General features: G+C 41.6%; 5 protein-coding genes, 1 non-coding gene and 3 pseudogenes across 6 annotated transcripts; 4 read left to right on the forward strand and 5 right to left on the reverse strand.

Moving 5' to 3' along the window:
• The first annotated feature begins 9,234 nt into the window (after window positions 1–9,234).
• On the forward strand, window positions 9,235–9,863 carry LOC121764984 (putative calcium-binding protein CML23). The gene has a single exon (XM_042161014.1). It carries the CDS (start codon window positions 9,276–9,278, stop codon window positions 9,708–9,710), a length of 435 nt encoding a protein of 144 aa, XP_042016948.1. The 5' UTR covers window positions 9,235–9,275; the 3' UTR covers window positions 9,711–9,863.
• A 12,449-nt stretch (window positions 9,864–22,312) lies between these two features.
• LOC121763963 lies at window positions 22,313–37,024 on the reverse strand (annotated as a pseudogene).
• Window positions 35,416–37,976, reverse strand: LOC121763962 (annotated as a pseudogene).
• A 5,844-nt stretch (window positions 37,977–43,820) lies between these two features.
• On the forward strand, window positions 43,821–51,880 carry LOC121764070. The gene is made up of 4 exons (XM_042160156.1): window positions 43,821–43,945; window positions 44,234–46,021; window positions 46,082–46,513; window positions 51,772–51,880. The coding sequence occupies exons 1-4, from the start codon at window positions 43,821–43,823 to the stop codon at window positions 51,878–51,880; spliced, it is 2,454 nt and encodes an 817-aa protein (XP_042016090.1).
• A 7,467-nt stretch (window positions 51,881–59,347) lies between these two features.
• LOC121764691 (30S ribosomal protein S21, chloroplastic-like) lies at window positions 59,348–61,573 on the forward strand. Its single transcript, XM_042160711.1, has 2 exons — window positions 59,348–59,844; window positions 61,188–61,573. Exons 1-2 carry the CDS (start codon window positions 59,402–59,404, stop codon window positions 61,294–61,296), a joined length of 552 nt encoding a protein of 183 aa, XP_042016645.1. The 5' UTR covers window positions 59,348–59,401; the 3' UTR covers window positions 61,297–61,573.
• Window positions 61,574–73,640: 12,067 nt separating this feature from the next.
• LOC121766216 lies at window positions 73,641–73,747 on the reverse strand. The gene has a single exon (XR_006042945.1). It is a non-coding gene; the product is annotated as a small nucleolar RNA R71 (small nucleolar RNA).
• A 14,047-nt stretch (window positions 73,748–87,794) lies between these two features.
• LOC121764071 lies at window positions 87,795–90,099 on the forward strand (annotated as a pseudogene).
• A 110-nt stretch (window positions 90,100–90,209) lies between these two features.
• LOC121765497 (uridine kinase-like protein 1, chloroplastic) lies at window positions 90,210–95,068 on the reverse strand. Its single transcript, XM_042161677.1, has 14 exons — window positions 94,751–95,068; window positions 94,561–94,652; window positions 94,011–94,080; window positions 93,777–93,895; window positions 93,493–93,589; window positions 93,307–93,386; window positions 92,452–92,646; window positions 91,774–91,857; window positions 91,632–91,692; window positions 91,427–91,487; window positions 91,051–91,144; window positions 90,871–90,943; window positions 90,704–90,786; window positions 90,210–90,594 (listed from the first exon to the last, which is right to left on the reverse strand). The coding sequence occupies exons 1-14, from the start codon at window positions 94,944–94,946 to the stop codon at window positions 90,448–90,450; spliced, it is 1,452 nt and encodes a 483-aa protein (XP_042017611.1). The 5' UTR covers window positions 94,947–95,068; the 3' UTR covers window positions 90,210–90,447.
• Window positions 95,069–96,998: 1,930 nt separating this feature from the next.
• Window positions 96,999–97,903, reverse strand: LOC121763760 (mavicyanin-like). The gene is made up of 2 exons (XM_042159840.1): window positions 97,693–97,903; window positions 96,999–97,523 (listed from the first exon to the last, which is right to left on the reverse strand). The coding sequence occupies exons 1-2, from the start codon at window positions 97,853–97,855 to the stop codon at window positions 97,180–97,182; spliced, it is 507 nt and encodes a 168-aa protein (XP_042015774.1). The 5' UTR covers window positions 97,856–97,903; the 3' UTR covers window positions 96,999–97,179.
• Between the last annotated feature and the right edge of the window lie 6,083 nt (window positions 97,904–103,986).

Genomic DNA, 103,986 nt, shown 5'->3' on the forward strand with positions numbered 1-103,986 from the left:
GGTAGATCTAGTCGTGGATTTGACTGATGTCCCGGAGGGGATGATTTCTCCAGTAAATGCAAGGGAATCCCGGAGACAAGCTCGTCGGAGCTTGATTGATGAAATTGATGACTCCGTTCAGCAGACGAAACGAGAAGCGCTTGGTGTAGAGACCGCAGCCCGCGAGCAGGACAACTCTCCTAGACCCAGTGGTGGGGAGAGTGATGAGGAAGAGCGCCGCCAGGGGCTGAAAGGAAAAGGAAGGGAAAGCAGGCCGCTCCTTCCTTGACCAAGAGATATAAAGGAAAATCTGTTGAAACCTCTCTTCCTCCACCCGCAAAGGTCCCATATGCTGCCGAGTCTGATAGCCCTGCTGGATCTAGCGACTCCGAAGAAGAACTTGACGAAGAGCTCAATTTCGAGCCTACAGAAGTCTGGTTGACCAAGGAATTACTGGATGCAATGAGGAAGTTCACTGATCCCAAGCGTGCAGCAACGTTTAAAGAAAAGAGTGCCCAGGGCAAGTATGCGAAGTCCGGAAAGAGATATGACCCCGCGGAGCTGAAGGAGATTACTTCCGACGTTGAATTCCGGGAGTACATCGACGCTATCGGTTTTGACTGGTTGCTGAAACACAGCTCTTTTGAGGTCCCAACAGCATTAGCACGTGAGTTTTTCTCGACCTTTCGCTTGAAGTCTACAACCGATCTGGATGCCGACTCTATTACCTTCCGCCTTTTCAATGAAGAGCACGAGATGAGCATCCGAGAGTGGTCGCTCCGCATGGGGTTGTTATCGCGCACACAGGATGATGAAAGCTTGTGGAATGACAGGATGGTGGGTCCGCCTAAGTTTACCCCGGGTTTCAAACCACAAAGTGCTTGGGAGTTCATAACTCACTCCAAGGTGGGTCAGTTTAAAACGAGTTGTTCGAAAGCCTCGCACATAGAGAACCGGATCCTGCGATTCGCTCAGACCTTCATAAGTTATAATCTGATGGGTACTACAAACGCTGCTCTGACCACGGCTGATCTCTACTTTACTTGGTGTATGGCCAAGGGAGTCCGTGTACACCTGGGCTACTGGCTAGCCCAGGCTTGCCATCAGATGGTCGCCAACCCTTCCAGACACATGTATACATGCCATCTCCTAGGAGCCTATCTGCAACGCAACGTGATACTAAAGATAGCCAAATCTTGCATGATGTGGAGATGTGTTTGCCCCCGGAAGTCTTTAATGTCGATTACTTTTTTAACAAGGGCTTTTATATATGCATGGGAAGGAGGTCTGGTTTTATGAGGTCGGCAGGTCGGAAGTCCAGGTAAAGCAGGACCCAGAAAGTGTGTAGGCAGGAGCCAAGGTTGAAGTTGAAGAGATGAGAAAGGAGGTGGGATGGATGAGATCAGAAATCAAGATGGTTAGAGAAGAGATTGTGGCCCTACGGGGTAATGAAAAGGACAGTGTCGATGTTAAGGACGTATGGAAAGATGTTGCAGGAGTAAAGAAGGAAGTCGCAGGAGTGAGAAAGGAGGTAACCGAGGTAAGAATGGAAGTCGGGAAAGTCAGAGAGGAGATCGTGGCCCTCAAGGGCCGTATTACTGATCTTGTGGCAACGTCGTCTAAGCACACTGAGAGGATAGCAGAGGGCGTCTCGCTGATGCTGATGATGGTGAAGTGGTTTAAAGAGAGGTTCCCCGAGGTACCGAAGTTGCTTCCTGGATCTGGCAGTGCTTCTAAATCGCCAGAGCAAGGAAGTCTATCTCTCCAGAAGCCTTCCCAGCCGACGAAGCCTCTGACTGCCCCATCCGCGGCTAAACCCTTGGCTGTGATGAAAACAATCCCCATACCAAGTGAGAAAGAGAAAGAGGTGCCGGAATCACCGGCGAAGAAGAAAGCTAGAGTGACCCAACCATCCGCCCCGCCCAAGTCTGGCTCCCGCGGGGGCCAGACCCCAAATCGATTCCCCCTAAACCAAGTAACTTTTCAATTTCTGTTTTTTCTTTTCTTCTTCATTTTCTGTTTATGTTTGTCTGTGACCAGCATGCTCTATTCTGCATATATATGTTGCACCTTCCCACACTTAGCCCAATCCTTGGTCTAAGTGTGAGAATGGGTTGTTTTGTTTTTGCATGCTTTGGTTTGTTTGTTGTCCCTTCTCCCACTTAGCCCGTTGTACGGTCTAAGTGTGAGAAGTTTATTTTTTTTATGCGCGTTGTTTGTTTCTTTTGTGTTGTTTGGTCTGTTTTGTGCTGTTCATACTTCCCTATTTCCCCACTTCACTAGGACAGCTTGGGGACAAGCTTGAGTGAAGTGGGAGGAGGAGGGAGTAAGTGCAGTATTTGTTTTTGTAAATAGGAGTCTTAGAGTCTCTAGGTCTAGCGTTTTTGTGTGTTGCATGAGCTAGTGAGATAATAAGGCAAGATTCCCTTAGTGAGGGCGATTGAAGATAGGATACATGTCAACTTTGATGCATTTTTCCTTAATGAACTAAAAGCGATCTGAATGAAGTAAGGACGATAGAGGACGCCTTAGCTGACCTAGTTGTGAAGCCCCACTATATAAATGTGAGTTATAAGCCTATACACTTTGAGCTAACATGTAAAAATGGGCTGCCACTAGATGCTTAGGAAGTAGAGTATAAAGGAGAAAAAATGGGTTATGGAGGTATAAGCTGGACGAAGTCCAGGAAAATGAGGTATAAGCTGGACGAAGTCCAGGGGAAAAAGGGATATATATAGAAAAAAATGAAAAAGAAGAAAAAAAATGATGAAAAAAATAAGGGCAGAAAGCAATCGCAACCTGACCCAGAAAATCAATAAGGAGAAGGAGTAGTAGGAAGGAGAAACTCTCATAACCTGACGCATCAGTGGTGTAACTTTAACTTTGGAGCGTTTCGACCCTAACATCCCTGGTGAGGAATGAGTGATCGAGCGAACCTAACTACTGGGGAATCAATGGGCTATCTTGACAGACTGACAGATCGTTTAGGTAGAAGAGGGAAGGGGGGATTTGAAGACTGTAGACGATCGGATAGAACTTAAGCTTGTGGGGACGGTCGCCTAAAAGTTGAAACAAGTTCATGCTTATCTGTTGTGTTTTGTTTTTCTTTATGTGATGTTTTCTTTTGTAAGTCTGTAGTTGTCTAGGTCTAGGAGTCAGTGCTTTGTTTGTGTTTTGTTTGTGGAGTCGTTCTTGGGAACCCTGCATTGAAATTCGCCTTATTTCTTTTTCTTGTCTTTTATGCTTGAGGACAAGCATGGTTTAAGTGTGATTAGTTTGATAAGGCTAATTTCATGCATAGGTCTAGGGGATAAATTCGAGGATTTACTGGGTCTAACACACGTTTTAAGCCAGGTGTGTAGAAGGATTTCGCCAAGTCCAGGAAAAGAATAGGACAATCACATGTACGAGGAAACTGGCGAAGAAGTGAGCATTATGGAGGAAAATTGCAAGACGGAGGAAATCTCGGAGCCGAAGGGTAGAATGGAGATTTCTACGAAGGTTCTAGAAGATTAAGTCCGCACCTATATAAAGAAGGAAGCATGCATTCTGAAGGGACCTTCTCTGTGGAGGCCTCATTAACAGTCTGTGGCTCGTAGCTCACTTTTCTTTTATACACTTGGGTTCTTTAGAGGGAAATTCGGGTGGTTTGCGTTTTGGGTTCACTTTTCGCTTTCTCGTATTTCAGTTGGGTTGTAACACCGTCCTGTCGAGGGCGAAGAAACAAGTTCCATTTTATTTTTCTCGTATTTTGTGGATTTCACCGAGCTTCGCTGTTCGAAGCTTGGCCCTCTGTTTTTACCGAATATTTCTGTGTTTAATGCAAGTTTAATTTTCTGTCATGTCTTTGATGTTGATCTCTGATTTCACTTCTCTGATTTTCTGGAGTTTGAGTTAGTTTACTTGTGTTGGATGCGTTTCGCAATTGTTCTCTGAATCTGTGCAGAGTAATGCCTGGATCGGGTTGATCAGAGTTTGATGGTGGTTGAATCGGAGGTTTGAATTTGGTATTGTAGTTGAGTTGAGTGGAATCATTTGAATTCGGTGTTGATCGGTTAGATCTGTTAGATCGGAAGTTATGGAGTTGATTGAGGTTGTTGTTTGGTTCGGATCGGTTAGATCCGGAGTGGATTAAGCATCCGACGTGAATCTGAGCAGAGTTGGTTTAAATTTATGCCTAGCCTTCGTGTTTTCATTTCATTCCGTCTAGTATATGTAGATCATTGTTATTTCCGGTTTGTTGCTAGTTTCCGACGACCCAACTTTTATATTCTGTTCGAATCTAGGTACGTGCTCTGTTTTCTCCATCTTCGTGTTTGATTTAGTTAAAAGAATGCACCTCGTTGTTAGTTAAAGTTTCAGTTTGTTATTTGCAGCTTTTCTGCCGTACTTGCTAATTCTGGAATTATGGTCCCCACTGTTATATGCTTTTTGTCTGCTTTTATTAGGTATCCATTTACACGGTCTAGGAAGTAAATTTAATATCTCATAGTCTTGATGATGTTTGATCTCAGCATGTTTACAGATTCATAGGTCTAGCGTGTACATTTCTTGCCTAGGTCTAGTCGTAGTTAAACCTCAACCCAGTTTGCGTGGCAGCAGCCGCCCTTGTCCAAAGTTTCTAAATGCTTTCTTACGTGTCCATCTTCGTGTGATCGACCCCTGCTTCTCTATACAAAATCATAGTATTCGGGTTGAGGGATCTTTGAAGGGGAGTGTAGTGTGCCCAACGACAGAGCATTCTGTGTTCTCTTGAGTCCTAGACCAAGTGATCTAGTGGATTCACAGGACTTTTGCTACACACAGCAGCACAACCTCGAACTTCAGGGAGGCATCGCACTCCAACCCATGATAGAGTCTCTTCCCAATAGCAGTGCGTCGTCGCACGGAGGGATGGAGCGGTCATTGGTGGTGAGTGTGGTATCATATTCTGTGCTACCTAATTCAAAGGTAGCAGGCTGCCTAAATTTACAAAAATTAGGGACAACAATACCTCCCACTTTAGCTTCAATAACCTTACTGAACTCGGGTGAGAAATTAGGTTGATCCTCGGTCATTGAACTTGACTCCATGTGTTGATCGGGATGGACGAACGCATGCGGCCACTTAACGCCGTTCTTGACGACCTCTTCAAGGGTCTCGTCGCTTGGAACATCAAGAGTACCTCCATCCTCGAGAACAGCCGTTGCAGGGGACATCGACAATGTTTCTGGGGAGATGACGTGCTGCTGCGTCGGTGGTGACGTGGCATGGGTCGATGGGCGATTCTCGCGGGTCTGCCACGGGCTCCATGGGGATGGACCGTTCGCGGCTGTACCAACCTTATATAGGTCGGAATCGAACCACTGCATAACGACCAACAAGAAGTCGTCCCATTCATCATCTTTGTTGTTTTCTTTCCAAAAATCTATCCAATCCGATGTTGGGTGATTGAATAAGTACTTAGTCAGGTATAAACAATCGGGAAGTGGTGTGTAATGATGATTGTAGTACTCCAGGACTTTTCGAATCCAATTTCGGGCATTCTCACCGTTGAAATGAGGAGGAACAAGTCGTAGTCGCGACGAGGCCTCAAGCACAACACGAGGCGGTGTCTGCGTGAGCGATGGTGGTATTTGCCATCCCTGTGTCGTCGTCACCGCTGTTGGTGTCTCAGGCGGCTCCTTCGGTGGCTTCAAGATGGTGGCAGCAAGTTTGGTCAAGGTTTCCTCGAGTCTTTTGTTTAATGCATCTTGTTGTCGTGCGAAGGACTGTAGCTCGAGCTCTTGTGTCAACAATTCCTCGTCCTGCTTGGCGAAACAGATGTTCATATCGAACAACATCCTACCGATGTCGTTGAGGGAATATGTGGTCGCGGCCATGGAAGGAGTACGGATTGGAGAGAGTGGTTGTGGCGGGGCTGCCATATCTGGACGACGACTCGGCAACGGAGGAGATGCTTGAGCAGCGAGTGCAATGCGGAGAAACGTGGGTGGTGACTGCTGGACAGCGGCAAGACCGGCTGACGCTGACTCCACAGCGATGGCGGTGGGACCTGGCTGGTATGGACTGCGGTGTAAGGGGCGGCTATTGGATTGTGGAGTGTGAGTTTTTTTTTTTGGTCTTGGAGATTTGAGGTTTTAGATAAGGTAAGGAAGATGGAAAACAACCGTGAGTTTGGAGAGATTGATGGATGATGGAAGAGTAAATCAATGGAAGCACCAGTTGATAGACCCTTGATCTATCGGACTAGAGCACCAATAATTTTTAGAGAGACGAAGCAAAAGATAAACCCTAGTTGAGGTGCTAGGGGGCGATTTCCGTCAGAACCGAGAATGAGAATAAGTTTATACTTTATTTCTCAATGAATGAAAATCCTATAGAATTCTATTATATAGAATTCCCCTAACACACGTCTTGTTAATCACGAAACATAACTAAAATAAAAGATTACAAAAGATATGGAAAATAAATAAAGATAATTAACTAAAATAAAAAATACGCTAAAATATTGGAGATAATCTTCAGCGAGCTTTGCTAGATCGAGGACCCTATCATTATACTATCACAAAATTTATGAATTATCCTGATCATATTTTTTATGACGTATATATCATAATACCAATGTCAATGTGAACTATTAGTATTTTATGTGAACAACTTTTAGGTAAGCGTTTGTTAAAAAATATAAAAAACTTGACTTTTTTTCTCCTCAGCCCATAAACGACATTGTTATAGCAAAGAATGGTTAAAAACATTTTATGTTCTCATCTTCTAGAACATTCATGAAAAAGTCTCAAACTTTTAGTGTATTTCATAAAATGTCCCCTACTTTTATCATGTTCCAGAAAATCTCCAATATAACATATATAAAAAAATTAGTTGAGGACACAAAACACTATTAGTCCTTCTCGATTTTTTTTTTGCTAAAACAATGTTATTTCATGTGTTGATGTGAATTTTTGCATAGCGGAATATTTTGTGGAATGGATCGAAAGTTATGAACATTTAAGTTGAGGACGTTGTATAGAATTTGCTCAAAGTCATGAACATAAAACGCTATTAATTTATATACAACGTATGATTTTGGGATATTTTTATTAAAAATACAATCTGAATCAAACCGAATACCCAAATTTTGAAGTAAAAGAAACCCTAAATCTAATCCAATCTTGTGAAAAATCCAAATGAAATTTAATATTTCGGATTTATGGATGTCATTTTAAAAATGATCAATTTTTTTTTAATCAGAAACACCCTTTGTGGGAGGGGGTTTAGACAGACCCCCAACCCGTAAATAAAATCAAAATGTAATGTTCCAAAAACATGATCTTAGCCCAAAAGTGACTAAGATCTAAACAAGAACATGAAGGTGCAAAATAGGGGTCCCACAAGTCGGGATCTTCCATTCTATCAAGTGAAAAAAAGATGACTAAATACACTAAAGGGATAAACGAAAACAGACCAAAACCAACCACCAGAAGAGCTAGATCAACCCACATCTCTACGTCGGAAGCGGAAGTTAGGATATCCCAGCTGGTTCATCCTAACTAGCGACATCAGGTACCGAGGCGCAGAGATTGGATCAAAATATGTAAGGGCAGGGGTCTGGACCCCCTACCTGCCATGAAATCAACGGCCCTGTTTCCTTCTCTGTAGATGTGTGAGAATCGAACATGCCGCTGAGCTGTCATGCTCCGAATCAAAGCCATATGGTGTCTAAAATCCGCAGAGCCAAAGTGTCTAGATGACAACAAACTAACCAGAGCCGCTGAGTCCAGCTCTATCCAAATGTGAGTAGAAAGCTCCATAGCCATCTCCAAACCCCGAATCAGAGCCAAAAGCTCGATGATGCAGCTATCGGAGCACAAAAAGCCCGCAGAAGGCCTCCATCAGACCCACAAACCAATCCTCCATCCCCCGCCGCCAGTGTCGATGTAGAGAAGGCACCGTCTGTGTTCAGCTTCACCCAAGGTGCATCAGGGGGATGCCATAGAACCATGAGCGACCGCAGAACACGCTGTCTAGGGTAGAAAGGCATGAAATCAACCGATGGCGAGCATCCCCTCCAATGAGTCGAGGTGATCCTGCCGGCCATAACTAGCACATGCAGATGATGAGTGACCTGCCAAATAACATGTGAATGACGAAAAGGGCGACCGCCATGCTTACAACCGTTCCTCTCCGTCCAAAGAAACCAAGCAATCAAACAAGGAACAAGAAAACTAACGTGCATGGCGGGAGCCCTCTGGAAAGAGGACCTCCGCCAGTGACCTAGTCTAAGTGCAATATCGGTGCTCGTGTGAATCGGTGTGTGCGAGGAAGGAAACCAGGCATCGAAATACTCCCATGCAGAAATCGCCGACTGACTCGAGAAGAAAACATGACTGAGAGATTCTACCGAAGGAGACCTACAGCACTGACACCTAGACGCTAACTCTATTCCCCTCTGCAACTTCTCATCCACCTACAGCCTACCAAAAAGTAACCTCCAAATGAACACCGACATGGTAGGAGTCAACCCCTGGTTCCAAATAAGACAAAAAATCTCTCTCTTCGGCAATCTAGTCCGGATGTTCTCCCAGGCTGAGGTCACAGAGAACTCGACATGGCTAGTCAGATTCCACCGCCTCACATCCTTTGCCCTCAACTCGATCGGTGTGGCTCTGATCTGGTCTATCACATCGAGAGGTATGCCGAACAAGATTTGTTGTAAACTTGTAGACTGTAGTAGTACATTCCATAACAAAATTAATTAGTGTATTCGGTGCTTCTTTGGATACAGAAATGAATATTTGGAAGGTAATACAACTCATATTAACATGTGTCTAACTGAAACCAATAATTCGAAAGCCCCTGCTTTCAAAGAAAGTATAATTATACTAGTATTAATTTTATTTTGAATAAATACATATTTTTACTTTCTAGTTGATATCCATTTAATGAATTTTTACTGATTGGACAAATGTACACATTTAATTATTCATAATTTTTTAAAGGTGACTCAAATATTTAATAAAAAAACATGTATATTATGAATCCTAGTGTTGCAATATGAAGCCGTTATATATTTAACCGCGTAGTTGAAATCTGTGACAGATGATTTCGAATTAGATACGTCGACAACAAGAATACTGGTCAAAATGCGCAAAACCCTATTTCTTAGTTGCGCGTTAAATTTACTTCCACGAAACTCCTCTATATATATGTATAAATATACCATTTCTGCACAGTTTGAAGGAAATTCAATCATTCCTACTTATACTAATTCCCCTTTCTCATAATTTGGGGGGTTTTAATTAGGGATTCAAATCTCCATGGAAAAATACGCGCGAGTTTTCAACCGATTCGATTCGAACGGGTACGGCAAGGTGTGCCCGGCGGAGCTGCAGCGGTGCGTGGCAGCGATAGTCGGGGAGATGACGGAGGAGGAGGCGGCGGCGGTGGTGGCGCTGATGGACTCGGACGGCGACGGATTGCTGAGCCTGGAGGATCTGATGAGAGTGGTGGAGGATGCGGCGGAGGAGGAGAAGGCGAGCGATCTGAGGGAGGCGTTTAAGATGTACGAGATGGAAGGGAGCGGCTGCATTACGCCGTCGAGTCTGCGCCGGATGCTCAGCCGATTGGGGGAGCGGAGGAGCGTCGATCAGTGCGGCGATATGATCGCCGCCTACGATCTCAACGCCGATGGAGTTCTCACGTTTGATGAGTTCAAGGTCATGATGGCGTCGTCACCCTCGGCGGCAGCGTGATATGGCGTCGTGTTTGGTTTGGTGGCATGTAAATGATTAGTTGTGAATTATTCATTTGATGATTTGTGTAGAGCTAGGGATTCATTCTTTTGGTATTCGAGACGATTATGTATTCTTTGTTATGGATTTATTCTCTCTTTTTTCTTTTTGGCATTAATATTCCAGACTATTTATTCCTTGAGATGAATTTATTCATCAACAGACTACAGCGCAGCACTCAAATTTCTTCAATTAGAGGCAACCTCTCACGCGTTCTCGATTCTCATACTGTGCAATATGATGCATGCTGTCGACGAACACGTCATTGTACTATATATGCCAAAGACACTTCACCATTGCCAACCATGATAGGAGAATGCTGAATGGTCGTTGCGTGTCCTTACGTGATGACTCGTCTCTATGCAAAACAAGCTAGTGATGACTCGTCTCTATGCAAAACAAGCTCTTTTGGCCTCAGCAGGACACAAAATGATCTTAACGAACGTCGATCGTTTCGAATAGATACTTCAGTAAAATAGTAATTCGTGTTGTAGCAATGTTATTAGCCATTAACCATATAAATGAGACGAATTTAAGAGATAAAATGATTGAACTAATAAAATTTTAATTATTTCTTTTCCAACCAATAAGCTAAAGATTCAAGCAAATAAAACAACAATAATAAACAAGAAATTATTAGATCCTCTATAATAATTCAATAAAAGCACACCACTCAATTTCCAATATAAGAAAAGCTAATTACGCATCTTTTGTGAAATTTATTATTTAACTGTCATCTTTTCATTTTACTGTGTACTCTTCCAGACTTCCAGTCTTCCATATGTTTAGTTGTAAACTTAACAAAATAAATATATACTGATAAAAAAAAGCTTTTAAAAACGTTTATCAGTAAAATCATTTATTCAATTAAAATTCTCAATAAGAAATATAATTATAATCATTTTATCTGGTCAAATTATATTTAAGTATGTACTAGGAGTATAACATAACTATAATACTGCACTAGTTTTATACAAGATGGACGCGGGACTGGAATTGTTATTGGAGAGTCAAGATATTTCCCAAAAGAGAGGAAGAAAAGTGGATGCCGCAAAGGCAAAATGATGATGTGGCGTAAATTTTTGTATAGAATCTAGAATCATAGAGTAAAATTTGTGTGATAGTTTTACATGTCAAAATTAATAAGATGTACTATCAGGATTTATATTGGAAGACATCAAACATAAATAAGATTATATTATACAGCGATCTCACATAAAGTTTCAAATTTATAGATTACAAGTTTCACATGAGGAGTACTTTACTTTTTGGGATATAAAATAATTTCGACATACCATTCGCATAATCGAAATATAAATTGGTGACACTAGAATTCGTCCTGGATGACGAGGTCAACCTGAACCAGAAATATTATTATATCTTGACCATGACTAACTTCTAACCCATTCGTGGGAATGAAGCAACCAGGTCTACATTCGAATTAGCTGCGTGTATAATATGGTAACCTAAATTGTTGGTTATTTACGTATATTCTACTACTAGTAGTACTCCTTATTTATTTATTTGTTGATTTCAAAAGGAAATTTCTAGTAGTAGTATTTGTTAATAAGAAGAGTAGACCGATCAAACACCAGATAAATTTATAAATTATAATTATACAATATACAAAGGTTGTGATAAAATACAAACTCTATATATGGTATAAATAATCTAGACAGTTAGAAAATTTTAACAAACAAAATAGTAACAACATAAAATGTAAATACATCATCAACTATTGACATTGCGTTGACATTTTCTGTTTCTTTTATTTTGTCATTTTTAACGGTTCAGATCATAATTTGGAGTTTGTATAATATTTAGAGCTTACATTTGTTGGAATCGTGCTTGGTCAAATGATTTTTGACTAATAATAAATATTACAAGACATTTAATTTTGTGAAATTAAATGCAATAACGTCGATCTACGTTCCGAGTAGATGACCGTAGTATATTCATTTTCTCAAATCCGATTCCCGGTGAGTGAGAAATAATATATTAAAGTTGTTCACAATAAAACTAGAAATGAGCTATGTGAAAAGACTAAGAGATTAATTAACTAAGTGTTAATTATCCCACATCGGGGATGATAGACTTCTTTGATGAAGTATTTAATCAGATGAATTATTATCGTGGAATAAGACGGGTGACAGAGCCCACACGCGAGCGCCGCCGCCGCCCGCCCGCGAGCCGCGCACCGCGCACCGTGCACCGGGTGCCTTGTGCCTTGGCAATTGGTCTTTGGGTGGTCTTTGGGCTGTTCTTTGGAGCTGGTCGTTGAGCGTGGTTCGAGCCCCGCTTGTTCTTTTTAGACCACCCCAAACTCCACGCTATCCCCGACGGGTCTGGTCCACGTCATGGTCCCGCTGGACCCCGACGCATGACGGGAGACAAAAGGTCCCCGCTGGACCCCGACTCACAACGGGAGTCAAAAGGTCCCCGCTGGACCCCGACGCATAACGGGAGACAAAAGGTCCCCGATGGACCCCGACGGTCCATGGTGTATCCCGTCGTGTAGCATGTCCAGGTGCGTCGTGTCTCTTCAGCTCCAACTGGCTAGTGCACCAGTCAATAACCCCCGGCGGTTACGGTCAAGCCATCATGACACACATAATGGCTGTTGACTCCATCAATGCCCTGCAGGTGGACTTGGCCTATAAATAGGCATGCATCCATTGCATTCTAGACATAGAATACACAAGCATTCCTGCATACACGCTATCTCCCTCTCTGCATATCTTCCCGTCGAAGCTCTGCCCCCGCCTTACTCCCGTTCGTCGGAGCTCTGTTGCTAGCGGTGCTGCTACTTCAGAGACGAAGCCGTTTTATCTTTGGGGACGACACGCCAAACAGAGAGCACTACCGGGGCGTATCTCGTCTTGCGGGAAGAGGACTCCTCGACTCGGCTTACCGCTTTCCACAGATATTTTCCCGTGTAATTGTTTCAGTTTTTCCGTGTAATTTTCCTTTGTTTATTTTCATTGTAATTTTCACCCGGCAAGACTTGTATCTCATTTCGACAACAATCGCAAGACGAGATATTCTTGCCACTAAAGGACTTTACACACACCAAGACTGACCCGTCTACTGCCTCTGCCACCGTTCCATCCACCGTGTCCCCCGTCACTCCCTTCAACACGTCGTCGGACATAACGATGATTCCGACTCCTGGCTTCTCAACCTCTTCATCAACAGCCCCTTGGGTGTTTGACAACCCATTTGGGACGGTTTCTGGATTCACCTCGAGTGGGTCGGTCGGTTCCACTTTCAGTGGTTCCATTGGATCCTTCATTGGGTCAAGTGTCGGGGCCTTCGAGCACGGCACGGGTGCTGGACCCTCCGGGTCGGCACGGGTGCTGGACCCTTTGGGGTCGGCATGGGTGCTAGCTCCTTCGGGGGCAGCACGGGTGTTGGACCCTTCGGGGTCGGCACGGGTGCTGGACCCTTCGGGGTCGGCACGGGTGCTGGATCCTTCGGGGTCGGCACGGGTGCTGGATCCATCGAGGTCGGCACGGGAGCTGGATCCTTCGGGGTCGGCACAAATGCGGGGGCCTCCATGCTCCACGCAACTGTGGGTGGTACTGTGCCCCAACCAATTGTTAGCTCCTACGGGGGCAACGGATTTTGTCCATTCCATGGGACAAGCTCGGCACCAATGGCACCAAGGATGATGCCACCCGCTGAGAAGCCGTCGAAGTTCACTGGAACGGACTTCAATAGATGACAACAGAAAATGTTGTTCTACCTAACAACGTTGGGAGTCGTTAACTTCCTCAAGGAGAACGAGCCAACCCCGCCAAGCGAGGATGAGGCACGTGTCGAGATGTACGTCGAGTATGACGCTTGGCGCAAAGGAGACTATCTTTGTAACAACTTTATTTTAAGTGCTTTAGATGATAGTCTCTATAACATGTATTGTACTATTCCCACATCAAAACAAGTGTGGGAAATGCCAGATAAGAAGTACCGTAGTGATGATGCGGGTACTAAGAAATTTGTAGTAGCTAAGTACTTGGACTACAAAATGGCCGACTCCCGACCAATCATGGACCAAGTGCAAGAGTTCCAGCTCATCATCCACGACCTCGCCGCCGAGGGAATGGCCCTCCCTGAAGCTTTCACGGCGGGCACGGTCATTGAAAAACTTCCACCCGGCTGGAAGGACTTCAAGAGCTACCTTAAGCACAAGCGAAAGGAGATGAATCTTGAAGACTTGATCGTGAAGTTGCGCATCGAGTCAGATGTGCGCAAACGCGATGGTTTGGCTAAGGGCCATGGCCCACCTGTTGCAAAGGACAATCTGTTGGAGCGGGGCGGTCCCTCCAACAAATGCTCTCGTCCAATTGCAAAGGACAAGGGCAAGAAGAAGCAGCCTGCGAGGAAGGTTGAAGGCAACTGCTACAACTGTGGCAAACCTGGCCACTTTTCCAAGGACTGCCGCAAGCCGAAGAAGAAGCCGGCTGCCCACGTTGTTGAAAAAGAATTCAAGGACTAGGATGAAAGTGACCTTGTTGCTGAGGTCACGGAAGAAGTCAACCTTGTTGATAACAAAGGTGGCTGGTATATCGACACTGGAGCTACTGCCCATGTTTGTGCCGATAAGAGTAAGTTTGCCTCCTACACCGCTGTTGAAGGGAGGAAGATCAATATGGGGAATCAAGCCTCGTCTCAAGTCCTCGGCATTGGAGACGTGATTCTCATGATGACGTCTGGCGTCACCATCACTTTGAAGGATGTGCTGCACGTCCCGGACATCCGAAAGAACCTAGTGTTAGGATCAATACTAGTGAATAAGGGGTTTAAACTTGTATTTGAATCTGATAGGTTTTCTTTGTACAAGTTTGGGAAGTCACTCGGAAAAGGCTTTGTAACCGACGGACTTTTCAAGCTTAGTGTAGTTGTACGCCATGTCCCTAAGCCGTTGGCTAATAATAAGAATGCATCTACTTCTTCTTACTTGACTGAGTGTTCTAACTTGTGGCACAATAGATTGGGACATGTAAATCAAATTGCCATTAAAAGATTAGTAAGTTTAGATTTACTAAAGGCAAATGAAGTAGAAACTCAAAACAAATGTGAAACTTGTCTTGAGGCAAAAATGACTAAGTTACCGTTTCATTCGGTTGAACGGAACACAAAACCCCTTGAATTAATTCACACGGACGTACGTGACTTAAAATTGGTACAAACGAGAGGTGGTAAAAAATACTTTATCACATTCATAGATGATTGCAAAAGATATTGTTATGTCTATCTTTTAAGAAGTAAAGATGAAGCAATAGAAGCGTTCAAAAATTATAAGAACGAAGTCGAGAATCAACTTGGATGTAAAATCAAAATGATCGAAGTGATAGATGAGGTGAATACGTAGCCCCGTTTGAGGAATTATGCAACGCAAGTTGTATAATTCACCAAACGACTGCACCATATTCACCACAATCTAATGGTGTTGCAGAACGCAAGAATCGAACTCTCAAAGAGATGATGAATGCGTTACTGATCAGTTCGGGGATGCCCCAGAACATGTAGGGGGAAGCTGATTTGACAGCCAACTACATCCTAAACAATATCCCACTCAAAGGTAAGGACGTTACTCCTTATGAGTTGTGGAAGGGAATGAAGCCATCATACAAATACCTCAAAGTGTGGGGGTGTTTGGCTAAGGTGATGGTTCCTCCGCCCAAAGAAGTTACAATCGGTCCTAAAACGGTTGACTGCATCTTCATTGGGTATGCACTTAATAGTAGTGCATATCGATTTGTTGTCCACAAGTCTGAAATACCGACTGTGACCGTGGGAACAACAATCGAGTCAAGAAATGTTGTATTTCTTGAAAACATATTTCCTCGCAAAGACAGAGAAAATATTGTACCCAATTCTGAGACGAGAATTGAGGATGAAGCCACTAGTTCTAAATCAGCGGATGAAGAGCCAGAATCGCACAAGCGAACAAGGCCTGATCCAAACGATGCGGTACCAAGACGTGGTAGCAGGGTCAGAACACCAAAGACATTTGGTCCTGACTACATTGCATTCATGTTGGATGAAGAACCAACATCGATAAAAGTAGCCTTTGCTGGCCCAGACGGGTTGCATTGGAAAGAAGCTGTTCAAAGCGAAATTGAGTCAATTTTGCTAAACCACACGTGGGTGTTGGTAGATCTACCTGAAGGTGCTAAACCTTTAGGATGCAAATGGGTCCTTCAAAGAAAGTTTAAGGCCAATGGAACAGTGGACAAGTATAAAGCTCGACTGGTAGTCAAAGGCTTTAAATAAAAGGAAGGGTACGATTTATTCGATACATACTCACCTGTAACGATGATTACATCAATTCGAGTGCTTCTCGCGATTGCTGTTGTGCACAATCTTGAGATTCATCAAATGGGTGTTAAGACTGCGTTTCTAAATGGTGACCTTGAAGATGAAATCTATATGGAACAACCTGAAGGTTTTGTAGTACCTGGACAAGAGAAAAATGTATGCAAGCTGGTTAAATCCCTCTATGGATTGAAACAAGCGCAATTGCAGTGGCACTTGAAATTTGATAACGTGATGTTATCAAATGGATTTAAAATCAACGAATGTGACAAATGTGTCTACATTAAGAACACTGATAATGGATACGTTATAGTGTGTCTCTACGTTGATGATATGTTAATCATGGGTAGTAACACCCAAGTGATTAACGACATGAAAGCCATGTTGAAGAAAAACTTCGACATGAAGGATATGGGTCTAGCCGATGTAATTCTTGGAATGAAAATTCTAAGAACATCCGAAGGAATCACCTTAACACAATCTCATTATGTTGAGAAAGTATTAAAGAGATTCAATGCCTATGATGGCATCCCGGCTAAGACGCCTATAGAGCTCAATGTTCACTTGAGCAAGAACAGGGGTGAGCCACTTGCACAAGAAGATTATGCACGGGTCATTGGATGCATTATGTATCTTACTAATTGCACTCGGCCTGATATTGCTTGCGCCGTGAACAAGTTGAGCCGTTATACGAAAAAACCAAGCAAAGAGCATTGGAAAGCTCTTGTAAGAGTTTTGAGATATCTCAAGAATACTCAAAATCATGGGCTGCACTTTTCGAGATACCCCCGGTACTTGAAGGGTACTGCGATGCAAATTGGATATCTGATAACAAAGACTCACTTTCAACAAGTGGATATGTCTTTACTATTGGGGGTGGTGCTGTCTCGTGGAAATCCACGAAACAGACATGTATAGCCCGATCCACCATGGAATCTGAATTCATAGCTTTAGATAAAGCCGCGGAAGAAGCCAAATGGCTTAAAAACTTCCTTGAAGATGTTCCATGTTGGTCAAAGCCCGTGCCTCCAGTGTTAATTCACTGTGATAGCCAAGCCGCTATTGGGAGGGCAAACAGTGGCTTGTACAATGGTAAGTCTCGACACATTCGTCGACGACACAATACCGTGAGACATTTGATCACAACAGGGGTGATTACAATTGACTACGTGAAGTCATTGGATAATCTAGCGGATCCGCTAACCAAAGGGTTAAATCATGATCAAATGAATAAATTGCTAGAGGGAATGGGTTTGAAATCCACAAACTAAAGAATTGTCATAGTGGTAACCCAACCATGATGACTGGAGATCCCAAGAACTTGGTTCAATGGGAAAACTAAGCTATTAGAGTTCGTGTGAAACACTCATCTATATCTATTCCCTAGAGAGCAATAGAGTGTTTGAAAAAACTTGCCTAGTGGTGAGGTTAAGTCTATGACTTTTAATGATTCCTAAAGGATCTCGTTGAGATGAAGTTCTCAAGGAGACTAAGTATGGCAAGATACTTAACGAGTAATCACCTATGTAAGTGTGAAGTGGGGCCGCTTCAAACTATACACTTATGAATCCAAAGTGGTGTCCAAGGCCTGAAATGGACACAAAACGTGAGAACGGATGAGGTTGAGGTGTTTAAGTGTTAACATCATTGTCTCGGTGCACGCCGTGGAGGAATAGTTCAAAGCACCGCGCTACTAGTCCGCATGTGTATCCGATGGTGTTGACTATGGATGGTTCAAAGCAAAAAACTACATATCCTTATGCTTACATACCACTTGAGGGTTGAGCTTGTATCTGCATACATATGCATTTGGCAATTTCCACTCATGTGGGGGATTGTTGGAATCGTGCTTGGTCAAATGATTTTTGACTAATAATAAATATTACAAGACATTTAATTTTGTGAAATTAAATGCAATAACGTCGATCTACGTTCCGAGTAGATGACCGTAGTATATTCATTTTCTCAAATCCGATTCCCGGTGCCCCGTGCCCCGTGTACCGGGTGCCTTGTGCCTTGGATCTTGGCAATTGGTCTTTGGGTGGTCTTTGGGCTGTTCTTTGGAGCTGGTCGTTGAGCGTGGTTCGAGCCCCGCTTGTTCTTTTTAGACCACCCCAAACTCCACGCTATCCCCGACGGGTCTGGTCCACGTCATGGTCCCGCTGGACCCCGACGCATGACAGGAGACAAAAGATCCCCGCTGGACCCCGACTCACAACGGGAGTCAAAAGGTCCCCGCTGGACCCCGACGCATAACGGGAGACAAAAGGTCCCCGATGGACCCCGACGGTCCATGGTGTATCCCGTCGTGTAGCATGTCCAGGTGCGTCGTGTCTCTTCAGCTCCCACTGGCTAGTGCACCAGTCAATAACCCCCGGCGGTTACGGTCAAGCCATCATGGCACACATAATGGTTGTTGACTCCATCAATGTCCTGCAGGTGGACTTGGCCTATAAATAGGCATGCATCCATTGCATTCTAGACATAGAATACACAAGCATTCCTGCATACACGCTCTCTCCCTCTCTGCATATCTTCCCGTCGAATCTCTGCCCTCGCCTTACTCCCGTTCGCCGGAGCTCTGTTGCTAGCGGTGCTGCTACTTCAGAAACGAAGCCGTTTTATCTTTGGGGACGACACGCCAAACCGAGAGCACTACCGGGGCGTATCTCGTCTTGCGGGAAGAGGACTGCTCGACTCGGCTTACCGCTTTCCACAGATATTTTCCCGTGTAATTGTTTCAATTTTTCCGTGTAATTTTCCTTTGTTTATTTTCATTGTAATTTTCGCCCGGCAAGACTTGTATCTCATTTCGACAACAATATTTTATTACATCCCCAAATATACAACGTGCACACTAATAATAGAACTATATTAAAAGAATAATAATTAAACTTATTAACATTTATTCCAAAAAGATAGATAGAAGTTTAAAATTTATATTTCTTGATTATATACTACTATAAATTAAATCTACAATAATAACAATACACAGAATTTATATTTTTCTCCCTCATCAATATTTAAATAAAATTTGACCCGCCAAATTTGACAATGAAATGTTTTTGTCTTATCCTCCCCATTCATCACTCCGTCAACTCTTAAAGAAGCCTCGCAGCCTCGCTGCAATTTCGCCCGCGCAGTTGCATCCTCCTCCACACAACTCCTCGCGATCATCGCCGCCGCCAAATCCCTTCCAAATGTTACAATCCATCCACCCCCTACATTTCCTCTACATCTTCAGATTCCAAAACCCTATCTATCTCATCGGAAATTCTCCCTCCGCCGCTGATTCCCCACCCCGATATAACCTCAACACCACGTCAAATCAAACATATACATGATACAAGACCACCAAAGTAGACATCATTCGTTATACAAGTTGGTAAGAAAAAGACCTTGAACCTAATTTCGAGAAGAATGGTAGCTCAACATCTTCAGTTGCCAACTTTAGTGACAAGTATATAACCAGTTCTATATGCTTTAGCACATGAATGGAGCACCAAATTTTATGTCAAAGAAAATCCGAGCGTAAGAGCATCCGCAACGGTGCTCGCTGGGAAGGACGGCGTCCGTGCCGCTGGCGCGGCTCACCGCTGGCACGGCGCTGCTCGTTGTATCGAGCTCGTCTGTGCCGCTGAGCAGGCGACGTGGCGCGTTTTCTGTTGGCCAACGGATTATCAATTGGAATTTTTTTAAAAAATTCGAAATGATACCGAAAATAATACCAAAAATTAAAAAAAATTTCAGATTCCAAAAATATAGCCGTTTTATTACCGTTTTTTGGAATTTTTTTGATTTTTTTATAATTTTTTAAAACCTCAAAATAATTTATAAATACACACATTTATCATCCATTTTTCACATCAAATTATCTCTCATTCATCCTTTTTCATACAACTCATCTACATCTTCCTCTACATCTTTCTCTCTCACTCAAACTCTCTCTAAAAATGGATTTCACCGATATCATGACAGAAGCGGAGCGCGAAGAACAAGAATACTATGAACAATATCGTGCCGCCTATGAAGCCTATGTCGCCGCCACCACCCCCGCCCCTCCTGCTCGACCAACTAGATCAATTCGCCGCTACATACCTCGTGATCGGGAGGGAGCCAACGAAAGGCTCGTTGCCAACTATTTTTCCGACCAGCCACGGTTTCCGGAAGATTACTTCCAGCGCCGTTTTCACATGTCAAAACAGTTTATGCGTATTGTCAACACATTGTCCGCCAGTGTTGAATACTTTCAATCATGTAGAGACCCAACCGGTCGACAAAGTCTCTCGGCGTTGCAGAAGTGTACTTGTGCCATCCGACAACTTGCTACTAGGAAAACGGCTAACCTCTTCGATGAGTAATTGCATGTGGGTGAGTCAACTGGAATCCTATGCCTCAAAAATTTCTGCGACGACATTCGTTCTGCTTTCGGTAAGGAATTCCTTCGGGCACCCACCACCGAAGATTGTCAACGGCTGCTTCATCTTCACGAAACAGTCCACGATTTTCCCGGTATGCTTGGCAGCATTGACTGCATGCATTGGAAGTGGAAGAATTGGCTGACTGCTTGGAGGGGGTAATACTTAAGCGGCCACAAAGGCGGAGGCCCAACACTTATCCTTGAAGCGGTCGCCGATTACCACCTATGGATTTGGCATGCATATTTCGGTGTTGCCGGATCCAACAACGACTTGAACGTGCTTTATTCTTCACCACTCTTCAATGATGTTTTGAATGGTGTAGCACCGGCGATCGACTTCACCGTCAACGGAAATGCATACCACATGAGTTACTATCTTGCCGATGGTATCTACTCAAGGTGGTCGACTTTCGTGAAGACGCTCAGCAATCCGCAAGACCCGAGACGGGTTCTTTTTGCGCAGCGTTAAGAGTCTGCTCGGAAAGACGTCGAAAGAGCTTTTGGGGACCTTCAAGCCCGATTCAACATTGTGAAGGCCCCGTCTTGGCTGTGGCACGTTAAGATGTCGCCGACATCATGTACACGTGTATTATCTTGCACAACAGATTATAGCTGACGAAGGACCGAGGGCGGCTAACTTTTACGACGAGGATGAAGCCGGAAGCTCAACCGCGAGGTCTCCCCCACGCCGAGGTGTGCATACGACGGTGGACGAGAGGATCGAAACAAGACACACAATGCGCGAAGACCTAATCAAACACATTTGGGCTAAATTCAGCCACGAGTAGTGAGTTTTTTTAATTTTATGAATTTAATTATGTAATTTTTAATTTTTAGGATTTTAATTATGTAATTTTTTATTTTTTTAGTAATTTGTAATGGTATCGGATATTTTTAATGCATTTTAATATTATGGAAATGTTTTTAGTAATTGAAGTATTTAAATTAAATAATGGAATGGTGAGACCCTTAAGCATGTCCTTGCGGAAGAGTATGGATGTGAGTATTGTGCTCTTGGGGAAGAGAATGAGTAAAAAAGTAATAAAAGTGGGTCCGGGCCCACATCCATGCTCTTTGGCAAGAGCATGGATGTGGATGCTCTAAGAAGGACAATTTAGTACTCCAATAATGAACCAAGAGTGTGATGCTTGCTTGAGACCATAAAATACTTTATCCATCATGCTCAGATGAGGTTGTCTCATATATATGATTGTGTTATTCACAACAGAATGTGTGATTGACTAATACAGAGATATGACCGTTAGTATGCCTTGAATCTATTTCTTAATTAGGTTAGGATTATGTTTCCTAATTAGGATATGATCTCATGTGTGCCTATTTATATAGGTGTAGGACACACAATTCTGTGATCTGAGATCCGATCTGAAATCTATAGCCATAATCTAAAAACACTCTGAATAGTATCTGTTCTCCGTTTCCTGCCCGTGGATGTAGCCAATTTGGTGAACCACATAAATCCGTGTTTCTTTACATTTCTATTTGCCTCGATTACACAATTGCTCTATTCTGTCACAACCATGACAGTATACACAAGATCAATTAAATAGTGGTAGGCTTAACTACGGACCCATTCACTGAAATAAAAGTCAGCCTCTTAAGATAAGCCATGCGCAACTAACCAAGCGCTGTGCAGCAGAATTCTAATAGCCATGATGGTGGTGAGTAGAAAAGCTGCTTTTCCGGGGTTACTTGGAAACCCCACTATTCCATTTCCGTGTTAATATTTGGGAGAAGAGGCATTAAATCGTTAAGCAGATCGGGCCGATTTTGCATAGACCCATGTATGTTGTTTAGCACAGCTATGTTATAAATTTTCAAGTTGTCCCAAAAGCTCTAGGAGCTAGATCCACCTAAAAACCAGTTAGATTCAATTTATTACATCCCAAATTAGACCGTAATACACTTCAAAGCAACCGTATTATATGCCGTCATCATCGTACCCTAACCTTAAAGTAGCCAACTACAGTCTTGGACAGCAGGGATATAACATAAGCAGGATTGGGGATGCAAATATGGAGCTTCCTGCAACAATACAGTTTGCTCCAGCAGAAGCAGCTGCATCGATTGTCGAAGGCCCTAAACCACCATCAACCTATGGACAAGCAAATTTTCATCGTTGATCAAGTGGTTAGATGCAGATGACTCAATCGCACTGGATACAGTCCTATAATCATAGTCAAATTCAAATGTTTTTTTGTCTTTTATACTATTAGCGAGCATAACTCATGTGACTAATGATTTTTATTTGAGAGTATAAATACTAATCGGTTACTTATTTATTTCTACAACTTTTGTTCTAAGGTAAATGCTGACGATCCTAGCACTCATTGGCTGTTAAAACTATAGTAAAAAATATTACTGAAACAATATAATACTACTATTATTATGAAGAATATTAACACAAATGGTAAGAAACCTAAAATTTGTTTAGTAATAGACAATCACCTCTATGTCAAGTGATGGATACTTCATCCGCAACAAACACCTGAAATTTGGTAGATTATTGTGTATGTGAAAAAGAAGAAATGGTCAACGAAAAATAAAATGTTGGAGTGGAGAATAATGGTTCGCTACCTTATCCAACATTTCTGGCATAAACTTCTGCCCACCAAATCTAGGTTCAACGGTCATAACGAGAACCATCTCCACAGGATTTTCGCTCTCGAGCTGCTCACATGGAAAACCAAATTAGAGACAAAAATCTCACTCATTAACTCATTTTAAGAAACTATATTGAGAATAACATACAAGTGGGAACACCTCTTAAACTGGGTTCCTGGCATCAAGGAAACGCCAGGTTTCATACCCTTCGATTTGATCTTGTGCACGAGTTCTTGCCAGTTACCTGCCAAAACGGAACAATTTTTTTATCCATTACTATCAACCTCAGGCAGAATCCGCTCATAATGTAGAGGTTCCCAGTTACAAGTAAATTTGTTACCATCTAATTGTGTAAGGCTCTATTCTTCTAGACAATGAACAACCAGAGCATGCGAAACGGAGAAAATTCAGAGAGCGAAAAATCCACCTTTAGAGACTTCTATAGGAAACGTAAAACCAAAAGCACCTGCTTTTGCCAACGGCTCAACATAATCCATAGGATTTGTTACCATCAAGTGGCAATCTAAATATGCCCTGCAAAGTAGGAATTTCCAAAATGATTGTCAAAAAAAGCGCGTCAGAATGCGAAGAAGACATATTTTGAGATAGTATTTGAGGAAGGGAAGAAGTCTTTACGGTGTGTGCTTTCTCAGGCTCTCTATCACTGGAGCCCCAAATGTGAGGTTTGGAGCAAAATGACTGAAAGATGACCCGATGTCAATGCAAATAACCCAATAGTCAAATTTCATTGAGATAAAGACTTAGTATAATCTTGAATTTCAAGTTTGGTGTATGGTCATCGTCAGCAGAATGTGAGATAGTCAGATTGATGATTCGCCAATTGAGTAACAAGTAAAAACCTACCCATCCTGCAACAAACCATATATCAGTTATCACGTGCCAAATTCACGACATACGTTGATATCTACAACTAAGTCAGCAGCAGAAATTATAATAGATCACATGCACCTCAGAAACAAGCACGAGATTCACAAAAATATGTGAAACAACAATCACAATGTCAATAGTATGATAGTTATCTCGCTTTTGTATGCAATAAATTAGAAATGAGTACTGATTTATGTTACTTATTCATGTGTAAATCAGGTCGGACATTTTCATGTGTAAATGCCACGATATTCACAACAATCATCAGTCGATCATTTCAAAATTTTGATCAATATGTTCGACTAGTTAGAGAATTATCAAAACGGTACAATGCTCTTCCAAGTGTAACTATTTGATGAGGTGGTCGTTACATCAAGTTAACAAACCAGAATAAACTCGAGCTCATTACACAAATCTGAAGATATGTAACTACTGAAATTCATTCAATTGAATAATAACTCGAACTGTTCGAACTCAATTTCAGTTCAATAAGACCATCCACAACGCTGTTCTTATACCGTTCCTTAACAGTTCCTTAAACTACTATTTGCGGGCCCCACTGTACTTTTTTACTCCATTCCTTAACTAAGGAACGGAACCTGCAACCCTCCGTTTCTTATCCGTTCCTTAACCGTTCCTTAAATTACTATTCATTCAATTTCATTTTTTATTTTTATTTCCAACCCAATTCAATTAAAACAAACACATTTCATTACATAAAAAAACTTACAACATAAAATTCGTAAAAAACATAATTTAATAATTCCCTAAATAATAAAAGTACACAATTTAATAATTTCATCCCCCAAAGTTTGCCCAAATGTGTTCAATTAGATCCTCTTGAAGTTGGGTGTGGGCGCTAGAGTCGCGTGTCCCTGCACGAATAGATAACCGTTCTTGTATAGACGGATGCGCTCCACTTCGAGGAGGACGTCACGACCGCCCTTTAGGGTTAATAAATACGGGCGATCGTGATTAAAAGAATTTAATAAATAGACGCAAAGAATTAGGGTTTCAACACAAGTTGGACCAACAATAAATATCCCAATAAATAACCATGAGTTTGATATTACCCAACAAGAAATTCAAAGTATCCATTATCCTAACAATTAAAGTTGTCGGCCCAAATAAAACATAATTAAACGAAACGTCACAGCGGAAACGACCAAGAGAAAGAGTGATGTCATGTGTGAATACACAACGACACTCAAGGTTCAAAGACAACAATAATATCTTAAATTCACTTGCTCAACACCACCACATCCTCGTCGCCGCTCAACCTGCACATAGGGAAAACACATGCAGGGCTGAGTATTAAAAAAATACTCAGTGGCTCATGCCGAAAACATTTTCAACAAACAGTAATTTATCATGCCATTCACAAGTAACCATCGGGGTTTAGCTTTAGAAATGCCCGAGGCACTCAAAATCATTTACATTTTAAACATCGACTGATCAGTCATTTTCCCGTAGACGTTAGCCATATCTGCTCATACATGACTTGGAATGTGGCCACATACCAAGCCACTAGACCGGCCAGCCCGTACGCTAGCACACAGTCTACCATAGGTGTACCCTAATCCAAGTATGGTTTGCGGCCCTACGAGGACCCGAATTCAATTTAAACAATATTGGCCAGAGCCACATCAGATAGGCACGTTAAAGCAAAACACGGCATGATAAACACATTTTCATTCTCATAAATAAAACATTTAGGACTTTTGTCCTTATTTAAAAAGGAAGCCCACCTCGATTTCTTAATCCGAAACTATTTTCTTTCCTTTGCGTTCACGATTCCCTTGCGAGATATCACCTTTAGAATTAAAATAACACATAAATCAACATACTTTCAAATTAAATAAGTAAAAATGCATGCATCCTAAGCGAAGTTATTTATCTCGGTTTTCGATTATTCGGCGGTCGCTTACACCCCGAATTCCTCCGTTAGCTCCTCGTATTTTTCTCAACGATATCGAAATATAATTCCCAAAATTAAAAAAAATAATTAAATTATCGCAAGCATTTTCCCCTCGAACTATATTTATTTCGGACTTAGGATATAATTATTCACTCGTTGAAATATTCCGGAATTAATTAAATAATTCATCACTATTAATTATCAGCCCAAAGTTTTATTTAAAAGTCCCAAAACTTAATTATTTCCCCCACTTTATGTCTCCAATTAAAATTTTCAAGCCCAAACAATTAAATGAGAGCCCAAACATCCAATTTATATTGTTGAGGCCCAATTTCTTTCCTTAAAAAGACACAAGCCCAAACTTAAATTAAATCCCACAAATTAAAAGGCCCAAATTCTAATAAAGAACAAAAGCCCAATGTTTTGAAAAACTACTCCCACTCCACGTCTGTCACACACTCTCTCTCCCTCTTCTTCTCTTTTCTTCTCTCTCGCCCAAATTGCAGACAAATTCCCCATCGTCGTCGCCTCTCCGATTCACCATTCGCCGGCCGCCGCTGCTGTCGGAATCGCGTCGCCGCTGCTATCGGAATCGCGTCGCCGCTGCTGTCAGAATCGCGTCGCCGCTGCTCTGTCGTCTCCGCTGCTGCGCAGTCACCCGCCGCTGCTGTCGTCGTTCGATCCAGCCAGCCGGGGAGTGCCGCCGCCGGTGGTCGTGCAGCCGTCGCTGGGAGGAGCTGCTGCTGCCGACCGCGCCGCTACTCCATCACCGTGAGCCGTCTCCAGCCGCTGCACCCGACGCCGCCGTCGCTGCCGGGAGGTGCTGCCTCCAATCAGCCCCCGATTCCGCCCCGATTTCCTCCCCAAAGGTAAGTTCTTTATTTGATTTCGTGAAGTAAAATTTGTTTCTTTAGTTTAGTTTGCTTCGATTCACTCGATTAGGAGATATATCACAGATTGTGGCAACAGTAGGGTGTAAAATATATGAATGCAGAATATGAAATTGGAAATTTGGATGGGAGAGGTGTATACCTTCAATTTGCAGACGGATTTTGAAAGAGTAGATGATAAATCTTTTCCCAATTTTAGTTCTGGTTTACTGTAGAGAAGAGTGAATGAGTTGATTTCAGAGCATGTATGAATAGAGAGAAAAATTATGCAGAGTTTACCTTGAATTGGAGTTGTGAAGAAGAAGGCTTGGTTTTCTTGCTGTAGAGGACGTGTAGAATAGACAGAATGAATTGGTTGGGTGATTAAATTAGAGGGATGAGTGGTTTGGATGTGGGAGAGATTTAAGGGAGTGGGGAGAGAGGGGAGAACGGTTTTGACGTGTGTGAGGGGAGGAAGAATTCGAAATTCCCTTTTTTTTCTTCTTTGAATTAATTTGAATTTATTTGGTATTTATTTGCAGTTCACGGAGGAGGAAAATCTACATCACAGAGGAGGAAAAATCTGCGTAGAATATTTAATTACAATCTGAATTAAAGATATTTTATTTTAATTAGTTTAGTTTAATTCACAGCCCATTGTATTTTATATTAAATTGTGCAGTCCGCAATTTATTTATCACGGACTGGATTTTTATAATATTTATTTAATTTATTGGATCCAACACGGATTGAGTCCAATAGATATTATTCACGGACAGGAATTAATTAAATTCGCGCAGTCATTTATTTCACAAATCTCTAGTCCAGCAACAATTAATTCACCAACAATTAATCTACGGACTTCGCAAAATAAAAGCATTAATACAAGTACTTTAGGGTTCGAAAAGTGGGGCGTTACATCCTACCACCCTTAACAGAAATTTCGTCCCGAAATTTGTTACCCTCAAGCAAAGAGTTCCGGGTACAATTCCCTCATTTTATCTTCATTCTCCCACGTGGCTTCTTCATGACCATGATTTTCCCAAAGTACTTTCACACAAGCAACAGGTTTATTTCTCACATTCTGGATCTTTCGGTCCAGAATAGATTGGGGTCTCTCCTCGTAGCTCAAGTCTGGGTTCAACGCGACTTCTTCGAAATGGATCACGTGTTTTGGGTCGAACACGTATTTCCGTAACTGCGACACATGGAAAACATTATGCACATTTCCAAGGCTTGGTGGCAGCGCCAATCGGTATGCAACGAGACCCACTCCTTCAAGAATTTCGTAAGGTCCAATAAATCGCGGCTTCAATTTGCCCTTGACGCCAAATCGTGTTATCCCTTTTGACGGAGATACCTTCAAGAAAACTTTATCGCCAGCTTGGAATTGTAAGTCGGTTCGTCGGACATCCGCGTATGATTTCTGTCTGTCTTGAGCTTCTTTTATCCTCTCACGAATTTGTCGAACGATTCCCACCATCTCTTCGACTGCATCAGGTCCGAGTATTCTTCTCTCGCCAACTTCATCCCAGTAGAGCGGCGATCTACACTTTCTTCCGTATAATGCCTCGTACGGTGCCATGTTTATCGTTGCCTGAAAACTGTTGTTGTAGGCGAACTCGATCAGTGGTAGTGCTGCCTCCCAACTTCCTCCTCGGTCGAGTACCATGGCTCTCAACATATCCTCGAGAGTTTGGATTGTTCTTTCAGACTGTCCATCGGTTTGCGGGTGAAATGCTGTACTGAAATTTAATTTGGTTCCAAGCTCCTTCTGTAGACTTACCCAAAATCTTGAGGTGAATTTCGGGTCACGGTCGGACGTGAAAGTCACTGGGACTCCATGCAATCGAACTATCTCCCTTATGTAGATTTGAGCCAGTTTGTTGGACCCATAGCTTATGAGAATCGGTATGAAATGCGCACTTTTGGTAAGTCGATCTATAATTACCCAGATGGCAGTGTTCCCTCTCAGAGTCCTTGGCAAACCTGTCACGAAATCCATGGCTATGTGCTCCCATTTCCACTCAGGAATTTCCAGTGGTTGTAACTTCCCATACGGTCGTTGATGTAGAATCTTCACTTGCTGGCAGACTAAACATCTCTCGACGAATGACGCTATATCCCTCTTCATACCATTCCACCAAAGGATTTCTTCAGATCTTGATACATTTTCGTACTTCCTGGGTGAGCGGTGTAAGGAGTCTCATGGGCTTCACTCATAACCTCGTTTTTGAGCCCCTCGTTATCCGGCATGCATAATCTTCCTTCGAAAGTAAGGGCATTGTCACCTTCTTTACTAAAATTCCCAGATTCGCCAGTTCGCACTTCTATACGAATTTCCTCCAATTTCGCATCCATCCGTTGTGCTTCAATAATCCTCGACCTTAGATCAGGTTCAACAGATAGAGTGGCGATTCGTGCATCCACTGTTTCAGGTGCTCTCACCACTTCCAAACGCATCTTGTTGAACTCGCGAATCAGGCTTTCCTCTTTGGTGAGAAAAGTGGCCAGTTGGGAATGGTCCTTCCGGCTCAATGCATCTGCCACTACATTTGTTTTGCCGGGGTGATAATTGATGCCACAATCGTAGTCCTTTACCAACTCGAGCCATCTTCGTTGCCGCATGTTCAGATCTTTCTGCTCGAAGAAATACTTCAGACTTTTGTGATCCGTGAAGATCTCACATCGGACTCCGTAGAGATGATGTCTCCAAATCTTTAAGGCGTGCACTACCGCTGCTAGCTCCAAGTCGTGGGTTGGATAGTTCAACTCGTGTGGCCTCAATTGTCGTGAAGCGTAAGCAATCACTTTGTTGTTTTGCATCAATACACATCCAAGTCCCACCTTTGAAGCGTCAGTGTATACCACGTAGTTCACTCCAGGCTCTGGCACAGCTAGAATCGGTGCACTGGTTAGCTTTTCCTTCAATAGCTGGAAACTTGCCTCACACTCTGGGGTCCATTTGACTTTTACCCCCTTCTTGAGTTGTTGGGTCATGGGTCTCGCTATCTTGGAGAATCCCTCTATAAACCTTCGGTAGTATCCTGCCAAACCTAGGAAACTTCGAATCTCGTTTGGTGTTGAGGGTGCTTTCCATTGTTGTACCGCCTCCACCTTGGCAGGGTCCACTCGGATTCCCTCTGCTGACACAACGTGACCAAGGAAGTTCACTTCCTTAAGCCAAAACTCGCACTTGCTGAATTTGGCATACAGTTTCTCACTCCTCAATGTCTCCAATGTGATTCGCAGGTGTTCCTCATGTTCCTTCTCATCCTTCGAGTAGACAAGTACATCATCTATGAACACCAAAACGAATTTATCCAAATATGGATGGAACACTCGATTCATCAAATCCATGAATACCGCAGGTGCATTTGTCAATCCAAACGGCATTACCACAAACTCATAGTGACCATATCTCGTGCGAAAAGCAGTCTTTGGTATGTCTTCTCATCGGACTCTCAACTGATGGTGTCCGGACCTTAAGTCCATCTTTGAGAACACACCAGCTCCTCGAAGTTGATCGAATAAGTCATCTATTCTCGGCAGTGGATATTTGTTCTTGAGAGTCATCTTGTTCAACTCTCTATAATCGATACACATTCTCATCGATCCATCCTTCTTCTTCACAAAAAGCACAGGCACGCCCCACGGTGAAACACTGGGTCGAATGAAACCCAAGTCCATAAGCTCCTGTAGTTGTATCTTGAGTTCTTCCAACTCTTTAGGCGCCATTCGGTATGGGGCCTTGGACACCGGTGCCGACCCTGGCTCTTGGTCGATTGTAAACTCCAATTGTCGATCTGGCGGTGGACCAGACAACGCTTCAGGAAAGACGTCTGGAAATTCTTGTACCACAGCAACATCATCCACTTTCCTTTCTTTCTTCTCATCTCCTTGTAGATAGACTAGATAGGCAGGACGCCCTTTTCTCAACATCGTTGTGGCTTGGAGTGCGGAGATGATGGACGTTTTTCTGTTCATCGGGATTCCATGATACACGATTGGTTCCTTTCCAGGGGCTCGTAATGATATTTGTCTCTCCTTACATCGAATCGTAGCATAATTCGCCGTCAACCAATCCATTCCAAGATTACATCGACATCCTTCATGGCCATAACTTGTAAGTTGTGCGCTACTAGCCTAAGTTCTCCCATAACAATTTCTACGTTCGAGCATATTTGAGAAATCTCTATTACCCCTCCCACTGGTGAGGTCACCATCATCTTATGTTCAGATTTAGTAACTGGCAAACTTAATGTGTCCACACATAGTTCTGATATGAAAGAATGTGATGCGCCCGTATCAAACAACACAACAATAGGTGTATCGAGAAGTTCGCCCATTCTCGTAACTCCCTTGTTCAGTTTTGGGTTGTCTAAAACTCAACGCATATGATCTAGCCTGGGAGGGAAGTCTTGGACGGTGAGGTTGTTGTTGTCGCGGAGGTTGATCATGATTCGTCCTTGGTGGTGCTGGTGGTGCCCACGACTGCGGACGGAACCCTTGGTTGTTCTGTCTTGAACCCATCCCCGCGTTCTTGCTCGGACACTCTCTAGAGAAGTGGCCATTTCCACCACAGTTGAAGCACTTGGTGGTGTTCTGTATTCTGCATTCTCCGAAATGGTACTTGGAGCACACATTACATTGTGGTGGTCTGGGTCGGAAGTCACCTCTCTGGCTAGAGAAATTCTGTCTGCCTCCATACTGTGGTCGGTTTTGGGTGGGCTGGTACCTCTTGTTTTCATAGTGGGTCCTATTCCCATCACACTTCCTCTTCTCCCGGGAATGATGTGGTGGGGGTAAGGCCAGTGTAGCGTTCTCCGTCACTCTCTCCTTGGGCATAGCTGCCTCAACATCTAACGCAATGCCCAACGCTTCTGCATATGTAAGTCTCCCACGACTAGCTAACGCCATCTTTATCTCATGTCTTAGACCCTCACGGAACTTCTCGGCCAGTTTCTCATCAGTATCAACTTGTTCAGGTGCATACTGGGTCATATCGCAGAGTGTGCGATCATATTCTGTCACTGACATGCGCCCTTGGGTTAAGTTATAGAACTCAGCCGCTTTCGCCTTTCGGTAGCTCTTTGGCACGTACTTGTTATATATTGCCTCCTTGAAATTCTCCCAAGTTATTCTACCCACTTGATCTCGTGGTGTGGTCTTCATCTTGGTATCCCACCAGAAGTCAGCTGACCCAGTTAATTGGTAGGTCACACAAGCCATTCGTTCTGCATCGTTGCACATCAGAATCGTGAAAATACGCTCCAAAGCGCGTATCCAACTTTCAGCCTTTTCCGGCTCCCCCATTCCATCGAAGACAGGTGGTTTTTGTTTCAGGAACAACTTCACGATTTCTCGGTCTACCGTCGTCTGAGGTGTAGGCGCCCGGTTCCCATTCCTTACTTTACGTCTTGGCGGTATTCTGATTCATTACCAATCAAACGGGTTATTATCGCACTTATTCAAATCTATCAATAGTTATGTTGTATAGTTGGAAAGGTCATATAATATTTCACAAGTATGGATCAAGGGACAATTGCACAACAAGACAAAAGATAATTGTGTCATGGATAGAATAGGACCATTGTATCATGGTGTAGCAAAAGATATTCGCTCAACAGGATTGCAAAAGACATTTGCACAATAGAATAAAGAGAAACAATTGTACCATGGATTAGCAAAAGATGTTCGCACAATGGAACAACAAAAGACGTTTGGACAACAAAATAACCAAGGACGGTTACACAATAAGATATCAAGGACAATTGCACAATAGAATATCAAAAGATAATGGCCCAACAAGGTAGCAAAAGTAGAAGTTTCCATAATAAAACGTTGCCTCCAAGAGGTCTTAGTATCAATCATAACCAAAGAAGGGGAAGCCAAAATGTGGAAATAAAATGAGTAATAGTCTAGCAAAACAATATGGTATCAAAACAAGAGAGAAACGAAACAATCTATCCCATGACTATTGTTCCTAAATTTCTCCTTCCTCCCCCTCCTCCTCCTCCTCCTCGGTCTCACCATCAGTCTCCATATTCGGGTTCCCTTCTTCCTTGAAGGGTTCCTCCTCTTCATCCTCGTCTTCTTCTTCAGCGCGTACTAGTGAAGGAACTGTCGTGATTATCTTCTCGACTTCCCTTTTCTATTCTTAAAGGGGCTGAAGTGTGCATCCCTAGCCTTGTTCTTCTGGGCACGCGTGAGACGTGTGGCTCACTATCGTATCGATACTTCCTTATGAGAGCTTGATCTGGCGGAAAGATCTGCGGAGGTGGGGAACGTGGCGGTCCATCGGTTGCCCTCACTAAGGCCGGAAGTAGTATTTCTAGAAGGCCGGGCAAGTCCCCTCGCGGTGTGTACTCGGGCGGACTATACCATATGAACGATTCTGCCGCCTGAGCCACCCACTGGCTCCAAGATGGCGGTAGGGTGTGAATAAGCTTTGCAATTCCAGCATGGTGGGTGGCTCCCCCGAACGCATAGGCATCCATCCACAGATCCCAAAATTTGGCGACGTAACTCATGAGATCGACCTCTCCATCCCATTCATATTCTCGGTACTTCTCAACGGGGAGGTTCCTATTTTTGGCGTAACGATTACGCATTTGAGCACAGTACGATCCGGCCATCTACATAGAAAGAAACCTCAACATCAGCTCAAAGATAGGAAAGAATAAGGAAGGTATATGGCTCAAAATGATGCTGAGAGTAATAAGTAGATGCATATGGATGTGTATATAAGATAGGGTATGATGGTTGTATCACTCCAAGAATAAACTTTTGCTCTCAAGTAAAAGGTTCGCTCATTTTGTTTGATTTTGTATCCCATCGTATCACAGTACGTCGACTTCTGTTTCCCATAGGCTACTTGCCTCGTATTTAGTACTTCCACGTTTATTTTCGTCGTGAGATTATTTATTACGTACTCAATAGGTACATATGGTTACACGCAAGAAGTTCATCGTCATAGGCATTGTATTTCTTTTCTTTTTTTTATCTTTGTACCCATCAAAATCGACATGTGTCATACCCGACGTTCCACAACTCCCAAGACCATGTAAATTCCACCATATATGGGATAAAAAAAATTACCCAAACGATCACGGAAGTTCAACAACTTTCGCATACTTTTCACAAAGATACAATTTCTCATGCTTGACAATAGTCATCATATTATGTTTCACAATCAAATAAGAGCAATCTTATATATCATTCCACATTTCAAAAAAAAAGTAAGTATAATTTCAAAACCATCGGATTGATTTTTTTTGTAACTTTCGACATTCAATAATCCCATAGTCACCAAAATACTTTTACCTCTTTCTTCGCGGTTGGGCGTGACGAGTTGTGGTGTTGAGCCTTCGATGTTTATACCTTAGTCAATTAATACAAGAACATATTTTGACTCAAAAGGACTCTTGGGTCCAGAGCGGAAAGAAACTGAGGCTTTGATACCAAACTGTCACGACCGCCCTTTAGGGTTAATAAATACGGGGGATCGTGATTAAAAGAATTTAATAAATAGACGAAAAGAATTAGGGTTTCAACACAAGTTGGACCAACAATAAATATCCCAATAAATAACCATGCGTTTGATATTACCCAACAAGAAATTCAAAGTATCCATTATCCTAACAATTAAAGTTGTCGGTCCAAATAAAACATAATTAAACGAAACGTCACAGCGGAAACGACCAAGAGAAAGAGTGACGTCATGTGTGAAGACACAACGACACTCAAGGTTCAAAGATAACAATAATATCTTAAATTCACTTGCTCAACACCACCACATCCTCGTCGCCGCTCAACACCACGACATTCTGTTGTGCTCTTGGGGAAGAGCAGGAGTAAAAAAGTAATAAAAGTGGGTCCGGGCCCACATCCATGCTCTTTGGCAAGAGCATGGATGTGGATGCTCTAAGAAGGACAATATAGTACTCCAATAATGAACCAAGAGTGTGATGATTGCTTGAGACCATAAAATACTTTATCCATCATGCTCAGATGAGGTTGTCTCATATATATGATTGTGTTATTCACAACAGAATGTGTGATTGACTAATACAGAGATATGACCGTTAGTATGCCTTGAATCTATTTCCTAATTAGGTTAGGATTATGTTTCCTAATTAGGATATGATCTCATGTGTGCCTATTTATATAGGTGTAGGACACACAATTCTGTGATCTGAGATCCGATCTGAAATCTATAGCCATATTCTAAAAACACTCTGAATAGTATCTGTTCTCTGTTTCCTGCCCGTGGATGTAGCCAATTTGGTGAACCACGTAAATCCGTGTTTCTTTACATTTCTATTTGCCTCGATTACACAATTGCTCTATTCTGTCACAACTATGACAGTATACACAAGATCAATTATATAGTGGTAGGCTTAACTACGGACCCATTCACTGAAATAAAAGTCAGCCTCTTAAGATAAGCCATGCGCAACTAACCAAGCGCTGTGCAGCAGAATTCTAATAGCCATGATGGTGGTGAGTAGAAAAGCTGCTTTTCCGGGGTTACTTGGAAACCCCACTATTCCATTTCCGTGTTAATATTTGGGAGAAGAGGCATTAAATCGTTAAGCAGATCGGGCCGATTTTGCATAGACCCATGTATGTTGTTTAGCACAGCTATGTTATAAATTTTCAAGTTGTCCCAAAAGCTCTAGGAGCTAGATCCACCTAAAAACCAGTTAGATTCAATTTATTACATCCCAAATTAGACCGTAATACACTTCAAAGCAACCGTATTATATGCCGTCATCATCGTACCCTAACCTTAAAGTAGCCAACTACAGTCTTGGACAGCAGGGATATAACATAAGCAGGATTGGGGATGCAAATATGGAGCTTCCTGCAACAATACAGTTTGCTCCAGCAGAAGCAGCTGCATCGATTGTCGAAGGCCCTAAACCACCATCAACCTATGGACAAGCAAATTTTCATCGTTGATCAAGTGGTTAGATGCAGATGACTCAATCGCACTGGATACAGTCCTATAATCATAGTCAAATTCAAATGTTTTTTTGTCTTTTATACTATTAGCGAGCATAACTCATGTGACTAATGATTTTTATTTGAGAGTATAAATACTAATCGGTTACTTATTTATTTCTACAACTTTTGTTCTAAGGTAAATGCTGACGATCCTAGCACTCATTGGCTGTTAAAACTATAGTAAAAAATATTACTGAAACAATATAATACTACTATTATTATGAAGAATATTAACACAAATGGTAAGAAACCTAAAATTTGTTTATTAATAGACAATCACCTCTATGTCAAGTGATGGATACTTCATCAGCAACAAACACCTGAAATTTGGTAGATTATTGTGTATGTGAAAAAGAAGAAATGGTCAACGAAAAATAAAATGTTGGAGTGGAGAATAATGGTTCGCTACCTTATCCAACATTTCTGGCATAAACTTCTGCCCACCAAATCTAGGTTCAACGGTCATAACGAGAACCATCTCCACAGGATTTTCGCTCTCGAGCTGCTCACATGGAAAACCAAATTAGAGACAAAAATCTCACTCATTAACTCATTTTAAGAAACTATATTGAGAATAACATACAAGTGGGAACACCTCTTAAACTGGGTTCCTGGCATCAAGGAAACGCCAGGTTTCATACCCTTCGATTTGATCTTGTGCACGAGTTCTTGCCAGTTACCTGCCAAAACGGAACAATTTTTTTATCCATTACTATCAACCTCAGGCAGAATCAGCTCATAATGTAGAGGTTCCCAGTTACAAGTAAATTTGTTACCATCTAATTGTGTAAGGCTCTATTCTTCTAGACAATGAACAACCAGAGCATGCGAAACGGAGAAAATTCAGAGAGCGAAAAATCCACCTTTAGAGACTTCTATAGGAAACGTAAAACCAAAAGCACCTGCTTTTGCCAACGGCTCAACATAATCCATAGGATTTGTTACCATCAAGTGGCAATCTAAATATGCCCTGCAAAGTAGGAATTTCCAAAATGATTGTCAAAAAAAGCGCGTCAGAATGCGAAGAAGACATATTTTGAGATAGTATTTGAGGAAGGGAAGAAGTCTTTACGGTGTGTGCTTTCTCAGGCTCTCTATCACTGGAGCCCCAAATGTGAGGTTTGGAGCAAAATGACTGAAAGATGACCCGATGTCAATGCAAATAACCCAATAGTCAAATTTCATTGAGATAAAGACTTAGTATAATCTTGAATTTTTTGCAAGTTTGGTATATGGTCATCTTCATCAGAATGTGAGATAGTCAGATTATTGATTCGCCAACCGAGTAACAAGTAAAAACCTACCCGTCCTGCAACAAACTGTATATCAGTTAGCACATGCCAAATTCACGACATACGTTGATCTATACAACTAAGTCAACAGCAGAAATTATAATAGATCACATGCACCTCAGAAACAAGCACGAGATTCACAAAAATATGTGAAACAACAATCACAATATCAATAGTATGATAGTTATCTCGCTTTTATATGCAATAAATTAGCAATGAGTACTGATTTATGTTACTTATTCATGTGTAAATCAGGTTGGACATTTTCATGTGTAAATGCCACGATATTCACAACAATCATCAGTCGATCATTTCAAAATTTTGATCAATATGTTCGACTAGTTAGAGAATTATCAAAACAGTACAATGCTCTTCCAAGTGTAACTATTTGATGAGGTGGTCGTTACATCAAGTTAACAAACCAGAATAAACTCGAGCTCATTACACAAATCTGAAGAGATGTAACTACTGAAATTCATTCAATTGAATAATAACTCGAACTGTTCGAACTCAATTTCAGTTCAATAATATCGCGCCTAATAGTTAGTTCAGCACAATTTCTCAAATAATTCAGTTCAATAGCCAAAAAAACAACCGACCAATACACACGAAATAGAGAAAAAGGAAGTACTTACCATAATATCCATATGCAGCCAATCCACGCCGCATTCAATCATCCATCCCACCTCCCACGCCAGATTTGCTAAGTCCGATGATAGCATAGACGGTGCAATAATCGCCTTCAGCATTTTGAAATCGAATGAGCTTCTTCAGCAAGCTAAAATTAATTAATCTTTGAGAAATTACAGACGAAAAAATATATGGATTAGAGCGCGGAGAAGAGATCTTACGCGAAGAATCTGGGATCGGATTTGAAGTGAGTTGATGAATTCGACTTCTAGGCACTAGGCAGTTTTGCGGTCGTCTTTAGAGATTATTGGCTGGGCCGGGCCCGATTAAAGTTGGCAGCTATACGGGCTCGGGCTTTTGGGGCTGATGTCTCAAGAGGAAAATTTGCCGCCGCTATTTGAATTTCGACATTTCGACTTAAATATAACTTTGTGCATTGTTACTTTCATTATTAGAAATAAGACTAAACTGCATGAAACGTCCCTAACTTTTAAGGATATTACACCGATGATCACTAACAAAAAAAATAGCACCACAAGGGTCTAACAAAACATACAATCACAAACCATGTATTTTTAGTCATTTTTCGGACAAAAATGCTCAAATGGCTTGAAGGGCAATTGTGTCTCATGACCCCCCTCTCCAAACCTGCACTACCTGCACACCTACTCTTTCACTGTAAGGGATTTGTCAAATCATGCAGGATTTTGTTTCCACTTTCCTATGACGAGTACCTGCTACTATATTATCTCTCCCTCTCTCTCTATTGATTTCATTCCTCTCACTTCTTCCCCTTTCGTTTTCTTCTTCTTTCGTCGTCTTCTCATCCCTATGCATCGCCATCCCTAACTCGAGTTAGTTTGCTTCTGTTGATTTTTTGTATCATGTAACGTATGAGATTTCCCCTTTAGGCTACTCGATTGGAAATGCGAATTAAGGGTTTAGGGTTCATAGTAGCCAACTCGAATTTTAGTTTTAGGGGTACCGTGGTATGCAAAATTTGGGAGAATTCATTTGAGAGAGAAATAGTAATTTGTTATTGTTTTTTTAGCATATAATTCATGTTAATTTTGCAATTCTGGTTTGAATTTTGGCAAGTCGGGTAACTCGATTTGTGGTTTTAGGGTTACTGCGGTATGCAAATTTTTGGGGATTTCATTTGAGAGAGAAATAGGAATATGTTATTGTTTTTTTAGCATATGATTTATATTAATTTTGCAATTCCGGTTTGAATTTTGGCTAGTTTGTGAACTTGATTTATGATTTTAGGTTTTAGGTTTACTGTGCTATGTTTCGTCCAAATTGCAATGCTGATTTTGAATGTTGGCAAGTCTGGCAACTCGACGTATTGTGCTATGTTTCGTCGAACTTGCAATGCTGATTTGTTTTTTGTAATTTTGAATTCAATTCAGGTTCTGTTGCAATGTCTTCTTCTTCTTCTTCTTCTTCTTCTTCTTCTTCTCCTTCTCAATCTTTCGGGTCAAGCTTCAATTGGAATTGGCCTCTTCCCGAAATTGTGAACTGTAATCATGATCTTGAGGCTAAGCTTGTGATATTGTAATAGCCGAGACTTAGATTTCTCGGGAGTTATGAAATAAAATACTAGAACTTTTATTGACGAATGAAAGAGTGTTTTTATTTCTTGAGAAAGGGTACAAATTACATTTTTCAGAATCTCAAACTAAAATTACAATCTTTGGCGACGAAAATAAAAGTCGAGCTACACGATTACATTTTTAGAAATCCCTAACGACTACTTCGGATGTTGGAAAGTTGCTTGAACAAATGAAGCAATTCCAGCCAGCCTATACCCCAATGAGAAGCTCGTGTCTCTGCTATAGTCAAGGAATCAGCCATGAGATACCATCTCCTTTATACACCTGTCACAAACCAACAGGAACAATAAATAAACCTAGTACTACACCTCATATGGAGACAAATGCAGTTAAGTGTACAAGCAAAGGAATGTAGGGAATAATGCATATATCCAGCTGTGATATCAAAGCACAACCAGGAGCTGTAAGCTCATCAGTCTCACGAGTACACTCTGCAAAATGGCTGCAGAGGTAACAGCCAAAACAGCTCAGCAAGGACTGCTCCCCAGCCAGTGATAACAGCCTGTTTCAGGCTTTCAGTTATGCAACAATTATAAAAGGCCTCAGCCTCTGCCTCCCTCGTTATCACAAAGCAATCGCAAATCAGTGAGTCAAAGAGTGAGAGGAACCGAGGCAGCAAGGGAGAACAAGGCCAGAAGTGAGAAATAGCAGCACAAGTTCAGTGAAGGTAACCTCAATCCCCTTCAAACTCAGTTAACCAAGTTATAGCATCATGTAGACATCACAAGCATGCTAGGATACCGTAATTAGAGCTCACACTCGGTAATCAAAACATAAGCGGTGGAACATAGTGAATCTACCACGAGAACTTAGAGAGTTTGAGAACTAAGCTTCTGCCGATTAGAAACCATAGCATAATCTAAGTAACGAACGAATAGAAGGCTTAGCTTAGAGGTAGTCGGAGTTGGCGGCGACCAGACGGTGAAGCCGGAAGTCGACCGCAAGACAACCGTGACACGCGACGGCTCACCGCTGAAGAAGATCGGCAGCGGCGGCGTGAGTCTCGGACCAGCAACGAATCAGCAACGACGATGGAAGCCTCGCGAGGCACCGCTATAACCGGGGCCTCACCTCGAAGCACGCCGAACAGCGGCCGAGCCCAGTTCGATGACGGGCTCCAGCCGAGAGGAGGCGTTGTCCGAGGGGAGTGCGACGGTGACGACAGAACGCCGGTGGTTTACCCCGCGACAAAGGTGGATCGGCGTGAAGAGGAGCCGCGGCGGCGGTGCTGAACCGTGTCAGTGGATGGAAGCGACGCCCCTCTGCCCCAACAGCGCAAACCCGCCGAGCCGGCAGCCAGATGTTGCGGCGAGGTGAAGCGAGCCGTTTCCGGTGACCTTGTGGCGGCGGTTTGCCGAGAAGAAAGGGGAAGAGAAGGGGGTTTGAGCTAGGGTTCCCCATTTTCGAATTGGGAATTTTGTAAAGGAGAAAATGAGGATGGAATCGTCTGATGGAGGAATGGAGTATGATTAATTGGGCCTTCCCAATTTAAAACACTTGGGCCTGGAATTAACTAGGTTGGGCCAGATTAAATTAGAAGGAGGAGAGAAATGGACCAATTAGTTAAGCTGGGCCGAAAATTAAAATAGTCTGGGCCAGAATAATTAATCTCTATGGGCCTAAGATTTTATTTCTGGAATTAATTCCTTAAGTCGCGGAAGAAAAGAACTTATAAGCCGTGAGTGAAATAAAAGCTAAAAATAATTAAGCGGACTTTAATGGTCACAGAAGGTATTTTTTTAAAATACTTAAGATAATGCGGGAAATGTTAATGCCCGATTCAGAATAAATTAAATCACCGATTTAATTAAAGATTTAAGACTTCTAATTTTAGAAGGCAGAAATTAAAATAATGAGCACACGCTTAGGCATGCATTCATGCAAGATCAATGATTACTTAAAGCCTAATTTAAGTATATTATTTTTGAAAAGGGACGTCGTCGCTCGACGAGTAAATCTCAAGTCAGACAGTGCCCGTTTGAAAGAGTTAAGCAAACGAGGTGGGCTTTTCTATCCTACATTATGTGTGGGCTTTCTTTTCTTTCAGAATTTATGTGAAAAAGCATGAATATTTTCAGTGAGTTGTCATGCCATGTTTTGTTTTGTGATTGCCTATCTGTTAAATCGAATTCGGGTCCTAGTAGGTCAGTAAATCCTACTCGGACTAGTGTACACGTACGGACCGTGAGCTAGCGCCAGGTTGGCCGGTCTAGGGGTCGTGAGCTAGCGCCAGGTTGGCCGGCCCAGTGGTCGTGGAATGTGGCCACATTCCCGATTCACACAGCTGATATGGCATATCATCAGAAGTTTAAAAGACTGCAGTCTATTTCAGAAAGAAATAACAGATTTTAGTGACCGGGACTTATTTTCAGAAAAACCCCGCGTTCACTCAGCTTGGCTGACAATTAAAAGAAAACAGTTTTCGGCATAAGCCACTGAGTATATCAAGTACTCAGCCCTGCATATTGTTTTCCTTAATGTGCAGGTTGATCGATCGAGGCAGAGGAGGTGTTGGGATAGAAGGCTTAATAAGTAGAATGATAGCTGGTGTAGTATGTCTTCATACATATTATACCTGTCTTGGAACTCTTCCGTTGCGCAGACTTAGACTTGATTTAGTAAAGACAATGTCCCAGAATTCACTCTGATTCAGTATTTTGTTATCTTTATAACTTTCAGACAATTGTTTCCTTGAATTAAGTAACTTTTATGATGAGTTGAGACAGTTCAGTATGTTTAGTCGCGAAATAGCTACACTTTCTTTGACTAGGGAGTTGTGGTCGTGACAGAGTGGTATCAGAGTACTTTTCTTTCGCTCTGACCCAAGAACCTTCTTTCTAAGCCTCAGTCCAGAACAGTAGCACTAGGCTAGAAGGTGAACAGAATGATCAGTACAAGATCCCAACACCTCAGCTCGACACGATCAACTGCACCAGAAACAGGGGTCGACGCCCGCTCGTCCAGAAAAGAGAATTTTAAAGAAAGAAAATATTTTTTTTCGTTTTGAGAAGAAAAATGAAATTTTCTAAGCTTCCAGAAAAAGAAAAGAATTTTCATAGCCCTAAATGGGAACGAAAATGTTTATTTGAAAAGTTTGCAAGATGCAACGTGACAGCTGATACTTCGCATGAGATATGCTTAATGTATCTGTGATTTATGTTTAAAGAGCTTAACATGAATGTATAGATGTCATGGGGACTATGTATGTGAACCTAGAGTGCTTTAGAGAAGTACCTTAGGTGAGACATGCAGAATCAAGTATTAGCAGAATGAGAACTTGTTACCGCCTTCCAGGGCGACGAGACCAACTGAACTCATCAGTTAGGGAGAACCCCTAATTCCACAGAATTTCAAAAAAAATCAATCAACAACGAACCAGAAAGTATCGTTGCAATACCTATAGACAGCAAAGAAAGGAAGTTCATTCCTTTGAGCATACAGATAGTACATATATAGATATGTGTATACCAGCCGGTTATGAGACATAGCCACAGACAAACCTAGTACGACCCCTTCGAGAGACAGCGACTCAGTTCATACCATCTTTTTACAGCTTTTTACATACTTATATGCATACTTTCAGTTACCAGCCGTTTTGAGGGCCTTTCTTCTTTTATGTAGAGATGGCACGACAGCGTTTTACCCACCGACGCCCACTCCGGACAGATGCTGACCCAGATGCGGTGGTGCGTTACTACAGGACGTACCGGCGTTGCCATGGGGACACTCTTGCCGAATTCGTCGCCCATTATGGTAAGCTATGGGATGAGGCGAATTGGCACGGGGTAAAGCCCTACGAGGGCATCGTGAGACTGGTGGAGTTGTTCCCACCGGAGTGGCAGGGGTGGATGGCGACCACAGCCCAGTTGTACACTTCTTCGCGGCCTCCGACCTATGAGCCGATAGGAGACATGCCGGGCTTCTTGAGTGCAGTCTCGGCAGGGTGTTTCCACTTTGGGAACGGGCCCCCGCCAGACATGCAGGCCCCGGGGAGTGAGCGGTTCCGTAGCCTGCCACCTTTGGCCCTGATGCGGGCGGCAGACGGGGTGTTTGAGGAGGGACAGTCGTCCCGAGTACCCGGCCGTCGCAGAGGCAGGGCAGAGATGGGGGATGTGTCGGAGTCCAGCGACGGGGTTGAGCGGATAGAGAGCGGTACCAGGGGTGGAGAGAGCGAGGAGGATCCCGACGAGGATCCAGAGGAGGAGGATCCAGAGGAGGAGGATCCCGAGGAGGACATAGTAGGGGACGATGACGATGACGAGGAGCCTCAGATTGGCAGCCTCGCGGACCAGATAGTGGGGGTCAACCCTCCACAGCCCTCGAGCCACCACCAGAGATTCCTCCACCACCCATGGAGCCATTTCCCGAGGAGTTGGAGCAACCCCTCCACCCAGTAGACGAGGCGTTCTACAGGGGGCTATACTACTACGCCAAGCATGTGGACAAGGATTTAGTCTCCGACCTCGACGTACCAGTGGCGCCTTGCATGGCCCCAGAGATCCCGCAGCCGGTCGTCACCTCCGAGGGCGAGGAGGAGGTATGGTCACCTATAGAGATGCCCCTCCCTGGGACGAGCCACGACGACCCGATGTGGATCGACAGTGACTTGGAGTAGGGGTCGGTCAGGCGGGACATAGCCGTGCTAGCTTAGTAGATTAGTTTCCCTTTCTTTTGTAAGAACTGCAGTGATGTCATATGTAAAAGATATTAAGACCTCGTGAGAGGCAATTTTCCCACTTTATGATGAATGCATATGATGTGCCACTTTATGACTCCTATTTGATTTTGTTAAACATATGCGTGAAAGAGAATGCATGAGATGTGAAACGAATCCTAAGGAAATATAAACTCTGTATTGATAAAAGTGAATAACTAGTACTGATATCGTGTTATAAACAGAATGCCTCCCAGAAGACAAGCAGGCAGGCCAAGAAGGTACGCGCAAGTACCAGAGCAGGTACCTAGGAGAGACCAGACTGGGGGAGCAGGAGCACAACCGCCACCTCCTCCACCACCGCCTCCTGCAGTGCCGGAGAGGCGAAAGGAAGAAACATTTCTCAAACAGAATCCACCTGTCTTCAACGGTCTGAGAAACCCAGCTATAGCAGAGACCTGGGTGCGTGCGATTGAGCGCATTTTTGATTTCCTTCAGTGCACCGACAGGGAGCGACTCTCATGTGTGAAGTTTAAGCTGGTTGAGTCCGCCGACTTCTGGTGGGAAGCTAGGCGAAAGGTTATGACTCGTGAACAGTTGGAGCACATGACCTGGGAGGAGTTCAAGAATGAGCTGTACGGCAAGTACATCCCCAAGAGTTACCGCAAGGCCAAAGAGGTGGAGTTTTACAGTTTGAAACAGGGAAAGATGACAGTGACCGAGTACGATAGGTTATTCTGCGACATGTCACGCTATGCGCCGGGACTAGTAGACACGGACGAGAAAATGGCCGAAAAGTTCTGCACTGGTCTGAGATCGGAGATAAGGATGGCTCTGGCCAGTCATGGAGGTCTGTCCTATATTGAGTCGTTGGGCCGGGCCCTGGACGTTGAGGCAGCTATGCCCAAAGAGAGGCCGACGGCACATGTCATCACCTCCCCACCGCCGCCACAGCAGCAGTTCCCTCGAGAAAAGAGGAAGTGGGAAGGAGACCGGGTTTCGACTGATGCTAAGAAACCACAGTTTGCTCCTAAGCCACAGCAGAACAGTTGGCACCAAACTGCCCCAACTCCAACTGTGGAGCGCAGAGCACAGGCACCTCGATGTGCAATATGCTCGAAGAAACATGACGGCGAGTGCAAGGCCGGGACAGATGGATGCTTCCACTGTGGGCAGAAGGGACATTTCGCCAGAAACTGCCCGAGCAAGGCGACTGGGATGGGAGGACAGCGTTCGCAACTGCGGGCACTCCAGGCTGCACAAGAGAAAGAGAGTGCAACACTCCCTGCACCACAGCCTCAGCGACAGCTACGCCCAAGACTTCCCCCACAGGCAAGAGCCTTTGCACTGCAACAGAAACAGGCTAAGGTCGAGAAAGGGAAACGGGAGCAAGGCAATTTGGCAGGTATGGGAACTCTCCTCAACGTACCTATCACCATTTTGTTTGATACCGGTGCATCGCACTCTTTTATATCAGCACCTTGTGTGGATACTTTGAACTTGCCTACGGATGTGATAGAACATAAGATGAGGGTGTCCTCACCCGTAGGAGGCCTTATAGACATCTCACGAACGTGCTCAAACATAAAGTTTTCAATGGGAAATTTGAACCTAACAGCTCGTAACTTACATGTAATGTCGATGTGGAGCGTCGACATCATACTGGGAATGGATTGGTTAGCTGAGAACTATGCTACCATCCGTTGTAAGGAGAGACAGATAGCGTTACAGTACCCCGGGACAGAACCCGTAATTTTCCATGGGATCTCCATGAGGAAAAGAAAGTCGATTATTTCTGCCCTACAAGCAACAGCCATGATGAGGAAGGGATGTCCTGCATACCTCGTCTACTTGAACGAAGAGGAGAAAAAGGACAGAAAAATCGAGGACGTAGCAATAGTACGAGAATATCCTGACGTCTTTCCAGAAGAACTACCAGGCTTGCCGCCTGACAGGCAAGTGGAGTTCACCATCGATCTAGAACCCGGATCAGCTCCCATATCAAAGGCGCCTTACAGAATGGCACCAAAGGAGTTAGAGGAACTCAAGATACAATTACAAGAACTACTGGACCTGGGTTTTATCCGACCCAGTGTGTCGCCATGGGGCGCACCAGTGCTATTCGTAAAGAAGAAAGATGGCACTTTGAGAATGTGTATTGACTATCGAGAGCTGAACAAGATAACCCTGAAGAACAAGTATCCTTTACCAAGAATTGATGACCTCTTCGATCAACTGCAAGGAGCTGGAGTTTTCTCGAAGATGGATCTGAGATCGGGTTATCATCAGCTGAGAGTTCGACAAGACGATATACCCAGGACTGCATTCCGCACCAGATACGGCCATTATGAGTTCACGGTAATGCCTTTTGGGCTTACCAATGCTCCGGCTGTGTTCATGGACCTGATGAACCGCGTGTTCCACCCGTACTTGGACAAGTTCGTTCTAGTCTTTATAGATGATGTGCTCATCTACTCGAAGAACAAAAAGGAACACGAGGAACATTTGAGGGCCACCTTAGAAACGTTAAGAGCCGAGAAACTCTATGCGAAGTTCAGCAAGTGTGAGTTCTGGCTTAACGAAGTGAATTTCCTTGGACACATAGTGACGGCAGAAGGGATCCGAGTAGACCCTGCTAAAGTTGAAGCCGTGCAACGTTGGCAGTCACCAGCGACGCCCAATGAAATTCGGAGTTTCCTAGGACTGGCAGGATACTACCGAAGATTCATTGAGGGATTTTCTAAAATAGCGAGGCCGATGACTCAACAGCTCAAGAAAGGAGTTAAAGTCAATTGGACCCCGGAATGTGAAGCAAGCTTCTAGTTGCTAAAGGAAAAGTTGACCACAGCGCCAGTTTTAGCCGTGCCAGAAGCGGGAGTCGACTATGTGGTGTATACAGATGCTCGAAGGTCGGACTCGGGTGCGTGCTGATGCAGAAGGGCAAGGTGATAGCATATGCGTCACGCCAGTTAAGGCCGCACGGGTTGAATTACCCGACGCACGACCTGGAACTAGCAGCAGTGGTACACGCTTTGAAGATTTGGAGACATCACCTCTATGGAGTCCGGTGTGAGATCTTCACAGATCATAAGAGTCTCAAATACTTCTTTGAGCAGAAGGATCTGAATATGAGACAACGCAGATGGCTAGAATTAGTCAAAGACTACGACTGTAGTATAAATTACCACCCAGGCAAGGCCAATGTGGTAGCAGATGCCTTGAGCAGAAAGACTGCGCCTCAAGTGGCTACTTTCCTCACACAAGAGGAAGAGCTTATCTGGGAATTCGCCAAGATGCGACTGGAGATAGTGAGAGCCCCGGAGACAGTGGACAGCAGAATATCCACCTTGGTCTTAGAACCAGATTTAAGAGCTAGAATCATTGACGCCCAGAGATACGATGAAGCCCTAGAAAAGGTTCGTCTCAGAGTGAGGACGGGAAAAGGGGATTACCACCACGAAGAGGCGGATAATGCTCTCACTTTCAAAGGGAGATTATGCGTACCCAATGAGGAGGCACTTAGGAACGAGGTCATGAGTGAAGCTCATGAGACACCCTACATTGCTCATCCTGGGAGTACAAAGATGTATCAGGACTTGAAGAAGCAATTTTGGTGGGATGGCATGAAGAAAAGCATAGCATCGTTTGTAGAAAGATGCCTGGCTTGCCAGCAAGTGAAGGCGTTACATCAACGACCCTATGGAAAGTTACAGCCTCTCGAGATTCCAGAATGGAAATGGGAGCATATAGCAATGGATTTTGTGACAGGATTGCCAAAATCACAACGAGGAAACACAGCCATCTGGGTGATTATAGATCGCCTCACCAAAAGTGCTCACGTCATACCAATTCGTATCACATACGGATCAGACAAGTTGGCACAGATTTATATACAAGAGATTGTGCGCCTACATGGTGTACCAGTAACGATCACCTCAGATCGAGATTCAAAATTTACTTCTAGATTTTGGATAAGCCTACAGCGAGAGTTAGGCACTCAGCTGAATTTCAGCACAGCATTCCCCACAGACGGACGGACAGTCCGAAAGGACGATTCAGACATTAGAAGATATGTTAAGAGCCGTAGTGCTCGACCGTGGAGTAAGCTGGGAGCCAGTACTTCCACTTATAGAGTTCGCCTACAACAACAGTTACCAGGCAACTATTGATATGGCCCCATACGAGGCACTCTATGGGAAAAAGTGTAGATCACCACTTTACTGGGATGAAGTTGGTGAGAGAAGGATTCTCGGACCAGACTCGGTAGAGGAAATGATAGAAATTGTCCGACAGATCCGAGGGAGAATAAAGGAAGCTCAAGATAGACAGAAATCCTATGCAGATGCTCGCAGAACGGATTTACAGTTCAAAACAGGAGACAAGGTCTTTCTGAAAGTATCCCCATCAAAAGGGATAACCAGATTCGGCGTCAAGGGCAAGCTGAAACCGCATTTTATCGGACCTTATGAGATCCTAGAAACAGTCAGCCCTGTGGCGTACAGATTAGCGCTCCCGCCAAGTTTCGGGAATGTTCACAATGTGTTTCATGTATCACAGTTGAGGAAGTACGTGTTTGACCCCAAACACATAGTGCACCAAGAAGAAATGGTGTTAGAACCAGATTTGAGCTATGAAGAAAAGCCAGAAGCAATTCTGGACAGAAAAGTTAAAGAGTTGAGAAATAAAAATATTGTAACAGTGAAAGTCCTATGGAAGCATCACGGCCGCGAGAAGGCGACGTGGGAGCTCGAGGACCAGATGAAAGAGAAGTACCCACAGCTTTTTACCTAACCGAGGCGAAATTTCGGGACGAAATTTTTGTTAAGGGCGGTAGAATGTAATAGCCGAGACTTAGATTTCTCGGGAGTTATGAAATAAAATACTAGAACTTTTATTGACGAATGAAAGAGTGTTTTTATTTCTTGAGAAAGGGTACAAATTACATTTTTCAGAATCTCAAACTAAAATTACAATCTTTGGCGACGAAAATAAAAGTCGAGCTAAACGATTACATTTTTAGAAATCCCTAACGACTACTTCGGATGTTGGAAAGTTGCTTGAACAAATGAAGCAATTCCAGCCAGCCTATACCCCAATGAGAAGCTCGTGTCTCTGCTATAGTCAAGGAATCAGCCATGAGATACCATCTCCTTGATACACCTGTCACAAACCAACAGGAACAATAAATAAACCTAGTACTACACCTCATATGGAGACAAATGCAGTTAAGTGTACAAGCAAAGGAATGTAGGGAATAATGCATATATCCAGCTGTGATATCAAAGCACAACCAGGAGCTGTAAGCTCATCAGTCTCACGAGTACACTCTGCAAAATGGCTGCAGAGGTAACAGCCAAAACAGCTCAGCAAGGACTGCTCCCCAGCCAGTGATAACAGCCTGTTTCAGGCTTTCAGTTATGCAACAATTATAAAAGGCCTCAGCCTCTGCCTCCCTCGTTATCACAAAGCAATCGCAAATCAGTGAGTCAAAGAGTGAGAGGAACCGAGGCAGCAAGGGAGAACAAGGCCAGAAGTGAGAAATAGCAGCACAAGTTCAGTGAAGGTAACCTCAATCCCCTTCAAACTCAGTTAACCAAGTTATAGCATCATGTAGACATCACAAGCATGCTAGGATACCGTAATTAGAGCTCACACTCGGTAATCAAAACATAAGCGGTGGAACATAGTGAATCTACCACGAGAACTTAGAGAGTTTGAGAACTAAGCTTCTGCCGATTAGAAACCATAGCATAATCTAAGTAACGAACGAATAGAAGGCTTAGCTTAGAGGTAGTCGGAGTTGGCGGCGACCAGACGGTGAAGCCGGAAGTCGACCGCAAGACAACCGTGACACGCGACGGCTCACCGCTGAAGAAGATCGGCAGCGGCGGCGTGAGTCTCGGACCAGCAACGAATCAGCAACGACGATGGAAGCCTCGCGAGGCACCGCTATAACCGGGGCCTCACCTCGAAGCACGCCGAACAGCGGCCGAGCCCAGTTCGATGACGGGCTCCAGCCGAGAGGAGGCGTTGTCCGAGGGGAGTGCGACGGTGACGACAGAACGCCGGTGGTTTACCCCGCGACAAAGGTGGATCGGCGTGAAGAGGAGCCGCGGCGGCGGTGCTGAACCGTGTCAGTGGATGGAAGCGACGCCCCTCTGCCCCAACAGCGCAAACCCGCCGAGCCGGCAGCCAGATGTTGCGGCGAGGTGAAGCGAGCCGTTTCCGGTGACCTTGTGGCGGCGGTTTGCCGAGAAGAAAGGGGAAGAGAAGGGGGTTTGAGCTAGGGTTCCCCATTTTCGAATTGGGAATTTTGTAAAGGAGAAAATGAGGATGGAATCGTCTGATGGAGGAATGGAGTATGATTAATTGGGCCTTCCCAATTTAAAACACTTGGGCCTGGAATTAACTAGGTTGGGCCAGATTAAATTAGAAGGAGGAGAGAAATGGACCAATTAGTTAAGCTGGGCCGAAAATTAAAATAGTCTGGGCCAGAATAATTAATCTCTATGGGCCTAAGATTTTATTTCTGGAATTAATTCCTTAAGTCGCGGAAGAAAAGAACTTATAAGCCGTGAGTGAAATAAAAGCTAAAAATAATTAAGCGGACTTTAATGGTCACAGAAGGTATTTTTTTAAAATACTTAAGATAATGCGGGAAATGTTAATGCCCGATTCAGAATAAATTAAATCACCGATTTAATTAAAGATTTAAGACTTCTAATTTTAGAAGGCAGAAATTAAAATAATGAGCACACGCTTAGGCATGCATTCATGCAAGATTTACTTAAAGCCTAATTTAAGTATATTATTTTTGAAAAGGGACGTCGTCGCTCGACGAGTAAATCTCAAGTCAGACAGTGCCCGTTTGAAAGAGTTAAGCAAACGAGGTGGGCTTTTCTATCCTACATTATGTGTGGGCTTTCTTTTCTTTCAGAATTTATGTGAAAAAGCATGAATATTTTCAGTGAGTTGTCATGCCATGTTTTGTTTTGTGATTGCCTATCTGTTAAATCGAATTCGGGTCCTAGTAGGTCAGTAAATCCTACTCGGACTAGTGTACACGTACGGACCGTGAGCTAGCGCCAGGTTGGCCGGTCTAGGGGTCGTGAGCTAGCGCCAGGTTGGCCGGCCCAGTGGTCGTGGAATGTGGCCACATTCCCGATTCACACAGCTGATATGGCATATCATCAGAAGTTTAAAAGACTGCAGTCTATTTCAGAAAGAAATAACAGATTTTAGTGACCGGGACTTATTTTCAGAAAAACCCCGCGTTCACTCAGCTTGGCTGACAATTAAAAGAAAACAGTTTTCGGCATAAGCCACTGAGTATATCAAGTACTCAGCCCTGCATATTGTTTTCCTTAATGTGCAGGTTGATCGATCGAGGCAGAGGAGGTGTTGGGATAGAAGGCTTAATAAGTAGAATGATAGCTGGTGTAGTATGTCTTCATACATATTATACCTGTCTTGGAACTCTTCCGTTGCGCAGACTTAGACTTGATTTAGTAAAGACAATGTCCCAGAATTCACTCTGATTCAGTATTTTGTTATCTTTATCACCTTGAGACAGTATTTCCATGAATTAAGTAACTTTTATGATGAGTTGAGACAGTTCAGTATGTTTAGTCGCGAAATACCTACACTTTCTTTGACTAGGGAGTTGTGGTCGTGACAGATATCTAGGACGGCTACTAACCCGGGTAGACGTTACTATCGCTGCCCAATATGGAAGGTTAAAATCATGTATTATGTTTTGTTTTTATATGAATTTTTTTGGCAGGAAGTTTAATGACAAAGTATTCTATAGGAAGATGATTGCAAGTTTTTTCGATGGGTTGATGCGGGTCTTTCCTCAAGCCAAGAAGTTACTTTCAAAGAGTGAAACTTGAACGAGAACAATTCGAATCTCAGCTTAGAGCCAAATCGTTGATTGAAGGTGTTCTTGAAGAGAAATTGCGCACGAAAACTGAGGAGTGTGAAGCGTTGAAGTTACAATTGACCATGAAAACTGACAAGTGTGAAGCTTTGACGTTCAAAATTGCAAAAACAACCAAAATGTCCCGAAAGTTTAAAATCACAATCTTGTTGTTGTGCATTATAATTTTTCTACTTTTTTAACATATGTAATGTTGATTACATTTTCAATTTTCAGATGTCATATGAATATCAATCGAATATCATACGACTATCAAACAATTGAACAATAGTCACAAATTAGGCCCAGAAGCAAGCGTGGTTCGTTCCAAGATCATACGAAGTGATGGCTTTCCAAACTATACACATAAATCACGAATGAAGTATTCAAAATTGTATGAAATAACACACTGTATTCCAAACTATATACATAAATAACGAATGCAGTATTCACGTTTGTATAAAATAACACACTATGTACACAACTGAAAAATAACCAACGAAGTATTCCATCACATGAATTTCCATTACGTATGGGAGTGATTAAACATACATACATACATACTACTGCCATCAAAATATAACATTGTTTAGCAAAAAACCACCATTCAACAATTCAACATACATACAACCACCAAAACAAAAACCATCATTCAACATACATGCACCATATTGTTTGACAAAAACAAAGACCAAGTTTTTATGTAACTTTTCCACTGCTAATTCAGTAAGTAGGTAGTCAATCTTGATCACCGCGGCGGCCACAACACTGAGGCTGAGTCCTGGCCCTGGTCCGAGTGCTAGGCTCCGGAGCCGAAACATTAGGCTGCAACAAATATATATGAGAAACCACTTCGTACGAGTATAGAATACATATATAGATACTTAATGAATAGTACCTCTTGGCTTTCGCGATTGTTTGACGATTCAGGCAAGTTACTCATGTCTGTCGTACGCGACTCACTTTGCTGTGAACTCTCCCCAACTTCATTATGAGCATCTGTCCGAAGATCATTGCTGCATGTCCTCTTGTTATGACCTTTGCCCGCACCGGCGACATCTCATGACGAAGGTTCGTCGCAGTGACTCACCTCCGTTGGCATGAAGACGAATATGGGGCTCCTCACGCCTCAGTTTCTTCGGTCGTCCACGCTGTCGCTTCGTCCTCGGGGGGCGCCAGTTCGAATCCAACATCAGAACTCTTTGGCCAATTTTCCATCCCATTGATTGGGTAAAGCACATTCTCGTACAGTATCATCATTGTAGACTTCAAATAATAGCGGGAGACGTATCGCGTGACATCCTCGCCATTCTTGTCGATTGTAGCGATAGCATAAGTGCATGGTATCCCGGTTAGCTGCCACAGTCTGCAGGAGCATGTAAAATCGCCCATGTTCACAACATATTGGCCAGATGGCCCTGATACTTGGTACGAAGCCTCTCCGTTCCATGTAGCTCTCCAAGAAGAAGCCCTCGCGTACAACTTATCCACAATCTCCTTGATAACAGGTGGGACTACGTGATCGTAGCTCTTGATCCACTGACATCTGATCTGAATCCTTTCCATTTGACTCGTTCGAATGCCCTCCAACATACTGATTATAGCTTTTTCTCGAGCCAATGCAACCTTCGAATTAAATGTCTCACAAATATTGTTGAGGAGCACATCACAACAAGTATACGGGGAGAAATATGCCTTCACCCATTTTTCTTTGGGAGCAACCGCAGTAAGCCACTGATGTGCTTGGGGATACTCAGCCCGCAAAGCATCCATCTTCTCCACGTAATGTTTGAGGGTTGTACTTGCGGCAATCTCCCACAACTGGTCTTTGAAATTTTCCCCGACGAATAGCTTCTTGAAATTGTTGTAAATGTGCTGAACACAGAAGCGATGCTCGCTCTGTGGGAAATCCTCAAGAATCACTTTTGCAAGACCCTGCCACCAAGTGCAAAACAACACAACACAATTATCACATAATCACACTGACAGTACTGAATGTAATGATAAAATCACACTTAGAGTATTAAACTTTAATCATATCCGGAGTATATATGTAATGATGAAATCACATAAACCATACCTTTTGTTGGTCAGACATAAACACATATCTTGGGCCATTCGCATGCAAGTTAAGGTCATCAGACAAGTATTCCAGAAACCAATTCCATTGGACATAACTCTCCGCCTCAGTCACTGCCCAAGCAATCAGCCACCAGCCATTATTGTGATCAATTCCTATTGCTGTCATTAGATGTCCTCTGTACATTCCTCGCAAGAAATAAGCGTCTAAGAAGATAATTGGCCGACAAAAACGCATCCACCCCTTTTTCAATGGTCCCAGACAACAGTAGAACCTCATGATTCTTGGCCCTATGGCGCCAGAATCCCTCGTATTCTCATAGTGTAAATGCATGCTGGAATCAGGGTGTGTCCGTTTAAATTCGACTTTGTAGTAGAACAAGTTCCTGTATTGGGTTGCCGCAGAGCCAAATATGCCTTCCAGTGCATGCTTTCTGGCCCGATATGCCTTCATCCTACCGATCTTCAGCCCGAAATCTTCATCGACACACTACCGTATAGCTGCCAGTGGAATGTGAGGGTTGGTTTTGATCTTCTCCATGTAACGCTCACCTAGCCACTTTGTTGTGAGCCATTTCTGATCCAACACTTGGGAGCATGTGTGCGCGTGATCCCGTTACATATTCATGACCACATAGTCATGACCGTTGTGTGTTTCGATGTTCCTCAAGTACACATACCACTCACAGCCTTGCCATTTACACACGGCATGAAATTTGACCTCGTCATTCTTTTTCACATGCACCCGTCGTCTGGTCATTATTGCATACTGCCGCAACACATCATAGAAGAAATCTCTGTCCCTAAAAACATCACCAGGCTTCCACACTGGAAGCTCATTAGGTAGGAGCTTGAACGGGGCATACTTTATACCTTTCTTCGTGACACCCTCCAAATCTTCAAGGTCTTCAAGATTTTGTAGCTCGTCCACAAGTTCATCCTCGCAAAGTGGGTTCTCTGTCGTGTTCCTCTTTTCCACATAAGGCGAATACTTCCTCCGCCGTTTCGACCCTACCCGCGGCTGGTCTACATTCTCTGGCTCCTGATCCGCATGTTGTTGCTGGAAAATGGATTCATAAAATGATGCAAATAGCTGCTCATCTCGGCACATGTTTGCCAACGAGATAAAATGGTCAATCTCCTCATCTTCATCATCAGTCGGAGGTCCCTCATTATGGAGATGGAAGTCGTCCGGAACATACTCAAATGATGGAATGTATACATCATCTGGAGGTGCTAATTCCGGCGCGGTACAACAGGTGCTACTTCCGGCGCATCATGTACTTCAGATACAGTAGGTGCTACTTCCGGCGCTTCAGATACTTCTGTCGTTGGAGCTCCATCTTGCACATTACGTTCAAATCCTGACATTAACATTTCATCTGTAATGTCCTCGATGATGGGAACTTCCAACTGCGGTCGACGCTGAGGTTACTCTGAAAACTCCATGGTCGGCTGGTACACATTCTCTTCAACTGCACTTGGCTCTTCCACTGAGTTAGAAACTTGGTCACGTGGATATGCAGGTGAAGGCGTATGAATTGATTGCTCCATCGGAGGATTTGGAATTGGATGTTCATCTGATAGTGGCGGCCTTGGAAGTACAACCTACAATCGACAAAAGATAAATCACAAACGAATACCAAACATAAAACATAAATCATAAACATAGTTGAAAGTTGTGTAGTAACCTCTGCCACGCATTCGTGGGCATCTCCATCAACTACTCTAACTTCTGCTTCTATGGCTTCAACCTACAATCGACAAAAGATAAATCACAAACGAATACCAAACATAAAACATAAATCACAAACGTAGTTTAAAGTTGTGTAGTAACCTCTGCCACACATTCGTGGGCATCTCCTTCAACTACTCTAACTTCTGCTTCTATGGCTTCAACCTACAATCGACAAAAGATAAATCACAAACGAATACCAAACATAAATCATAAAAATCAAACGTAGTTGAAAGTTGTGTAGTAACATCTGCCACGCATTCGTGGGCATCTCCTTCAACTACTCTAATTTCTTCTTCTATGGCTTCAGACTCAGGTTGTACACCTGATACAGATTCAATAAGAATTGATTGACCCGTTGGAGTAGGAAATGGTTTCCCCGTTGGAGTAGGAAATGATTCGGTAAGAACTGATGGCGGTCTTGGGATTGGGACATCTTATAGTATACAAAACTTAAAGCATAAATCACAAGAACACCCAATATTGTAAGTCATAAATCACAGACAACTACTGCATCATTCTCTACCTCTGGCACGCATGCATGGACGTCTCCTTATCCAACAACTACTCCATCATTCTCTTCAACCTCAACCACAACAGCTTCGGGTTGTGCTCTTGTTTACTACTACAAGATTCAAATGCGTCCATCAAATTCTTACGGGCTACCTCCTCGTCCTTTTTCCATTGCCGACGAACGTCTTCTAAACTTTTGGTAAGATACTCTTCGAACTCGACATCCCTAGGGTACCACTCAATCATCAATGGCTTCCTCTGCGCCTGCTGCTGTCTCTTCCTTTTTCGTTTAGGAGGCTTCGGCACAATTACATCAGGTTCGTCAATCTCTTCAATGACCACTGCGGATTTTTTACAAGCTTTACAAAATTTTAGAAACTCCTCCGTTTCTTCCTTTCGCTTCTTCAATAAGGCGGCCGTCGGCGTAATCTCGACGACGTATATGTGAACTAGCTTTGTGCTTATAGCCGCCACTTCGAGAAAACCAGTCAGATGTGATTTCTCAGTAATGGGCATCAACGAGCCTCCTATTTCAATTTTCGTACACTCAATGACTATACTTCGGATGACAATAATAAAACTCGCAAATCGTCTTCCTATTATAGTTCAATCTGACCACCATACTTGACAGATCCAACAACTGAAACTGGTTTACGTTGCAAAAGTCAAAGAATGTCAAACGACCCCCACAATACTTCTGTTTATTGATTTCAAATATCGCACCACCATGATGAAAAGCAACTGAAAACTTTCTGGGTTTCTCCTCTATTAGGGTTAACAAAAATATCAAAATTAAACCCAAAAATATATACAATGACAAAATTAGAAAAACCAAATGCCACGACATCAAAAGAAATTCCCAAAAAATTCAATTACGGAACCCTAAATCACAGACTGAATCTCTTGGTTAGTGGAATGTCTAATGAAAGTTTTGTGAAATTTTGAAATTAAACTTACTGTATTCGGTTGCTGGGACAAAGAAATCCAAGTCAGGATCGCGAATGTCCCATGTTTCTGGGTCTACGTCGATTACCTCCGGTACGTGTCTAGGTGCAACCGTTGGCGGAGGTGGAGGTGGCGGTGGCGGTTGCGTTTTCCGCCGTGAGGAACTCCGGGAGGAGGACGCTCCAATGCAACCAGTTTGGTTTCGTTTTGGCGGCATCGATTAAAATGGCGTCTGAAAACCTCCGAAAATGGAGTGGAGTGGAGTGGAGTGAGATGAGAGAGCGAAAAGAAAGAGTGAAATTGAAATTGGAGGGAAGAGAAAGAGAAGTGTTTTAATTTTTATAAAATTACAATGCAAGTACATCAAATAGGTGGCGTGTGGGAGACCAACCGTCTGCATTTTTTCGAGGGAGTGAGAGAGGAGAGAAGAGAGAAGACATGACATTTTGTGTCATATCATTAGTAGGGTGTCAACATAGTGGATGTTGCAGAGCATGCAGAGGCGGCGTCAGACATGCAAGTGCAATTAGACAAGAATGCCCTTTAATGGCCTAAGGGTGTTATCGTCCGAAAATACCTGGTTTGTGATTGTATGTTTTGTTAGACCCCTGTGGTGATATTTTTTTTTGTTATGGGTCATCGGTGTAACAAACGCAAAAGTTAGGGACGTTTCATGTAGTTCACTCTAGAAATAAATAGTAGTCCCTCCGTTCCATTCAAGATAACCACTTTTCCTTTTTTGTTTGTCTCAATCATGATAGCTACTTTCCAATTTTGGAAATAACCTCCTCTCTCCTTATTAAAGTATTTCAACTACTTTTTTTCTCTCTACTTTATTTCACCTAACAATACTTCCTAAAATCCCGTGTCACTCAAGAATGTGGCCATCTTGAGTGGGATGGAGGGAGTACCCCATAAAATAAAATGATATATATACATAGAATGTGTTCAGATTCAATTTCATTTAAACATACTTTAAGTTATGTCAATCATATTACTGGATTTTGTGTTCAAGTTCGACGATAACTAACCAAGGAAATGATCTACCACCACAATCACAAGCATTGATTCTAGCCATCAAAAATTATAATTTATTTCAAAAAATCATACCACAATAATTTAGGAGGAAGTTGGTTAGGCAGGTAGTACATATAAATAGCTACCCGATTGCTAAAAGCAGCAGATATTCCTATCATGAGAAGCTCTTTGACAGGAATCTGCCCTTGCTGCCTCAATGTGTTGTAAACTGAGGCCTATTTCGTATAGCATAAAGATGTCTTCTTCGACTTGGTTATTTATTCTATTTTGTTTTATTTCTCTATACTTCCAATTTATCTGTTTGATTTCCGTCTATTTGTCTTTTATTAGGTTTAAATTGTAATATGTCTGATAAGATATCTTTGTTTCCCAACATATTCCAAGTTAATTTCACTAGTTTAAGTATAAAAACTCCATTACCAACATATATCATAAACTACTAACTTCTTTTGTGAAGTATTCATAAACCTATTAAACTACCAATTATATACTCCATATCAAACTCATCCCAATTATTCAAAACATAAATCGTAAGCTATTCAAGTCAATGAAATTAAAATAACTTTACATAAGATGAATCTTTTAATTCAATTTCTGTCACCTTCATACTCAAATGCTTCAAGATGAATTTACCTATGCAAATCAAACAAGAATCTCACATGCCCAAAACTTAAACTATCGGCCATTTCAATTATTGATCCACAATCAGATTATTTTCTCAATCAACAACCACGGCCATATTTATTTAGTTCCGAAATCAGATTGTTTTCGCATGTCAAAATCCATCTTAATCAAATGCACCGAAATGATTTTTGCTCAACCAGAAATGGGCCCATTTAAAAATCAAAATCAAAATTGCCAAAATAGGCCCATTTTAAAATCAACATCTCGACCAGAAATTAATTTCCCAATATTTTTTTTATTAAAGATAGTTGTTAGTACTATAAAATTATTATAATTAAAATTTTCAGGTATTTTATGGAGTAGTACTACTTATCAAAATTGAGATTTTTTCAGTTATGATTTTCATTTCAGTTTTAAAAGTTATTATGAGATTGATTAAAAATGAATGCTAAAAGTGTATGATTTAAATCAATTTTATATTTGACTTATTACAATTCGGAAAATCTTACTCCTATTAAATCCTTATCCGAAATTAGGAACACCAATTCCAGACTTCCAGTCATGGCGACCTCATACTTGGCCAATCTCTTCTCTCTCCTCAATCCCTCAAAGCCACCACCGTCGGCGGCGCCCTCTCGCGCTTCCAAACTCCCTCCGCTTCATCTCTCCGCCACGGCGCCGCCGTCCTCGTCAAACTCGCATCCAGGGTGCGAGCCGCTGGTCCTGTCCAACGAGGCGCAGTCGCGCCCTTCGTACTCCTCCGACGTCGCGGCGGTGGTGTGCCCTTCGTTGGCGTACGCGAACACGATGTTCTTCCGATCCGCGTACAACGTGCAGGTAATCGTGGACGACAACGAACCGGAGGAGAAGCTGCTCGGCCGGTTCAGGAGGGAAGTTATGCGCGCCGGAATCATCCAGGAGTGCAAGCGCCGCAGGTTCTTCGAGAACAAACAGGAAGAGAAGAAGCGGAGGGCTCGCGATGCTGCGAAGCGCAACCGTCGGAGGTCTCTCTCTCTCTCACTCTAATTATTACCGTTGGCGCTCTGCAATTTGCTCTGTTTCTATTTCTCTTATTTTGCGCGAATTCATGAGTGGTGGATGAGGATTGGTTTAGTATATTTGAATTTGAAGGATAATCCGTGATAATTGAATCAATTATTGAATTTTATTAGCTAACTCGAAAAATTGTGAAATATATGGATACAATTGTAGTTGATGCTTTTTTATCATTAAACAAAATTGAGATCGGATATGCATATAAGATTGAAGTGGTGTGTGCTGTTTTCCCCATCATGCTTCTTTAGACACTCCGAATTTCATGCTTTTGAGAGAATCTTTTTTACTGATAATCCAAATAATGTATTGCCAGTATTTCATTATGTGGGCAAAATATGTGTGTCTTACCTTGGAGATTGAGTTGTTTGTGGTTTTCTTACTAGTTTGTGGCTTCAAGCAAGTAATTTATTGAGATATGGCTTGAGTCTTTAATCGAGTACCTGACTTTCTTTCGAATTGAGTCCCTTTGCAATGTCCGTATCACTTATGGTGGAGCTGGGACTTGCTAATTTGTACACAGAAAGCCACAATGGGTGTAGGAATTAGAAGTCTAAAGTTTCTCCCTACCTTTATTGTTGTTCACTTGGACCGAGAGGTTGGAGATTGCCGACAGCCTCCTGTCAACTCAAATCTTGGAATCCTATTAGTCTCAGAAGCAGAACTTAGCTTTGAAGATTGAGTCTTATTAAACTACAATGGACTTTTGTTCAAATTGGCATGGCTTTAGATGCATATTTTATCAGTTTTCATTTTCGTCAGTGTGATAAAATTGATGTAGGATTTAGGGTTAGTACTCGGTTCTGTGTCCACAAGTGAGCCTGCTAGGTTTTTCATGCATGCTTACGGCAATGCTCACACATAATGCAGTCCAGTCACATTCGTTCTTTTATGGATGATATAAATAGATGACCTCACTCACGAAAGACATCATAGTATTGTCAAACGGCCCTCCTGTTGCTCAAAGCTCAGGCCTTATATAACTCTTACAACTAGAGTCTTTAGATATTTGCATGTTTTGGTGTTTTGAGGGTTTAAACTTTGATGAGGTTTTTTTGTCAACACTGGTATGTCTATAGATGCATATTTGTTGGAATTCCTTGAAAATTTTCATATATTGATCAGATTGATGTGGTTTTTTGTGCATCACCTCATTTTGTGGCACAATGGTCTTACATCTGTTACATGATATCGCCATGTTAAAAAATCCATGCATTTGAAGATAATTTTGCAGACATGATGATCTTTAAGAAACATGTTCCTTGATCATATTCTTTTTATGAATAATCTACAGACGACCTCAAGCGAAATTCACAACACAAGATAAGCCAGAGATCTCGAAGAGCAAGAAGGAAGACGATGATGACAACTGGGATATTCCTGAAGGAGTCCTTCCCAAGTGACCATATCTTTGTATCTTCTGGTTTAATGCTGCTCTGCTCGTCTTTTTTGCCTCTATCAAGTTGCAGCAAAGAATGTGAGTTTTCTGAGGTCTCATAGTCGCAGCTTTCTTCTGCTGATGAATTCACTGGTTTCGGATGAGATGGCTTCTGTATTCAATTCATCTGAATCATTTGTTACCATTTATCAAATTGAGATGGATGAAATTGGATTTATGTATATTGATTTACCAGATTGAATGGTTGGTAAATGTATGCAGTAAAATAGGTGTTAATATTATGGTCCTGTGCTTTAAGTATGTGTTGTTGGTATCTGAACTCTACAGCTAGATTGCATTTGGATTGACAATTGAAATTTTAAAAGGAATTGTTTGCAATGAAATCTATAACTCTTACCACTAGATTGCTTTTGGATTTACAATTAAAATTTTTAAAAGGAATTGTTTGCAATGAAATCTAACTGTGAAATTGAAAATTATAGTGCTGTCAATATGGAGTATTTGTGATTTGATTTAGGATTTGCCTTAATATGATATGTGATTCTTTGATTAATTTGATTTTTTTAATAAATTACAGCATGATGGGTAAATATGGTTGGAAATTGCGTGGGTAAAAATTGAATCTTGTGCAGTAAAGTTTTTAACCTTGCAGTTTCTGTGCAAGTCTAGTACTATCATTTAAATTCCAGTTGTAAATTAAAATTTTTTTTTACTTAAATAGAATCTTTATGGATATTTTTGAACCCCATATCTAATACTCCCTCAATATTCAAAAAATAAAAACATTTGAAACGACACGGTTTTAATGCACAATTAGTAAATAAGTAAGAAAAATTGATAAAGTAAGGGAGATGAAAAGAAAAATGAGTAAAGCAAGAGAGATGAAGAGAAAAAGTAGTGAAAGTAGAATTAGTGGATTGTGGAGTTCATGTTCTAAAATAAAAAAGATTCTAAAATTTCTATTTTTAAGGAAGTCCATGTCACCTACCGTCATTGCTCTCTCCTCCTTGCCACTGTTCTCGGTAGCTGTTGTTCCGACGTGGTTGCTGCACCCACCGCCGCTGCTTCTCTCTCCTCCTAGCCACTCTTCTCTGCTGTTGCTGCTGTGCTGACGCTGCTACTGCGTCGACCGCCGCTATTGCTGCTCCGCTTCTCTTATCGCAATTGATTTCGGTTCTTTCGGTGGAACCGAAAAACCTGTAGGTCCGAACCGACTAAGGATTCGGTTTTGGTTCTAGATTTCGGAAAAAATGGGAGTCCGTTAACCAAAAAATCAGTTCGGACGGAACCGAACTGACCGAATTCCCAGGTCTAATATTGATATGACCATAAAATATCACTCACTAAATACTTTTAATCGACTTATCAAAATTTGAGAGAGCTAAGAGCATCAGCAATGGCGCCCGTCCCGGCGGACGTCCGCGCAGGACGTCCGCCATTGTGCAAGGGTGACGTGGATACGGACGTCCGCTGCGGACACCGGAGTTCCGCGGCGTTCCCGGGACGTCCGTCGCAACGTCCTTGCGGACGTCCGCCATTGCGTTGACCCCACAGACATCCGCGCGAACGTCCCGATTGTTTGATTATTTTTTCGAAAATTCTATAAATACGGCCTGAAAAAAACATCGCATCTCTTCACGAAGCATTGCGACTCTTCCATTTCTTAACTGAATTTAACAGTTTTTTAAGGAGTTTCGAAAATTGCAAATCAGTCCTTCGACTATCAGAAATTATATTTTCGGATGAATTTTCTACACAGCAACTTTAATGGAAATAAAAAATTTCCAAGCTGCTCCGCCAGGAGCTGCCGCCCCTTGGACCCCGCTACTCGGGGCCGCTGCCCCCGAACCCCCGTCTAATCACAATGAATTCAAACAAGCGTGCACTCCGCACTTCCAAACTTATATGGTGTCTCATTATGATAATATCAATCAAGTTAATCCAATTACACTAAAATAACCAACAGTATCTCTCTCTCTAAATACTTTTCTTTCGAAGGTAAATACTTTTAATAATTATGCATGTTTTTTTTGTACTATGTATGTTTTTTAAAAATAAAGTGGTTGCAATTTCTCCGTTTTTGTGTCGAAATTTTAATTACGTAAATTGTTTAATTTGGTGAATTTGTGAATTTTTATTACTGTGGGAAGTCCGTCGGGATGTCCGCCACTGTGTAGTGGGAAGTCCTTATGACGTGGCAGTTGGTGAAAGGAGATTACGTGTGATCAAGTTATATGGAAAAATAACCGACCGAGTTGATCAGTTAGCAAATGTCGTTGCGACTTGATCAAGGCGCTTCTCTCTCTCACAAAAATATTTATAACTCTCTAACATGCATCCTACTTTAAACAGCAAGCGGCAAGTACGGGGTCGATCCCACAGAGAAACTGGTGCGTTGAGTGTGTGTTTGATTAACAGGGTTCGGCTGCTGTCACGCTTTAAGTTGGGAGTTTTAGACTACTAGATTAAACTAGGCGGAATGTAAGCAACTACTGGATCAAGTGACTCATTATGCTGGAGAATAGCGAACGATCAAGTAAGCGACAAACTAGAATAAAAGATTTAACTACCTAAACATGCTACGAATCTATGAAACACTCTACCATTCAACATAATGAAAGTTCAACTCTAGATCTGAGATTTTTTTTAAAGATAAAGATTAAACTAGAACAGTAGACGAAAATTCCGAAAACAAATAACTTTGATTTTTAACTCAAAACAGAAATGTGAAGATGTGGAATACAAAACAAGAAATGATTCTTTAACTACGCAACAAACACGAAATCAAACTAGTCAACTAGATCTAGAGTGTAAGAAAGCGAATAAAGCCGAGAGATCCTCGGTTGGAAACTTGAGACGGCGCCGATCAGATTTGGGTTTCTCTGTCGCGCTCCCTCCGGTCGCTCTCCTTCTTGCTAATCATTACTACTTTCTAATCTAAGCTATTTTGGAACTGGGAGAAAAAAACTCTGAACCAGGAACAGGCGGAAAAGGAACTCCAGGAAGAAGAAGATGATCTCTACCATGGCGTTGCGTCCTCTATTTATATGCTCTGCACAACAACCTCCAGCTATGATAACAACTTTGGCAGCGAATATTCGTCCTTGCTGGGATTGCGCGCCTCATCCGTTTATACGTGTCCTCCTTCTAGAATGTAGTGGTTCTTTGATAACCGAGTGAGGATTCGCCTTCGTCCTTGCGCGTCTTATCCATCGATACGTGTCCCCTTTTCTGTTTCACAGCTGTAGTCCTTGATAACTAATTGAGGATCGTCTTCCAGCGTATCGGCCATACTTGTCCTCCTTCTGGAATGTAGTGGTCCCCCGTCTGACTGCTTGATCACTACCTTGATCAACCCACACGGTTTTGGCCTTTTTCGCATTTTGCGCCAGCTTGATCAGTTTGGTCTTGCTGCCCTTGGTCAAACGGCATTCCTGCACAATTAACACTCGTCTTCCGCGTGAAACTGATCAAGTAGCACACTTTTTACCCTTTAAACCGATGCATGAAATAGGCCGCCTTATCAGCGGTGCAGTGGGAAGTCCTTATGACGTGGCAGGAGGTGTTTTTGGGATGTCCGCCGGGACATCCGCGCCACTGCGGATGCCCTAATATGGATGGATATGTAAATTATACTGCAATTTTTTAAAAAAGAATAATCAAATTAACCTCCAACTTTATTGTAACATACTTTATCCATATTTTAATAATATCTATATGTGGACGGCAACGGGAGTCATGCAGTGAATGGGGGTGCCTCTCTATCTATAGCACTAAAATCGAATATAAAAATGACCCACCATAAAAATAAAAATAAAAATAAAAATAAAAATAAAAATAAAAATAAAAATAAAAATAAAAATAAAAATAAAAATAAAAATAAAAATAAAAAATTATAATTACATGAAAGTCTAATGAAGGGATATGATACAAATCATTTTTCAGACCTCAAAATCCAATTTTAGCACAACAAATTCGCAATCTGACATCTTTCTTAGCCACAATCTAACATCCTCTAATCCTCAAAGATTACTTATCAACATTTATAAACATATAAATCAGTAGACACTATCAATTTTTAATTATATATCGTCAGAAAAAAGTTAATACTACTTGCTTTTTCAAAAGGAACTATATTTAGTTGAGGATTGACCAATGATTGTCTAACACTATAACAACAGCCTTCTAGCATCATCCATTTTTATTATTATTCATATAATTATATTATTATATTTTGATTTTAGTGAGACTGTATTCCAAATGTATGGTTCAGATTAATTTGTATAATTTTTTAAAAATATATACAATGAGCCAAATTCACAAATGGAGATGTCAGATATTAATATATCAAAGAAAATTATTTAAATCGGGGGCAACATTTCCTATATTTCTAGGAAACACTTTCCTTAAAACATATCTAGGAAACACTTTCCTTAAAACATAGTACTACTAGTATGTTTGGTGGTATTAATACTTTTATACTGAGACACCTGCTACATAGACCCAAAATTGTTACTTTCATGGAGTATTATTTATGACCTCCTTAATATTACCATTTTTTGCTACATTCCTTACTTAAAAGTAATATCGTTAGAGCATCTCCAATGGTTCTGGACATGCAATAGCCCTCTTATAGCCTTCCCACTGCCACATAATCTGCACTAAAATCCTCCTGCCACATCATCTGGACATGCAATAGCCCTCTCATAGCCCTCCCATAGTCTATCCACATCACTAATAATAATTATATAATTTAATTTACAATCGTAGCAACATACGGAATTTAATTTATGAGACAAATACAGGAAAATTGAATAATAATATTAAAATTTATAAAAAAGTACAATAATTTATAAAAAAAAGTACATTAATTTTAAAAAAATACAAAAATTAAAAAGTACAAAAAAAAATACATAAAAAATCACTCCTCGCCGCCGTCCTCTCCTCCGTCGTCGCCCAGCCCTTCGTCGTCGCCGCCGCCGCCTCCGTCGCCCCCAACGCTGCCGCTACTCCCGCCGGTATCCCTCTGAAACCCCTCCAATTCTTCACGCATGCTCCGGAGCAATATGCGAAGATAAGTCTTCTCCTCGGGGTCCACCACCGTCCGGAAGTCGGCTAAGGTCTTCACCATTTGAGCGCGCGTTTGTTGACGCGCGAAGAATTTGAGCTCATCGATGGACCTGCCGAGGGGGGATGCCGACTGGACCTCCTGGGAACTCGGGGTGCCCCCCTCGCTTCCCGTTGCGCCCGCCTTTGGCCAACCGGGCGAGGTCGGCGACCGAGCGAACGAGAGGTCGGGAGCTCCTGGGCCGTCTCGGGGAGGTCGTGGGAACCACCGCTGCTGCCACTATACTCACCGGTATAGTTCAGTTTCTACTTCTTCGGCCAGCCAGCCTCGACACCTGCCAGGAATTTCTCCGACTCATGGAGCACAAGGTAGGAGGTCCAGTAGGTGAAGTCGTAGTACTTCCCGGGATCCGGGTAGGCTCTCTCCGCAATCCTCCTGCAGTCCTCCTCTGTTTGGCCACTGGTCCGCATGCGGAGGGCGTTGGTGTATAAACCCAAAAATCGAGAGACGGCAGACCTGATTCGGTCCCAGCATTTCCGGTACTCCTCCCCGGTGCGCGGTCTCCCTTCAGGGCAAAATGCCTTGTAGGCTGCGGCTATCTTGGCCCACAAGTTGACGATCCTCTGGTTGTTCGAAACGAGAGGATCATCGCAGACACTCACCCACGCCTTGGCCAGCGCAACGTTCTACGCGTCCGTCCACTTCCTCCGAACCCCGCTATCCTCAACCGGCTGCGACGACTCGCCAACCTTCTTGGCCTTGCCCTTCTTCTTAGGGGCGCTCGGACCCCGCCCTACTCCCCGGCTTGGAATGGGGGTTTCCGGAACCTCGTTAATATCAAAACTCAACTCCTCTAAGGAGAAGCTCTCAAACGGCGTGTACTGTGCATCCGTTGGGGTCGATGTGTGCGAAGAACCGGTGGAAAAATTCAAAGTCGGCCGATAGACGTTTTTCCCCCCGGGCGTCCCCTGCGGCGGTGGCATCATCTGCTGCGCCGGTGGCTGCATCCTGGGTGCCCACCCCGGCATCATCTGCATAGGGGGTTGCATCGGCGGTACCCCCTGCCAAGCCGGAAACTTCCCCCGACGACCATCGGTGGCATCATCTGCTGTCACTGGTACATGTTGTAGTACCCGGTCATCGGAGGCCAACCACCTCCCACGGGAGCCGGGGGAGTCTGAGACCCGTTCGTCACTGGAGTACCTTCGTAGTTGTTCTCCATTTCTCGTTGTTGATCTTGTACAGAAATTAAGATAGAGAGAGTACTCGTTAATACAAGTGGTGCGAATGAAAATGACGTCCAAATCGCGTATATATAGTGTTTCGAAAAATTTTAAAAAAAAATAAAATTCTGACGTCGGTCTGACGCCGATTCAGGGCCTACAATGGCGCCGTGAGAGTCGGCGTCAGAATCGTCGTCAGTCCAAGAATCGGCGTAGGCGCGCCGATTTTGATGCCGGTTTCGCTGACGCCGACTGCAATGGTTCGGCGTCAGCACCGGCGTCCGTGAAAAATCGGCGTGCCTACACTGACGCCGCCATTGGAGATGCTCTTAGAGTCGTTCCGCCATCCCACCTATATTTTGTGAGGGACGTTACTGCAACTCAACATTGCAAATGATCACATATATCAAAAATAATAGACGGATGAAAATAGCAAATTGAAATGATAAATGAGGAGACAAAGGAATACTAATAATTAGTAATATCCTAAAGAAAAGAGGGGCCATATGCAGCAATTCAACATACAAAGTAGAGTAGTTAAAAAGGATGATGAAAAGTAGAGGCCTAGCTAGGCATGCATAAACCGAACCGGACCACCAGTTAACAGGCGGTTCACAAATTGGAATCGGAACAGCGCTGGCGGTTCGGCGGTTCAAGCGGACCGGTTCAGGTTCAAAAAAACGTGAACCGTAACCGGCGGTTCAAAACTGCCGGTTCGCCGATTTGAACCGGCGGTTCAGCGGTTCCAACGGTAGGATTCCGGCTAGGGCGTAGGTTTTCAGGTTAGGTGTGCAGAAAAACCGGCGGTTTCTGATGGTTCCAGACCTCTTTCATGTGGCAGCGTATAGGTGGCAGTGTATAGGCCTGAAAACCGGTCAGAAACCGCCGGTTTTCGGCCATAAACCAGCGGTTTCCGTCATAAACCGTGGACTGAACCGCTGGTTCAGTCTGAAACCGCCGGTTCAGGCGGTAAACTGGCCGAAATTTGAATTTTTTTTTTCTTCCAATTTTACTCCTATGAATACCCCACTTCCCCATCATTTTTACTCACCACATTCCTGTGTTAACAAGGATTTCCTTCTCAATCTCAATTTCTCTATTCTCTATCCTCATTCTCTCTAATTGCTCAAGTTGTTTACTACTATATTTGTTGTTGTGTTCGTAATTTACCATTTATTCAATACTCCGTATTCCATACTACTTTCATTTTGCATTATGTCTTCTTCTCGTGGTGGACCGGGACGTGGTGATCGGGGCAAAGGAATTGTCCAAGATCAAAGTAGTCGTCCCCAAATATCAAAGCGACCTAGTTGTCGAGAAGTTATGGAAGAGGTTTCCCGAGTGGCGGCTGAACGCATGCAAGTAAGTTCTAAAAAATAAAATTATTTTTACAATTCATAATTTCATAAGATTGAGTTTTTTAATTTTTTTTTTTGTGTTCCTAATTAAAACTTCAACTTATATAATATTTATAGATAGAAGAAGATCATAGGACCGTCATGCTACTCGCTAAAATGCATCAAGGTGGGGGGAGGGGCGGTGGTAGTTCCCAACAACAAGATGACGGGTACGACGTGTCTATATCGTCGGACTCGGACAACAATGATGATAGATCTCATTCTCGTATTCCGTCTAGCACCGGCGGAAATGAGGACATGCCTCCTCCCCCTCCACCCACTAAAAAAGCATTGAAATCTGATATTTTTGTTAAACACTACAAAAAGGTCCCGGTGGTAATTCCAAGTCCTAATGATCCGCTCTCTCAAGAAGAGACATCGGCATTTCATGCATATTGTAACTATTGTGATAAAGTCTACAAATTTGCGAGTGGTGGGAGATATGGCACCCTCCGTCGTCATTTGGTGACAAAGCATCCGGTAGAATGTGGCACTGCCTCTATCCAAACCCAACTAAACTTCCAACCCAGTGGCTCAGGTTCGTCAGGTACACCTCTTTTTAAATATGATCCTAAAAATTTTGCTGACGTCATGACTAGATAGGCTGCAATGAAGCATTTTCCTTTTAATGTTTATGATGACAAAAAATTTGAGGTTATTATGCAAAGTGGTTTGAACGTAGCTGTCAAAAGAGTAGGTCGAATGACCGTTCAACGATCTACCGTTCGACAATATTTGGAGAAAAAGTTGAATTATCACGTTATTTACTCAACTTGGGACACAAAGTGAACATTTGCTCAAATGTATGGTGGTAAGTATTTTCATCAAAGATGCATATGTCATATTTCATATTCAACATGAAGTGAAATATTTTCGACAATGCTTGTGCTCCGGTTATTGGTGGTAAGTATTTTCATCAAAGATGCATATGTCATATTTTGAATTTATGTGTACAAGATGCGCTTGAATTATGGCAAAAGCATGTTAGTCCTATTAGAACTGCAGTTAGATTAATCCATCAAAAGCCGCCTATTGGCAAAGCTTGGAAGAAGTATTGCCATCAAAAGAATGTAAGATATACGAATTTTACCATGAATGTGTCTCATAGATGGAATTCAACATATGATTGTCTGAATTCTACTTTGACGCATAAAGATTCTTTGTGTGATTTTTTTAGAACCTATCCCGTTTCTGATTTATATCTGTCGCATAGTTGTTGGGATCATAGCGTGAGTTTATTTAAATTGTTCAAATATTTCAAAAATGCGACTGTTGAATTATCGGGTGTTTATTATTGCACTGATGTTCGTGTTTTAGAGCATTGCATGTATATATCACTTGGTTTTAAAACTGTGATGAAAAATGCTTCCTCTTCTCCTAAATTGATGTGTGTTTTATATTATATGATTGAAAAATGGCTTAAGTATTTCAGGGAGATTCCAACGGTGTTTTTGATTGCAAAGGTCTTGGATCCAAAATGGAAATTAGTCGGTACCTCTAGGATTTTAGATTTTTATTATAACAATTTGAGTTCTATTGATCTTGGTCCACTTCAAGCATTGCAAGTGGATACCAATGACCAATGGAGAGTAAACCTAACCGAAACATTTCAAATAAACCTCCCGACCGGTCAATTGTCCAACAAACCTTCGAGTTTAACTTGCGTGCTCTCTATACCGAATATGAAACCAAGTATAACAGTACCCACCAAGTCAGAAGACCTACCCCTCCTCAACAACATAATTTTGGCTTCGCATTTCAAACTGATTATGATGACCCAACGCGCAATCTCAATTAGCCGACCTATACAGCTACAGCACCGACGGAAGGTCGACCTCAGGTATGGTAAGTGAGTTAGATTTATATTTCGAATCACTCTTTTCCTTTGGTGATAAAGGTCCTACTCCTCCCGCCCAAATCAACGTCCTCGATTGGTGGGGAACACACGAGAAAGATTTTCCCATACTTGCGTCAATGGCCAAGGAGATTTTTTCGGTTCCGGCTTCCACTGTCGCCGTCGAGTCCGCTTTCAGTGTTGGATCACGTGTGTTGGATGAATCAAGAAGTAAGCTCTCCGTGAAAAATATGGAAGCTGTGATGTTACTTGATGATTGGGCCAAAGCTGAAGTCAGAGAACAAGAAAATGATTGGGATGATCGTTATGAGGAATCACAAGAAGAATTCACCGGGGATGAATCGTAGGCCAACCGTCAACCGCCGGCCAAGCAAGCCAAATATGTAAGTAAGGTAAGAGAACTACATGAGCTTTGATTCCCTAATGCAAATGAGCATTGGGGATAAGTAGGCACCTCAACTTAAATTTTAAATTTAAGTTGAGCTCAAGTCATTTTTTCCTTTATTTTTTTTTTATTTGTTTCTACTTTAAAAATATGCAAATACAATTAAATAATTGTATTTGTATATACTCTAGTCGGTGATGCGTAGCATATTTCTTATACTTATCCCCCTAAACTACACACTTTTATGTTAATTATAACTCATCAAGTTGTATTTGTTTTGAAGTTTAGGATGATTGGAAGCTGGAAGTTCGCCGGGTGGAATTGGCAAAGCATGCAGAGATCAGAAAGTTCGCCCGGTCGGGCGATTGTGAGCTCCAAAACGCCCGGTCGGGCGAAACACGTAAAAGCATGAGGAGAGTCCAGAAAGTTCGCCCGGTCGGGCGATTCTTCAAGACACAAAACGCCCGGTCGGGCGTTTCCCGCGATGCACCCAGCAGCAGTTCGCCTGGTCGGGCGATTATCCTTTCTAATTTCGCCCGGTCGGGCGTTTGGTGATTCAACTGCAAATGGGCAGTTTATTCTGCGGTTTCTTTTCCCAAGGATGGGACGTAGCAGATAGAAAAGGAGGGACGAAAAAGAGCAGGGGGTAGTTTTTTGCAGTGAGAGAAAGGAGAAGTGCCGATTGGTGTTGGGGAATTATCAAAACAATTCATCAACAATATTTCTCAAGCTTACTCCATGAATCATAGGGTTTTTCTTCCATTGTCAATTGCTCCTAATTTGATTATGCTTAGCTAAAAATCTTGTGTTGCTCCAAACATGTAATCGGATAATTTGTTCATGTGATTTATGCTATATTCTTCTTCATCTTATGATCGTCTTTATCACAATTTTATTGTTTAAATCTATTACTTGTGGTGCATCATTTGTAGTAGATACTTTTTCTTATTCAAATGTCTCTTTAACTTTGAATAAGATGGATCATTGTGATAATGAATTATCAATTAGATTTGTTCAAATAATAATTTGATAATGGATTTCTTGTGCTTATAGTAATTAATCTTTGAGTCTCGCGCTTCCGTAGGATCCGTAGATTAATGAAAATTAGTTTATAGAATATGTGTTCAACTATTCTTAAACTATTGGTTGTCAATCATGTTCAGTGCTAGCATCGAGAATTGATTTCATAGTCCCGTAATTCATAAGATAGAGTTGGATATTAGAATAAATCACTGTATTATTCATGAGTGTTTGGAGTAACATGTTCTTCTCTTAAATCGCCTTACTTGTTTTAGTTCTTCTTATTATTTTTGCATAATCTTTTTATCAAAATTTTCAAACCAAAATCCTTTTAGCATGTGTGATCTTTGTTTTAGAGTTAAATAATCTCTCCTTCCCTGTGGATCGACACCTTAAAATACTACACACGAAGCTGTAATCTTGCAGTGAAGTGGTAATATTTGGGTTAATTAATTGAACTTGAGTGATACTTTATCTATTGTAATAAGCCTAAAAATTACACATCAAGTTTTGGCGCCGTTGCCGGGGAAGGCAATAGATTGTTTAACTTCTAGTGTGTTTATTTTTGTGTTATTTTTATTTGATCCTTCTTTTTATTTTGTAGGTACTCATTTCGTTTTCTTTAGAGGTGATAGCTATCTACCACGTCTGGACTTGAAGACGAAGGAGTATATTTTCTAGGTGACATTTTCTTAATTCTAGTTAGGTAGTTACTTTCACTTAAGCACACACCTTTTGTAGGACTTACCCCGAAGTTGTCGAGAGGTCTCGCTTTCGGTAATAGGAAATATAGTGTGTTTGTGCTTGGTGTATTTTCTGTTGCGCAGGTTTAAAAAAAAAAAAAGTGAATGCACACACGGTCACAGGGTACACCACCGTTTGGACTACTCTGTTATCAAAGAAGAAGTAAGGTTAGAGGGTCAGAGTTTGAGATCTTCCCGGACTATTCGAGTCCATTCAGGAGTAATCGACTCTTTGGTGAAGAAAGGGATCAGGATTCAGACGGTGAATCAATGGCTGAGAACAATGAGATTCCATCACCCGTGGTGAGGTTTGGCGACACTCTGAGATCGGGAATTGAGTACCCAGGGGAGTGTGCCTACGCAAATGACAACGTCAATATTCCACCTCACTACATCAGTTTGGTGAATGGAGGAAATCTTTTTCATGGACGGGATGATGAAGATCCGGTGAGCCATTTGAATGCCTTCTACGAGCTGACAAATTCTCATAGACCTCCAAATGTGGAGCATCATCGGATTAAGAGGGCCTTATTTCCATTCTCATTGAGGGAGAAGGCAAGAGCGTGGTATGACTCATTACCGGGCTACAACATAGCAACATTCCAAGAATTGAAGTCGTTGTTTCTTGTGGAATACAACTCTCCAATGAAGATTGAGAAGTTGAGAGAGGAGATCACCTCATTCCGACAGAAGTATGATGAGTCCTTCGCGGAGGCATGGAAGAGATTCACGGAGTTGATAAGGAAATGCCCAAGTCATGGACTAGCTCCGGGGCATGACCTTTTGAAGTTCTACAAGGGACTCAACAGTGAAGGCACGGGATTGGTGACTGCAGGTTCGAATGGGAACCTAGATGATCTAACTCACGATGAGGTGAGGGCTTTGTTTCAAAGGCTGGCCAACAATCAACAGAATTGGCACAATCCAAGGCGAGGGGCTGATAGAGCAGGAGATACATTTGGTGCTACAAAGGATGCGGAAAGAGTGACCGCAATTGAGGCTCAACTGGCGGACATTAGCACTCAAATGTCGTCGATGACAAAGGCAGTTAAATCTCTTCAACTGACTCCTCAACCCCAAGCTGTGACGGTGATGAGATGCGGGTTGTGCCAAGGCGGGCATCATACTGATCAGTGCCCAAGTCTTCAAGGACCTCCCGTGGAGGATGTGAACTATATTGGCAACAATCGCCAAGGGTTCAATCAAGGCAACCAATATAACAATCAGCAAAATTGGAGGCCTCAACAAACGGGATGGAATCAAGCTGGTCCTAGCAACAACTCGGGTAATCAATGGAGGAACAATACTCAACCCCCGGGTTATGAGAAGAAGCCATCAGTCGAAGATCAGTTGGGACAGATTCTCTCTTTTATGAATAAGAGTCAAAAGGAGAATGAGAATTTCAAGGAAAGAACAGTGGAAAAGTTTGGACAGATGGAGGCGACAATGAGGAATCTCGAGACTCAGATTGGACAGCTTGCCACGGCATCACACACGAGCATTCCTAACACCATCCCAAGTAATACTGTACCTAATCCTAGAGGCAATGAACAGTGTAAGGCAGTGACTTTGAGAAGTGGTCGCGAGTTGGATTCGACACCATTAATGGACGGCCAAGGTACTTCCGGCATCTCACACGCAGGGGCGGATGAGATGTTAGGCTTGCATTCCTCGCACGCAGGGGCGGACGAGGCATGTAAGGGAAGTCCCGCGTTGGTGCAGGGGGCCCAACATGGTCAAGAACAGGCTGCATCCGGCAGCAAGGAACATGGTGAAGAATCCGATTCAAGTGGAAAGTTTTCAGCAGAAGAAAAAGGAAAGAAGATAGCAAAGATGGAATCAAAGAGACAGATGTTGACAAGTCCAGCACTAGATCCGAAAAGCAAGTTCAACTTCCCCGACCATGTTCCTCCTCCACCATATCCACCCAAGAGGAAGAAGAGGGCTCCAAAAGAGAAAAGCTTTGAATGGATGATGAACGTGATCCGGAAAGTGAATGTGGATGTTTCATTAGTGGACCTCTTCACTAATTTTCCCAAGTTCTCCAAGTTTTTCAAGGATATGATGGCAAACAAGGAGAAATTGCAAGATGAGGAGATAGTGGCATTGAGCATGAATTGCTCACAATTGATTTCGGGAATGATGCCAATGAAGAAGAGGGATCCGGGAAGTTGTGTGATTCCTTGTGAGATCGGCAATACAATCTTCACCAAATGTCTGTTAGATCAAGGATCGGGAATCTCACTCATGGCATTGAAAACTGCACGTGCCATTGGACTGGAGAACAGAATGGAGCCCATCGACATTGCTCTACAGTTGGCTGATCATTCCATCGTGAAGCCCACGGGAATAGTAGAGGATGTCTTGGTTAAAGTAGACAAATTCATCATCCCTGTTGATTTCATAGTCTTGGACATGCCCGAGGACAAAGAGGTACCAATTCTATTTGGTAGACCGTTTCTTGCCACGGGAGATGTGTTGTTAGGAGCTAAAGACAACTCTGTCACGTTTAGAATTAATGGTGAGCAAGTGACCATTAATGTGGAGAAAGCGATGAAGCATCCTAGTGATGCAAAAGCGTGCTTTAGAGTTGATGTCCTCGACAAGTGCATATTTGACAAGATGTGTTGCTCGGCAAGAATAGAAGGAAGCGTATATGACAAAGGGAGTTTGGAGAGAGACTATGGTTCGACACTTAAAGTCGATTTTGATAAAATAGAAGATTCTCAAGTTGATGAACCAAGTCTCGAGAATGAGTGTATTGTGGATACTTTTGTGGCGGATGTAAAACCGTCAATCGAAGTACCACCAAAGTTAGAATTGAAGCCACTCCCGACAAATCTGAAATACGCCTTCCTTGGTGATGATGAAACATTACCGGTTGTAGTATCGGCTTTGTTGAATAATGAAGAGGAATCCAAATTAATAGAGCTACTGAAGTCACACAAGAAAGCTCTAGGATGGTCCATTGCCGACATCAAAGGAATTAGCCCCGCTATATGCATGTATAAAATCTTGATGGAAGATGGAGCTAAACCGGTAAGAGAAAGACAAAGAAGGTTGAACCCACTTATGCAAGAAGTGGTGGAAAAAGAGGTGAAAAAATTGTTGAAATTTGGGATGATCTATCCCATTTCCGATAGTGAGTGGGTCAGCCCGGTGCAATGTGTACCGAAGAAAGGAGGAATAACCGTGACCGTCAATGAAAAGAATGAAGTCTTAGCAACTCGATTGGTAAACTCATGGAGAGTTTGCATGGACTATAGAAGATTGAACAAGTCGACAAGAAAAGATCACTTTCCGTTGCCATTTCTCGATCAGTTGCTAGATAGAATTGCGGGTTATTCTCATTATTGCTTCTTGGATGGATACTCGGGGTATAATCATATTGCAATTGCCCCGGAAGATCAAGAAAAGACGACATTCACATGTCCTATTGGTACTTATGCCTTCCGCCGGATGCCTTTTGGTTTGTGTAATACACCGGCTACATTTCAACGTTGCATAATGGCAATATTTTCTGACATGAATGAAGACATCATGGAGATCTTTATGGATGATTTCTCCGTTTTTGGATCCTCATTTGACCTTTGCTTAGAAAACTTGAGACGGGTCCTACAAAGATGTGAAGAGTCGAATCTCGTGCTAAATTGGGAAAAGTGTCAATTCATGGTCAAGGAAGGCATAGTGTTGGGACACAAGGTGTCGGAGTTGGGATTGGAGATGGATAAGGCGAAGATTGATGTGATTTCGAAGTTACCTCCCCCAACGAATGTGAAGGGCATCCGTAGTTTCCTTGGTCATGCAGGATTCTACCGAAGATTTATAAAAGATTTTTCAAAGATTGCAAAGCCACTTTGCAACTTACTTGAGAAGGATGCCAAGTTCGTCTTTGATGATAAATGCCTTGAGGCATTTGAACAGTTGAAGAAAAAGCTAGTCGAAGCCCCTATTATTATCACACCGGACTGGTCGAAGCCATTTGAGTTGATGTGTGATGCTTCGGACTATGCTGTGGGGGCCGTTTTAGGCCAAAGGAGAGATAAGGTCCTACATGTCGTCTACTATGCTAGTAAAGTACTCAATGAAGCTCAATTGAATTACACCACGACGGAGAAGGAAATGCTAGCAGTAGTGTATGCCTTTGAGAAGTTTCGTGCATACTTACTTGGCACGAATGTGGTAGTGTTCACGGACCATTCAGCTATCAAATATTTGATGAATAAGAAAGATGCAAAGCCTCGGTTGGTGAGATGGATTCTCTTACTACAAGAGTTTGACGTGGAGATTAAAGACAAAAAGGGGACCGAGAATTTGGTAGCTGATCACTTGTCTAGACTAGAGGGATTGGAAGAGATGGAAGATGAGAGAAAGAAAAGGATCAACGAGAAATTTCCCGACGAGCAAGTGTTGCAAGTGGAAGCTCGGGAAACATATGTGCCGTGGTTTGCTAATCTGGCGAACTACCTTGTCACGGGTATTATACCAGAAGGGTTGTCTTCTAACCAAAAGAAGAAGTTTTTGAGTGACACCCGCACATATGTTTGGGAAGATCCATTTCTCTTCCGTATTTGTAGTGATGGAGTGATTCGAAGGTGTGTTGGAGAGCATGAGCACCTTCAGATTTTGTCTGCTTGTCATGATTCTGTATATGGCTGCCACTTTGGAGCACGTCGAACCGCATTTAAGGTGCTTCAGTCCGGATTCTATTGGCCATCGATCTTCAAGGATGCAAAAGCCTATGTAGAGAGATGTGACAGTTGCCAAAGAACCGGCAATATCTCGTGGAGAAATAAAATGCCGATGAATAACATTCACGAGGTAGAACTCTTTGATGTTTGGGGAATAGACTTCATGGGACCGTTTCCCAAGTCTAATGGGCAACAGTACATTCTCGTAGCTGTTGATTATGTGTCCAAATGGGTAGAGGCAGTGGCCTCGGCAACCAATGATGCCAAAGTAGTGTTGAAGTTTATCAAGAATCACATCTTTAACCGCTTTGGGACACCTCGAGTTATTATCAGTGATGGAGGAACTCATTTTTGCAACAAGTTGTTTGAAAACCTCCTAGGAAAATATGGTGTCCAACACAAGGTTGCTACCCCCTATCATCCCCAAACTAGTGGTCAAGTTGAAGTCTCCAATCGTGAGATAAAACGGGTGCTTGAGAAAGTGGTGAAGCCGTCTCGAAAGGATTGGGCTCAAAAGTTAAATGATGCTTTGTGGGCATATAGAACGGCTTATAAGACCCCGATTGGAACTTCGCCATACAAGTTGGTCTTTGGAAAAGCTTGTCATTTGCCAGTAGAACTGGAGCATAGAGCTTATTGGGCTTTGCAAAAGCTCAACTTGGACTATGATGCTGCAGCCGAGAAGAGAATGTTTGACATGAATGAAATGGACGAGTTTAGGCTTCATGCTTATGAGAGCGTTGATCTCTACAAGGAGCGGGCTAAGAAGATACATGATGCAGCCATTAAGCCTCGTCATTTCCATGAAGGACAACTGGTCCTTTTATACAATTCCCGGCTCAAACTGTTTCCGGGCAAGCTTAAGTCAAGATGGTGGGGTCCTTATGTGGTGCACAAGGTGTACCCCTATGGTGTTGTGGACATTCGAGATCAGAAGAGTGATTCTATTTGGAAGGTGAATGGCCAACGCTTGAAGGCTTATGTTGGAGTTGAAAGTGGCATGGAGGCAAGAGAAGTGGCTTCTCTGGTGGAGCCAAAAGTGTAGATCAAGGATGAAGAAAGTCGAGCCAACGACTATAAACAAAGGCGCTGATTGGGAGGCAACCCAAGTTTTTTTTTTTCTTTTATTTTTGTTTCCTTATGTTGGAGGTTTTGTTTGCTCAATTCTTTCCTCTAACATTTATTTTGAATTGAGTGTTTCTTTTTGTAGGTTTTGTTTCTTTTTGTAGGAGCAACATGGAGATGTGACATATGTTGGAGCTTAGGAGGAACCACACCCACAAAGGAACTTACACCCGCCCTCCCACCCGCATGCACTAGGGACGTCATGCCAAGTTTGGGGGAGTTATCTTTCCCTTTACTTTATAATTGTTTTTCTATGCATGCATTGAGGACAATGACGCATTCAAGTTTGGGGGGTGTATTATTTGATAAAGGTGTTTTGAATCATTGTATTTGACGGGTGCATGCTTTATCTTCGGCTTTCTGGTTGGGAATTCGTGCTTGATTTTACTTGATCTTTGAAGCTTAGGATGAATGGAATGGGTGCATGAATCTTTTTGAAAAAGCATGTCGTGATTACATCCGATTTCTTGAGTTGAGGAGAGTGTGAAAATCGCATGACTTGTGGAAATTATGTTGGATTGATTTGCTTTATCGAGTGAAGTGCTTGCGTTCGTTTGTGTTAACGATTTGGGAGGATAAGGCACTAGGATGAACTCTATGGCCAAATGATCACATGCCTAGTCCATCAAATGATCCCCTAGAAGCCACCTTGAGCTTAATTCGTAAACACTTAGCCAAACACTTAGCTACTTAAATAAGCTTAATTTTAGCCTCATCAATAGACCTTGCTACTATTTGGGTGCTAAATACAAGTTGAGCTTTGTGTTTTGAGTTGTGAGTGTGAGGTGGTGGATTGTAAAGAATAGACATTTCTAGACTTGATAGAAGGTGAAAAGAATGAAGTTCTAAGAAAGAAAAAAAAAAGAAAAAGACGACCTCCAAATTCACAAAAGTCGAGGTCTTTACAAAAAAAAAAGAATAAGTTGATGAAATAAAGATAGAGCTTCTATGTTTGTTTGTGTAATCTCGTCTGGAATAGATCTCAAGTTTGGGGGAGTGTGGGTTTGGTTGTAATTTTTCGTTGGTTAATCTTTGTAAGGAAGTTGTAGGAGGGAAGATTTTGGCACTCAAATGTGTAGCCTTTGAGCTCACTATCCATATTGATCCTACCTCGTCCCTAGACCCATTACAACCTTGAAACAAGACCTTGGACCTTATCGTTGATGCTTGTGATGTTGTGTAAATAACTTGGTAGAGTTAAAGAAGTTCGGTTTGAAATCCGTGTGTCTATGTGATTAGTAGTGCTTGATGAGTCGATGATGACGGTTTGAGTTGTTTGATCGTATGTTTGGACCTACTTTGAAGTGCACCTTGACTTGAAGTTCTAGGGGGGTGAGTGATTGTTCTTGAGAGTGGGAAATTTCGATTGGAAATGTTGGGGGTTTAGATTTTGTCACTCACGTCCTTACATGATTCTTTTTGATGAAAATCTCTTTGCGGGTGAAGTTTGGGTGAGTTTTCGTGCTTAAAATGTACCTTGCTCGGGGCGAGCAAGAGCTTAAGTTTGGGGGTATTTGATGCGTAGCATATTTCTTATATTTTTCCCCCTAAACTACACACTTTTATGTTAATTATAACTCATCAAGTTGTATTTGTTTTGAAGTTTAGGAGGATTTGAAGCTGGAAGTTCGCCGGGTGGAATTGGCAAAGCATGCAGAGATCAGAAAGTTCGCCCGGTCGGGCGATTGTGAGCTCCAAAACGCCCGGTCGGGCGAAACACGTAAAAGCATAAGGAGAGTCCAGAAAGTTCACCCGGTCGGGCGATTCTTCAAGACACAAAACGCCCGGTCGGGCGTTTCCCGCGATGCACCCAGCAGCAGTTCGCCCGGTCGGGCGATTATCCTTTCTAATTTCGCCCGGTCGGGCGTTTGGTGATTCAACTGCAAATGGGCAGTTTATTCTGCGGTTTCTTTTCCCAAGGATGGGACGTAGCAGATAGAAAAGGAGGGACGAAAAAGAGCAGGGGGTAGTTTTTTGCAGTGAGAGAAAAGAGAAGTGCCGATTGGTGTTGGGGAATTATCAAAACAATTCATCAACAATATTTCTCAAGCTTACTCCATGAATCATAGGGTTTTTCTTCCATTGTCAATTGCTCCTAATTTGATTATGCTTAGCTAAAAATCTTGTGTTGCTCCAAACATGTAATCGGATAATTTGTTCATGTGATTTATGCTATATTCTTCTTCATCTTATGATCGTCTTTATCACAATTTTATTGTTTAAATCTATTACTTGTGGTGCATCATTTGTAGTAGATACTTTTTCTTATTCAAATGTCTCTTTAACTTTGAATAAGATGGATCATTGTGATAATGAATTATCAATTAGATTTGTTCAAATAATAATTTGATAATGGATTTCTTGTGCTTATAGTAATTAATCTTTGAGTCTCGCGCTTCCGTAGGATCCGTAGATTAATGAAAATTAGTTTATAGAATATGTGTTCAACTATTCTTAAACTATTGGTTGTCAATCATGTTCAGTGCTAGCATCGAGAATTGATTTCATAGTCCCGTAATTCATAAGATAGAGTTGGATATTAGAATAAATCACTGTATTATTCATGAGTGTTTGGAGTAACATGTTCTTCTCTTAAATCGCCTTACTTGTTTTAGTTCTTCTTATTATTTTTGCATAATCTTTTTATCAAAATTTTCAAACCAAAATCCTTTTAGCATGTGTGATCTTTGTTTTAGAGTTAAATAATCTCTCCTTCCCTGTGGATCGACACCTTAAAATACTACACACGAAGCTGTAATCTTGCAGTGAAGTGGTAATATTTGGGTTAATTAATTGAACTTGAGTGATACTTTATCTATTGTAATAAGCCTAAAAATTACACATCAGTCGGTTAAGTAGATTTCTCTATAAGGCTAAATCCGGGAAACTTTTGACAATTCTACTATAATTATTGATTGTTAGACTAAACTCAACATTTAAGGTTGAATTGTTAAAGGTGTCCTCAATTTAGTTATGTAGAAACATCTCCTTCGCCGACTAAGAGTATATATACTTATAAATTTATTGTTCATAACTTCAAGTCTTTTTTGTAATTTGTAATTAGCTTCGTTGTAGACTAGTAGTGTCGTTGTATTTAAATTTTTTGTTTAAAACTTCAAGTTTTTTGTGATTTGTAATTGTTGTAACTTGTAATCTCAATAAAATTGTAATTTTCATCGTGATTTTTTGAATTTTATTTACGCACATTTTCATAGATAAATAAATAAGAAAATGTAAAAAAAATTACGAACCGGCGGTTTTTTGAACCGGGACCGCCGGAACCCTTGGCGGGCCGGTTCCGGTTCATGAAAATGTTAAACCGTGAACCGCCAGTTCCGAACCTAAACCGGCAGTTTTTGAACCGTGTGGATGCCTAAGCCTAGCAATTGGAACATGGGATTATCGCCATTTGTTCATATCAATTCACATGAAAGTCGTGGTTCTCCAGCCCAGCACCACATGAAGAATAGAGAAATAAATGTAGATATACTAGAATCTAGTTCAATATGGTGGCATGATTGGATAGACTTGAATGCAAACCTCATCTACCATAGTTAAAATATAATTAAAATTTTATCAATCACAAAGCATAATATAAAATTTAAATAATACTACTACTTATAATAACAATTTAAAAATCTTATCTGCGAGCTAGTCCCTCCCCCGTCTCGCGATATGTGTCTCACTTTGATTCCACGTGAACTGAAAAATATAGTGAAATATGAGAATTACTTTTATATTAGTATTAATAAACTAATACTGCAAAATAAGTTAGTGGAATGTGAAATTCACTACCAAAAATATTAAATATAAAGTGCGAGACTAAAATGGAAATCTTAAATACATTATAGATGACGAATGGAGTATATGATATACCAATAGGAAAACTAAGGCACATAATAGGAGACGGAGGAAGTACTAAATTTTATCAATCCCTAGTGTACTCTTAATAATTGATACTCCTATTAGTTACTAATTACTAACTTCGTCCCACATTAAGTGTCCACATTTGACTCGGCACAGATTTTAAGAAATGTAAAGGAAAGTGCATTGAAAAAGTTAGTGGAGTAAAGAGTCTCACTTTATATACTAGTTTTATAATGAAATGTGCGTGGAATGAGTTAGTGGAATGTGAGGTCTATTTACTATTTATAGTAAAAGTGAAAGGGAACTCTTATTATGGGACGAACTAAAATGGCAAATATGAACACTTAATGAAATATGGAGGTAGTACTATTGTATACACAATAGTTAGCTACCACAACTTTTGTCTTCTATTTTTCATTCTTTTTCTATGTGAGAATCTTGTGTCAAATTATTCCATGATTAAAATTTGTTAAACGAATCGATCTAAATAAAATTATTCGATGACCATCAGAGTAAAGATTTAAATCCAATTATTTTTTTAATTATAAATATGCTATTAGACGTGAATTCGCATCCAGATCTTGACTTGTCTTGCTCACCCAAACTTTGAATATTTTAGGAAATTGGTCCCTAAAATTATAAATTTTTACCTAAAATTTGGTATTTTCCACAAACTTTAAAATTGGTATATAATGTCCCAAAATTTACACTTTGTTTGGTAATTCCCACGGCATGTCTATTACAATATTTGACTAAGAGCATCCACAACCGTGCTCTTGCCAGCGGCACGGTTGTGGGCCCGACCCCACTTTTTCTGTCTGCTCTCTGGCAAGAGCACAACACCCACAGCTGTGCTCTTCCGCAAGGACGAGCACAATTAATTTAAAATTCAATTACACAAAAACATTTCCATAATACTAAAATTTATTAAAAAACCACAATAAATATTATAAATTACAAATAAAATAAAAAAGGCATAATTAAAATCCTAAAAATTAAAAATTATATAATTAAAATCCTAAAATTAAAAATTACATAATTAAAATACTAAAAATTAAAAATTACATAATTAAACTCCCAAAAATTAAAAATTACATGATTATTGGCTAATATTACCCGAGGAAGACTACGCATCCGGCGGCACCAACCCCAATTGTTTTTTGAGACCCAATATCATGTCCTCGTGCGTTTGAAGTTGCGTGGGGGTCATAGTTGACCTATCGGCCATATTGAGTTGGGCCAAAAGGGCCCACAACGAGTTGTTCGGGGGTAGAGGTGGAACATAGGGTGCGGGTTCGGGGGCGGGGGCCGATGGAGTCGCGGAGCGCCGGCGGTCGGCCGCCGCCTTCTTCCTTCCTTGCGGTCGGCGTTGGGAACCGCTTGGTCCGGCGTCGGGGCTACCCAAGTTAGCTCCGGCGAGTTGGCTAGCCACTTCTTCGGAGCCGGAGCCGGAGCCGGAGTCGGATACCGACCTTGACCGTTTGGAGGAGCCGCTAGAGGAGGATGTTACGCCTCCTAGATACTTCGGGTGCGTTCTCGTTTCCTGCCAAACATTTAGGTACTTGAACGACTTACCGTTCATGGATCGGTAGGTGCTCAGCGCCGCAGTGATGATGTCGACCTCTCTCCAGCCGCTCCCGGCATTCCACGACTCCTGGAGGAAATAGCCATTGAACTTGCCAATTTCGTCGTTGGCTCGGCCGATGCAGTTGCGTACCATACTCTCGTTGCGCTCGATCGTTCCCGGCGGCCGGTTTGCATTGTACCGCCGAGAGACGCGCCACCAAAAGTGATCGCCGGATTGGTTCGTGCCAACCACCGCATCTTCGGATATTTCCAAGTACGCCTTGAACAATCTATCCATCTCCGCCGGTGAGTACGGTGTGCGGACACCGGCGCGAGATGGAGGAGTAGGAGTTTGGGAAGGGACGGGAGGCCTAGGCTCCGGTGTCCACCCGTATCGCCCATCGGAGCCACCTTGGTCGTCGACCGGGTATGGCCGGTAGCCACCCGGAACGCCCGAATCTTGGGTGAGAGGAGGGGCCGAATAGTCCATTTCCGGACTAGGAAACGGTTGTGAACCGAACCATTCGGGGTTCCAACCGTGGGAGCCGCTTGGGTTATCGTCGTGACCGGACATAGTGGTGTTGTAGAGTGTGAGAGAAGGAAGATGAAAATGGATATGAGAGATTGAAGATGAGAATGATGATGAGAATTGTGTAGTTTGATGTGAATTTTTGGGAGTGAAATTGGGGGTATTTATAGATGAAAGTGTGTATTTTTGGGTAAAAAAAATTAAAAAAAAATTAAAAAGTGGGAAAAAAACGGTTATAAACGGATATAATTTTTTTGGGAAGTGAAAATTTTTTTTTTTATCGGTTTTTTTAATTAAAAACCGATTTTTAAAAAAAAATAATTTAAACACAACGGCTATGCTGTTGACGAATGAGGGCGCGCCACGTCAACTGCTCGCTGGCACGGCGCTGCTCGATGCATCGAGCAGCGGCAGCGGGTGGCGTCCGTGCCAGCGGCGCGGACCGCCGTGGCGAAGGACGCCACCGTTGTGGATGCGCTAACCTATTAGTTTTTTTTATCATACTTGACACAATTAAAGCAAAGTGGTTTTCAACGTGACTTTTTATCCTACATGTTATGAACTTAAAAAGTGGTTTAAAATATCTTAAAATGTATCTCAGTTGCCTACATAAAATAAGATTTTAATGAAAATATCTTATTTGAGTGAGTTTGGGAAATGCCAAACAAAATACAAAGTTTGTGATATTATACACCAATTTCAAAGTTTAAGAGAAATACCAAATTTTAGGCAAAGTTCATATTTTAGAGACCAATATCTCAATATTTTTAGTTATATACGTACTTCTGATTGTAAACCTTTCCTTTATAATTATCAATTTCCATAAAAACAATAGTACTATATCTTCTAATATAGCAATATAAGGTGTGGATAATCATTTTTGTATAGACGTGTTTAAATTAGAGTACACATATAGATAAAAATGGGTATCATTATTTCATAACGTGCGCTATCTGGTTTGTGTGTGGACAAAATTTCTCAAAGGTGCATGAGTGGGCACCAAAATCAGACGTAAATATGAGCCTTTATCAAAATATGCGATTGCTAAATAATTGAAATATATTTTGTATAGAGAGAAAATAAGGGTGATATCCTAAAAAAGATGATAATTATATTGGGAAAAAAACGATAATAATCATTTAATAAAGTGATTATTCGAATTCATTTGCAAATGAAATTGGAATTTAAACCTAGCTTATCATTTAATTACTTATCAATATACCTAAAAATGAGACATGAGATTGAATATCATTCAAATATGTAAAGTTTTTTGAAGATGGTTAAAGAAACTAGGTTTGGATAATAGTGACTCATCGTCCATTGAAAAGGTCACTAAATTTCCACCGTTGGATCTGAAAATCTGTCAACTTGATAATTCAACATGTTGAGCTTATCTGTCATGCCATTAACTTCCAAAATGTTCTAATCCAATTGCAATTGCAATTGCAATTGCCACATGGGTCAAAACTGTTCATTACACTAGAGACCATGGTACTAAATCTAAAATATAATTTCCAACATCAGACCAATGAACATAGCGACTTCAAATCAACATTTACAGCAAAACAACACAGTTGAACAACCAATAAAGGATGAGAAACTATTATTTAAATTATACTAGCTTTTATTTAACTACTGGTTAATTTTTTCCATGCGAGTTAAATACTATTATTATTAAATTTTACTAATATTTGATTTTTCTAGTTAATTCCACAGTTTGAACTATGCAAAATTAATATGCAACTTTATTACAATGCATGGTTGTTCCGCAAGATAAATTATCAGTGGAATTTTCGCTGAAGTCAAAGCGCCGATTCTTCAAAATGATGCGTCAATCATTCTTGAAACACTGATGTTTCAATTATTTTAATCGATTTGAAGATATTTTTTCTTTAATTTGTATCTTGCACGTTAATTTAGGGTCTTTTCTATTTGTCATTTGCAATCAGGGGCGGACGCAGAAAAAATTGACTGTAAGGACTGAATTTCACTTATATATTTTTTCACGGTCAAACATAATATATATATATATATATATATATATAATTATACAATATAAAAATCGCAAAAAACTATAAAATGCATATATATTTAATACGAAGTAGTCCAAAATATATCTAATAAAATAACATGTCATAGTTGCGGTTTTACGTCTAAAGCGGTGGCAACTGAATTCTACGTGTTATCATCGATTGAAAACGTTGCAAGATTTTTTCGTTATCAATCGTTGAAAACAGGTCATTCTCAATGTACACAATTAAACTATCATTCATCCACTCATCTCCCATCCGATTTCGCAAGTCAGTCTTGATAGTCTTCATTGCAAAAAATGCTCTCTCAACAAAAGCAGTAGCAACAGATAAAACCAATGTCAACTCAATAATCCGATAAACCAACGGAAAAACCAAATGCTTACCACTTTTGACCATTTCCGTAGCAACATCTCCTAAGTTGCTTAAGGCAGCAAATTAAGGATCACATCGTACATTAGCAATAAAATTACTAAGTTGAAGTGGAAGACGTGAACAATCATTTGCAGAGAAGTCCTCGTGATATAATGTAGCAAGACAGATTACTTGATCATCATTGAATCGAGAGAAAGAATTTATTGGATCAAGACATGATATGCATCCTAGCAACTCGGTGCTAGCTTCAGAAAATCGATTATCCATCTCTTGTATAGTTAAATCAACCACCTTGACATTGCAACCACAATAACATAAATTATGATATATATATATATATATATATATGTATAGAAGACCTGAATAGGAATATTATAGTACCTGATTAAAAATCTCTACACGATAATGATGCAAATTCGTGAGCAACTCTGCTCCATACTTCTTATAACCACGGCGTGGTATAATTTCATTCATATCAACTTGTGAAATATTATGCAATTCACAAAACTTTATTGCTTGATCATGTATGTCTTCCCATCCATTCTCTCTAAAACTTTGCAACTGATGTTTCACACTTTGAATCAATGATATGACTTGAATAATATTTTGATCTTTCTTTTGCAAGGCAATGGATAATTCATTGGTTATTCTCAATAAATGTTTCATTAAATGCAAAGTGAAAACAAACTCATAGTTATCTATCCTTTCAATTAATCCTTCAGTGGTACTTCTGTTATCATGGAGAGTAGCATCGTCACATACAACTTACAACACTTTCTCAACCGAAGACCACATAGAGATTTGCTGCTGCTTTTCGCCGTGTATAGATTATTGGAAGCATCGGAGCTGTTTCCGCAGGGCTAGATCTCGGGAAAGAGGGGCCTCTGGTGCACATTGGAAGCTGCTTCGCTTCACTGTTAGGGCAAGGAGGGCCAGACAACTATCGGGTCAAATGGCGTTGGCTGAGGTACTTCAACAACGATAGGGACAAGCGTGATCTGATCACGTGTGGTTCCTCATCCGGAGTCTGTGCTGCTTTCCGGGCGCCAGTTGGTGGGGTCCTCTTTGCCCTCGAGGAGGTGGCCACGTGGTGGAGGAGTGCGCTCCTGTGGAGGACCTTCTTCAGTACAGCGGTCGTGGTGGTGGTGCTTAGGGCCGCGATTGAGACCTGCAAGTCAGGCTACTGTGGCCTGTTCGGGCACGGAGGGCTCATCATGTTCGATGTGAGTGGCGTTGAGGTGACGTATCATGCTGCGGACCTCATCCCTGTGGCTGTGATAGGAGTTCTTGGTGGCCTTTTGGGAAGTCTTTACAATTATGCTCTCCACAAAGTTCTCAAGGTCTACAATGTCATCAATAAGTAAGATCGCTATCCATCTCTCCATTAAGGCAAAGCACTCGGGTGCCTTTTGGCCCGCATATCACGTATTAAACCCCGACTCCTGTTTTTCGTGTTTCTTTCACAGGAAGGGCAAGATGCATAAGCTTCTCCTTGCGTTGAGTGTCTCCATTTTCACTTCCGTATGCCTCTACGGGCTCCCGTTCCTTGCACAATGCCGGCCTTGTGATCCCTCCCTGTTCGACTCTTCATGCCCCTCGACTGGCAGGGAAGGGAACTTCAAACAATTCAACTGCCCCAAGGGGCACTACAACGATCTCGCCACACTGCTCCTCACCACGAACGACGATGCAGTGAGGAACATCTCCATAAACACTGCATCAGAGTTCAGCATTCTTTCCCTGGTCATATTCTTTGCATTGTATTGCGTATGGGGTCGGCCTACGGGCGAATGCTCGGCCTTGCCATGGCACCCTACACGAAGATCGATCAAGGGCTATATGCGGTTCTTGGAGCCTCGTCCCTCATGGCTGGATCAATGAGAATGACAGTCTCCCTCTGTGTCATCTTCCTTGAGCTGACCAACAACCTCCTCTTGCTCCCCATCACAATGCTTGTCTTGCTCATCGCAAAGACTGTCGGAGACTGCTTCAACCCGAGCATCTACGAGATAATCCTCGAGCTGAAAGGGCTGCCTTTCTTGGATGCAAACCCTGAGCCATGGATGAGGAACATAACAGTGGGCGAGCTAGCTGATGTCAAGCCAGCGGTCGTCACCCTCAACGGGATCGAGAGGGTGGGACGGATAGTCGAGGTCCTGAAAAACACGACGCACAACGGGTTCCCGGTCGTGGACAGCGGAATCACCATCAATCCCACACTAGGCTCTTCACCAAACGGTGCCAACGAGCTACACGGGCTTATCTTGAGAGCTCACCTCATACTAGCCCTCAAGAAGAAGTGGTTCCTGCCCGAGCCACGGAGGACAGAGGACTGGGAGGTACGGAAAGAGTTCACGTCCATCGACCTTGCTGAGAGGGGCACAACCATACAGGAGGTGACCGTGACCAAGGCCGAGATGGCTATGTACATCGACCTGCACCCATTGACCAACATGACCCCATACACCGTTGTTGAGAGCATGTCCGTCGCCAAGGCCCTGGTGCTGTTCCGGCAAGTTGGGCTCCGGCACATGCTCATTCTGCCCAAGTATCAAGCTGCAGGAGTAAGTTACCACAATTCAACAAAATTCAATCCTTCTTTCATAAAATTTGACAAAAATTTAATGCTGACCTGTTTGTTGTTGATCAACTCGTAGGTCTTCCCTGTTGTTGGGATCTTGACAAGGCAAGATTTGATAGCTCACAACATTTTGGATGTTTTTCCTCATCTCTCTAGCTCAAAGGGAAAGAAGAGCCATTGATCTCATCACCCAACTCTCCACTATGATAATATTCTTGAGATTCTTTTCCCTATTTTTGTCCGGAACCATAGAAATACCACACCAAGATTACATCGTTTCGTCGATAAGCCTAAATACTGTTTTAATATGTAATAATCATTTATCAAAGTGACATGACTCTTTTAGGGTGTCACCCAATTTTGCTTTTTCCACTTTGTGAAAATCTATCAATTTTGTCCATTCACAAGAAGCTAAATGCGAACTCAAATATTATCACAAAAAATGAAATAAAAAAAAGGATATTAGGAAAATACATCCACCTTCTACAAATGTTCAATGATCTGTATTTGGCTTCACTTCTAAAGTTGGGATTTGAAAAATATTGATTATGGTAAAACATATGAAGTGGTAAAAGCCAATGATTGAGAAAGAGGGTACAAGAGATTCGTGCTCGAACGGAGCAAACATGTATTAGCATAAAATGTACAATTATAAATACGGTCAATAGGCAACTAAATGCCTCATCAGGACCAGCAACGATCAATCATCAGTGCCAAAGTAACGGTCGCCGAATTCTCCCATACCCGGTATCACACGGAATTCTTTGTTTAGGGCTACGTCGATCTCTGATGTCACGATCTTCAATGTTGGGAAGCGTTTGCAAACGCAATGTATGCCCTCCGGTGCCTGTACATACACGGGATATGCAAGAACCAATTCGGATCAGAACCAATTCGCACTGATTGAAGTGCATGATAAAGTTGGTTATTATCCAAGAGAAGTAAGAATGACTCACTGATATGAGGTTTAGGAAGATAATGTGAGATTCTGGAACTCCTTTCTGTATGAGTAGCTCGATTGCCTGATTAGCAGAGTTACCTGGCAGAAAGATATTTCAGGAATTAAGTTCATAACCAACTAGGCGACTAGCCATTACCGACAAATGCGAGTAGATTCGTCTACCTGTAGCAAGGACAGGGTCAAGGAGGAGGACATGGCGCTCACGGATATCATTAGGAAGTTTTTCATATATGAGCTGTTTAGGTATGAGAATTAGAAACAAAAGAAAATGTTAGAAGATTTTGCTGCCATTCTGATACAGACTAATCTACGAGGGTAAAACTGAAGGAATGAATATCCAACCTGCTTCCCATCGTCGCCCTCACGGTGGATCAAGATTTTCCCAATTTTAATCCCTTTGCAACAAGCACGTAATGCGTTTTCCATGCTTTCCCCACTACAAGAAAATATAAGTGATAGATATGCTCCGACTTCCAAAAGAAATATGAAACAATCAAAAGCCATTTCAAGGAGATTAGCAGAAGTCTGCTTATATTTTTATACAGAAAGAAGAAAATGTGAAGATGAAATTGAAATGTGTGGGATAGTACACGTACTCTATATATTTACTAAATTCTGATGGTAAGCATCACAAAAAATTTAACCTCAACCTCTTTGAAAAACTAGTACTTCAGTACTTTGGTATATTCGGACCAAAATACACAAATTATTTCCTCACCTTCGAATAATGGAAACCGCACACAGTTTCTTGCAAAAGTCAACACCAGTATATATCGACCCTGCATTAAGTTCCAATAATGCAATGAGTGACGTCCACATCCACTAAATGCTTGAATACAAAAACAAGAGGCACCCCAACCCCCAACAACAAAAAGGAAGAAGCATGCACAAACACAAAACACAACTCATATTTTTAAGAATACCAGTCGGTGTGGTAATTTGTTTCTCAGTGAATGGTAAATGACCAAGACCATGCTCTGTAACCTGAAATATCATAATCAAAAGTTCGAATCTGGGAACAACTATTATTCAGTAATATTATGAATTAAGAGAGTTCATAATTACCAGACGTATAAGCCTGTCAGAGTAAAATACAAAATCATGTTTGGAAATGTCTCGGTCTCGAATCAGGGTATGCATGCCTCTAATCTGTAGCACAAAATCACAGAAATCAGAGTCTAAAGATTCATCATTATCACAAACATTCAACTGAAAGAAATAAAGGCTGCTAGATTCAGTTGTTCGATTAATAGAACTGCAACATTTAGCAAAGAGGCTATTAAAAACCTTGTTTATCAATTACTCCCTCCGTCCCCAAAGAATATGCACTTTGGGTTCGGCACGGATTTTAATGCAAAATTGAAAAGTAAAAGAGGTAGAGAGAAAAAGTAATTAAAGTATTGTTAGTGGAGAATGAGTCTCACCTCATTAGAGTGAAAAGAATTTCCAAAAATAGAATGTGCATATTCTTGTGGGACGGACTAAAAAAGAAAGAGTACATATTCTCGTGGGACGGACTAAAAAAGAAAGAGTACATATTCTTGTGGGACGGAGGGAGTATCAAGTAACTGAAGATATTATTACTTAGTGAATTCATAGCATTTCCAAAAGATGAAGCTCTACCACAGCCCAGTCATAATAGCTACTTATAAAAGATTAAGTTGGAGGGACCTTCTTGTCTTCTAAAAATATTCAATTGCAAGATAGCACGAATCTATAACAAGAACAAGCTAGAATGTATACCTGGAAGGTCGACTGTATGACAGTAACATTTGGATATATTTTACACAGGTCATGCTGCCCAAGTTTGGTGCGAAGATGTTGGACAATCAAGTCAATTGCAACATGATTGTCACCTCCACGAGGTATAATTACATCAGCATACTTTTTGGATGGCAGGACAAAATCATCAAAAGCAGGCTTCACAAATTTTGCATACTGTACCAAGGATAATATAAAAAAGAAACTTTGTTAATATGAAGGATGCAGGTAAGAGTACATATCTTGAAACTCCGAAATAGAGAACCCAAAAGTTATGCACTACTATTTCCTAGTATGTTTGGAAGAAAAATAACACTTCAATAGTTTAATTCCAATACAAGACAACTTAACCTAAAGAACTCACACAAGGAAGAATTCAAGTTATTAGTCTCCAAGGGCTTTTATCTAGGTATACTAACAAAAGGGGTTGGCAAACTGAACCATTGGCAACCTCAAATAAATGACCACAAAATAATACTCCCTCCTTCCTTAAAAATATGAACTTTGAAGTGATACGGTTTTAATGCACAATAGGTAAAGTTAGGAGAGATAGGGAGAAAAAATTATTGAATTATTGTTTGTGGGGAATGGGTCTCACCTCATAAGAGAGAAAAAAAATACTCCTAGAACAGAAAGTTCATAATATTAACTTTTTTAAGGGATGGACTAAAAAGTTCATAACTTTTTAAGGGATGGACTAAAAATTTCATAATATTAACTTTTTAAGGGATGGAGGGAGTAAATGAATTCAAGCAATTTCCTAAACATTGTGGGGCATAAAAAAAATAACTACATTAATCTTCAGTGTAAAAGAAAATAAAAACAGTGGAAGCTTGCCTGTTCTAGCACGGAGTTTATCTCCCTACCCCTCTCCACTATATCTCGCCTTATTCTACGAGCAAGCCTCACATCAGCATCTGAATCAAACAACTAACATTAACAAAATGCATGATTTAATGATGATTGTTACGATAGCTCAGCTAAGAATAAATGAAATGGAGAAAGAAATAATTCAAGGTTCACCTGTGTCAACAAAAATCTTCATGTTCATAAGGTTTCGTACTCGTTGATCATGAAACACAAGGATACCCTCAAGTATGATTACGTCAGATGCGTTTACCTGGAATCATATGAATTTTGTATTGGAAAATAAAAGATTCTCTACATTTTCACATACCAGCCGCATTCAGCATAATGGTTATGCCAGCAAAAAACATACTTTATGCAAATTCTAAGCATTCTCCCAAAATTTTAAGAGTAAAAAAAAGTGCAATCTGCAGGCAAACATTCAAGTACAAGATATCCACCTGGCGGAAACTGTCCGAACACCTTTGATGTGTTTTAAAATCATATATCGGAACATGGACTGGCTGGCCAGATTTAAGCTTTCCAACACACTCCAGAAGCTGCTCAGTATCAAATGCATCTGCAATAGATGGCATTGAACTTGCTCACAAATCTATAGAACTATAGAAGCAAAAATAGGTTGATTTCAGAGTAGTTCAGTTAAAGGTAAAGTTCCATATCAAGAACTGAGATACCTGGATGGTCAAAATTGTACTCGTGCACACGTTCCAACTCCTCAGGAGTTAACCCTCGATAGAAAGAATCCTGCATTACACCAGGATGACGTGTTTTAAGAATTTCAACAGAACCAAGATAGTGATCAACTTAGTACTGTCAACTCATTCTCATCATCTGGTCTTAATTTGAAGAAACAAAGCACCAACAGGCAAATAAGGGATTTATCAAAGTGATGGTAATACTCTATGTTATGCCTTGGAGCATTGAATTTTCTACCATGCCACATTACATATATATTTGTTAGCAACTTCTCAAAGATTATTTCAGAAAAATGAAGTCCAGAAAAACTAGGTGTTGAAATCAAATGAAGTTCAGTAATTTAACATGGAAATACCAAGCACAACTAGCTATAGTTCTCCACCACACTTACACAAATAGCAGAAGATAAATCAAAAGTTTGAGAGCTCAATTATTTGTCTAAATAGGCTAAAGAAGTTTCGATTTATGACTTTTCAAAAACAACATAATAGCATCAATCAATAAAAGAATTTAAGCACACACACAAACCTGGTTGACTAGCACCACGCGATGATCATGGAGCTGCTGAATAATCATATCGCAAACAGTAGTCTTCCCCGAAGCAGTTCCACCCGAAACCCCTGCTCCGAGAGCAAAAAACAAGCAGCCACACTCAAAAACAAAATTCAAACCTTCTCCAACACGAGCACGCTAATTAAAACAAAAAAAGTACAAGTACCGATCACGAAGGGCTGCTTCTGCGCGGCTGAATCGGTGGCGGCGAAATCGGACGCCGGCGTAGCGAGCGGCGCGGAATCGCGCTGCGACGGAAGGGAGGGCACAGCAGAGCGCAGGCTGTCGAGGCGTAGTCCAGAGAAGTGGGGGCCGGACGCCGCCTCCATGACGTAGTCGATCGCCGTCGTCTCTTCCAGCATGGGTAGTGTTGGCTTTTAGGGGCTGTTTGAAGGGGAGAGAGAGAGACAGAGAGAGAGAATAAGGTGCTGTTTGGTGCAGTGGATTTCAAACTGTGGCGAATGTGTTATGGGATCCTCATCAGGCAAATGCTATTCCCATTTTATTTGCTTCAATATATTCACCTTTATTTGTGCACCTATTTTATTATTATTGATCATTGTATGCACATGATTTTGATGGTATTGACTTTATGTATTTGCCTAAATTATAGGAGTATAAGTGCTTCCTAAATATTGGGATTTCATATTTGTGGTTACTAAAAAAATATCACAATAAAATCCTAAATATTATGCATTACAAGTTTAAAGGGTTTTTTTTAGATTGAATTGGATTAAATTGTCCTAACCAATAAAAGACATTTGTACACTTTTTCACATCTAAAATAACTACTAGGAATAAAAATGGGAATTAAGGTTAGATAATTTTTTCAAAAGAGGAAAGAGTATGCGAATAACAAATTGAGTGACTAATTGATATGACAAAATAAGTACAACTGTCTTTAATTTCCACTAATTTTCCTAAGCATAAATTTACGTGCTTTTGATCTTAGTCCTTCATCGTAAAAGAACAAAATATTTCCAGTCATTCGTTCAAATGCAGAAAAAAAGTATAATTCATATGCTTTTGATCGTAGTCATTCATCGTAAAAGCACAAATTAATCTTAGCCTTCCCGTTCAAATGCAGAAAGCAAAAAAATCAAAATCAGTGTGTTTTTGATCTTAGTCATTCATCGTACAAGCACAAATTAATCAAGGCCATCCATCCAAATACCAAAAAATAAAAAAGCACAATCACAACTATCTAACCTGTATCTCCTTGAACTTTTTTTGTAACAAAATGTCTTCTCACAAAAAACCATGCACATGATGAACACGTCCTTTTATGTAAAGTTTATATACAAATTTCACAATACTTAACTATAGGGACCTATCAATCATCACATCAATTTTGGAAGCGGGAGGGAATGCATTTAATGAAGATAAGAACTCAATTTGGTCAGAATGCACACAAAGATCTTTACGTACTAGTATTCAAACCATCGAGAAACATGAGAGAAATTTCACCGAGAAAATTCTCATATGATAAACACTTTCATGAAATTTCTTCATTACTTTCTCGATGGTTTGGGTACGAGCCTGCATAAAACTTAGTGTGTGTTCTGACGAAGTTGGGTCTCTATCTTCGTTGAATACATCATTTGAACGTTTCCATAAACATTGTGATTATTGACATATCTCTATGGTTCAGCCTTGTGAAATTTGCAAATAAACTTTATATAATCTTTCTTTATGAAAAGACATTTTCTAATAAAAATTTAGAAGATGGAAATTGAGGTGAGGTATGTGATATTGTGATCTCTTATACTTGTAGATATGAATGTACTTCTCCACACTTTAACAGATATCTAAAAATAATTCATGCTTTTATGGCGAACGACTAATAGCACATGCACAATATGTATTTTTCATATTTAAACAGTTGTACTTTTTGCCTTATATCGTTGAACGGATGACTAGGATCATTGTGTGAATGGATAAGATCAAAACAATACAAATTGTGGTTATTTGTTTTCTGCATTTGAATTTTCATTAATTATTTTACTTTCTACGACAATAACTACTCATTTATTTAATTAAACAACCTTCAGTCTTCTTATTTTTAATTAGTTAATTCCTTGTGTGGCCCTTCTTAGAACCCAGTTGAATTACTTTTGAAGAATTCCCAAAACGTGTCAAGTCCATTTGAAGAATTTTTAAATTGGCTTATATATTTGTTCACACAGCTAACATAACAAACTGCAAAACACACTACAAATTCATATAACATGTACATATTTACATTATTCACTTAACAACTCACATCAAAATGTCAGTCAACTGAAGTTGTCATGGATCAAATTCTCCCAACACAAAATAACCTATATTTAGACCAAAAGTAGTGTATAAAGTCAAAGTTTGAATTACAATTGAAAATTAGTCCAATAAAATTAAAATTGAAGAATTACCAGACATACCAACAATCGTTTATATGAAATATAATAATCAAGAATCAAAATTTACATCGTTCTACAAATAAATGCGGACTCAATAATAGCTAGAAAAACGAAAATAATAAAAGGATGATGATAATAATAAAACCTTCACCACAACCGCAAACAAAATTATAGTCGATTTTTCTTTATTACCTATTTTCTACACGAAGAATATCGCGACGAGCACCATCAAGCCAAAGAAGCTAAGGAGTTGGTGACGCGGCCTGGCTGCGGAGGTGGAACCGGTTGTTGCTGATGGAGTGGTTGAGCTGCCAGTGGGAGACGACGGCGAGCCATCGGCCGCCACGGTCGTGATCTTGACCTTCATCCCCTGCTCGCAATGGCCGGATGTACCACACGCAAAGTAACGTGTACCGGGCTTGGTTAGCTTCACTTTGCTGTCGCCGCCGCTTAGAGAATTCGACGCAGCGCTAACGTCGCATTGCTTGAACGCGCTTTCACTAGGTAGTTCGGCCACGTTGTGCAACGGACTATATTTGAACTCTGCATCGTTAATTATTTCTAGTAATTTAGTGAAATTCGTTAAAATAAATAAATTTAACACATGAACTAAGTACCAAACAATAATTTTGTACTATTGATCAACTAGTAAAATGACCAATAAAAATGTTAGTTTAATTTTACGTAAATACTAATGCAGTAGTATTATTACCGAGTTCGTCTCCGACTTTGAAGGTTTGAGCAGATGACCACAAGTCGAAATCGGTGGATTCATCCCAACCTTGGCTTCCTCCGACAGTATGTTTCGTCGCAAATGCTTGTTGGAGAAAAACTGCAGCAATAACTAACACGAGCAATTTGTATGAAGTCACCATATCTATTTTATCTTAATATATTTCTTGCTCTTTGATAGCTTCTGATGTATGATCTCATCAACTATATATACAACTCTAGTAGTTGTTTCTTCAATCTAAAGATATGCTATATAGGACATTATTTTCCACCAAGAAATGAAAGTTTTCAGTTTGGGTTGTTCGACTTGAATTTTATGTGACCTTCATTATAACATCTGCAACACAAAAGGTTGTGAGATGTGTCACCACCTCATACTTTTATGATATAGTAGTATTTTAATATTTTTAATTATATAAAAAAATGTGTAAGATGGGTCAAAATTCGATTTCGGTCACATATTTTTAATTGTAATTATACATCTGTCATTTCATTGGTATTTGAATATGAATTTGGATATGATCGCGTGTACACAAATTTTTTTTACTTGTTTGAATAACCTATCACATGACTATCACTTTTTGTTGCATCCAACAAATAAATTGTGATTTATTTTTTGTATCATAAGTAAGTTAACTAGTCGATGTTTTATGTATTCTCAATCTTGATTTGGGTTCGTAAGTCTACTTACTAGCTCTGAAACAAACTCTCATTCTTTTCTTTTCTTTTCTTTTTTTCTTGGAATAAATTAATCTTGCACTTTGAAAGAGCTATAGATAGTTAGTTGTTGATGCATTACCATATTTATGAAACTTCATTTTTAAGTGATTAGATGTTGTCTATATATAATTCTAGAAGCATGCTCTATCATTTTGGTGGTTTAGGAATAATTGAATTTGATTGCATGTTAAGCAAATTCTGGTATGATTTCAAGACTTGGCTTTGAAATTAAGCTAACCTTGCCATCAAAGACAAAAGTGGATGCTTGCATATAATTATTATTTTTATGTATTTTTCTCACGCACAGGCTGAATTTAGTTGAATGTCGTCACTAATCTTGAGCTTAATTAAGTAGTAGGTGCGATATATTTTCTGGTTTCATCAATTGCTTTCTATTTTTCATTTTCTAGTATTTACTGTTTATTGACTACTTTCCAACGGTAAAAAATTACACAAATAAACTGTTTTACATTTTGTTTACTTGTACTTTTAACTTGTAGGTATAAATGAATTAAATAAGTATATTATACCAGTAGTAATAAAGTAGGTACTCGGTTTAGTTTAGGTTTTGATATAACATAATCGAACTGAAAACCAAAAAATCCTAAAATGTAGATATAGTAAAACTGAAGCAAATCGAAATCTGAAAAAAATCAAACTAAATTCTAAAAGTCAGTTGAATTCAATTCGGTTTTTTGAAATTTTTGCACGCCCCCTAAAAATAGATAGTCGATGTGTGATGTGATCCGTTGCTAACTTTTCTTAAGTTGCTAACTTGCTAACTTGTCAAGGTAGTATATTAAAAATGTCAACACGGTGATAATGAAATGTCAACAGAAACTTAAGTTGATATTTTAATACATTGTGTTGACATTAATATTCAAATGTCAACACAGTTTATTAAAATGTCAACATAAATATGTGTTGACATTTTAATGTGATTGTGTTAACATTTTTAATACACTACGTTGATAAGTTAGCAAATTCACAACTTAAGAAAAATTAGTTAACATTTTATTCCAACTATTTATTATTATTTTTATAAAATAAGTGCAGAAAAAAAAAATGTGACAAAATTTCAGGAGAAGAGGGAGTAGTTTATAAAAACTCGGCAACTTTGGCAGTTTGGATCAAAATGTCTCAGGGGAAATGTGTTCGATCAATTCACATAAGAGGTACCAAACATGTCCGCACAATTCATACCAAGCCTGTTAACTTTGCGTGAGTGCCAAGCGGGCGTTCTCGGCACCACATAGACAGATTTTGTATACATTGTCCAAATTTGGTCAGTTCTTATTAAATATGTGTGCAAGTCTTGCAGGGTTTAGTTTATGTGCAATGTGTGTACTATACGAGTATTTGCAAGCTATATGTATGTGTGCATAATACTCTATCCGTCCGTGAAATGTTGTCCAGTTTTACAATTTTGGTCCGTCCGTGAAAAGTTGTTCACTTTGCTTTTATTCTATTTTTGGTAAATGGTCATCACTTTCCACTAACTTTTTACACTCACATTTTATTATAAAACCAATATATAAATGTGAGACTCTTATTCCACTAACTTTTTCAACTCACTTTTCTTCACATTTTTTAAAATACGTGTCAAGTCAAACTTGGACAATATTTCATGGACAGAAAGAGTATGATGTATGAATTGTGCGTTTCTATGTGCGGTGTGTATAGTGAGCAATGTATATATATAGTGCATGTTGTGTGTGTGCAATGTGAGTGTTGGCGTATGTGATTGTGAATTGAGAGGATATTATTTCATTTTCAAATCCAAATATTTTGAAATACCAAATATTAAACATAAAATCAAAGGCCTGAATTTCAATTTGGCCCTCATATTCTATAATATCAAGAAGCCTAGTAGTTTTCATGCACATAGTTAGGAAAAAAAATAATCCCTCCGTCCCATAAGAATATACATTCTTTCTTTTTTAGTTCGTCTCACAAGAATATGCACTTTCCAATTTTGGAAACTCTTTTCACTCTAATGAGGTGTGGCTCATTCTCCACTAACAATATTTTAATTACTTTCTCTCTACCTCTTCCTTACTTTCTCAATTTTACATTAAAACTCGTGCTAAACTCAAAGTGCATATTTTTTAGGGACGAATGGAGTAAACTACTATCAATCAAAACATTTTAGTTTTTTAATACATACAACACTTCCTATTTCCTACTGATCCATCATCATATCCAAAAAAAATCATAGTAATTCAGAGGCTTATGGGATTAATCCTAAAATTCGTAATACCAAAAACCAGAGCAATTTACGCTGGGGAGGGATGATGGGGTGCGTACTAAACAAGCCCGACAGCAATGACGGCCCATCAGCCCAAAGCCCAAGGAAGAGTATGAGTTCGGCATTACCAAAGAGTTCGGCCTCAGCCTACAGCTCGGTAAAAGCCGACCAATCAAGCTCTGCGAGTTCGGCATTACCAAAGAGTTCGGCCTCAGCCTACAGCTCGGTAAAAGCCAACCAAGCTCTGCTCTCAGGTCGGCATCAAGCTCTACTCTCAGATCGGCAACCAAAGCAGTTCGGTCTCAGTTTTCGACCGAACAAGGAGTTAGTGGACCCATGCAGGATTTCCACAACTTCCAACACACCCACTACCACGTGGCGTCAACTCAGGCCACGATCTTAGGCCATGACCTACACGACCTCCACGACCTAGAGTGATGATGTAAGCCACGATCTTAGTTCAATGTATAAATAGAACTTAGATCTGATAGAAAGGGGTTAGAAGCTCTCTAGAGATAAAAGACCATATAGCAAATAGCAAGTTTGTATTTGTAAGCTGTAGAAAACAGATCAAGCAATACAACTCTGCCCCCTTTTCTTCCCGTGGACGTAGATTTACCTCAGTAAATCGAACCACGTAAATTCTCTGTGTCGTGATCTGTATTTTCCTGCATTTACTAACATCAGAAATTCGCGGAATCATCACTGGCGCCGTCTGTGGGAAGCAGAGAACCAAATTTGTGATAAAGCGAATTTTTGACCATTTTTTCAACCCAAAAAATGCATACCAGATCGCAGAGTACCCGTATTCCTGCCCGTGAGAACCAGGAGGAAGCCAATCCACCCCATAGGTCTGGAAAACAGCCTAGGGATAAATCCACCACCAGTTCTCATGGCGGAGGAACAAGCCGCTCCAAAAGCCGTCACACCGAGTCTTCCCAGCAGCCCGATTTGAACGAGGCTGTCAAGCTGTTTTTGGCTGAAAAGCAGGAGGAATTCTTAACCTTCCTGCAGAGAAGCCAAAAGCAGCCGGAGGCGAAAACGGCGGATTCTCCCTCTCCCTCCATACGAGACAGTCGCTACCGCAGTAGTGTCATGTCTTCCAGAAGAAAGAATCCTCGGTACCGGAATCACAGGAGAACTCAATCTCCTCCATACCGACGAGATATCGGATTCGCCGTGTACGGAGCACTGAAGACTCCGTTCTCGGACGACATCACCCGAACTTCCCTACCACAGAACTACCGAACTCCGTCGATAACCTATGACGGACTCGTAGATCCTCATGATTTCTTGGGACGCTATCAATATAACATGGCGAACCAGGGTCTCAACGAGGTCCACATGTGCAAGCTGTTTCCCGAACTGCTTATTGGGAACGCAAGAAGGTGGTTCGATAGCCTCCCCCAAGGCAGCATTAGATCCTACCGAGATCTAATGGATGCTTTCCACAGGAGGTTCTTTCAGAAAGCGGAAGCCCGGATTACTTCGGCTCAGCTGCTTTCTATACGTCAAGGTCGCGACGAAAAGATCAGCGACTTCCTGACGAGATTCCATAAGGAATGCCTACAAGTAGATAATCTCAATGATCTACTTGTCATTTCGGCATTCCAAAATGGAATCCTGCCCGGAGCTCTCTACAGAAAGCTCGTGGAATGCAGTCCGCAAACAGCTCAAGAGATGTGGGACATTGCGGACCAGTTCTCCCGAGCCGATGAGGCAGACCGTCGAAAACGGTCTTTAGACAGCTCATCTAGAGGAGACGAAAAGAAGCCCGATCATAGCGATCAGAGGCTTCCTCGCCGAACACCTTCCCCACCAAAGGAGGGATAGCGGTCATACGAGGTGATCGAAAAAGAGCAAGTGTGTTCGCAGATTGCGCTTAAAAGTGCCGAGCAATCAGTTCGGCACCATCAAGCATAGCAATCACAGCAGCCGGAGTCAGAGGCAGGCGGAATGACCGAAGTCACACCTGAGCCGAACTCGATGGTGTACGGCACTGAAGCCGTGATTCCGGTTTAGATTGGCATACCCAGTCCCCGAACTCAATTTCTCCTCAGAAATGAATGGTGACGGACTGAGAGCCGAACTAGATCTTGCCGAAGAAAGAAGAGAATTGGCCTGCATAAAAGCAGCCAAGTACAAGGAGCAAGTAGCCCGGTATTACAACCAAAGGGTGAAGAAGCTGCAATTTCAAGTGGGAGATCTCGTCTTGAGAAACAACGAAGTAAGCCGAGCAGAAAAGCTGGGCGAACTCGAACCCACATGGGAAGGTCCATATCGGGTGTCAGAAGTCCTCGGCAAAGGGTCTTACAAATTGACTCACGTGTCAAGAGCACAAGTACCCCGAACATGGTACGTTTCCAACCTCAAAAAGTTCCATTTGTAAGAGACAGTCCGGTCAATGTGCTTTCTTTGGTTTGCTTGGTCTTTATTTGTCTCTGTGCGTTTTGTCTGTGTGTTTTGTCTGTTTCGGTGCGTGTCGTCTCTTACAAATGTTACTGAGGTATCTTGTTCTTCGAAGGCTGATCCCCTTCTTAGAACATATATAAGCCAACGATTGTGAGTCAAAGCTTCTACAGAAGATACAAGACCACAATTCAGCTTAAACAAGCAGTTCGTCTGAAACGAGCTGCAACAAGCCAACGATTGTGAGTCAAAGCTTCTACAGAAGATACAAGACCACAATTCAGCTTAAACAAGCAGTTCGTCTGAAACGAGCTGCAACAAGCCAACGATTGTGAGTCAAAGCTTCTACAGAAGATACAAGACCACAATTCAGCTTAAACAAGCAGTTCGTCTGAAACGAGCTGCAATAAGCCAACGATTGTGAAGTCCAAGCTTCTAAAGAGGATACAAGACCACAATTCGGCTTAAAAATCAAGCACTTCGTCTGAAACGAACTGCAACGAAAGTCCGATTCTCGCGATAAAACTTGCCTGAATTAGGACAAGGGAAAGTCCGATCCACGCGATAAACCTCGCCGAATTAGGACGACCAAGTTCGGTCAAAGAAGTTTACCTCATAAGACCGAGGACGACCCTGTCTAGTCAAAGAGGTTTACTGCATAAGACCACTTCGGTTAACTGGGAAAGTCCGATCCACGCGATAAAACTCGCCGAATTAGGACAAGGGAAAGTTCAATCCCGGCGACAAAAATCGCCAAATTAGAACACAAGACGAGTCCGGTCAAAGATGTTTATTTCATCAGACCAAAGACGAGTCCGGTCAAAGATGTTTATTTCATCAGACCAAAGACGAGTCCGGTCAAAGATGTTTATTTCATCAGACCAAAGACGAGTCCGG

The sequence above is a fragment of the Salvia splendens genome, chromosome 14 (genome assembly GCF_004379255.2).
Source record: "Salvia splendens isolate huo1 chromosome 14, SspV2, whole genome shotgun sequence".
In the NCBI taxonomy this organism is placed as follows: Eukaryota; Viridiplantae; Streptophyta; class Magnoliopsida; order Lamiales; family Lamiaceae; genus Salvia; species Salvia splendens.

What these genes read in the sequence shown, in the direction of transcription:
- LOC121763760 (XM_042159840.1), bottom strand. Translation starts at nt 97,855, where the DNA reads ATGGTGACTTCATACAAATTGCTCGTGTTAGTTATTGCTGCAGTTTTT. An exon ending in CAAAGTCGGAGACGAACTCG is followed by an intron (nt 97,524 to 97,692) that starts GTAATAATACTA and finishes TTAACGATGCAG; the next exon opens with AGTTCAAATATAGTCCGTTG.
- LOC121764691 (XM_042160711.1), top strand. Translation starts at nt 59,402, where the DNA reads ATGGCGACCTCATACTTGGCCAATCTCTTCTCTCTCCTCAATCCCTCA. An exon ending in GCGAAGCGCAACCGTCGGAG is followed by an intron (nt 59,845 to 61,187) that starts GTCTCTCTCTCT and finishes AATAATCTACAG; the next exon opens with ACGACCTCAAGCGAAATTCA.
- LOC121764070 (XM_042160156.1), top strand. Translation starts at nt 43,821, where the DNA reads ATGGCCCCAGAGATCCCGCAGCCGGTCGTCACCTCCGAGGGCGAGGAG. An exon ending in TGGATCGACAGTGACTTGGA is followed by an intron (nt 43,946 to 44,233) that starts GTAGGGGTCGGT and finishes TGTTATAAACAG; the next exon opens with AATGCCTCCCAGAAGACAAG. An exon ending in TACAGAATGGCACCAAAGGA is followed by an intron (nt 46,022 to 46,081) that starts GTTAGAGGAACT and finishes TATCCGACCCAG; the next exon opens with TGTGTCGCCATGGGGCGCAC.
- LOC121764984 (XM_042161014.1), top strand. Translation starts at nt 9,276, where the DNA reads ATGGAAAAATACGCGCGAGTTTTCAACCGATTCGATTCGAACGGGTAC.
- LOC121765497 (XM_042161677.1), bottom strand. Translation starts at nt 94,946, where the DNA reads ATGCTGGAAGAGACGACGGCGATCGACTACGTCATGGAGGCGGCGTCC. An exon ending in GAAGATTTTTGTTGACACAG is followed by an intron (nt 93,387 to 93,492) that starts GTGAACCTTGAA and finishes TGTTTGATTCAG; the next exon opens with ATGCTGATGTGAGGCTTGCT. An exon ending in TAAACTCCGTGCTAGAACAG is followed by an intron (nt 92,647 to 93,306) that starts GCAAGCTTCCAC and finishes TCCTTGGTACAG; the next exon opens with TATGCAAAATTTGTGAAGCC.